General features: G+C 48.0%; 7 protein-coding genes and 1 long non-coding RNA gene across 13 annotated transcripts; 3 read left to right on the plus strand and 5 right to left on the minus strand.

Moving 5' to 3' along the window:
* The first annotated feature begins 13,960 nt into the window (after positions 1–13,960).
* On the plus strand, positions 13,961–15,466 carry LOC134525468 (uncharacterized). The gene is made up of 3 exons (XR_010073787.1): positions 13,961–14,015; positions 14,716–14,781; positions 15,290–15,466. It is a non-coding gene; the product is annotated as an uncharacterized LOC134525468 (long non-coding RNA).
* A 1,700-nt stretch (positions 15,467–17,166) lies between these two features.
* Positions 17,167–29,919, minus strand: PNPLA1 (patatin like phospholipase domain containing 1). The gene is made up of 9 exons (XM_063356818.1): positions 29,252–29,919; positions 25,615–25,847; positions 24,469–24,534; positions 22,926–23,138; positions 22,534–22,594; positions 22,278–22,418; positions 21,870–21,969; positions 21,266–21,376; positions 17,167–20,705 (listed from the first exon to the last, which is right to left on the minus strand). Exons 1-9 carry the CDS (start codon positions 29,451–29,453, stop codon positions 20,702–20,704), a joined length of 1,131 nt encoding a protein of 376 aa, XP_063212888.1. The 5' UTR covers positions 29,454–29,919; the 3' UTR covers positions 17,167–20,701.
* Positions 29,920–34,800: 4,881 nt separating this feature from the next.
* Positions 34,801–38,937, minus strand: LOC134525726 (apoptosis facilitator Bcl-2-like protein 14). Its single transcript, XM_063356858.1, has 6 exons — positions 38,886–38,937; positions 37,020–37,738; positions 36,177–36,311; positions 35,736–35,797; positions 35,207–35,470; positions 34,801–34,848 (listed from the first exon to the last, which is right to left on the minus strand). The coding sequence occupies exons 1-6, from the start codon at positions 38,891–38,893 to the stop codon at positions 34,801–34,803; spliced, it is 1,236 nt and encodes a 411-aa protein (XP_063212928.1). The 5' UTR covers positions 38,894–38,937.
* Positions 38,938–44,463: 5,526 nt separating this feature from the next.
* On the minus strand, positions 44,464–51,853 carry ETV7 (ETS variant transcription factor 7). The gene is made up of 8 exons (XM_063356448.1): positions 51,229–51,853; positions 49,158–49,275; positions 48,704–48,868; positions 48,309–48,416; positions 47,294–47,485; positions 46,840–46,982; positions 46,383–46,483; positions 44,464–45,455 (listed from the first exon to the last, which is right to left on the minus strand). Exons 1-8 carry the CDS (start codon positions 51,232–51,234, stop codon positions 45,344–45,346), a joined length of 945 nt encoding a protein of 314 aa, XP_063212518.1. The 5' UTR covers positions 51,235–51,853; the 3' UTR covers positions 44,464–45,343.
* A 91-nt stretch (positions 51,854–51,944) lies between these two features.
* KCTD20 (potassium channel tetramerization domain containing 20) lies at positions 51,945–82,427 on the plus strand. 3 transcript variants are annotated; one of them, XM_063356309.1, is made up of 8 exons: positions 51,945–52,040; positions 73,140–73,339; positions 74,056–74,335; positions 75,236–75,338; positions 75,881–76,001; positions 76,969–77,166; positions 77,679–77,789; positions 78,387–82,427. In XM_063356309.1, the coding sequence occupies exons 2-8, from the start codon at positions 73,189–73,191 to the stop codon at positions 78,677–78,679; spliced, it is 1,257 nt and encodes a 418-aa protein (XP_063212379.1). In that variant the 5' UTR covers positions 51,945–52,040; positions 73,140–73,188; the 3' UTR covers positions 78,680–82,427. The 3 variants fall into 3 exon arrangements, with proteins under 3 accessions (XP_063212379.1, XP_063212378.1, XP_063212377.1); XM_063356308.1 differs by having other exon boundaries at positions 52,004–52,057; XM_063356307.1 differs by lacking the exon at positions 51,945–52,040 and adding an exon at positions 63,899–64,026.
* Positions 82,428–83,205: 778 nt separating this feature from the next.
* On the minus strand, positions 83,206–99,168 carry STK38 (serine/threonine kinase 38). 2 transcript variants are annotated; one of them, XM_063356305.1, is made up of 14 exons: positions 98,903–99,168; positions 97,052–97,184; positions 94,654–94,705; positions 94,378–94,500; positions 93,717–93,800; positions 91,813–91,936; positions 90,782–90,936; positions 89,552–89,654; positions 88,882–88,943; positions 88,212–88,329; positions 87,890–88,013; positions 87,054–87,149; positions 86,706–86,800; positions 83,206–86,060 (listed from the first exon to the last, which is right to left on the minus strand). In XM_063356305.1, exons 2-14 carry the CDS (start codon positions 97,180–97,182, stop codon positions 85,930–85,932), a joined length of 1,398 nt encoding a protein of 465 aa, XP_063212375.1. In that variant the 5' UTR covers positions 97,183–97,184; positions 98,903–99,168; the 3' UTR covers positions 83,206–85,929. The 2 variants fall into 2 exon arrangements, with proteins under 2 accessions (XP_063212375.1, XP_063212376.1); XM_063356306.1 differs by lacking the exon at positions 98,903–99,168 and adding an exon at positions 95,619–95,821 and having other exon boundaries at positions 97,052–97,177.
* Positions 99,169–101,148: 1,980 nt separating this feature from the next.
* LOC134525727 (parathyroid hormone 4-like) lies at positions 101,149–102,329 on the minus strand. The gene is made up of 2 exons (XM_063356859.1): positions 102,241–102,329; positions 101,149–101,551 (listed from the first exon to the last, which is right to left on the minus strand). The coding sequence occupies exons 1-2, from the start codon at positions 102,327–102,329 to the stop codon at positions 101,149–101,151; spliced, it is 492 nt and encodes a 163-aa protein (XP_063212929.1).
* Positions 102,330–111,399: 9,070 nt separating this feature from the next.
* On the plus strand, positions 111,400–115,831 carry SRSF3 (serine and arginine rich splicing factor 3). Of its 3 annotated transcripts, XR_010073827.1 has the most exons (5): positions 111,400–111,526; positions 112,338–112,545; positions 113,016–113,150; positions 113,993–114,449; positions 115,334–115,473. XR_010073827.1 is itself a non-coding variant. In XM_063356727.1 (4 exons), exons 2-4 carry the CDS (start codon positions 112,340–112,342, stop codon positions 115,497–115,499), a joined length of 507 nt encoding a protein of 168 aa, XP_063212797.1. In that variant the 5' UTR covers positions 111,400–111,526; positions 112,338–112,339; the 3' UTR covers positions 115,500–115,831. The 3 variants fall into 3 exon arrangements, 2 of the variants coding, with proteins under 2 accessions (XP_063212797.1, XP_063212798.1); XM_063356727.1 differs by lacking the exon at positions 113,993–114,449 and having other exon boundaries at positions 115,334–115,831; XM_063356728.1 differs by lacking the exon at positions 115,334–115,473 and having other exon boundaries at positions 113,993–115,327.
* Positions 115,832–115,837: the final 6 nt, after the last annotated feature.

Consider the following 115,837-nt stretch of genomic DNA (forward strand, 5'->3'; position numbering starts at 1 on the left):
CAATAATAAAAGCAAAATAATTACAGAGGCACAAAGGGATGTGTTAAGCCCCTGAGATAAGGGAGGTCACAACCCTGGGATGGCTTTTTAGATGGCACAACAGTGAGTTTAGCTCCTCCTGCTCAGGAACACACTTGAACTCAGCCGAAAACAAGGAGGAAAAATTAAACAGGGGAAGGGGGGTGCTTGATTAAATATTCATATGAAAAAGCATTACCCTCCTTCATAAATAACAGAAATGCGTTCCTCCTCGATTAATATGCATCACTACTAACTTCCCTAACGAAGCCAAGCTCTGTCCCAGGAACCGAACACTAATGCTTTCTGTCAGCAACATGCAGCAGCACTTGGAGATTATTTTTTCGTTGTTTTTTGCCCTGATTCTCCTCCCAAGGTTCTCAGCTTGTGTCTGTCCTGAACATCACAACCTAAGGACTCGTAGCCACAATACGTAAGAAAGCATCACGCTAGAAACACAGCAATGGTCACGCTGCACCAGGCAGTGCTACCCGTCCCTGGTGGGTGGGGGTTTTTTTTCTTAACTAGGAGTAGAAGCAATCCCTCTTGCTAGCCTATATTTGGACTAGGATATTTAAAGACGTGGAAAGAGGAAGACACGGAAATCCCCCTGCGGGAAGAGGCTGATATCAGAAAAGATGAAGGCTGGGGAGGGGGCAATATGTACCCTGTATTTCCCATTTTGCCCGCCCCCCAGGTGGATGATTAGGGGATGATGATGCTGCGGTCCTTACCCACACACAGCGTAAACCACCTCCAGGCAGCGCTGAGCTCCACCTCGCACCACTCAAGACCCTCACAGAGGATATTCTGGGACATGCCAGGGCAGCTGTGGGCCCAAACCTGAATGCAGACAGATTATGGTTCAGCTGAGACTCTGCTTCACGTCTCACTACAGGTCCTTCAGAAAGGTCCTTGACCAGCTGCTTGCTTGAATCCTTGCCCTGCATCTTCCACATTAGCTACACTGCTTCTCCCAGAGTCCTTTCTGATTGCCTGGGTCTGTCCTTTCACAAAAGGACAGTACGCTGTACTTGTGGCTCCAGCAGCTCTCTGCCCCCACCACACAACGCAGCCAGCCGACACCACCGTCTCTCACCTCCCTCGCTGCCGTATGTCACTGCCTGACTTCAATCACTGTCATTTGCAGCTTGTGCTAACGGGGCAGGCTGTGAACCGTGGCAGCAGGACGCAGACACGTGTGAGCACTAAGCTATCCCTCCTGCAGGGACAGTCACCTCCAGGCAGCCGGAAAGGTAGCTCCTTCCAGAGCACCAGCAAGATTCAGCAGAGCTGGGCTGTCAAAGCCTTTAAGCCCTGGAGATCACACCTGCTCCACATAGGTTCACTGATGTCTCCTTAAACCACCCTGAAACCTCCGTGAGTGCAACTCACAGGGAAAACTCCAGCATCTGTCCTGCTGGTCACAAATTCTCATTTTTTTGGCCGCAGCGAGTTGACTTTGACAGACATCAAGCCGGTAAGCCACGCCCAAGAGCACATCACCATGGGTCCCTGCTCTCCACTTCCACAGCTGCTCTGTCCTTCCTCTCTAGAACCCCCAAAACCAATTGAGAGATGTGATTTTAATCCTGGCCCCTCTCTGTGTCCAACTGCAGGCAGGAGGCACGGCACCAAACGCCAGCAATCGCAATCCATCCTAAGGAGAAATTTGGGGGTATTGTAGTCAAAGAGCAGCTGAAGGACCCCATGCAGCCTCAAGTCCATGAGCAACTTCTGAAACTGCCGTGCTGGTACCATCCTCCTCTTCTCCCAACTCCTGCCCCAGGGAGGAGAGCCACAAAGAGGGAGCGAAGAGGAGTGCCGCAGCCAGACGAGCTCACAGCAGCTTTGGAGATGAGTATTTGAGTGAGTTTCCCCATTTAACCCCTTAAAATCAGGCTTGCATAGCCAACGAGTGAGGCATAAGTCTAATTCCTACTGACAGTTCACACTACACGGCATTTACACCACCACAGTGCCAGAGATGGTACAAATGAACAAGAAACAGCCCCCGGTTTAAAACCTCCTTACACAGATCCCATTCAGGAGGACCTGGAATTGATGGATCCCAAATTTTCTTTCACCAGGCTGGCCAAAACCTTGTATCTGCTTGAGAGAGCACGCGATGTTACACAGTAGGAGAGCCAAGAGCAATACTTCTAATCCTGCATTAACAAACATGACTCACCCATTTATTTTCACTGGTATGTTCATGGTTATTTTAAGCTTTGTCTAAAGAATGCCAGCTACTGTATAATAACTGGAATGAAAGATGGCAGTGTTTTTATTTTGCTTTACAACTAAAGATTTATTTTTAGTACCTTAAAAAAAAAAAACAAAACTGAAAAGTGAAACTGGCCTGTAAATTATTTTAAACGCTTCGGCACTGATTTCCTAAAGCAGACCTACGTGAGCAAGTCCCACCTCCAGGCCAGAGTCGCCACTGGGGAAAACTGGTGGTCCAGGTGCCACTAGCCCTGGATCTGGCTCTGTGCTTCCCTGGGAGTCAGCCTGGCTGCCAGGACATCCCAGGCAAATCCCACCTCACAGATGAGGGTTGAAGACATAAGACTTTGCTTTGCAGGATGTTTAGTTCATGTCTAGGTCCAAACAGCCCTGCTGTGTTTCCCCAGCCTCCTCCCAGCACTTAAGCAGGCTAAGATTAATTCTTGGTGAGGTGGATCCGTCCTTGCTCTGCTCCCCATTGTGCCGGTTTGCAACCCGGAGCGCTCCCCACCCAGGGACTGCCATGTGGGGTTACACCATAAGCTCATTTTGGGCAACTGTCTGCTCCGCACAGCTCACCATCTGCTCCCGCGGCGAGTGGGTGGCAGCTGTCTAGGGGTTATGGGCAGCAGGGAGGACACCAGTCAGGGCTCCTGGGCTCTGCTCCTATTGACAAATCAATGGAGGGGAGCAAGAATATCCAGAGCCCAAGGCCGTCTCCTCTGCTTCAAAAACAGGGAAAAAAGGAACACAACGCAAAACATCCCAGCCCCAGAGAAACCCATTAGCAACTAGTTAGAGCACAAAGTGCAACGAACTTGTTAGAAAAAGAGGAGTGAAAAATCAGCACTCCCAGCTTCCTTCTTGTCACAGTTCAAAGACAATCATTTGACCCTGGCGCTGGAAGAAGGGCTCCCTGAGGCTCAGTCACAGCCTGGAGGAAAGGACAAGCTGGGACTGCTGGCTGCTCCTCCCTGTGGCACCAGACTAAGGCCACAGCATCCCTCTGTGCCTCAGCTTCACCAGCAAGGCTTGCTGGATGGACGCCTCAAAACACCACGTAACCCCTGTCCGCCAGGTGCTGGAGAAATGGGGGTTAGGGGCTTGCTCGCACGGGTGATGACTTTAGTTTCGCACATACAAATTCCTCTTACAGCTTCCTCAAGGCTTGCAAACGTGGAGCTCCCCAGGGCCAAGGCTGGTTGCTTTGACCTGTCCAGGGCAGGGTTTTCCCTCGGCCAGACCGAAGCAAAGCAAAGAGCAGCCGCCCTGAGGGCCCTGTGCACGCTCCAGGCAATGGGTGTCCCCGGACACTCCACCGTGCACATCTGGCAGTGGCTGGAGGGTTGCATGCACCAAGAAGAACGTACATCTTCTCCCTCCATCACACCAATTACCAGGCCAGTGCCTAGGTGTAAACCATGATTCCTGTTTGGGAACTACTGGAAACAGGAGAAACAGTGTGTTTGGGGCAACAGGGGCTGAACTTTAAGCTGCGCAAGGGAACAGCTTGCCACACGGCCACATCCAGCCATCCCTTCTCCAACCTCCCACAACCTTGAGTGAACACCCTCCCAGAGCTTCATTCCTCCTCCCTGTTTTCCCCATACTGGTATCTGGAATAAATCCCCTTTGCCCTCTCCAGGAGACAGAGGGACGAGGGTAGCTGTGACTCTGCTCATACGAAATGCACAACTGTTCACACAGGGTACTCACGGCAGGAATGCTTCTCTTGTTTTTGCTCTCTGCTACGTGTTTACGCCAGCTCTCCTGGCAAATCTGCAACACTCTCCTGCCTCCGAGCAGACCAGAGCATCCCTCAGAATTTTCCATCAGAAAGTCACTGTCAGGCTTCCACATGCGTTTCCGCAGCCGTTTTCTGCCCTCTTGTGAAGCTCTGCAGAAATCCATGATTACAGCTCTGCAAACCCACACTCCGGTGCCAGGCTTGTTTCCCATGCAGAGACATGAAGATATGATGACTGTCCCCAACTCACATCACTAGAGATTTCCTGTGGGTGAATGAAGGGCTTTAAGGACCACCACCTCTCCCAGAAAAAGAGCATTGCTACCAGTTCTGCAACAACCTGCACTGGGCTCAACCCTATTTTATCCTAGAATCAATCACTTTTTAAAGCCCTGAGCCAGGGGACTCGCCCTTGCACTGCTCAGGCAAAGCTCTCGCTCTCTCCATCCAGCCAAGCCCAGGCCTTCACCAGGATCCCATGGGATTAAGGGTGATCAATCTATTGATTATAAAGAGTCTGAGCATGTCTGTGTGTTCTTTCTACCAACAACTCCCCAGGTGCGTCAGGCAGTTTGTTGCAGGGTTTGTCCCTTGCTCTCCTTTTTATGACCTTATTTTGGGTATTGCCTCCATGGGACACCAGGATTTTGTGGTTTATCCCATGGGATATGGCCAGGAAAGGGCAGCGATGCAGTAAGCAGCCTGGGGCTCAGCGTGTTCCTGCCTGCTAAAGACGAAAGTTATTTGTCCGGAAGGAGCAGGAACCTTTGGCTCTAGTCCACCTTTGGTGCCAGTGTGGGCTGTACCAGCATGGCCCAAATTTCCACGTCAATCCCATGTCTCTCGTATTGGCTGCATGTAGGGACAGAAGGGATGTGACTCATTCAGAAACGGAGACAGACCAGGGACAGACGGGGAGGTCTGCTGCCTTGCTGTGCTCGCTACCCTCCAAGCACACCCCCTCCCCTCCACCTGAAACCCCGCCGCCCCGCCATCTGATCAACAAGTCATTTTCTCGTTCACACAAAACAGTACATCTCGCACCAACCCGGCCAGATGGGTCCCTCCGTAAATCCATAGCCGCAACTTCCCCTGTGCCTACAGACCTGCAGTGTCCCCTCCTTTACAACAGGGAAACTGAGGCACCAAAAGGGCTGTGACTTGACAATAGTTAGAGACCAGAGGATTCACTCACATGCCCTGGCTAGGAAAGCCACTCCAGGTTAATCTCTGCCCAGCAATCGGCATTTTCCTCCTTCATGGAAGTGTCAGTGACAGATGCCAAGGGCTCCCTGGGGTCTTCTTCATCTTCCCGAGGCATTTAATGCTCTCATATAGATAGTTACTGGTCCCATCAATTACTTGACTTTGGCACGATGACGCAATACTGAATACATGCTGCACAGCCTGCTGGCTTTTAAATGCCATGGACATAAGGACAACAAACTCCATTTGGTCTCCTCTAGTCATTTGTCACAGCCATTGCAGGACTGTTCCTTAAAATGTAGGGTTTTATTCTGGATTGTGTGATTGCATCTGACGGCACAACACCACCACGCCGATTCTTTTCCCTTCCAAGAGCCGCTTTTCATCGCTTGGGCTCTGAACCAGGCAGGTGCTGCCAGGGAGCTGCTTGTATTGACGCCGGATCCATCCCAAAAGCTGATGATCAGCATGATCCAGCACGTCCGGAGCCACGCGCCAGATGGCACGGCCACCCCGCTCCGCTCCCAGACAAACACTCAGCGACTCACAGCCCAACCTGCTCTGACAAGTGACACAGGAGGAAGGTCAAACCATCTGTTTGCTGAGAGCTCAGTGCCATATTTAAGTACAAAGTGTTTAAAGATTGGAAAGCTGATCTTAGACTTCCCTATAATTGCTTTAGTGTTACTTCTTCCAAGTCTCCTGGAGCTTACAATCGCTTTGGGTGCTGAAGCTGAACAGCCAAAACAGGAATAGGAAAGAACCCAACACCTATAAGGAGCATCAGGACCGTTGTCCTCATCAAACTGATGCTCCCTCAGTGAAACACTGTGCCACAAGACAGAGCCAGACCTGACTGTAGGCCCAGAACAGGAAAAAGACTCAGTTTTGGGTTGGTTGGTTGTTTTCTTTTTACTATTTAAGTTCCTAAAACCTTTATTGCTAAAATATTTTGAATTCTCCCTACAGTTTTCATCCCTTCCCAGTGCAAAGCAGCTGGTGCCTTTCATGGCAAGCAGCTGCATTTCATGAGACTGTGACTATTGCCAAGTGCTTGAGGGAGCCCTCAGACACATGGGCCCACCTACTGAGGCTTATTAATTCCTCCTGCAAACAAGGAGACCTTTCTTTTTGAAGCCTAGCACTCCTGCACACCTAAATCAGATCTTGGTTTGATCCTCCAGCTCACATTGCTTTGACCAGGAGGGCTGGACAACACAACCCTCCTCTGAGAACTCTCAGCCTTAATTTTCCTGTTATTTCAAACTTTAAATAGGAAAAACCCTAAGAAGCTGCTTGAGGCCTACAAGTCTGTTTGTTCTTTTGCTTTCAAGGAAAGCAGCTACATACAGAGAAGTGTCAGGCAAAGCTCCCTTTGCTCCCCTAGGCCTCTTGATGACCCTGGGACCCTCCAAGACCTGGTGAACAGCCCTGGCCTTTAAACCCAGGGTACCTTAGATTTTGATTTCAGCCCACCTACACTACACACAGAGGAGCCTAAGAGTTGAGCTGAACATACAAGAGACACCATAGAAAGAAATGCGGTCCGGCCCCCAACCACCACCGCTCACACCCCATCACCTCACTGAGGCCCAGCTGCCCCCGCCCGCCTTTTCTACCCGCGGCAGGGGGCGGGGCCTCCTGCCCTCACTCTTGCCCTTCTCCAACATGGCGGGCCCGGCAAGCGCCGGCCTTGCGCGCGCACGCGCGCACCGGGAGCCTTTAAAAATGCGAGAGCCGGGCATTTTTTTTTTTGCCGCGAGCGGATTCTTTTGGTGTCGTATTTACTTCTCTCTGTGGGGTGCTGTGGGGCTAGAAGAGGGAGGGAGAGGGGTGTAGTGGGATGGGATTGGTGTGACGTCAAGGCGGTGGGAGCGAGGCTGGGCGGGCGGTGTGTGAGGGAAAGGGCGGCGTGGGGCCGCCCGGTTCCCTGTGGGGCTGGTCGGGGCCGGGCCTGGCCCCACACACCGGGGCCGTTCCCGTCAGTGGTGCTGAGGTGGGGCCTTCACCCCTCCGTCGGCTCGTGCCGCTTGGCCTCCCCTGAGGGCTCCCTCAGCCCTTCTGGGGATTTTACAGACCCCTCAGTCAGGCCTGGTCTGGCTGCTCGGAGGCGCTGCAGGTGCTAGCCCCTTCCTATACTCTGAGCCAGATGCCAAAGCAAAAGGCTGGGTCTTGTCATTAACAATTATTATCACTATGCTTAGCAATATGGTTTAATGATGGTTTTTGTCAGTGTTGGGTTGACGGTTGGACTAGATGATCTAAAATGTCCCTTCCAACCCAGGCAGTTCTATGATTCTAATGCGCACTAGGTGTTGGTGCTCCCAAATCATAGAGAGGTTTGGGTGTCCTGGCTTCTTAAATGGCTGCATTATTGGTATAAAATGCTAAATACGCCCATAAAGATGAGGAGGGTTTTCTGCAAGTTGTGGTTTTTCTCTTTAGAGCATGAGCTAGCTCTTTTTCCTAAATTGCCCATGTGAGATGCTCAGGTTCCGCCTCAGGGCCGGTAGGTTTCTGCACCCTTGCGCTGCTGAAGGGTCTTAAAATTTTAAAGTCTACCTTTTCTGTGGGCTTTTCTTTTGCCAGAATGTGTGGTGTGATGTCCTGGGTGGCAACAGCAACCCTACAGCCAAGAGCACGGAAAAGCTCCTTAGAGGTGTGGGCATAAGCGCAGATGGGGAACAGCCAGAAAGGCAGAGTGTCTCTGGCTGCCTTTCGACAGGGAAGCAGCTTGTCCCACCTCTTCTCCCCTACCTAAAAAGAGGAGATGATGCAACTTTGCTCTCATATCATGTAACATCTACAACTAAGGTAGCTTGTTGGTATTACAGGGTGATCTTAACAGGTCTGCTAAGGCTAAAGAATATCAGCTAGTCTGACATGAAGTAATGCCTGCCCTAACTTCTTCAGACTGGAGGTGATTTGCTTTGACTATCTCCTTGTCCTCAAAGCCCTGCGTGCGCAGCTATCAGCAGGAAAGCACCTCCAGCAGAGAGCCCCAGTCTCATGGCAGTCGTCTGTCTGTCTGTGAGCACCATATGCTACAGCCTTTGCCTGCAGCCATAGGACACCTGTGAAGTCAGTGGTTTTCATCACCTTCAGGACAGTTCATCGGGCTGCTGCAGACAGTGACATCATGTCATGTGCCTGGATGAGATACTTGTCACGTGAGCAGGGGAAGGGTTTCTATAACTAATGGTAAACATAGTACAGGCTGGAGGTTTCTATGCCACATTCCTGTTATAAGAAAAAAAACCAAAACAAACAGTATGTTGGGGTACATTCTGGGAGCTGCCAAAGTCACAGAAATACCAATTTATAAGGCAAGGTCTAGGATGGATCATGAATCCATTTTGTTTTCTCTTCCCTACTTATAATAAAGGTTGTCAGTGAAATCAGTGGTAAAAACATTGATAATGTTGTGAACTCTTTTAAAATCAGTGTTTTGGAAGGAGGGCAGGCAGATGGGAGCACGGTCCCTGGGACCAGTGTCAGCCTTTTCTGGTGAGGAGGCAGCAAGTGATTTGTTTCCAGATCAGTGCTGCGTGCTGATATAACACTAGAGCTGGCTGAGAGGCAGGCGAGGTGCACGGGGGGAGCACGGCACGCATTGCCAAGCTGGGAGAAACAGCATTTCCCCCAGCACAGGCGAGTTCAGACCACTGTCAGAGCCACACCTTTGTTCACGCTCATGTTTCAGTGCACTAAGCTGGGGAGGTGCCAAGGAAACTCCTTGATTAATCACTTTACAGACTGTTCAGACACAAATAAAAAATGTTCAGCTCCCATGAAGTGAAAAGAGAGACATAAACTGATTTTTGCTGAGATTAGGCTCTTACACGAGAAGATTTCAACCCAAAATAAGCTGTTATCTTGAATTTCTGCAGTGATTTGTTTCTCTCCCCCAATCCTTTACTTTTTTCCTCCTGCTGTAGCTGTAGGGAATGCCTGGTTTCCCTATTTTGGACTCTAGGGTGTCACGGGTTGCTTCTGGTTATCCACAGAAGCGTCAGGGCAATGGAGGCTAGGTGTGTATGTGAGGAAGGAGGACATGGGCTGTAGGCAAGGCTGATGAAAGCTTTGGTGTTGTGACAGTCTGGCTAATCTAAATGTGAAGCCAAAGCCAGAACTTGCACCCTTTTGTTCTAGGACGTATGACAGAGGATACAGCCCAGGCTAATACCTGTGGATCCCAGGAGATAGGAAGCAGACTCCTAACAGCAAGGGGCTGGCTGTCTGTGTTCTGGAAGTCTCGCAGGAGCTTTGATTTTTCTGGCAAGCTGTGAGCCCTCTCCAGCTCAACATCCTGAAGTCAGTAACTTTTTTTTCCAAGAGTCTTGGACATCAGCAGCTTCAGGGTTTAAAATTCTTCCTGGTCCTGTGCAGGATTTGTCTCTGCCAGGGATCCTCCAGCTGTCATGGGGCTTTTAGATCAGTGTTGGGCACTGCTACAAGTATAGCTGGATTAGGAAATTTTGGGAGGTGACTCAGCACACAGCTTGGGTGAGCTCAGCCCCTCCTGACCTCTGCCTCTCGCCCTAAACATCCTGCCTAGCTGAAAGCTTTCTCATCCAGGGTCATGCATGTAGAGTAGCCAGACTCTGTCCAGGGGAGTGTCTTTGTGTTATACATGGCTGAGTGAAAAAAACATTCAGTTTTTTCCTTTTTTCTCAGTCGCAGGAGGTGATATTTCTGGACATTCAGTGGTCTGTGTGGGAAGCAACGCACCTACAGCTCACAGCGAGTTAAATCCCACAAGGCACAGCAGTACCAGCTCATCTGCTGCCCATTTAGTGTCTTTGTCGAGGTACATGCTGGTGCTTGAAGTCTGACAAACTGCACGTCTGATTCAAAGTGGTGAGGTGATTCATTGTCCCACAGAAATTAATTCCTCAAAGTCTTTCTCTTGAAATGACTCGCACATCAGAAACCCGATGTGGGTTAGGAACCCTACTGGATTCCCAGAACAGTGCAGCCCTGAGGTCACAGCTTTGTCATTGCAGAAGATCTGTGAAAGAAACATTTTGGCCTGGCATCAGCTCAAGGCTGAAATATGCCACCTTGGGGAGCCAAGATAACCTCTTGGCATCTGTCAGCCTGCTCCCTGCTGCGTCCTCACTAGGCTGCTGGGTCGGCCTCTGCTTTATTTTAATGCCATAGGAGGAAAATCCTATCTTGGGTATTGCCCTGTATTATCAGTCATTTTGTGAATGCACATGGATTCCTTTGTTTCATTTGGCTACCTGAAGTGGTGCTTCAAAGTGGCCCAGCCTGGATGGCCAGTTTGCTCAAGGCCAAGCTTGGCTTTGTCCCCAAAGCTGGGATGAAGAAATGAGAAACAAATGAGTAGGGTCCCTCCGTTAGGGGATGTTTCTGACCCGGTGATGGAGATGTGACACGTGCCAAAGAGCATGAGGGCATTTGGCCTGGCAAAACAACAGACCTGAAACTCAGGGCATCACGCGGGGATGCGCATGGTCTGTGTCCCAACTTGGTGCAGGGCAGAGAGAGGCCAAGAAGCAGCTTGTGCATTTCCACAGCAGGATTTCTCAATTCCTGTTTATGCCATCTGGGTCACTCCTTTTCAGATCACCTGCGTTTCTTCTGCATTACAGGCCCCACTGTTGAGGTCTGGCTGCCTCTCACTGACACAAAGCCCACCCAGGGCTGTGTAAACAGGTTTGCAGTGGGTTTTTTTCCACTCTCTGCTCCTTTTGAAAGACACCAGGGACAGCCCAAGGGTTTGAAAGACAGGGGAAGATGGCACTACCTGCTAGTGATGGAGTAAGCAGGTGGAGACTTGGCTTCCCTGAACTTTTCCACTGCAAACACTCTTTACTTCTTGATGCTGCAAGATTGGGTAAGAAGCTAAAACAAATGGATTTACAAACTATCTCAATAATACAAAGATGCAATTGAGAGTAAAACATGGCCTGTGCGGCCTGATCCATGGGTTTTATTTGTGTTTTGAGTAATACCAGTGGTGTTTGGAAAGCGGTGCAAGAATGTGGCACACTTTTAGCTCCCTGCTCATGCTGCTGACTTAGGGGAGGAGGCTTGAACCTAGGGCTTGAAGCAATGGGAATGTTGTTGCTTCTGCAAGGCTGGCTCTGGTTTTTTGCCCTTGTCCTGGAGTTGGGCGTCAAAGTTTTCTTTAATCTCAAGAGCTTCCTTTGTGTGGCTCCCCAGTGGGTTTCAGTTCCCGCTTGGATCTGATAAACAGCATGGAGCAGCTTCTAGAATTGGCTCTTCCTCATTGCAGTTAATTCTTAGGGATTCCTTACACTAAAGAGTAAAGCATCTATTCTCTTGATTAGGCATGGAATATATTTATTCCTCTCTTCCTGAGTCTTCAGTTTTTCTTTGCTCTTTTTCCTTTGCAGTTCAGCAGTGGGATCTGCAATGTTCATACAAGGTGTGTGCAAGGAGCTTAGTGCCTTGGCTCCTGGGTGGAGCTGGGTGGTGACATAACACCACTCCCATGTGGAATTGTGGCTGGATTAACACTGCTGATGGTGTTTAAACAAGAGTTTGGGGTTTAGCGGAGACCACAACCCTGTAAGCACCAGCATGTCCAGCACAGCTGCTACATGATCATCAGGGTTGCTTTGCAGCCCCCTTACATAGATCAGAGCTGCATCCAGCCACAAAACTCACCCAGCACTGCCTTGGCTCACAGCAAGAGGGAGAGAAGTGTCTCCTAGGAGGTTTTGGGAGCCTTTTTACCTGAAAACATTGGGTAGATTTCCATGTATCTGAGAAGTATGTCCAAGTTCTTGTTTGTCTTGGACAGCTGTTTCTGCTCTTGCCCAGCTTTCAGTGCTGTTTTCCCCTGTAGCATTTTCCCAATGTCTTGCCTAGTTGCAAGGCTAAGAAGGCTTTGCATTTCTGGATGGATAGTCAGTAGATCACTGTGTTTGTCAGACTTTTTCACCCTCTTTATTTCTTTATTGACCTGCTCTACTGAAACATCAGCCATTTAGGAGGCAGTTGAAGCCACAAGCTGTTACCTGGACTCTGTATTTTTACCCTTTTGTAAGCAAACTCAAACCCTGGAATTGTGAAACTAGGAGAACAACTTGGCTTGTGATTTCTTTAATAATCCGATCACCTTCTCCAATTTCTGCACTCCCTGGAATAGGGTTTGGTAATATGTTACAAATGGGGCAAGACAGTTTTGAGCAGCATCTTGCAAGACTCTTGTATACCAGGGAATATTTGCTGATTCCTACATCCCAAGAGGCCCCAGGATACCACTGAAGCAGTGCACCAGCTTGGGGAACCAGCTTTTCTCTCTGGAGTGCTCAATTCTGAGGTGCTGCTGACCACCCCTGGTCTCACCAGTGCGACATGTGGCCCTCCACGTCACCTGGGGCTTTTACCCAGCAGCTAAGCGCACGCCTTAGAAACATATTGTGGTGTCGTAATTTTATTTTAATGAGTGGCCTCAGGTATTAAGACATCGCGTCATCCTCTTCTGCCCGCTGCTAATGTTTCACTGAACATTCGGCTTAGAGATCTGTGTCCAACAGAGATATAAGACAGCAAGAGTGTGGTCAGAAACAGAATCAGGTTGGGAACAGCCACAGCTAAGTATTGGCTGGCTGTAGAAAAAAACCTCTGGACTTGTCCTGGGCAGCTGCTTTCTTGTAGCTTGAGTGCTTGGTGTTAGCAGAGGTGATGAAGATAAATGGAAATGAGGGAAGACCTTTCTCTATACTGTTCAGAGGCTGCAGTTTCTTGCTATTATACGAAGCTGGAGTGTTTGCCGCTTTGCGGGACCTGTCACCTGACATACTGAAGTCTGCATCCAGGATCTATGGGGCATCTTCAGGATCGATTGTAGCTACACTTGGATTGTGTGAGTGTGATATAGGTAAGGGCTTTGAGCTTCTATTTATTCTGTGTCTAAAAAGATTGAATGTCTGGAAATTTAGGAGCTGCAAAAGATCTCTTTTTTTTTTTTTAATTATCCTTAATCAGTGGTTAATTCCTCAGAATTTTACTTCATTGGCTTCTTTAAGAGTGGAAAAGTGAGTAAATTAACCAGCACAGAGAAAATAGACTAGATATAGTTATTAAATAAGTCATTGCATCTTATTTATTTGAATTAATGGTAAGCATATCTAATACAAGAAATAGGAATGCCCTCTCTAATAAGGCATTTGGGGTTGTTGGTGCATTCCTAAAACACAGAGGGCAAAGAAAATATTGAATATGGAGAGGATCCTTATTGCTGTTGCGTGAAATAAAAAGAAAATTATAGTCACAGAGCTGAGAAATACATTAGGGGATATAGATGCAGAGCCAACAGGAGGAAATATTACACAAAGGCTTCCTGTCGGTTTTCTCCCATATCTCCGAAAAGTTTTAAGATGTCTTCTGGAGGAAACGGAGGGAAATGGGGAAAGAGAACAAAATATTGAAGATCCTTGAAAAACCTAGGTCCCCTCATGAGAGGTTCAGCCCTAATAAAAATAATGGTTCTTTATGAGCGTTTACCAGCATGGTAAAATGCCCCTTTACCAGGTGGAAGTGCAGCTGAGAAAGTACGTAAACATAAGGGGTTTCGAATGTTTGCTTTGCTTTAGATGTGATCAAGCAGTCCTTCTTTGATACTCTGAAAAACTCTTACTGGATGTGTCTTACTGGAGGAAAAATCCTTAAAATCTTAAAGGATCTCTTAAACAAATATCTGCCTCCGAACGCCCACCAGCTGGTATCTGGGAAGCTGCACGTTATCCTCACGCGGGTGTACGACTGGAGAAGCGTGGCAGTTTCAGAGTTTTCCTCCAGGGAGGACCTCATTCAGGTGAGAGCAGCCACAGCCACCCTGCGAGGGGAGGTGCTGCGTGAGATTTACTGCCTGTCCGTGCCCCACAGCATCCGCGGGGGAAGCCTGGGCCATCGCGAGTATTGCATGCCATGATTTCTGTCCTTGCCCCCTCTGAAGCCAGACAGGGTCACAAGCTGAAAATAATACACAAAAGAAATCATCCCTTTTTATTGCCGGCTGAATTATCTTTAATTAGGACAAGAGGAAATGGCCTCAAGTTGCTCCAGGGGAGCTTTAGATTAGATATTAGGAAAAATTTTTACACTGAAAGGGTTGTCAAACATCGGAACAGGCTGGCCAGGGAAGTGGCGGAATCTCCGTCCCTGGAGGTATTTAGAAGACGGGTAGACGTGGTGCTTAGTGATACGGTTTAGTGATGGTTTTTATCCATGTTAGGTTGATGGTTGGACTCGATCTTAAAGGTCCCTTCCAACCTAGGTAATTCTGTCTACAGGGCCTGAGTATGCAGGGAGCAAAATGAGGCATTTCACAGCTTGCCTTCCTGCTTCTGCAACCCTGGCTGTGGATTTCAGGCATGGTCTGGTCCATGGTAGTCAGTGGTGCACAACTCAGCCATGAGTCCCCATTTTGGCATTCACAGATGAGCCACCATTCCCAAAGGCAACGCGTTTTTGTGGCTCTTTGCTCACCTCCGTGCTTCCCGTCTCACCCCCAGGCCATAATGTGCAGCTGCTTCGTCCCTGTGTGTTTTGGGATTTTACCTCCTACGTACCATGGAGTGGTGAGTAGCCTCGTGGTTTGGAGACCCCATCCCGAGTCAGCCAAGGGCCCATCTAGCCCATATGCTTTCTCCAGTGGTGGCATTAAGCATGTTTATACTTGTGTTTGCCACCAAAATTGCTTGGTGATGTGTTCATGCAGTGTCTGTGCAGGGAAAAACTGAACCTAGGTGCCCCACAATTTCACCTCACTGCAGACAGAACTGATCTTCTCACAAAAGCATCTCCCTCAGCCTGTCCATGGGCTTAACTCAACTCCTTTTTGCTGCGCTTTCCCCCGATTTTATTAGAGAGTAATTTTTTAGCTGGAAGGGAAGAGGTGGTGGGTGTAGACCTGGAGCACAGGGGACAGTGGTCAGGGCTGTTCCCTGGAAAGGGATCTCTGTAGCCCCAGTATGTCACTCTAGTTTGGGACTGGATCATGAAGAAACCCCAAATGCATGCACATGTGACACAGCACTCTTCTCTCTGAAAAGATGAAGTCTCAGGGTTTCTTGTTTTCTCTCCTAGCGTTACGTTGATGGGGAACTTGGCATGTGGCGGGCCAACTTTGTGTCCCGGACCACGATCACCGTGTCTGGTTTCGCTGGTGAATACGACATCTGTCCCAGAGATGGCCCATCTGCCTTCTTCACTTTCCAGCTCTCTGACTGTATTTTACAGATATCAAAAAGAAACATTTGCCGCTTGCAGTATGTTTTTCAGCTTCCCCCACGTCAAGTGAGCTGCTTCTACAGGTACCCAGAGCCTTGAGGCTGCTATAATTGGCTCATCTGCCCTGACTGCCACCTCCCCCCTGCAGGTTCTGGACCAGATTTTTATCCGTGGCTACCAGGACACAGTCTCCTTCTTTAAAAGACTGAGTAAGTGATTGGGAGTGAGGAGCAGGTAGGTCGGGTTCTTCTCTTGCAACACTGGTTTGCTGACAGAAGGTAAGAGTTGCTGCCAGTCCATCTAGAGTGACTGGTGCAGAGAGATGGGGTAGATGTAGTGCTTACAGATATGTTTTAGTGATGGTTTTTGTCAGAGTTAGGTCAATGGTTGGACTAGATGATCTGAAAGGTCCCGTCCAACCTAGGCAATTCGATGATTCTATGATTGCCAGGATTACTTGAGTCCCATCCTCTCTGTGGCCTCTCCTGAAAGTTCCCTGTTCCCTCCTTCCCCTCTGATGTTAGGTCCCCTCTGCTGTGCCTCACTGGGCATGGTAGAGCGTTCCAGGGAACACAGGTCCCCAGGACCTAGGCAGAAGAAGTGTAGGCTCAGGTGCTTGGTGTGGTGTTAGACTGATAACCCACTGATGCACAAAGCAGCAGTGTTTGATGATCCCTGACCCAGAAACACAACTCAGATTAGCCATGCACTGTGGTCACCAGTCCCCCTGTTTTCCAGTCAACGCTGGTCATGCCTCACATTGCTGGAGCCCTGGTAGTTGAGCAACAAACAGTGAGAACTGGATTCTCTTCCCACCAGGTGAATTTGGTATAAATTACCTTGATGAGGACTTTATGTTTTCACTGGCCAATGAATCGTGTCAGAAAGGTGAAGGGACCCTGCACTGTAAGCCAGAAACAAGAGTACTTCGCTACAGAGCCACAGACCCTGAGGATGTCACCGAAGAGAATCAGGGGACCATCCGGGCAGCAGATGAAGAGGAAGCCCCACACCACCTTCTCCACCATCAGAAAGGTAGAGGACCAGCACTTCCTTCACCCCATCAGTTTTCATTAGCTAAGTGACATTTGCCCAGGGCTCTCACTGCCAAAAGAGAATGTCTGGGGTTTTTGTGGGCTCCAGTAGGTGAGAACATCAGGAACGGGAGAGAGCCCCCTCTTGGGTCAGTGGCTGTTTAGTGAAGCCTCATGCTGAACTTGTTTTGGGTGAGGTTTGGGGACTTAGGTTATGGCCAGGTCAGGAGGGCTCTTTGGAGAAGGATCTCTTTTATGAAGAAAGCCATTGCAAGGTAATAACAGGTTCTGCCCACGAGTCATTTCATTAAGGATGAGGGAAGGAGCAGAGTCTCGATGGTCAGAGCAGGGTTTGCTGTGCCAGTGAGATCAAAGTTTCTACTGGGTTACTCTGGTGTGCAGCCATGTGCAAATATTTCAGTGCAAAAAAAAAAAAGCTTATTAGACCTACAGGTAAACCTCTACCTGTATCATTTTTAAGCAACATAAGGCAGCTTTAAATCCAAAACTTCTAGTTTTCTGCAATCCTATGCAAAATAATGCCCTCTCCCATTTCAGTTTGGACACAGAAACCCGGTGAACCCTCAGCATCTCGGACTCCAGTTTGTCTTATTGTTACTAGCAGAATACAAAGAAGTATCTGGTGGAGTGCAACATTTCTTTCAGTTTTATTATTTATTTTCTTTCTGAGTCTTTCAATATTTCAGAATTTGTCAGCTTAGGAAACATCATAATGGTTTAAAATGTCACCACATAAATTAAAGAAATAGTGAAAAATGACCTGTATGTTGTTCTGCTGTAGCTACAAGGAACATACCAAATGAGGAATATAAAGGGGAAAGAACAGGACCGTTACCATTCCAGATCTAAAAATAAAAGTTTGGAAAACGTAAAATAAAAGCAAAGATGACATTTCCATTGAAAACAAAACAACTCTACCTATGGAAAGAGACCCACTATAGAAATGCAGGACACAGCGTTGGGCTGTACAATTTGTTTCCATGCTTTTGCTTTTTTAAAGGCTTCATCAGTCTGAACTATATGGAGCTTTTGAAAGCAACATAGTTGGAACCAGGTTCCTTTGGAGGTTAGTCAGGCTTTGGGCTCTCAGGAGTCTCTTGGTTTCTGGTTTGCAGCTGGGCTGCAACATTTTTCACCAACCTAAGGTCACCCGTGGAAGGAATCAAGACTCATTTGTTAGGCCAGAGCAACCAAGAGGTAAGTCAGGGCTCTCAGTCTCCAGGGGAGAACCACGTAGGATTTTTCAGGTCTGGGAAGGAAAAGCCCTGATGATCTAGGCCAGGAAAAGTCTATTTTACTGGTTATCTGCACAATACTGTAATATCATTCATGTTACCAAATAAACAAGGGTATAAACCTCCACACAGCTTGCACCCATTTTCCTGAATAAGTCAGAATATCTCCAAAGGGCTGCTGCTGCGGTAGGGCCTGCACACCAGCAAGGCTCGGGCTTGCTCAGGAGTAGCAGGTTAACCACAAACAGTTGCATTTTTATCCATGTGCCCACCAGGAGAGTCGCACAACGAATTGCACCCTTGTTAGAATCGAGACTAGAAGCAGAGTCTGGCACAAAGTACCTGCATCCAACAGCCAGAGACGCAGCCAGGGTTGGGCACGCGTTGGTTTTCATTTGGCTTGGCTGCATGGATCAGGCCCCAGGACCCCCCTTCCCTCTAGCTCTGCAGTGGGGTCTAGCTTTAGAGAGCTCCTGCTGACTTGGGTTGTCTCCAGACTCGCATCCCATCCACCTCAGGCTTTACATCTCTGCTGAGTTCAACGCAGACCAGGGCAAGCAACGGGACAGTGGTATGAGGGCAATATTTTAAGGAGGCCAAAACCTGCTTATCCTATTACCCTTTAGAGAACAGGAGGGAGGGAAGCAGCCCTGATCGGGTATTTGAGTCCATTTTGTCTCACAAGAACCGCCAGAAGTGTCTGTCAGACTGACAATATGGTTTTACTCCCCTCAGGGCCATGACAGCCACAGAAGAGCATTTTTGACCCCGCTGCTGCCTTTACCCCCAGTTCACGTTTTAGAGAGAGAAAGAGCAGCTTGCAGCCCAGCCTGCAGGCAGACCCCGAGCTGCACTGAAGAGCATACAGTGGCAGCAATGTCACCAGCACAGGCAGGGCCACGACACCCATCTTATCCCCCACAGCCCCCAGGTGACTCCCAAGACCAGGCATTTCAGGCTGAAGACAGGCTCTATTGCAGCTGGTTTGAACTGGGTGCAGCTGGCTTTCCCAGCTTGCTTCCCTAGGGGTGAAACAAGCTGATGTACAAGGTGATTCGAAGAGATTCCCAACTTTGTCTCTCTCCATTGCCTCTGGCAAAGCCTCCTTTTGCCGTTAGCTCCAAGCTCATGCAGAGGAGACAGCATCAAGTGTGCTTGCTTGAAAAGATGGGGGATTAATAAAGCAAAAGACAGCTGATTTCAATTATGAGTCATTAAATACTTACATCTTAGCACATCTCTGCAGATTTGGAGCAAGAGGGCTCTGTGCTGTGACCATTTATTGTTTTGGATGTTCCTTGTAGGCTGCTTTTTTGTTAAAGTTCTCAAAGTTTTACTAACTTTTTATGAACAAGCCGTGTAGGGGCAGGTGGGATGCACTGTCTAGTTCAAACCATGCTCGTGTTTGTGGCTGAGATTTGCAGACAAATTTTAGCGGATTTGGATGTCCAGTTCCTATATGAGAATTTTCTTTGGGGGATTTTAATTCCCATTTGAATAGGGATAATGTACCTGCCTGAGGCTGACTGAAATGGTTAGACCCTGCCTGCGGTGGTGCTCACTAGGAAGGCCAGGAGCCTGGTAGAAGGGCTGTTGCAGAAGTGGGACTGACCCCATTCCTGCCCAGGGAGCAGTGGGTGTCTCTGCGCCCTCTCCACTGCCATCGGTGGCAGGAACAGTCACAGTTCATGAGACGGTTTTGAGCAGCCCAGCTTTGGCTGGGGGTTGAGAGATGCAAATCCATCCAGGATGGAAGGAGAGACAGGAGAAGGTTTTGATGGATCCAGTGTAAATAAGCATCCAGGTTTTTTTTAGTAAGCTCATTGCTTACTATTCCCAGGTGATTGATTGCAACCAGAGATAGCAGAACATATTATATTAACCTTTCACTGAGCATTCATAGTTAACTTTGAATCTGTTTACATCAATGCAGCCTTCAGCTATTCCCCACGTTCATGCCTGCAGTCTCTAGGGCACTTCGGATGAAACTTCCCTCTGTGCCATTTCCCTTTTTGCGATTAAACAAGCTGTTTATTCAAATAAACAGCTTGTGCTGTTGTGATCCATTTGTTGCCCATCGGGAACCAACAAACGGGGGGAGATAGTTGGGGTACAGCCAATCCATCAGCCTCTGATGAGCAAAATGGATTTGGGATGATAAGTGCCAACTCATTCTACATACAGACCAGCAACACGAGATGTATTTGTCTGAACCATACACTGTTCACAGCAGCGAATTACAGAAAACTGCATGGAAAGAACTAATGTATTTGTGAAATGTGAGCTCTCCCGGTGCAATGGGAGATGCAGTCTGCAAGACTGTGGCCTTTGAATTAAGGGAAGTTTAATCCTTAGGTTTCTCCATCCCTCTCCACAGCTGCAAACTCAGAGGGGTCCGAATGTGTGCCTACCTCCACTGGCAGGAGAAGCAGGTCTCCGAGGGTGTATGAAGCTCAAGAATAGGTAATTGGTAAAATAACTTCAAGAAACTGGATAAAAATGAGTTCCTGCCCAGTGTGATGCTCCCTAAGGCTTTTCCCTCTCTCTGTTTTCTGTTTGATGAATCTCTCTGAGAGTTTTTGGGTGGGAGGAAAACACTTAAAATATGACGTTTCCAGGCAAATGTCTGCCCTGTAATCTGCATTAAAGCAGGGGGAGGGATGCTGCTGGTGATCGGCAAGCGGAGTGGCTGGGGAAACCGGTGGCTGGGCTGTAGATGCAAGTAAAGCTGCCCAGTGTCCCCTGCGCAGACTGCGGTTCAGCCGTCACGTTAGAGCAGGTCGGGCCCGGGCAGGGAGACTGCAGCAGCACTGGGAACAAAATCAGCCAGTTTCCCCAAGGGAAAAAAACACCCCCAAAATGCTCCATAAAAACCAGCAGCTGTGCCACTGTGTGAAATGAACTGCGGTGTTGCCCACCGCTTCCCGGGGCAGCAGGATCGCGTGGTGTCGGAGACCCCCAGCGCCCATCCGGGACGGTTACCTGAGGGGACAAACTGGCAGTTAGTTGAGTCAGGGTCACTGATCCAACAGGGACAAGTAGCCCCAGGGACATTTGATACTGAAGGGCTTTTTTGTGGCTGAGGAATTGTGTAGCTGCCTGCAGTATGAAATCATTCTGTGCAAGACTCTCTGCCAGCTGCACATGAAGTAACTTGCCAGCAGGTTTTAGGGAGGTACGGCTTAAAAGCTATCTGTGTGAAACAATTAAATGCTTTGAATCCATGAGAGTTTAGTGTCAAAACGCTTCTCAGGATCTTGGGGAACATGCCTGATGTCCTGCTAGGACAGAGCCCAGCAGATAAATGCTCTGGAACAAGAATATGTTGCCGTAGGGAAGCAGCACTAAGCTAATTCGTAGCTTCTTTCAGATGTCACTAAATAAATGATATCACAGGGACAAAAATTAGCTACTTTTAATGTAGGGGTACCCCAGATTTGGAAATTGTAGCCACCATCAGCATCGATGACCCATGGGTGAGGTTCCCCCGGGGTTACCCTGCTCTCCCCCTGCTGAGGGTTTGCATCCCCCGAGCACCTCACCTCCTGGCCACGGCTCTCGTAGGCAAACCAGGCACCATGGTTTGGAGGAGCTTCTGGCACCATTTTACCATGGAGCTGATACCTTCCAGCAGCCCCCACAGCTTCTTCAGCCTGCAAAACCAAAATAAACAGGCAGATTTTAATGACCGGTAAATGCAGGAAAAGGGGGAGAGTGTTAACAGTAAATGAACACTGTAACACTCTCTTTTCATAACCAAGCAATCCTATGGTCTTCCTGCTAGCCATGCCCGCTCTCCCTGAGAGCTTGCCTTCAGGGAACACCGAATCCTCCGGCAGAGGAAGGGGATGCCGCTAAGCCTATTTATGCAGTAGATGTGCATCAGCTTGCCCTGCCCCGTAGAAAAGGAGGGACTCGCCGCCAGCCTGCGCTGCCCCGGAGGCTGCCCCGTGTGTTTCCCATGGAGCTGCCATCTGAAGGATGCTACAGCCCATTGCACACCCTGACACTGGGCTTTCCGAGACACCTTCGTGCCTCCTGCTGATCTCATACCGTGTCCCTTCAGCTGACTCGCCACTGCTGAAGGCACAGCCACTGGTTTCTGCATCACTCTCAGCTTCAATGCCTCTTTTAAGATGTTCTTACCCCTTCCTGGCATAGGCTGGCAGCCTGTATGGCTGCAACAGGAGCTTTGACAGTGGATCCTGAAGTCCAGTCACCTGTTCCTTCTTCCACAGAGCCAAGCCTGTGCCCGTGAATGACAACAGAGAAGTAAATAAATACCAGTAATTAGAAATAATCCAATAAATGCAATAATTCCTCTTGTCCAACAACTCTTGCTGCAGCTCAGCCTGTAGGTGCTGAAGCTCAGGCCAGGATCCAGCTTGAGCTGCTCCTACAAAGCCTCTTTGCAAACGGCTACTGCAGATATTGAAATATTTACTATAATAAATACCTCTCTTAAATATAATACTTCTCCTCTCAAAGACTGCAGCAGCCCTCAGTGGCCCCAGCCACCCCCAAAACCCCAGATCAGTACCCCGAATCCTCTACCTGGCAGGAAGCAAGGAGCCAGACGCTGCGGTACCCTTTTGCATAGGCCAGTGAACATCCCGTTGGATTGTGCAGAGTCGTTCTTCCCACACATGCTGGCGAAGCGGAAATTGCCATCAAAGTAGTTAAAGCCAAAGGCATCTGTGAGACAGGAAAAGAAAGGGCTGATTTTTGGCCAGTTGCATCGGCCATGTGATGCTGAGGGGCAGTGGGTCACACTTCTAGGCTGCCCTTTGGGTCTTGGGCTAACACTTACTGTTCCTGTACAGGAAAAGGGCAGTGTCCTGGTACCCTTGGGAGAAAATGTCATTCAAGACCTGCAAGGAGAAACACTTCAGGTCACTAAAGAGCCCTCCATCCAGGCACCAGCATGATCTATCCAAGGCTGTTTGACCAGAGTGATGGGATGGCCTGTTTGGGAAGGCAGCAAGCACAGGCTGGTTTCCAACCACCAAAGCACTGGTGGTGCTGGTTGTCAAACCCATCCCAGTTGGGCACCCATCAACAGCGTCCACCAAAAAAAATGCATTGCTATTGAAATCTGATTAGTTAACAATGGAGACTGAGCTGAACCTTAAAGCTTGGGAAGGCAGGTCCAGCATTAATTTGTTTTAACTAAAAGCTGGGAAGAAGGCCTGGTGGGCTTACCATGGTGCTGGGTGGAAAGAGAGCATAGCTAATCCTGCAGAGGTTTTCTATCGAGATCTGAATGCTGCCGTTGAAGATCTGGAAGCAGAAGAAGATAGCGGGACAATCTCGTGGACAGATATCCAGCTCTCCCGTGAATGGGGACACAGTGATGACAGCTTCCTCCAGGCTGGAAACAGGCTGCAGGCCGGTGAATCCTCCATCGACGTATCGCTGAGGGGGAAGCGCAGAGGGAGGATTTGCATTGGGGATTGCTACAGCGTGTGTGTTAGGACAGTGTCACCAAGCAGAAAGCAAGTAGCTGCAAAGGCGACCTTTCCTGCCACAAGCCAGTCCCAGCACATCGTCTCTTCCCACTCACAACAGCATCTCTTCCCAACCCTTGCTCTTTATCCTGGCTTTTCCCAGCTCCTTCTGCTGCCCTGCCTATGGCACCCAGCCAGCTTCTCAACCAGGTGCTGTAATCCACAGCGGTTATTAAAATAGAAATATAATTATTTTAATTCACAAAGCTTTGTCAAGTTGTTTTAGCAGTCATTAGCCAATTCAAACATCACTGAATTTACAGTGTTGTATAAATTTCAAGTCCTGAGCGCACGCAGTAGGGCTCCCGCATTTAATAATTGCCTGCAAATCCCCGGAGGATTACTCACTGGGCAAGGAAAATGTCATTTGCTGTATTCCAAAAGGAATCTGAATTTACCACCCACCTCAGTGGGATGTGAGGTTGCAAGGACTGCAGCTGATCAAATTAGATGTGAAATAACAGTGCAGGGGAGCCTCACACAGCAATGCTGCCGAGCTCTGGGTCCTGCAGACTCTATGGACTCTGTGGACAAGCCCTGGGGCAAGCTGGAGACCTGACCTGACAGCCAGGTACGGACGTCTGAGGACTCAATCAGTGCAGACCAACAAGAGTTAAGGGAAGTTCCTAGCTCTATCCCAGCCGCAAATCTGGTGTCGTGGCTTTGTGAGTTTTGACACACAAGTGGGTGATGGTGCATCAGCTGCTCCGTGGTCCGTCTGCACGTGCTTCGTCGCCACGCTGCTGTGCTCCTCCTTCACTGAGGGTTAGCAACAAGCCAGCCCAAATTTGTTGACTTCGCTGCGGTGTTTCACAGAGTATGAATATGGACATGGTTGGGGGAGGATCCTCCCACAAACTTTTGATATTTCTGCCATGCAAGTCTGCACCTGAGCTAATGGAGACATCTGCACTGCAGACAGATCCTGCCCAGGATAACTGGATTGTGTGTCAAAGCCCTCGAGTGTGGGCGTCCTCTCCTCTCACTTTGGAGATCTGCAAGGCAAGATCTAGTCATCCAGGCTCTGTCCGTAGGCAAAGCAGGAGAGGGCTCTCCAGATGGCAGTTCCACCCGGCTACCATCTTAGGATGCGATGAAGGACAAGCTAAAAGGCTTTATCATCCTCCATTAACTACAGAAGCCTAGACATGTATATCCCTCTTTGCTCAAGGCAATGCGAAGTTTAAACACGTGAATGTACTGCTGGGAGTGTATGTTTTATGGGAAATATCACTCACCACACCCCGGTAGGACGGAGGGATGAATCCACAGTAGATAGGAAGAAAGCAGCTGCAGAGGAGAGCCTGGGGGAGGAGAGGGATTGCAAAAGTAAGTCTTCCTGTCAAAGTTTTCCTGGACAAGACCTGTCAACTCAGTACCTGCAAATTCAGGCCTGACAAATCATCTGGTGCCAGGCTGTCGGTACCACCTGGACTTTGCTCTTGACTGTGTCAAGAAGAAAGCTTTCAAGAAGGGGAAAACATTTCAATAAAGTTGAAACACTTCTCTTGAGAAGAACATAGCACTTCTATTTTCATAACTGCCAGCAATGTTAGAGTTGTATATCTATATGTCACTGTCCAAACACTGCCTTTTGATGGTGGCAAGGTGAAGCTTCGGGGTTATTTTTCATATTTGTGGGGGTTTGGACAAAAGCAAGACATCCTCACAATGCATTTCCATTCTGCTGGGATTTGTCAATGGCAAAGCCACTGCTGGGCCATTTGCAACCATTTCTCACCAACCTCATCAGCTGGGAATGCACATCGCGGGCTCCTGGGTTGACCTAAGGCAGGTACCACAGGGTGAACTCCAGCATCTCCATGGACTTGCCATCCTTTGTCATCTCCCCAGGACAAGCAAGCCCACGACCTCACCGTCAGCCTCATTAAAGTTTTACCCTGGGGTTCCTTTCCCAGCAGCTAATTTACTGGTTAATCAGCTGCTTGTTGTTGGGCAGCACAGACGCCCAGGGAAGTGCTGAAGCAACAAGGACAATTACTGCCAACGGGACTTGGTCAAGAAGAGACCTGTCCAGAAAGCTGAGAGGTCATGTTAGCGTTAGCACAGCTCTCTGCAAAGAGTCATTAGCACTTCCTTGAGCTGGACAACACACTGGCGTCAGCTTTTTGAGGCTAGAAACAAACGTTTTGCTTTTTTAGCATGATTTATTCCCAGATGGCTCTGGACCTAACAACACCTTCCTCCTTCCCTCCAAGCTGGATGAAGCTCACTGCGGTGGGACCACAGCTCTGGCAGAGCTTCCTGACACTGTCCCCATCTTGGGTAGAAAACAGGGCAGTTAAAGTCATCAACGCTTAGGTACCTCCACCCCAAGCAGTACGTAGAGATCTTCCTACGGCATCAGAGGAAGATCCGTTTACCTGAATGAGCTCCTCTTTCGAGCTGAACTCAGAGGCCATGACGTTTTGGCCGTCCATCACCCGCGTGAGCGAGATGTGCAGCCGCCCTGAAGCCAGCTGGTAGGAGTCCTCTGGTAGCATCCGCTGCAAAACGGTCTTGATATTCGCCAGCAAACTGCACTTGGGGGAGAGAGGGCCCAGGATGGTTTTCCTGACCTCTGTTGCCATGGCAAAGAAAAATTCCTTTAGGTCATCTGACACGGAGCAGGGGGGAAAAAAGACAAGAGAGAAAGTCAATATCCCTGCTGCCCTAACAGTTATATTTTTAATCCTATTTTTAACACTCCCCACCAATAAAGCCTCTAGCAGCTCTGTGCATGACCCCAGGATGATACTGCTGCTATAATGGGGGACAGAAAGGGGGAGATCACCCCCAAGATGTCCTCAAAGGACAACATATTGCTGAGTGTGACTCCAGTGGTGAAATCCCCATCTGCACCGGAGATGGGTGCTCAAGACGTGCCTGGCCGGGGATTAGGGAAAGGCTCCAAAGAGCCCCAGGAAGGAGGATGCAGGTGCAGACACCAAGTTATCGATGCCAATGTGACTTGCACAACGTGTTCCTGCCTTCCACCTCCAATTTTGCATGTGGGCAGCCCCAGGCTTCCTGGGGGAGCTGGGAGGGCTCAAAGGTGATGAGGAGGGGCAGACCCCCACCTCCTCCACTTAAGGCTTTCCTGCAAGCCAGGAACCCCGGATGCACCATGCTGGGACTCCCCGCTCATCTGAGCTCCCCTGGTGACCTCCCACCCAGTGTTAATAGTCATTACATGTGTCTGCACACCCCAAAAACTGGATTAAAAGAAACAGAAATGGAGAGCCCCGGCCGAGGGCTCAGGAGGCACCAGGTTTTAAAGGCTGCACAGTGACGAGGGGGAGGAGGGGTAGAGCAAACCCCACGGTCAGCCTGATCCCGGGGAGGGAGCTTGGTCCCTTTGCTGAAACGGGGAGCTCACCTGGGGCAATATCAAATGCTGGGAGGGCTGGAGCCCCTCTGCTGTGGGGACAGGCTGAGAGAGCTGGGGGGGTTCAGCCTGGAGAAGAGAAGGCTCCGGGGAGACCTTCCAGCCCCTTCCAGTTCCTAAAGGGGCTCCAGGAAAGCTGGGGAGGGACTCGGGATCAGGGAGGGGAGCCATGGGATGAGGGGGAAGGGTTTTACACTGAAAGAGGGGAGATTTCGATGGGATCTGGGGAAGAAATTGTTTGCTGTGAGGGCGGTGAGCCCCTGGCCCAGGTTGCCCAGAGAAGCTGTGGCTGCCCCATCCCTGGAGGGGTTCAAGGCCAGGTTGGACGGGGCTTTGGGCAACCTGGGCTGGTGGGAGGTGTCCCTGCCCAGGGCAGGGGCGTGGAACTAGGTGATCTTCAAGGTCCTTTCCAACCCAAACCATTCTATGGTTCTATGATTCTATGAATACCCCACCTTAACCAGTTAAACTCTTGCAGCAAAAAGCTTATCTGCCTCCTCAATGCTGCAAAAAGCCATCCTTGTGCCCAAGGGGGTTCCCCGGGACCCTGCACCGGCACAAAGTCATGGGTTTGCCTTAGCACTGTGTCTTTGCAGGGGCAGAAGTTCCTGAGCTGTCTCGTGAGATTGGTTTTAAAAGCACAGACAGACGGATTAGATGGAGTGTCCCGAAGGCAACTGGAGCAACACGGGCATTAAGAGGGGTTATAAATGTTTGAGCGGATGTTCAGGCCATGTGGCGTGATGATTAACACTTGATGGGTTCACGCAGGGTCCTCAGGGATGCCGAAAGAGCCGGAGACACCCCAGGCAGGTGTTGCCCCCGCCGGGCACTGTCTGGCTGCGCTGTGTCCTGGAAATGGGGGGAAACCCGGAAAAACTGCCCGCACCCTGCCAGGTAGGAGGTGAGAGCTGACCCCGGCTTTGGGGGCTTTGGTTCTGGATGGGGCTTTGTCTCTGGGCGAGCAAGGGATGACCTTGGCATGCAGTACCGTGACTGTCCCCACATACACCAGCTTGCTGGTGACAAGCATGTGCCTAGCAGGTCACCTGTGGGGTGGCAGGGGACAGCCTGGCTCAGAGGGCTCAGAGCTGCTCACCCAGCCCAGGTCAGGCTACACGACCGCAGCCACCCCACGGGACACCCCAGCAGCAGCCCAAGGCCACCTTTAACCCTCTTTTCGCCCTAATCCTCCCCAGTGTGAATTTGACAGAGTTTCTGCCACATTCATTTTCCTTATTAGAAAGCCAACCAGAGCCACCACTACCCAAAAGGTCTTTTCTTCCCCTGGGGAAGGTGTTTTGGGCACAAGATCATCTCAGCGCCTCTAAGTGCATGGTCCCTACCACCCCCGGTGAAGCAGACCCCCATTTCAGCACTGGTGCCCACAGCAAGAGGAGTTACCAAACTGGTTTATGCCTGCAGGACAGCCCCAGCTCCATCCAATTACACCAGCATGAGGAATCAGAAAGGAAAGTTTTATGGCCCTTGCTGATTTGTAGAGGAGTTCATTCCCACATGGACAGAAAGGTCCCATTCTGTTTTGTCTAAATATATTTACCAAAGTTTTGAATTATTTTTAGCTCCAGCAGAGTGGTTCTAGCTTCCACCAGAGGTTTCAAGAACTTCTTGTTTCCTCCCTGCTTCCCCTGTCATTATTTGGGCCCTAAAGCCACCCCCCTCCTAAATGTCCCCGTTGCTTGAGGCAGGGGTTGTATCAGCTTTTAAGGATTTAAGTCTTGTGTACGCTTGTTTACACATGGGCGCTAATTGGAAATATGGGAGGATGTGATTATTAAAAGTGGATTAACTGCTCTGAATTAATTCTACACATAGGTGATCTTTGCTGGGGCTGGGACTTTTTCCACAACGTCTAAAGAGGTTCAGACTAAAACCTCTTTTGCAGCAGTAAGAGAAACCCCAGCCCCAGGCTGGAGCAGGGACTGCTGTTCCCCCAGGCACATCCCGCAGGCGAGCCCTTGAGCTTTTGCCAAGGGAAGAGTTGCTCCGCAATCTGGAAACGGGAATCGTGCCACGTCTTCCCTTGTGCTGGAGAGACTGAGTGGGACAAGCCAGAGCAACATGCAAACAGGGCTGTCAGCTCTGTAGAAACCTGTGTGTCCCTTAGGAGCTAAGAGTGCCGAGGGGACTGATCCACAGGGGACAAGGGGACTTTACTTTGGCATATGTGCCCACCGCAGTCACATAGACTTGCTTTGGGACACATCTCGGCACTTAGACCTCATAGCAGAAGAGAAGGAGATCTGCTCCTGCAGCAGGAGCAGGAAAATGGGCTAATAAAATACAGGTACATCCAGATTTAACCATGCAGTATCTACCCGACCATCTGAGATGATAGCGTTCAGGCAGTAATAACCAGCTTTTTCAGCTTACACCGCCCAAAATTGCTCCACGGTGGCTGCCGAAAGTGGCAACATCTGCAGAATTCTTTTATGTCTTGGGAGTGATAGGAGTTACACCAGTATCGCATCCCCACCGCTGCTTTAAGGCATTAGCTTCTCTATTTCTATTTTGAAATAAAAACAGCCCATTTTTCTATTTTGAAATTAAAAAAAAAAATCTATTTTGAAATAAGCCCTACCATAAGAAAACCCAGGCAGTAACTGTCTTACCAAGGCCGATGCCGCACACCACGGCGGCGGCGATGAGGGAGCCGGCAGAGGAGCCGTAGACCTTGCAGGCGGACTTGAGCACTTCGGGAGCCAGCTCCAGGAGGGACTGCACCACCCCGACCTGGTACAGGGCGAGAAAGCCACTGCCGGAAAAGGAGAGCGAGAAAGGGGTGCCGGAACCCCGGAGATCCTCCTCAGCCATCTCGAGATCAAATTGGCGTCTCCGGCTCGATGTCTCGGGTTGTCCTTTTTCACCAGGTGAACCTCAAGCTCTCGTCTCCTCTGCTTTCTCCAGGCTCATCTCTGGCTGCAGAAGAGTCCAGAAGATGGATTTTCTGCCTCCTTTTATGACAGCTCCCCGAGGTGTTTAGATTCACGAGCTATTTTAATTGCTGCCTGTGCTAAAAACAGAATTTTTCCCCTGATCAAAACAGCTCCCGTAATCCTCCACCACAGCCAGCTCAGATGCTCGGGGCTGAATCAAGGCTCCCCTTTTATCCCCAGGGATCTGGAGTGCCCCGGAATCCTCCTGGAGACGGTCCCTGCGTTACTGTGCCATCACACTTGGAGACATCGGTGCAAAATTTTCTCTTTGCTTCATGCTTTCTTCATCAAGGGTGTTTTCCTAAATTGGATTCTCCATCAATCCCAGCTTAGGCATAGCTCAGTACTGGGTGAGTAAAGGCTTGTATACGACACTTAAAGCCAGAGGGTGTTACACAAGGGGTGGATGCAGGGCGTTACGCTGGGTTAGGTTTGGAAATTTCTTTTGTTTGCATATATTTGCTCCCTGTTGGAAGGGGTTTGTCCTTGCTTGCCTCTTGGATATCCTTTGGGAGGGATAAAACAGGGAGCTGGATTTGCTTTTCTCTTCCCCCCCAGCACTGGGCTCTATAAGGCCCCAGAAGGATGCCTGCAGCAGCACCATGTTTCCCAAATCTGGGGTTCCTAATCCAAAATTGAACTGCCTTCGGGCTGTCTTCATTGGCTGGGTGATAGTTAAAAAAATAGGGAGAAATTCAGTAGATTTCTAGTGTCTTTTCCGCCTTAATAACCTAATCCTGCTGCCAACATGCAGAATAAAAATTGCCCTTTTAAACAGATGTATTTATTAAATATTACCAAATACTGTGCTGCTTATGTTGTCCAAATACATACAGCGTGCACACTATATAATGACTATTACATATGTTACATTCAGGGTTGTGTATACACACATAACATGGGCGTGCGTATAGTCACGGACAGGCTGAAGGCGAGAGATTTCACTCCCCCCGTTGGTGCACCAGGACAGTAGAAGAAAAGAGGGAATGGTTCCAGCATCCTGACAGAACCTTTGCAATGCTGTTTCACCCCCGATTTTCATATGTTTTCCCTTGGCCTCTCCAACCATCGCTGGGTCACCGCGACGAGAGTTGTGTCCCCTGGGGGCAGAGACCCCCACCTCGGTGGGCAAAATGTCCCTGGGTTGAGGTTTCACTGGTGGCTGCCCATCAGCCGGGGTACACTGCCCGCAAACCCCCCCAGAGAAATGTCACTTGTCATGGCCAAGGCTGTCCTCGATGGTACTGCCTGGACGACAGCACAAGCAGCAGCAAGCTGTCAGCTTGTAGATGTCTTGAAACGAGACCTCGACTATCCCGGAGTTGGACGACTGCTTGAATTAGGGCTTCTGCGTGTGCCCACACCCTGCTGTAGGTACACGGCCTTACTGGATTTGGTCTTCTCATTTCTTGTCTTTCCAGTGTTTGATGTTGTTTTTACATTATACATTACATTTACATTTACATTATCACGTGTGGGTGAGTCTCCCACACGTTCCAGCCTTTCTACCAGCCATCTGGTCATATCTGAGCTTTGATCTATGTGATTCATGCCACTGTCTCCTCCAGGCCTTGGGAAAAAAAATCCTTTCATTTAAAGAATTTTCTTCCAGCACTGGGAAACATCTGCGGGTAGAACAAAGGCAAAAACTAGCATCTCTCACTGCGACTGATCCCAACACCTGAGTACATCGGAAGCACATGAGTGTTTGTGCACTGGAAGATATTGTTTCCATGTTCCCCGTGCATTAACTCTGCCAATTACGGGCATCACGCCCCCGGGGAATTCAACAGGCACTGCGCGGAAGAGGCATGGGATGCTCCTGCTTCACTCAGCACTTGCGTCTCCTTGGTGGAGCCCAGCCCCAGCCTCCAAGCTTGTGGAAAGCGATAAATGATCCCATGGGACCTGCGGGAACACGCTCCTCCATCCAGTGTGCGGCAGGAGGAGGGTTTCCTTGTAGGAGCTGGACTTGTCCAAAATGTGGTGCTCCGGGAGCACCTCGTGAGTGTAAACCCCAACCGAGCTGAGCCGGGAGATGTTCTCACCCCGGACTTTGGGCTTCTTGTAATAGTTTCTTCCCTTTGCAGCTGCCATGAAGTAACATGTTAAATGGGATTTTCCATTCCCAGAGCCAGATGATGAAGGATGGTGCGGTGGCCCTGAAGAAGCCGTTATCCCTGCAAGAAGACAAGTGAGTAGCTCCAGGGAGAGGTGCACGGTGAATGTGAGAAGGTCCCTGAGAAGGAGAAACCCCGTCAGATTGCACAGCCTCATGCCGAGGCAGGGCCAGCCCCGGGAGAGGGGCAGGGGACCAAGGCAGGACGGACAAGAGGATGAGTGTCCATGCGCAAGGAAGGACAGGAGACATCTGACCTGGCAAGGGGTGGGCAGCACCCCGAAAGTCGGCAGCTCAGACGTGCGAGGACTTCACGGCACACTCAGGTACCCTGGGCTCCCCTCGGGATCCTCAAAGCTCAAGAGGAGCAGGGCTTTGGGGGACACACCTGGGGGCTCTGCCAGCTGAGGGGGTGCAGAGCCACATCATAGCACTTCCCACAAATTGCCCTGTCCTGCAAGAGTTACGGGGGGCTTCTCAAGGCTGAAGGCGCCGGGGGGAGGGGATGCCCCACACCCTGTCCCACTCCAAGCACTGAGGCCCCGGGAGAGCATCCCAGGGGACAGCATCCTCCCTGGCCCGGTGCCACGCTCCCGTGAGATGAAACCTTGTCATCATCCTCTTACTGACAGCGAATTTTGCGTTAATTGGCTCATTAAGTGCTGGGCTGATTTTCTAAGCCGCCCTCCCCCACCTGGCGGTCACCAGAGCAGGATTAGTGGGGACTAACGACTTCAGAGATGCAAGATCCCAGCAGCAGCCTGAGATGCTTTCTGGAGGAGGCCCCTCGGCTCGCGCTGAGCTCTGGGCGGGCAGGGGGCTGTGCCCAGATGGCCGGTGTCCATGGTCCCAGGGATTTTCGGGCGAGGTGATTGCCTGAGCTGTTTGAAGCCCCAGCAGGGTGTTTAGGGAAGGTAATGCCAAGAGTTGGAAACCGATCAAAACCCCGGGGCTAATAACTTGCTCTTCTTTTAATACCTTCTTAATATCTTCAGTGGCCACAGGGTCTCAAATTTATAACCAAAAGATTAATCTAAGACGCTGGAGTCGATCACGAGAAGGGACCTGGGCTCCAAGAGCCAACAGCCCCAGGGTGCTGTGCCGACAGCAGCCACGGCTGCTCCCATCCTCATCCTCACCGTGCCGGGCTGGAGCAGCTGTGGGTTGGGTTGTTTGGGACCAGGAGCCCCTTGCACAAGGGGCTGCGCAGGTTTTGCTCCTTGTTTCCCCGACGTCACTGCCCCGATGGGTGGGAAAAGGTCCAGCGACCACAGAAGGAGGATATTTGGTTCAGCCGTGATATTGGGAAAAACACAGGGAGAAGGGAATGGGAGAGACAGGTTGTTTTTCTCACTGGTGTTTTGCCTGGCAGGTGCATCCCACGTGCGGAGGGAAGATGATGTCCTCTGGGAAGTCAGTGAGGAGACAAAACCCTCTTCTGCTCCATGCAAATCCCAGCCCACACCCGGCGCCGCATGAGCTCAGATGCAAAACAAGTAGGAACATCGCGTGATCCTCCTGCCAGGTCCCCACCGCATCCCCGACACCAGCTCGCCCTGCCCCGGTCACAGCCCCAGCACCGTCCCCCCACGCTCCGGGAAGGGACAGGAACGTCCTGATGGCCGTAAAAAGGCGAAAGCGGTTTCGGTTTCTCCTGCAATAAAAGTCTCCCAGCTTGGTCCCCAGCCAAAAGGAAACACAGTGCTGGTGCTGCACTTGTTGCAGGCATTGTCAGGCAGGACCTAGGAGTGGGATTTGATGTTTTTCACAGTCCTAATTACCCTGGGCTAAATTAGAGGGAGCCCCTGCAAGGTGTGCCCCCTCCTTTTCAGCCCCAACGTGGTTCAACCAGTGGTTCAACCCTCTGCAGATCTATCAAACGTTTCCTTAAAGGCTTCACAATCAGGGGGCTGTTGGTCTGCGTGGGGAAGGGCTGCTGCCCTCCTAACGAGGGCTCTGCTTCCCCGTTTTGTTTTACTCGGGGGTTTTAAAAGGACTGAAAAGGTCAGATACTCCAGGAGAGGAGATGCTGGGCAGGCACAGGCTGTCACCAGTGGCCCCAGTGGACTGTCACCCCATGCATGGCACTGACCCACACCCCACTGGCTTGTTTGCCACCATCATCACCTTCAACCCACTACATCACCCCACCTCTTGCACACTGCAAGCCCCAAAACTTTGTCCCCTTCACCCCAGGCTGTCTCCGACCCTGGCAAGGGAGATGCTCCTGCTGGTGCCACCACGCCAAGCGCTGGCAAACCCCCCCCCGACCCCAAGCTGCCTTAATCCATGGTCCTACTTAGGGGTCTGGGCACAGATTAGCTGGGAACATTCCCAGCGATTAGGGTTTAATCGCTTTGACATTTCACATCTTCTTAGGCCTCGTAGGTGAGAGCCCAGCAGCTGTAAATCCCCTTGGTCCTCGAGGGAGCGACAGCGAGGGCAGCTCCTGCGCCACTCGGGAACAGGCTTTACCCAGTTCTTGGTGTCAGATCAAGCCTCTTTAGCTAATAAATCTCCTTCTGCTGGAAAGGGAATAGCTATAAATAGTAAAAAGTAGCGGGACTGTACCGCGTATCTGCTGTGAGACTCCCTTTGTGCCACTTTGCATCTGGCTTGAAAGGAGCCACCCACAGCACACGTTATTCCATGTAGAACGACTGTACACATCACCCATTAGACAAGGCTGGCTGTCATTTAGGAACCAATTTATTTGAGTTTTAGGGTTTTTTCCCTGAACCGGACACTTGGCTGACAGCAGAAGCTACAAAAATTATGTTTTACATTCACAGATACGTATAGAAAAGCAAGTAAATAAATACACATACACAAACACAAACAAACCATGAGGTTCAACACGTGCCCTTGGTAAGAGCTAAAATGCAAATGCAGGGTGAAATTCGGGCTTTGTTTGATTTACTCTTCACCCCCAGCCAGGTGGTTTTTAAGCATTTCACGCTGCTGTGGCTCTTGCTGTGGTTTTCCTTAGATGATTTTAAATCCACAGCTCAGAAAATCACCCCACATCCAGGTCAGCAGCGGGGACTGTCCCCCGCGTCAGTAAATCTGCATCCGTGGCTTCCCAGGCCCTTCGGAGCAGCCGACGTCAGTCTGGGCTCTCGCAGTTGTCTGTGCCGAACTTTTCTCTGTCCTGCTGAGATAGAAGGAAACATCCGTGAGGTCCCTTCCCAAACCGAGCTGGTGCTGCTGGTCCTCTAAATGGGTTTAGGAAGAAATTCTCCCCGAGGAATTCTGTGGTTACAGCATGTTTCAGCAGTGCTGTGCACTGCAGGGCGTCTCCCGGCTGCATCTCTGCAGGCAGAGCGAGTCCTTCTCCTTGTGTGTGCAGAAGCTGCCCAAACAACACAGGGCAAGATCCAGCACCCCATCACCCCCCCAGTATAAGCCAGTATGCCTGCTACCCGCCCAGGTCTGTCCATCACCCTAAAAATACACCACTTGCCCTAACTTGCTGCTGGAAGCTCAGCCCCAGACTCTGTTCTCCTCCCTACCTGGAGAATTTTGCTGTAGGACAAGGGTGCAAACGAGTCTTCCAGGTAGCGGGTGCCGAAGCCCATGATCCTGTTCACTGCCTGGTTGCAGATGCCCGCCACCTTGGCGGTGAGGTGCACCGTGAAGGCAAACTGGATCTCTTGGGGATTAACGTCGGGTCTGCTGGCTGTCATTTCCTTGTGGACGTAGGCATCAGCCAGGTTCTTGAAGGAGCTGTAGGACATGTCTCTGAAGAACATCCGTAGCCGTGCGTCTTCCCTCACCTGGTTCGGAAATAGGTGAATAGACACGTTACAAGCGAATAACTCGGTGTGTCATCCTCGTGTCGATGCCTTCACTCCCCGCTAGGATTGCAGGGAGGGCAGACAGACAGACAACATCACACCCAGGCGGGGAATTAAAAGATGCCATTTCCTTGATTTTACTCGGCGTTTCCCTGCCCCAGGGAAATCGATGCCGTTGCTCTATTGTACAGCAGTACAGAGCTTGGCCTAAATTCCCTCAACCCAACCGCAGCTCTCCTCTTACCTGCCTGTCCAGCTCATCTCCTACACTCTGGAGCAGGGCAACAATTCTCCTGATGTCTTCATCTGCAGAGAGAGGTCCCGCGTTACCTCCAGCCCTTTCTTCAAGCCCCAGATGCTCTAAGAGGACAGCACTGCCTGTTTAACCCCCCCCTAAAAAATTTCCCAGGCAACTTGCATCCACTTCCATCGCTCCAAACCCCATTTCAGCCTATTGCCAAGTGCCTTGTTATCCTCAGCCAGCAAAAACACCCTCCTGCCTTTGAATTTTGCTCTCCCAGATCAAGCCCTGATGCTGAAAATCTCCCCCAAAGTCTTCAAAAGCCCTTGGGTCAGGATGGAAGCAGGGTTTGGGTCCCACGCAGGCTCTGCATGGGGACAAGTCTCATGCCCGTGTGTTTGCTATACCTGCCAGTGATGAAGCACTCGCAAGGGCAACACTCACCGGCCCCATTGGCACCGGATGGCTCTGGTGGCTCCTCACATCCACGTGCTCTGCTCCCCTGGCTCTCACTGCCCTGCACGATCAGCCCGATCTCTTCCGAGACTCGTGTGTAGTAACCGTCGGGCTGCTCCACATCTGCAGGAAGAAAAACACGTATTCAGAAGCGAGGGTTATTTTTTTGTTGGCCATTGATTGAAAGGGAAAAGCAGCCGCAGAGGTGACTGCATCCACGTGATGCTCGTGCCCAGCCTGGATTAGTGCATTCTGCTGGTGAACGATGGGGCTGCGCTGTCTGAACCGTAACCGAGCGGCTGCGACTTGCCCTGAATCTGCCAAAGCTTTGCAGAAATCCCCTCACCGGCTTTTCAGCAGGGGAAATGCTGGGGTGGGGACAACGGTGTCCCACAGACTCTGCCACTGTGCCACCACGGCCGGCTGCCTGCATCCTTCCCCACAGCAAATCGGAATCGGCTTAAACCCTTGAGTGGTTTAAGATTTAATCTCAGGTCTTGAATTCAGGTTTAAACTAAACCACTATGTCCCTCATTTGCCAGAGGGGGCAAAACCTGTGCCTGGATGGATGGTGCTTGGGGTAACTTGCTGCGCTCACAAGTCAGAGCAAAGACGTGCGCTCAAAGCATGGACACATTGACCCTTTCCTGGGGCAGCAGGTTGAGATCAGAATCTCCAAAACCTATACCAACCCCAGACAGCACCGGGAGGGTGATGCTTAGGGCTAGAAACCAGCACTAAACACTACTGCTTTCCCAAAGGAAGCCCAACGGAGGTCCCGTTGGCCGTAGCGTTGGGTTAGGGTCGGGTTGGGGGGGGTGGGAGTCCCACCTGGCGTGGCCGGCGCCTGGACGTGCCGCAGGGGAAGGCAGCTGGGTCGCTTGGCCCTCGCCCCAGCTGCTGCCTCTCCCCGCTCCTCCTCCGCATGCTTCTTGAAGGAGAAAACCTTCTTGAGGCTGGATCTCTTCTTTAGGGCTCTGCCCAGCGGCGGGGACGTGCTCAATTCACCTCCGGATCTTTTAGCCCCTTCTGGTTTGGAGCTGTGAGGAGCTTTGGCATCTTTGTTCTTTGCTTTTTGCCCTGTGTTTTCTTTCTGGTCCTCAGGGCTCTTCTTGAAGAGAAAATTTATGAAACTTTTGAACCAGGTGCGTTGGGTTTTGCCCTGGGAAGAATTTTTTGTGCTTTTCCTCTTGGGCTCCGGCTCCTCTTTAGGGACCTCCTCAGGAGCTTTGCTTTCATCATCCAGAGCTTCATCCAGGTCCGGCACTTTGGGTGCCTCCTCCTGGTCCTTCCTGGGGCTGAGTTTGGCACACGAGTACTTGCAGAAGTCACTTTTCGACCTTTGCAGGCCATCCGCCTTCCTCCCTCGCCTTCTGGATCCCTCCTGAGACCTCTTCTTGGCCAGCTCAGCTGAGCAGCAGCTCAGCGAGCGCCTGACGTAGATCTCCAGCACTTTCTTGGCCCCTTGCCTGTCCAGCGAGAGGATCTTGCCCGACGGCTGCCTTGCCACATCCCACGGAGGCATCTCCGCAGCCAGAGCCCGCACGTTGCTGTGGAGGAAAACAACATTTTCAGCCTGATTTTTGCTTTCCCCAGGGTGCTGCATGGTCAGGTTGGGCACGATGGAAATCCCCCCCATTTTGGCTAACGCTGGAGCCCAAGGGTGCTTTGGGTGTCCGAGACTGTTTATGTTCCCAGTAAATGATCTACCCCTTTTATGGGTGTTATCTGAGTGCTCCTTACACAGGCTGCACACACAGGGTTTTATGATGGGCTATAGACACTGCTGATAAAGGAAGCGAAACTGCGGGAGGGGGAGATGAGCTGGACACATCTGAGGGGGGCGAACCTGGTTATCAGCCAGAGGGTTAGATCCCGCAAGGGTGTCATCCAGATACCGTGATCCTGCATCTTCCCATTGCAACGTATTCCCATACTACGATGAAAAACTACATGCCAGGAGCACCACCCCCGCAATGAATCTCACAACCCAGGTTTTTAGTATCTCCCTTGAAGTATTGGCTGCTAAAAAAAAAACAAAAAAACATTCCATGGCAAGGCCGGGGGCTTCCAGCCCTCAGAGAAGCCAAGGGCAACGTGGGCTCTTGCAAATACCCTCAGTCATTGCCAATATTGGCTGAACACCTTGCAATGCTGCAGCCCCTCCACGAGCCGTCACCAGCGTAGGGCTGCGACTGGAGCGTGGAGCACTCGGTCCCTGCTTTTCCCATTGCCCTTTTCCTCTGTGTTTTCAAGCAAAATTGAACAGGAGATGCTACTATTGAAAAATCAGAGCTCTGTGCCTGTGCCTCGTGCTGACTCTACTTCTGAAACCAATTTCACCCTTCAGAAAACCAGACCCAAACCAAACTTCCTCCACCACTGAACAGCACACGGGAAGCCAACACCGAAACCCGGCACGCTCGGCTGTACACACCACCCTGGAGCCAGGCATCAGCCGCCGCTCAGTCTAGGTGAGCATCATCCCAACGCACAAGCAACCCGCCCACCCCAACGTGGCCTTTTTTTGGTCCAGAAGGCAAGTTTCCTTCATCCAAGCCAACACCAAGGCCACCCGACCACCTGATAATAAATCATTCGGTTGATAAATCACAGCAAAGCAACAACCCCCATCCTACTTCCATTGACTCCAGGACATTGGCCGCATCCTTCTTTCGGTGCTCTTTTGGTATTTACCTTTCCATCAGTATTTCTGCCCTTCTGGATATATGTCAAGACAAGGTCCTCGGCCACAGGTGCTAAGGGTTGTCAGGCTCTCCCGTGACGTGCCTTTTTTATACCCAAGGGGTGGCGACGGGCTGAGTTAAGTCCTATTTTTAGCAGCCATTCAGGTAAGAGAGCGGCCAGTGCTTCCGCCTGGGATCCCCACTATCACCTTCCTCGTGGCGGAAAACCAGCGGGCGTGAGTTTCACTGGAGGAGAAAGCAATTTCCTTATGACAAATAGCAGCAAAACAGCATAAAAATCACCTGTCACCTAGTGTAAGCACTGGCCTTTGAAACCAGCTATCTAAGCCAGGTCTTTGGCATGTGGTTTTGGTTGGTTGTTTTGAGGGTTTTTTTAATGGGTGTGATGCCATGTATGGGCTTTTCTGGGTTGTTTTTGTAAGGAGAAGTCATAACTTTGTCAGATAAATGGGTTTCAATGCAGCAAGCAGATCACCACACTCACATTCCAGGAGCTTCCAGGAAAGTGGATACTGGGGGCTGCTGTGGGACCACAGACCCCCTGGGCACGGCGCTATCAGGCTGCTGCTTAACCCCGAGCACAGCTGGGCTGCAACGCCTTGGAAACCCACGCCGGGGTCCTTCAGACAGCCCACGCACCCACCCTAAAACATGAAACAGGACCAGCTTCATGACCCAAATCCTTTGTCCCCCCATGGCTCCCACTCAGCCTTGCCCCAGGGGCTGAGCATCTCCCAGGGCTGAACCCCCCCCATCACCCAACATCCCAACATCCGCAGCCTGCCAAACAAATCTTCAGCCTTTCTTCTTACGCCAGGGATCCAGTTGGCCCCACAGCCATCCTCTTGCACCCCCGTGCCTGTTGCACCCTCCCGCAGGCTGCTGCCCGCCATCCTCATTGCTACTTTGCCATCTGATGGCAATATTTCGCACTGCACCTTGCAGGGACGGTGCTGGATGCGGATGCATTTGCCGGGCGACGGCTGCCGGCACACGGGCTTTGGAAAACCCTTTGGCAAGATTTCCATCTGAGCAGTGCTGCATTTTCTCCAGTTTTCAGCTGGGATGATGTTCTGCCCAGGTCCCTCCCGGCTGAAAATGGTCTTTTCCTGATAATGGTTCAGCTTGCAATTAAAACGGTCCGGGATTATTTTCCTTCTGTTTCTACAAACTTTCTGCGCTATAATTTCCTATAATTGGGAGAGATCCAGTCCATTTCCCTCCGTTTGTCCTGAGCCTACACTGATGAATCAGAGCCTGATATTGATTAGGAATTACCTGGCTTTGTTTTTCAGCTTCCCCATCTCCTTCTGATAAATAATTAAACCATCCATCAGGAGCTCCGTGCTGCTGACTAGCATGTGACCACGTCCTTTCATAAGCAGGTCGATTCCAGTGGGTGAGGAGTTTCACAATCAATTTTGTTTGTTTGTTTGTTTGTTTTCTCTGCAACATCCATATAACAAAAAACCCACATCCACTCCGGCCATGGGGTACAGTTTGGCCATCTCCAGTCCAGAGATCTTGCTACTAGAGATCATCCAAGGCTGAGTCCAAGCACCATCCCTGCTCAAGGAGGACTTCTCGTGATTATACTGGGAATCAGCATTGATTTATGGCCTCGTGCAGGCTTTTCCTCTGTGTAGGAGCATTTCTGGACACAGGGTGATGATGGGACACCCAGGTTGACCCAAATCTTGACCTGAGTTGTGATTCTGGATCCAAACCTTTATCCAAGTTCAGGTCCCTTCTGGGATTTAGGACATGATCAAACCTCATGGGAGAGAGATATATGAAAAACACATTTGCAAGAGACCCAAGACAAACCAAAAGCCCATTGCCAGAGTTGGGGAAAGAGGTCTAGATCCCAGTTTGTCTGCTTTTCTTATCAATACCAATAGAGAATGAGGACGCTGGCTGGAAACCCAGTCATGCGGAGGGAGCACCCAATGTCGAGGTTGGTATCTTCAGGCCAGTGACGTTGGAGGGAAAAGCAGAACTAAAAGCACAGGGACACAGCAGCGGTAACTGGCCTAGTTATGGGAACTTGCTCCAGAAAGTGGAAAAAAACAAGGGAGAGGTATTCCTCCCACGGAGCTGTGAGGTGCAGGGGGTTTCAACAGGCTCAGAGGAAGACAGGAGTCAACACACCCAAATTTCTTGGGAACAAGACAGGCAGCCCACAGCTTGGGAGGTCGAGGTTGGACATCAGGAAAAGCCTCCTCTGCAGGAGGCCGGGACAGCCTCAAACGAGTGTCCAGATGGTGGGGGATCACCATCCTTGGAGGCCTTCAAGATTTGGCTAGCCAAAGCCACAGTCAATCCAAGTGAGCTTTGGAGGCAGTTGTGTTTTAAGTGGACCACAAAGGTCCCTTCAAGCCAACACCAGCCACTTGGGCACAAAAATATCTGCAGTTTCAGATCTGAACCATGATGGGGGTGTTGAGGGCAGCCACTGCTCTGCGCACCGGCCATGGTTTGGACAGATGGCACAGCCAACACGTGGCCTTGATGGAAACGTCTCAGCCCACTTGCATGGTGCCTCTGATCCAAGAGGGTGGTGGGCACCAGCCCGGTGGCAGTGTGCTCCCCCCTTTTCCCCCTTTCGCCCCCTGCCGGCTCCTGCTCAAGCCATGACCATCAGCAGGAGTTGTTATGAGTTGCACTTGAACTATGGGGGATGGCTGGCAACACAGTCAAAACACTGTCTGGAGTGGGGACCTAGATAGAGTGTTCCTTTGTGAATACGACTATAGGTCAATTATCTTATTCTCTAAATAGCAGACAGCCCAAGAGCCCCTGGAGCTCTCCTGCACGGTAGCGGGCTACACGCCAGGATCTCCCCTTGAGTGGGGACACTTGCTTAAGGTTCTACTCCTCGAGGTTGAGAGACCCTGGCCTCTATGCAGTAAATAATTGAGTATACCCTGTCATCGAATCTCGTAAAACACTGTTGCATTCACTACTAACTTCTGCCCCTCTACTCTGCTCTGGTGAGACCCCACCTGGAGTACTGCATCCGGCTCTGGAGTCCTCACCACAAGGACGTGGACCTGTTGGAGCGGGTCCAGAAGAGGTCCACAAAGATAATCAGAGGGCTGGAGCCCCTCTGCTGTGGGGACAGGCTGAGAGAGCTGGGGGGGTTCAGCCTGGAGAAGAGAAGGCTCCGGGGAGACCTTCCAGCCCCTTCCAGTCCCTAAAGGGGCTCCAGGAAAGCTGGGGAGGGACTCTGGAGCAGGGAGTGTTATGATAGGACACGGGGTAACGGCCTCAAGTTGAGAGAGGGTAGATTTAGATTGGATATCAGGAAAAAATTCTCTATGATAAGGGTGGTGAGCCCCTGGCCCAGGTTGCCCAGAGAAGCTGTGGCTGCCCCATCCCTGGAGGGGTTCAAGGCCAGGTTGGACGGGGCTTGGAGCAACCTGGGCTGGTGGGAGGTGTCCCTGCCCAGGGCAGGGGGGTTGGGACTAGATGATCTTTAAGGTCCCTTCCAACCCAAACCATTCTGTGTTTCTGTGTGATTCTGTGAACTTTGTTAAATCACTGTTTTATGTTAATAAATATTTCACTATTTCTCTCTTACAAGTGAAGTTAATCACTCTGCCCGTGACGAGCCCGCAAAGCAAACCCTCTCTTCCTCCAGGGACAAGACTTTTAGCTGATTTTTAGCTGCTTCGCTCGGCAGATGAGCAGTGCGAGACAGCAGCGGCCATGCACCGGCACTCGCTGCTGTGCACCACCATGCCCCAACCAGCGCCGGATCCAGGGCTGCCGAAGCGTGGGTGATGACCTCCAGGGAACGAAGCACCTGCAAACCCTCGGGAAAGCCCGCACAAGGCACCCACCTGCGTGGCACCGCCCCTGGACTTCAGCCATGGCAAAAGTCACCAACTGCCGGGTGCTCTCCCTCCCCACACACCCACGCCAAACACCCTGGCACAAGCGGCGGTTCCTTGGCTGTTTACCGAAAGGGCTGGGTCCCCGTTCCAGGAAAGCAGCAGGTTTCCAGCCCTCCTGCCTCAGTTTACCACAGGGAAGAGAGACACAATGACCCAGGAAGGAGAGGAGGACTTCCTGGGAGCATGGAAAGAGTTTGTCATTGCAGCTCATCCTTGCAAAGGTGCCCTTTGATTTTCACCCTCCAAGACCTCTCCGGAGCCACGGTGGCACGGCACAAGGAGGGTTGAGTGCTTTTGGCAGCTTCCCAACCAGGAGAGAAAATCCCCGTCCAAGTCCAGCGGGATCCTTAGTCATCGCTGGAAAAACAGGTGAAGGGCATCTCGCATGCTCCCTGCGAGCACGGCACAAGCACCGTGGTCACCAACTGTCACCTGCTCCAACAAAACAAACCGTGCAGGCTGGAGAAGTGATGAGGTGCTCAGGAGTCATCAGGGCTGCTTCCACAGCAAGAAAGTGGAGGGGATGTCTTGTTAGGAGAAGGTCAGGAAAAATGCACCCATGGGTGTGTATCCCAAGAGTGACACAGGGCCAGGATGGGGCAGTTGCCGAGGAAGGAGGTCTGCTTTCCCACCAAGGCTGTCCCTCGGGGCTGGGCAGGACTTACACTGACTCTCTGCTGGATTTCACCTCAGGGAAGATCTGGCTTTAGTCTTCTCTGGGACAAAAATAGCCCTTTGTGAGAGGAAGGATGAGGTCTGGGTGCTTCACTGCACCTTCCTGGTATGGTGCATCCCCAGGCTGCAGCTTGGCTGGGTGCTGGGTAACCTCCAGCCCCTCTCCTAACAGAGATGTTGACCTCCCTTCCTAGCTAGGATGTCCCAAAGGCAGTGACACTATGCTCTTTTACCCCACTACAGCTTCTTGTTTCCTTCTCCTCCATCACTTGACTCAACAAGCACTTGTGTTTTGCCAACGAGCTGGTGATTTTTTCTGGAAGCGAAACTTCTCAGCCAGTGTTTCCGGAGATGATGTACTGTTGACGTTTTGCCAACCAGCCACCACGTGTCTCACCACCGTCCTTTGCTGCGTACGGTCCACCACCATCTTCAGGCTCCAGCTAATGGGTGTAAAGTGGTTTTGGAGGAGCAACACCAGTTACAGCCAAAGGGACTGTAGTTTCAGGTTGGCAACAACCGGTTTTGGTGGAAACCTCAGTCACCGCCCCTTGCTAAAGTTTTTCACAAGACGGACATTTCCCAGACCCATTCACAGCATCGCTGCCCCAAAAGCCGGTGCAGCTCTGAGACGGCACTTTGGGCTTGGGAGAGGGTCCAGAGCAAAAATACAAGGCAGCAGGAGAAGTTCTACAGTGGGGTTGGAATGAACTCACCTTGTCCTATCAGCCACAAAACACGACTTTGCCTCACGAGCTCTCTCTGTGCTTGTCCACGGAGCAAAAAACCACCGTGTCTTTGCGCTATGTTCACCCATCTGTGAGCAGCTCCGACTGTCGCACTCTGGTTTAGGGGCTGCCGAGCTTGGGGACAAGTTCTGTGCGCTCACAGGAACTGGTTTTAAATGAGGAAGGCTCGGATTTCCCAGTTTCAGACCTTCAACCAGCAAGAAGTGGGTTTTCAACTGTACAGAGTCACAGAATTTATTTCCTCAATAAAAAGCAATCTGAAAATATTAGTGGATATTTTTGGATTTAAAAAAAAAAAAACACCGACAACACAACGTACATTTTTCCTTCCAGGTCACTTACAGTGCCTGGGGTTGCAGGAATTCCTGCTTCGGGCTCCAGGCAAATACCCACGTGTCTGACGAGGAGCTTGCTCATATTCATTACTGGCTTTGTTTCTTTTCACATTATTTAGTCTGATAATTACAAAAAGCACTACATGGAGGGAAAGGAGTTAAAACGAGACCCAGCTTAGGGCATCCGTGCAGCCCGGAGCTCCAACCAGGCCTGATCCAGGCGGATATTTCAGCACACTCCCACCCTTAATCACAGTTGCAACCCCAAAGGAGACAGTGAGGTTACAGCGTAGGGCACATCTGCAGCGTAAATCCGGTCTCAAATCGGGGAAATGGCTCAGATTCAGAGCAGCGCGTTCACGCTTAGGGCCACCGCTTGCTCCTACAGCGCTTCGGGAGATGTTTGACCAGGAGCACGTGCTCCGCTGCTCTCCGCTCCGCACATCTCGCTGCAAGAACGGAGCAGTCTTTACCAGCAAGTTCAAACCTTGAAGACAAGCATCAAAATTTACAGAGCAAAAATGTCACGCTCCCTCCCCGAGCACCAAAGAGAAGCGAGCAGAAGCCCGGCCCACAGGTTTCGCCTGCGCTTTCGGGGCTGGGGGACAGTTTCTGGGTGTGTTTTGCTAATGAAGCCCCAGAGATGTCACAGCTTTGGCTCAGGGCAGGTTTTGAAATCCAGGACCAGCTCTGGGGCCTTCTGTCCAGGAGACGGAAGAGACACCAGCACTTCCCAGCAGAGCAGAAATCTGTCTGCGATGCGCTGAAAGTGCCACTTTCAAAGACTTCCTATGGTGAAACCTCCAATGGGTCTTCTTTCAAATCCTCATGGTCCTCGTTCTCCAGCTGCTCCAGTTTGCTGGATTTCTCATGGATGATCTCCCCAGGTGTCTTCAAAAATCTGCAATACGTATTTTTAAGGGCATGTCCAAGCCCAGCCCCAAACCAGGCTGTAAATGCTGCAGCCCTTGCCCTCATCAGCTGAGCTCTGGAGCTTGGCAGAGGGTATCTGCCGTCCCTGGGCTCTGCTGGGGATCCCAGCTCTGGCTTTGCACCCAGGGTGCCCCAAGCCCGGGGAGACAAAGCTCGGCGCTCATCGGCCCAGAGAAGGGGCTTTAAATCCAAACTAGCCCCAGGGAAGCAGCCAGCGCCGAAAACAGGAGGCTCACAACTTATTTCCACCCCTTCTTCTGTCTGGAGATGGACTTCAGACCTGGTGTCACTGGGGAACAGGAGGGAAGTTTCCAGCTCAGCTGGGCTTGGGGACAGGAGAGCGGCTGGATGCTGGCCCTGGGGCAGGCTGCTGGCCCACAGCCCTGGTGGGACCCAGAGCCATGGTGGGACCTGGAGCCATGGTGGGACCTGGAGCCCTGGTGTCCCAGCTCCTGGCTGTCACAGGAGAGCAGCTGGACACAAACTCAGCGGGGTGCTGTGTTTGCAGGGAAGGATAAAAAGAAACAAGCCAAAAAGCAACCACCGAGGTGTTGCAAAACTAAAACCAGCTCAGGCTTTTATACCTCAACACAAAGGCTGGTTCCAGCTCCGAGACACGCACAGCCGCTGCGGGACACCTGGGTCACTGGGCCAGGCTGGGACCAGCCCCTGATCTCTTTTTGCAGCACCACAAACCCAGAAGACAGACCACGTCCCCAAGCTTTACCCCAACATACAGCAAAGATGCTGCAGCTGGACCAGCTCAGTCTGGACCATCGAGGAACCAGCAAGATGAAGCAGCTGCCAACATCTGGAGGCCACCAAAGCCACCACCTTCCTGTGCTCCATCCCCACTGTCCCAGGCAGCTCGTTTCTCTAATCTGCTTCATCTCACCTGAACAGCAGCTTCTGCCCTGGCTCCTTTTTGATGATGTTGAGTTTGTAGTAATGTCTGAGCGCTCGCGACATCTTTTCGTATGTCATGTTCATCCGGTTCTGGAAGAAGAAAAGAACTGGGGGGGAATCTGAGTAAAAGCAAGTGCCAACACCTGGCTTGGGGCTGTCTGCAGGAGGACCATGTGTGGGACATTCAAGGTGGGTCTTGGGCGTTGCAGGCTGTGGTGTGGGTCTCTAACCCAGACATGCTTCTGGGTCCACAGCTGTCATGGTTGGCTTTCCAGAGGATGAGAAAGCCTTCCTCTTTAATCACCCGGAGTTTGGCACCTCTCAGTAGCTCTGTGCCCACTCCGTCTCACCCTTTCCAGTCCCTGTGCCACCAGCTCTGGGGAACACATCATGAAGGCGACATGCAGAAGCCCAGGAATGACGAATTTGTTCTCAACTGCAATTACCTTGTGGTTCCCCCAGAGCTGGGCAAGTCCGTTTGGGTTAACGACCCGGAAGACCTTGGCTTCCTTGTCTTCCCATTTGATGTAAGGCTCATAGCGGCTGTCGGAGAGGAGCTGGTACACGTAATCCCACAGCAACCTGCAGTCTGAGCGTTAGTGGAGAATAAATGGTCACAGAGCTCCCACTAAGGCACCTATGCTCCAGTAAGGGTCAATCAGCAACAGGACTGCACGTGTTAGCGCTGATAATAAATGTAAGAAGAGCCCAGAGCTCACGCACAGCACGTCCACCGCTAAATCTCAAAACACCAGCAGGAACTACAGTTTTTCAGGTAGGGAAACTGAGGCAGGGAAGCACCCACTGATGCATGGAATAAATGGAAGGGAGACGGTTGGGCAGACAGGACAAAGCACAATCTCATTTCCCCAAGGAACCCGGCTATAAATTCAGATTTACCTGCAATTTTCCCATCCACCGGGGCTGACAGGGTCGTCGGAAAAGAGCAGATGGCCTCTGCCCTGCCGCTGCCCTCCCAGCTGTGATGGGAGAGGTTCAGCGGCTCCGGGTGGCTGCAGGACACAGGCTGTTCCGCACAACCCAGGCGGGAGGAAACAGCAACTGGGGCAGCCTCAGGTCTACAGTCTGTGCCTGGGAAGAGGAAAAAAAACAACTCTATAGTGCACTATGGCAGGTCCCAGGAGACCCAAAGCCCTGAAACACATGGGGAGGGACAGCCCAGGTTGGCTGTCAGCCCAGAACCCGCCCAGCCAGAGGAGGCAGGTGCTGAGGAGAGCCCAGGATCTTCCTAAGGCAGGAGCAGCAGAAGGGTCAGAGGAGATGCCAAGTAAGGTGAGGGTCAGATACAGGAACGCTGGAACAGGAGAAGGCAGCAGAGTACAGGCACTCCCTTGTAAACCATTGTGGAAGCTTAAGATGTTCATCACCCTACACCTGAGCCAGCAGAAGAGCCCAGGAAAGCAGTCCCAGAGCCACCACACTGCAAAGCCAGACCTAAGCCCGCCAAGGCCTCACCTGGGACCTCTTCCCACCCCACCCATTGGCCCAGAAGCTCTATTTAAACTCAGCCCTGGCCTCTCAGCCCTTTCCCACCCGTGCTGCAGGAGGACTGCTCTCCAGCCGTGGTCATGCCTCTGCCTGGCTATTAACCCCCCCATCCAGATCTCAACTCACAAATAGACTTCCTAGTGTAGCCCATGGCCCTGCTTGGTCACCGTGGACACACCTGGTGATCCCTAGACCTGATTCTGACCAGACCTGCTTCATCACTACAAGCTTTCTTGATGCCCTGGACTTTGTTGGACCTGGCAGCCATCTTCAGGACCATCCTGCTTGCCTTGCTGAGGTACTGTGGGATGGGTTCAGCTGGCTGAGCTTCAAGCCCTGGATGTGTGCGACCCAGCGTAGCTGAGGGCAGGACAGCTTGATGGAGAGCTGCCATTCTCCATCATACCTTCCTCTGTGCTCCTGGCCTCCCTGAAGGGTGAGCTCAGCAGAGGGCTGCACACGAGAGCTCTTCTTTGAGTCTTAATGTACTGAAGTATTTCATACAAAACATCACCTGCAGGGAAGGAAAGTCTGCTGAGATGATTCTGTGTTATAGTGGAGACTCTCAGTTGATGTTGTTGCTTACATTTCTGGGCTACAGAGCAAGAGGTTACTCCCCATCCCAAAGCATGTGCAGTCCAGGTGGACTAAAGGAAGGAGGAGGGTTGTCCCTGTTTCCAGCACCCAACTGGCCAGGTAGGGCTGAAGCCTGGTCTGCTGGGACCCATCCAGCCCCACTGAGCAGGGCACAGCTTGTGCCGTACTTGGATGGTCCTCAAACACCCTTGCACTCGGTCTAACCTGAGCTGGGAGCTCGGTATCTGAAGTCATCCTTGGTGAGGATGCACAGGGCTTTGCCGTTCATTTCAAACTTGCTTTCGTCCGTTTGCCGAAGGGAATACTCTTTCTCAGCCCATCTTAGCCAGTGGATCACGTCGTCCTTGCTCCACAGCGAGGGCTGGATTCCTGAAACCAGGGGCAGCCTCTGAAACAACTGTCTCCATCTTCAAAACTGCGGAGGGGCAGGGGGGGATACTGGTCTTCTCCATCACCAAAGTTTCCCTCTATATTAAGTACTCACAGGCCAAAACCCCAGAGAGAGAAAATGGACCCCGACGACTGGTCCGTCTTGTGCCCCTCAACAGCAGGGAACGGTCCCTGGGTGGGACACCACAGCTGTACCCACCACGTCCCACTCTGTGGGAGCTCCTTTTTTTTTTTTTAAGCAGCGTTGACTTGCTCAACATCTACTCACTCAGCCTGCCGGGAAGCGTGAAGATCTCCCCCTCGCTGATGGGAGTGTGCCTGGCCTGGGACGGGGCCGGTAACGAAGCTGCGACAACGGGGCTGGAAGAGCTGACTGCCACTTTACCCTGGGGAAAAGAGGTCAAACACATCAGTGGGGGAAAATTCCCAACTCCAGACCTGCCTTTGCTTTGGAGATGCCCCCACCGCAGTGGTCACTGCTCAGATAGTTTCTAACTGGTTTCTCGGAGCAGTGTCTGCAGCTCTTCCACACTGGCTCTGGATCCTTTACCAGCTCCAGGATGAACCTCTGGTTGCCCAAGACAGTGTTAGTGGCCAGATCCTCCTCTCTTTATCCAGTTCTTTTCTTTAGCGGAGGTACCTGCCCTCATCCAGGCTCTAGATGTGGGTTATCCATCCCCACCACCCCATGGCCACAGGGAAGCAGAAGATGGAGCCAAGACTGGCAGAGCCCGCAGTGCCCGTGCTGGCTCCCGCTTCCTGCAGGGTCCTCAGATGCTCGTTGGACATCCAGGGGTTTAGGACAGCGCTTCAGTTCTTCAGAGTTGTGAAAATACAGACAAAATTAGATTTTGTCTTAGAAAACTCTGTATGAAGGGATATCTCTAACTTTTCCCCTAGGGATCATTTGGGCATTGGTGGAAATGGCCATCCCCGGGTCCAGAGAGATGTCCACTCGTCTTGCTCTCCTGCCAGTAAGTCCCAGCTCTTCAAGAATTATCCTCCCTCTCGGTTGCTCATTAAGGACCCCCTCCAGCCCCACCGAACGGGTGAGATGGTCAGTGCCGGGAGGAGAGGCAGCCCCAGCACCTCAGCTGGCCTTGGGGGCGGGGGGGGGGTCTCAGCATCACCCCCACTCTGGTCCCGGGCTCTCGACCAGAGCTCCCGCGCCAGATCCTGCCGTCAGCCCCATCTCGATCTTGAAACATTACTGGCAGCCAAGCGGGTAATGTTTCCCCTTAAAAATCTATTAAGGCGAATGCCAGCGATTTCTCAGCTTCGTTCTCTGGAAAATTAACAATTTTGCCTACAAATAGTATTTTCCGCAGCGCTTGCCACCTCCGGGCGCTTCGATACACCCTCAGGCAGACTTTCAGGGGTGGTTTGAGGATGGGGGGGGGGGTGGGGGTGTCAAGGAGCCGAGAGCCCTGAAAATCAGGGGGTGAAGAAAAAATCACAAGTGTGCAGGTGGTGGTTGGGCACATCTTAAATGCAAAGCTGGTGTCCCCAAAACCGGGAGCAGGGGAGATGGGAGCAAAACGCTCCGTCCCCCCTCCCAGAAAAACGCTTCCCTGCGATGTGGGTAAGTTCTAGCGGGAGAAAGGGGGCATTTTGGTGATGGGCGAGGGGTTTTCTTCAGCCGGATGAGTGCTAATTTTGCTGCGGGTGGGGTAACGGCTGCTGGCTCTCTGGGGGTTGGTGGCTTCAGCAGAACGAGGGGCCGTGTAATAGCGTGTGAGGGAAAGCAGAGAAACTCCAGTACAAACTCTGCGCAGGCTTGGTGGGCAAGGCGAACTCTTTCAGATTCGCTCTAAGCGATAAGCTACGGGAAAAATAAAAGTGAAAGAAATTAGCAGTGGATTTTGCCTAGAACTCCTCCAAAAGGTGTTTTGGTTTTCTCCCCTCGGCGTGACTCCCTTACAACGAGATTTAGATTAAAAGCAGACCAAATGTTTGATATTTTTCTTGCTTCTGCAGATTTCTAGGGCGTGAGGCGCATTCTTAATTTTTATTACTTTGTACCAATTTTGTGTTCTTGCTTTTTTTTGTTTCCCTTCTTAGCTGCTTTCCCACCGTTCGGAGACGGCGCTTCCTTGCTTCAAGGGGAAATATTGTCCTTGGAGGGTTCGAGTGGGAAAGCGAGAAAAGGGGGGTGAAAAGGGACCCCCCCAGACGTGCGGGAGCAGCTTTCGGCTCAGTCCCAAATGGGGGGGACGGAGCCCCCCAGTCCGCTCCCGGCTCCGTGAGGCGGAGGGAGGGGTCACACACACACCCCGGGTCATTAACTTCCAGCCGCTAATTGAGGGCGGGGGGGACGGGACCGGGCGGGCAGCTCTTACCTGCATCCCCGGTGGCGGCGGGCGGCCGCTCCCCGCAGCGGTGCTCGGCGCTGCCCCCGGCCCGCTGAGACCCGCGGCTCGGCGCTGCCCCGGGACGGGCGGGTCCCGGCGCTGAGGAGCGATCCTTCCGAGAAACGAAATCGAAACGAACCGGAGCCCCGGGAGGCAGGAAAGCGGAGGGGGGCAGCGCCCGGGAACGTGTTGTTCCCTTCCCCTCCCGGTGCCGTAGCCCCGCGTCCCCTCCCGCACAGCCGCCGCCTCGGGGGGCCCGCCCGCTGCTGGGATCGGGACGGCGCCGGTAGGCGCAGCCGGCCCGGGGGTCCCGCTGTCCCTGGGGGTCCTGTTCTCAGACGCGCTGCCGGAGGACGGAGGGATCCCGGGATACGCCGGGATGGGCAGTTGGAATATTTGCTTTTATCCCATTTCTCCACCGGGAACGGCCGGGACCGGACAGCGCTGTTGCCAGCGGGGCCGCAGAGCCCGGGGAAGCACGGGGGGGCCCCGGGGACAAGGGGGAGCCGGCGGGGTAGGTGCACACCAGCCCGTGAGCACCGGGCCATGAGCACCAGGAGGCGCGCCACAGCGCGCGCGCACCGGGACACGCACGCCCACGGCCACAGCGCGCGCTCCGGTACGCACACGCCGCTCCGCGCGCGCACCGGTACGCCCCACCCCCTCCCGCTCCCTCGGCTTCCCATTGGTCAGACGCCTCCCAGCTCGGGGCCAATCGGGTAGCGGCATGGTAGGGGGCGGGGCCTAGCGGCGGGACCCCGCCTCCGCCTGCCTGAGGGAGCGGCCTCGGCGGGGACGCGGTGAGTGAGGCCTAAAGGTGAGGGGGGCGCAGCCAGGGCCCCTTCTTCCCCCTCCGTGGGGCCTGGGGTGGCCTATGCGGCCTTCCTGGCCCGTGCGTGGGGTTTGTGGGGGGCTTTAGGGGCCTTCCCCGCCCTCTGTGGGGCTTGGGGGGCCCTTTCCGGCCCTCTGTGAGCCTTGACGGGGGGGGGGGGGCTTTAGGGGCCTTCCGGGCCCTCCCTGTGCTTTGAGGGCGGCTTATGGGGCTGGGGGCGCCCGTTGTGTGCTCGGGGGAAGGCGGGGGGCGCTCAGGGTTCGGGGGGAGGCCTTCCTTGTCCCCTGCCGGAGTTGAGGAGGATGTCGGTGGGGCCGAGGGAATGTCTGTGGGGTGCCAGTGGGCTCCGTTGTTCTGTACGGGCTTCTGTGGGGCTGCCCTTCCCTCCGTTTGGGACGGCGGGTGTGGGGCCTTCCTTGCGTGACTGAGGGAGGGCCGTCTGTGGGGCTGGGGATGCCTCCCCCTGCCCCGCGTTTACTTGGAGAAGGGGCCTCCTCCCTCCTGCCTGTGTTTGGCGAGGGGGTGGGACTGTTATCCCTTGAGTTGGTGCTGCGTCCCTGCATCTTTGGCACATTACCCCTTTTCCCTGTGCTGTGTGGGAGGCCTCGGGACCTGCTCTGTGCCCAGTGCCCTTTGGTGAGGCTGCTACTTGTGACCACCACCCCTGGCACAGGAAACATCCTTCTCTAAGGGTCCTGCTTGGTCACACTGCCCTCCTACGCACCTTCTGGGGTTGTAGGCTGGTGCATTACTATTCTTAAGCATATTTTAGTTTATCTTCCCTTTCCTCCCTCCTTTCTGGCCCCACTGTGCTTTGAAAGGGAGCAGGAGTTTCTAAGGAGTTTTCCCCTAAACAAGTGTAGTAGGTGAGACCTCAGCCTGCGTCTGCTTGTAGGCACCTTTTTGTGTCCTGACTTTTCCTGTCTCTGATTCTGCTCTCTCTGTACTGCCTTCTCAGTGACCTTAGGCTTTTCAGGGAATGGGTAATAATAATGCTAACAGTCTTTGGGCATAAACCTGGGAGGCTGAGAACACACCTCTGTAGGGAGAGTGTTTTGGATTACTTTGTCAGGGTTGCTACAAACGCAAATCCTGTTGAAGCAGTAGGTTTATGGCTTTAAGGCAGAAAATTCACTTGTGCTCCCTGTGCCTGTCTTATCCTCACCACAAAATCACAGTCCTTCCTGCTGGCATTAGCAGCAATCGCAAACTGTTAATCAGAAGGAGATTGTGTCCTAGGAATCAACAGAAAGGCTCAGCTCTCCCTTTTGAGGTGTGTCCTTGTTTACCCCCATGCCTGGACTGTGAGAGACAGTCACCTGGATTTAAGGGTTATGAATACTTCTGCCCTCAGTTTGTAGAAGCATTTTTTGTGATGTAAGCATCAAAACAGTGAATTATTTGGCTCAAAAACTGTGGGCAACGTTTTTGAGCCAAAAACTGGCAAAGCTGCTTGTAAGAGTTGGTAGTTATTATTCTTCAGACTGGAATTACACATACCTTTATTACAGTGGAGCAATTTTATTTAGTGAAACAGTCAATTTTTACTAAAATAAATAGACTGGTACCACATACAACCTCTGTGTCACTAAAAAAATGCTCACTTGCAAAGCAGCCTGTACAACGATTGCTTATACTGGCACAATTGTCTTTATTTTCTATAGCATCCACATTAGAGGGTCTTCTGTGGTCTGATCTTATGGTTGAAATGGAGCAGTTTATGTACACTAATCGTAAGTGAAACCTGTGCAGAAGATTGTGTCCAGACTTATTTCAGCTCCTCTTAAAGCAATTAAGAACAGGTTGAAGTAAGTTATGCTTTCAAGGAAATAAGCGTGTGCCAAGTTAGCTAAATAAGTGTTTGTTTTAAGATAGACTTATTTGCAGGACATGAAATGCTTTTTGATCTCTTTCAGTACTGTCTTTTGTTGCTAGGGTTGAAGGGCATGAGTTTTCTGTTTCATTTGGGCTTAAAAGGAATGATCTTTCTGGTAGGAGTTAATCACATAATTTTATTTTTGGGGACCTTTCTGTTTTGTACTTATTCTGTATGTAGTTGAGTGGACTTCAGTGGGCCCAGTCAAACTGCAGGTGTCTACCTGGAAGAAGTTGTAGTTGAAAGGACCAAACTGGTTATTTATATACTTCTCAACGGTGGTGAGACACAAGTTAGAGCAAAGACACTTGAGGTAGATTGCATGCACCTACAGGCAGTGAAGCTGGTTGGATTTTGGGGGTTTTGTTGATGGATTTGGTTGGGCTTTTGTTTGGGATTTTTTTTTTCTGAAAGGTTTTATGACAGTTCTTTGGGTGGAAGGTAAGATCGTAGTTCCAGAGCCTCAAAAATAGGAACCCTCCTCACTGGTCATAATTGTGCTAACAGAAATGTATCATCTAAGATCCATGTGAATGTGGTCAACTTTGTTGGATGTGTCCAGTATAAAATTACTTTATTTTTCTGTGCTCCAGAGGTAGCCTTACCTGAGCTATACACGACAGTAATCTTTGCTTCCTTCCCCAAGTATTTTCAACCATCAGAATAGAGAAACCTTCTTCTTTTAGCTGATTTGATCATAAATCTGATCTTGCCTCAGTCTTTTTGATGTGCCTTCATATCCTGGCGTGTTCAGTCTTGCCTTCTCTGAGTCCAAGAGGTTTCATAACCACCTGCTTTGAGTTTTCTCTTCAGTATATTGTGACATTTTTTTGTGTGGCGATGCAGTCTGTCTTTACAGGTCATAAGAAGTGAGAGTCACGTCTGGTTTTATGAGTTGATGCTTTCAGCACAAAGTTTGGGGCATGCTAGGATGTGTTTGTCACTCGGCCTCGTCTTGAACTCGTTCCGTGTGCCCGTGACAGGCAGCCAAGTGTTTAGTTCTCAGTGTAGTCAAAGGAAGCAGAGTATAATACTGTTTAAAAGTAATGCTATTAACTCCACTTTAAATACCTGAAAACCCTTAAGTAGAAAATTTGGGTGTAGAGAAAGGTAAGTAATACTTCACCCTTTGTAATGAATTTGCTCTAAGACTTTAGTGCTGTATAGCAATTAACAACACCTTTGTCCCCTTTTGCCAAAAGCTGTGATCATAAAGGAATACTGGCCAAGCAGTAGGTAGTAGTGGTATTGTATTAATAATTGCATCACAAAGTTGCAGTCCTGTTATGAAAGTCACTGCGTGATGACGAGCCGACTCAGCAGGAGAGTAACTTGTGAAGGGAGACTTGCAGAGCTACCTGAAGCAGCACGTACCCGCGCAGCCTCTCTGCGTTACGTGTTCTTGCCAAAGACGGTGTCAGAAACTCTTCCTCCTACTAGAAAGCAAAATCCTGTTTAGTAAGTGCAAAGTGAGCCTCCCTAAAACTTTAGCTTGGGAACGGGCTCTGGGACTGCCGCTTTCTGCATAAAGATCCCAGAGGACTGTGTGGATAATGAGCTCTTTCTTTACAGGAAAAATGCTGAATTGGTGGTTGCTGATAAAGGCCACTTCAGCTGTCTAAAGGATCTCCTGATTTTTAAATGAATTGCTTAATAGAAAGTAAATTTAGCTGGAGGATCAGTTTTTTGGAGGACTTGGCCAGGCTGCTGATGAAACCCTCTTTGATTTCGGGTTTCTGATCCCAGCATCCCCTCCGATTCCAACATTCCCAAATTTTAGCTTCTGTCCCATAGCCCAGACTGATCCCATCTGTGTTCTGAGGAGCTGAATGGCCTTCCAGTGCTTGTTTCTTACCAGTGTCTGTATAGAGGAGCTGGGACTCATAATCCAGGCAGCTCAGGTGAGATGGATCCAACCCCCTGTGCTCCAGGGTAAATAGGGAGTTCTTAAGTATGCCCTGTGCAGCCCTGCTTTATCTGGGGAGATAAAGCTGCTGCTTGCGGGGGGAACACCTAAAGGAGAGACTCCATCCAGCCTGCAGCGTGGAGGAAGGCAGATTAGCAGCGTGAATATCAGAACTGCAGTTTTTTGAGATGGGAATGGCTAGTGGCTGATCTCTTCTGTGGAGCCTGACATCCCGATTTTGGTGCCACATGTTCCTCAGAGAGGCTCGGGCAACTCACAGCTAAGATGGAGCCCTGGTTGTGTCTGTGCATGGTGAGAGGAGAGGCCAAGGAGCAATGGTTTTGAGGGTCGAAGGATATCCAGCTTTCCAGAGAAGGGGGTTATAACAGAAGGGCAGAGGTGAGGAACGTGTCCTGTAGTCTCGAGTCTAGAAGCAGCGGAGAGAACTTTTTTATCAAGGCCTTGTTAGCTTGTACCCGTAGAACTGGTGACTGGAATTCCTTTGCAGCAGATTGGTGACCGAACTAGGCTGCGTTGTGTTGTAGCGGAACCACAAAGGCAGAGCAAAGTGGGCTTTCAGACGGCTATGTTTCAGGAGTCTGTTACAGGGAAATAACTGCAGACCCTGTAGGTAACTTAAGTCCTGGGACTTGCCTTCCCTATGTCTCGTTTCATAAGCTTTCATGGCAGCTTCTCCTCCTGTCTCTTGTTCAAGTTCTAATTTGCAGTCGTGATGTGTCCTCTAACCTGAGCACAGACCATATGCTGACCTGTATATTTTTTGGCTCTGCTTGTCAGAGCACAAAAGAGGGCTAGGACTTTTGAAGGGCAGCTGTTTTGCGAGCACAGGCCTGAAACTGAGAAGTAAAATCAATGGCTGTTTGTCTTAGAAGGGGCATTTCACCATGGGCTGTAGTCACTGAAGTTCAACGTTCAGTAACTTTTTCTGCAATGGCTGGAATTGCTTTTTCCCTGGCTTCTGCCCTCAGAACAACCTCAAATACGTTATGTGCAGCTATTAAAATTAGTGTTAATCCACAGATTGCTCCTTAGCGTGGGAATGCTCAGTTACTGCATCAGTTTTGCTTCTGAACACGCAAATATAGTAATATCCTTGTGAACTGTAAATTGGAATAGGTCGTATGTATCCCCCTGTCAGAGTGACTGGAGAACTAGTCAGCAATTTACTCTGAGAATAAAAAAACTGCCTGGGATCCAATACTGAAATAGCCAAAAGAAGCAAAAAAAAATGGAACGAGGAAAATCGAATAAAGATAGAGAAATGAGAACACAGCTCTGTGTGTGTCAAGTCTGCCTCTGCAATTTGCGGACAAATAATATGGATTAAAACTTACTAGCCAGACTTTCAGTGTCAAAAGCATGTGTTCCAAGAACTGGGAAATGAATGCAGCTACCAACTAGCACTCGTAGAATAGTGCTACGTCCCTGACCCCTGTGTTGGGACATAATAGTTTAGTCCCTTGAATCGGAGAGTTTTCAGAAGGAAGTAGAGCTTGGCAGCCATAAAAATAGCAGATCTGGACCTTGTGCCTAATGCTCGTCACAACAGAGCCGTGCGAGGACGTGCAAGTCCGGTGGCAGCCTGCTCTTGTGACAGCAGTAAGAAACGGTGTACACTAATTAGTGATCACTGCTGCCTGATAATGCTTCTTGTACATAAAGTTTTGACAACATTGCTTGGAAAAACAGATTAGGCAGGCAGAAATAGCAAGGCCACATTTAATAAGAGAAGGATTTCCTTAATAAGTAGAATTCTGAGTCTAGAAAGTGTAGCTGGGTCTCTTGGAGCCCAGCCCTGTGGCTCATTCTACTAGGGCAACAAATGGTCACCTCTGCTCAAATTAATCTGTGAGATCCCATGATGCTGTAGGACGTCCTGTTAGCTGTCTTGATTAAGCACGTACCCCAGCTTCAGTGATTTTCTCAGTTTAATAATAATTAACATTATCTTTCTCTAAGTGGTATCTGGTTTATAGCTTGAATGCCTGCAGTTCTTGCTTGGGGTGTTCTGATAGCCTGGAGGAACTGGAGTGAAAGGTCCACAAAGGAGGTGAGTGGGGAAAAGGCAGGGAGAGAGGAACTGTTTGTAGCCACTGGGTTACAGCAGCTGCAGCAACAGAGTTTCTGGTAGGACTGGAAATTAGCTGGGTGGATTTTCCAAGCCTCCCAGTTTGCATGTGGTTCATATCATCTGCTAGCTCAACATAACTGGAACCAGTGATGGAAGAAAACATCATAAGGAAGCTTTAACGTATGTGAAAGCTAGCTCACTTCTTCTTCCTCTGAGTTGAGTGGATTAAAAATCATGACGTTGCATAATCTCTAGCCATGGAAAAGGTTACGTCTGTCTGGAACGTTATCTGCCGTAGCAGTTGGTAGTTATGAATGAATACCCTAATCCATTGATATAAATGTTCTGGCAGGCGCTTGCAAACCACCTCATACTCTAGTGCTTTTGGAGAAGAGTGCCCTTCATCAGGTGTTAGTGACTGATACAGGCTCAGGAGATGGAAGTTTACGATAGCAAAGGCCTTTTATACAAAAAAATAGTCTTTTTAGAAAAAGACTTTACGGCATTTGTTGGGAAAGAGTCTTTGGAGATTTTTCAAAACATTTGCCTTATTTTTTGTAACCATATTCAGGAGGTCAACCAAGGAATAGAAAAGAAATAGAGATTATTTAATTTTTAGTGAGTGCCAATTTGCAGTTACAGTTTGACTTGTTACTGTGGAGTTTCTCTAATATACATGAGCACAATCTTTTTTCTTCTACAGTCTGTTTTTTATAGGATCTACTTTGTTCTTTTTCCTTTCAGACAGACTGAGTTGCAAATAAGAAAAACCGTAAGATTACTCAGTGATCTTCAAATCAGATGATTCAGGTGTATTTGTGAAATGGTTTAGCTTTAATATAAAGCACCTCAAAACCTGATTTTTTTTCTAATCTCCATAGTTTCTGTGAGATCCATTCTTACGGTGTGTAAATTAGCTGATGTTTGAGTCATTTTGGACTAGACAGGTTTTAGCTTTTACCCTTAATGCTGCTCATCTCTGGATTAAGCTGTACGGCACAGCAATTTAAAACCTTTTTGAGTATGATCGAAAGCCATCGATTTGGATGCTGCGCTAATGGAGAAAAATATTGATCGCCTGCATTTCTTGGGCGTGTGCGAGCAGCAGGTGGGAGAGGAGCTTTCTCGTTACCACCTTCCAGAACAGTCCCGTTTCCCATCCTCTAACGGGGCCTGAGCGTGTGTCGGCCACCCCTCCCTGCAGCAACCTGTCCCTTTGCAAACCTAGGGGTGAGCTGTGGTCAGACGGGCTCTTCTGGCTGCTGTTTAGGGGTACAAAAAGGTTGCTGTGACTCAGCTCTGCGTCATTTCTCCCAGCCTGCTTGGGATGGTCGTCCCCTCGCAGGGCCGCGTGATGGGGCTCTCTCGGAAAGACCTAAATGAACATATTCGATAGTGAGGAAATGCGTTGACGTGCAGTTTTGCTGTCAAGCTTGAGGAGCGGTGATAAACAGCTGGGTTTGAATGTGCTGCGCAAGATACTGAAGTGAAACCAGTCTAATTATGTCTGTTACCTAGTGTTGGGTGAGGAAGGGGGAAACTGGATTTCTGTTTACTGGTAATTATAAAGCCATGAAGAGCTTAGTGCGTTAGGGCTGTGCTATATTTAAACGGTACCCTGTTTGTCAAATGTCACTATTACAAAATGTCCTTTGCCAAGATCATGGGGTGAGCCTCTCCTTTTAAAAGCTGTTTTTGAAACTCTCAATTGTTTTCAGAAAATTGGTTAATATGCCATGGCTGTGGCATCTGTATCTGTCTTCACTTTGTGCTCTAAAGTCATTCCAAGACCATTTTAAAGGTGTTGTGGACGTTTATGGGAAATGCCATTTCACCACTTGCAGAGTGGAATTATTACATTTCTGAGAGATGAAACTATTATTAATGCAGAAAATAGACTCTCCTCCAGTCTCTCACCCTGTGTGTTGCAGACACTTAGCGCTATCTTTAATTAGGAGACTGTCGCAGCTGAATTAAAAATAACAATTCAAAACAAAACCTCCTGTGAACTCGGGCCAGGCAGATTGACAGCCGTGAGACTTACAAAGCTTTACTTATCCCCAGAGCGGCTGGAGCCCTGACAATGAGCATCCCAGCACCCTCGTGCTGGAAGAAGATTCACCCGCTGGTGTTGAGTGTGCTGAGGCTCCTGCCCATGAGAGGTTTGGTCCAGGTTTACCACCAAGCGGTTCACTGAGGGACGGGGGTTTCTGGGAATTATCTCGTCGCGTTGACTGCCGTGTTGAAAATAGCAAACTCGGCTCACGCAGGCCACGTTAAGAGCTCTAAAATGTCACGGTTTTGGTCATGCCTGATCAGGATTGAGTGGAAATCCTAAGGTTAGAGAGAGCTTCTTTGTATATTAATAAGCCCTTTAATTAGCAGGCTATGCAGTAAGACCTATCTTGTTAAGGATTCATTAAAATCAGGCATAAGCTCCACTACTGGAATATGCTAATTTCTTTGTGAATCTCTTGCATTATTCAGCAGAAGAGATGAATATACCTCACAAGGACAGGCTTTGAAGGCTGTTTCCTTGAAAGAAGTAAATTTTTAAAAATCCTAGCCTTTCTTTTGCTTGCTGTCTTTGAGATAAACACTCACAAAGCCAGCTGCAATTTTGGCTAGAATATTGATGGGTTGCTTGCTTGTCAAATTAAAAATGAGCCGGAGTGGACTGGTCTGGAATACATTGCAATTTTAGAACTTTCCACTTTCAAGAGCGACCTTGTTCCGTGCCCAAATGGGCACCTTTCCTCTGCACGAACACCTCATTATGTGTTTTGAAATAGGCATCGCTCTCTGCTTTTTCGATTTTGTATTATTCTTAGTGGTGTTTTCCCCTTTTTAAAGTTACACAAAATACAGCTACAGTTGCTGGCTAATTTAGCTGAAACATGACACCAGCCAAATATTTTTGTGAAAGAATTATTAGTCATATAAGAAAGAATGTCACAGAATATTCTTAGAAAGTGTTATAACTATGCTTGACATGTAAAATATTTATCCAGACATGTAAACAAAGTAAGAGGTGTCTTGCCAAGGTACCATTGTAAACCTTAGCTATTTTGAAATCTTGAGCAAGATGTTTTTCAGTTCTTGAAAACAGGGTATGGAGTTCTCTGCTGACATAAATTGACAGAGTGCTAATGGTTGGCTTTACCCAGCTGAAATTTTAGCCCCTGCTCTTGCCTCCCTAAAAATAAATCAAGATGTGCTTTCCTGAAGAGCTGCAATTGTGCTAAATAAAACTCTGTTTATTTTGGTTTCGGATTACTGTACTATTACTTGCAGAGTTTACTAACGTGGCTGCCCTCTAAAAGGTAGGCCTTACGTTTGTTTTGCTTTTTGTTATTGTCTGTATCTTAATGTGAATTAAACAACCTGCTTGATTTGGAGAACTCCCTTGTCTCTACAGACAATACTGATAGTCTTCCCTCTGCTGGTGCCCCTGCCCGTAGGGAGCATCCCAGCCCTGTGGCCAGACGGGACGGCTGGAGCTTTGCTGCCTTTATCTGAACTGGTTTCCAGCGACTTGCCCCGCTGACTGCTGGGGTGAGATACGGCAATGCCCCGTGGGGATGCCAGATAGCTGCCCTGGCAGGAAGCCCGTGCCAGCCCGGCTCCTTCCAGAGTTAGGTAAAGCTCTCCTGAGCTGGGTTGTGACACTTGAGTTTTGCCAAGCCTGGTCCTGCTCTTACAGGCTGGTCGCAAACTGCTGCTGGACCTTAAATTGCTGACAGCAGTGCTTGGCCCCCAGCAGCCGGGCCCTGTGCTGCGGGTGGAGGGGCTGGTTTGCTGCCCTGTGCCCTCCTCCCGTGCCCGGCCCCCTCGCACAGCCCTCCAGGCCCTGAAACAAGCAGAGGGGTGTAGGTCATCAGAGCTTATTTGGGTCCATCAGTAAGCCCTGAGCTCCTCCTGACTGTAGTGCAGTTGAACTGGAATATTTACTTTCAAATTTAATTGCATTTCATTAATCAGTATGCAGCTTTCCTGGTGGTTTGTTTTTTTTTTTTAATGCTGTATGCTCTGTTATTCTGAAATCTCTTTGGCGAATAGCTACTCTAACTGCATTCAACTTTCAAAAATCTGCCATCTATTGTTAGTTTTTCAAGTTGCTGCTATGTAATTGGTTAAAAATGAATGGCAGTTGGAGTTGTAGCAGATGAGCTGGGAATGAGTTAGCAGTTACTTGTTGGGATCCCTTCCAGAGAAGGAAGGTGGAGTTTTAAGCAGCTCGCAGCCTCTCTAAAATAAGAGTCAAAGCAAGTAGCTGCTTTTTGCTATGGGTGAAACATCAGCTAACTTTTTGTAGGAAGCTAAAAGCTCAGTAAGTGAGGAGAGGAATTTTTATTTTTTTTTAGTCTGCATATTCTCTCAACCAATGTTCTGCTGTAAAATAATCCACTCATTAAAATTGTGTATTTCAGTATACACTGATTTTTTTAAATGTAGATCTGCATCTCAAGAGGGTCCGCACTGGATAGCTGCTATGCCGAAAGCAAATAGGGTAGTTTATCCTTTACAAGGATATCCTTTACAAGCTGCAGGCTGGGTGGTGGTGGTGGGACCCTGCATGGCAGGTCAAAATTGCAGGTGATGGTGGCAGCAGCTCCAGGTCCTGGGCTTCAGACACTGCGGTTTCTGGCTCTCCTGGGGCCGCTGTGGTGAAGGACGCAGGGGGGTTATGGTGTGTTCAGTCCCTCAGGTGTGAGCTGAAGTGTTAATTTGTACCCTCCTGTCTTGTCCTTGCTGATTTTGGGGGTGAATGCTCTACTGCGTGCCTTGAAAGCGCAACGAGCTGCCTTGACCTTGAGCATCACGTGCTCTGTGTGGAGTCTTTATAGTCCTGAATGAAGGCAGCCCGCCTCACCTTGTGTGGGACAGTACGCCTCAGTGATGAGAGGCCGTTGTTCCTCCTTTTCATCCCCCCAACCTCCTTAGCAGGTTACAGGTGATTTATTGCACCTGTATCTGGACAGATAATTGGGTATTAAAGAATTAAAAACTTTTCCCCAAACCAAAAGTAATAACAAGTGCTTGCAATACCTTATATGTATGTACGGTACAATCATGAGTTAGTAAATCAGTGACAACTTGTTTTTATTATGTTGGATCTGTTGGTTTGTTTTTAAGATACCTTGTAAGGCATCGTTCCTTAATCAGGTGCTCTGTAATGATCAGACTTTAAAACTTGACAGTACACACACATGCTTTATCACTGGCGTGAGTCAGGATGGAAATAGTTTCCTACCTCTTCAGCTTCTGTTTGCAATAAAAATGATGTATTATTGATGATATGGGATATATTTAATTCTGTTGTTCTGTGAAATGGTGTTTGGAGCAGTCTCTGAGCAATCCGGATCTATCTTGGGGCAAAGCATTAAGAGCAGTGGAGCAGAGCGAATAGAGGGAAATATTCCCAGGTGACATAAATGCATAACGCCTCTGCAGTGCTGTGCACAGGCACCCAAGCTCCGAGGGAAGAAAGTATCTATTTGGGCTCGTTAGCAATGCATCTTGAGGGGAATTAACATATCAAAATAACTGATTTTATCCTCCATTACCGTAAATTTGTTTGGGCCCAAGTCCAAGGTCTTCTGGACTCAGGAGCCTGTGTGCACGTGGTTGGGTACGTCTTCAGAAATTCTGGTAGTTAATTCCCCTCTGCCTGCATGAGGGCTGTGTGGCAGGAGTGTATTTAACCGTACGGCATGCAGGGTTTAATAAAACTGTGCCTTTTCTACCACGCGTTTCCTGCGAAAACAGGCAGACCCAGGCAGCTGGGGAGAGAGACTGGGGAGGGCGGGGGGGGGCTTTGCTGAAAACAGGAGGCTTAAAATAAAGCTATTTGTTGCCATACAGATTTTTCTGTTTATGAATCAGTTCGGGGGGGGGGGGGGGGAGGACTTTTAAACTGAAATATTTACATGAATCAGACATCTGGGCTTTGGGGGAGTGACCGTCGCTGCACAAACAGTTTAAACTCTGAAGCTCTGCTGGGACTCTAGTGCTTCCCACTAGTAAAGCAGGATTTGGGGATACTGGTACCGGTAGCGCTGAGAACACATGAGCCGCCAGTAAGTAAGGAGCAGTGGCGTCTGCGAGGGGCTGCTTGCCAGGGGGGTTGCTCCAGAGTTACCGTAGGAAATGCGGGTGATTGTTTCTCTTCAGAAGTTCTGATCGCGGCAGGTACATCGGATTTGGGGTTAGAGCCTTCTCAGAAATACTGTTGTCCTGCTGCTTTTTTTTCCTATAGCTTGTCATCGGGAAGCTTGGCTTCTTCTAGTGCAGATGTAGGAATTGGTGTGAATTTGAAACCAAGTTAGATTTAACTGCCTAAGAAGAAAAATTGGGGGGGGGGGGGGGGGGGGGAGAAAATAGCATTTTAAAATCTGAAGGCTTATGGTACGTCTTTTATGCTTTGTTAAAACATGGCTTTTCTTCTGAAAGCTTTGTAGGTGGTTTTGTAGCAAATGGTGGGATAGAGCATACAGGGCAAAGCTCTTGTCTGCTGCTGTTGCTTCCGTGGATTTTTATGCAAGTATTTGTAGCTTAGTCTAACACAGGTGAAGACAAAGTGTAACTCGTAGCTGTCACCTGGCTTAAAGCTTTATTTAGCCTAGTATTCTGTATTTTAGCAGAGGGGCATTTGTTTTACCTGTCTCTAGAGAGGAAGACCCTGCTTATATTTGCAACAGCTCATCTTTCACTGGGGTTTTTCCCCTTACCCTGGTGAGATCTGCGTGCTCCATCCTCTGCCTTGAAAAGGAGGTATATATTGTGTGTTGGTGCGGCCAGCTTTATTTAAATTGCTAGTATTTAATTTAATCAGGTAGCACTAGCAAAGATGCCATTACTATAGTGTTAAGCTCTTTATGAGGATTAAATATAAGAACTATAATTTTTCAGGTGACTGTCTTAAACTCAATAGTGTGAATAGTGGAAATAGCCTTTACAGGTTGCTTGTTCGTGCTCTTTAGCACTAGTACCTTTGAGCCCCATGGGGCGGAAATAGCCCTAGAAAAGCGTTAACCTGTTGCCTTATTCAGAAATTTTGTTCCCTTCTGAGACAACCAGTGACAGGACAGTATTGGATTCACTTCATCTATTTTGGTTGACGAGGCTGCCACGGTGTAACTTGCCTATTTTGGAAAAGTCACTTCAAGTTAATAAATCTCAAGAAGTTTTCGGCGTGTATTAGTCTCGGTGATTACAGGTTGGCAAAAGAACTGATGCTGTCGGTGTGGGGCGCTGATGTGGGTCAGCGCCATCAGCAACGATGTGAGCTTTTTGGCGTGTAAACCAGGCGCTGGAAGAACCTGGCGAACCCTGGGTCTGAAATCACGGTGTGGATGTGCAGCGTTAAACCATTAAAACCGTATTGCAGACCGTAGTTTTGAATTGCATTTGAAGAAACAGTGGATTTTTGTTAAGACTCAAGTGAACGAGTAAGTCTGTAAACTTTGCTAACAGTGAAGCACTATGCGCAGAATAGGGGAAAACAATCAAGCATTTCATCAGCCTTCTTGCTGTCTCTTGCCAGAATTTGTAGGCCGTCCTGCATTGCATCAGTCCTGCTGGACATTATTTTCCATCTATATTTCGAAGCCAGATGGAAAATGAATCCTCTGTATATTGATAGTTATTTCATAACAAGGGAAGAGCCTTTTGTAATGTGCCTGTGCTAGTTCAACCTATAAATCACCCTTTTATTGTCTGGTTTGTTCATGTTTGTAGCAAAAAACGAAGCAAGGATCATTAGTAGGTATGAGAAAAGCGTATTAAAGGCTCCAGGTAGATTTTTTTATCTGATGCAATTTGGGCGAATGCACTCTTACCTTGTTCTCCTGTGGTACAGGCGTATCTACAGGTGGCAGTGCGTGACCGACCTCAGACCTGCCGAATCTCCCATTGCCTTGAGCATCCCTTGTTTGAGCCACACAGGACAGTGCCTGGGGCTCGGGCCCTTGTGCCAGGAGGTCCACTTGCCCAGGGCAGCCTGGTGACACCAAGTTCCCTGCCCGTGGGAGACTTCACATGTGGCCCTTCACCTTCTGGAAGAGAATAAAAACTCATCTCCTAGACAAGTCTTATGCTTAAAAGAGAAATAGTAAGTGAGGAACCACATTTGTACTTGACTACTGAAAAAAATATTTAAAAAAACAAACAAACAAAAGAACAAACCGCCTGCTAATGGCTGAGGGACAGACCCTCTGAATCTTAAAATGTTCAAAGACTGTAGAATTTGGCCGAAAGCAGGGAGTAGGATTTAAAAGCAGGATGTGTCATTGCTTCAGAAATGCCTTTCTTCCATTGTGAACTGTGCAGTACTGACAATGTGGGCCCATCGCTCACTTTTATTTTTGAGTAAATAACGAATTGCGATAGGCTTGTGTTTACTCCAAGCAACTTGTAAAAGGAAAGGCAGCTTTTTGCACTCTAAACTCTAGGCGAGTTTTATACAATTTATACTGAAGATTTGTTTTAATAGGCAGTTTTAATACTTATTTTGTGTTTTCCAATTTCCTAATGGTGCTGGTTTTTCCTCTTCCAGAAGGGAACAAAGCAGAGCATAAGATGGGAAGCTCAGTCGAGACTAGAGCAGACGCAGCCTGGCAGGGTTTTTTCCAGTGCCCTTCTTCTGTTTCCTTTCCGTACTTTTTCCATTTTATTTTTTAAAATCTTCAGGGACTCCCAAGTTACAGGTGCGGGAATGAACAGGAGCTGGGGCCAAAATTCCTAGGGTTTGACTCCAGACTCACTCATGCAAATTCAAACCTGCTGTTTTCAGTGGATTTCCTTCATATTTACAGAATGAGACCCCAGATCTGTTCTCAATCTTTAATAGACATGAAAGTTTTACTTTTTGCCTTTCTTTTTAACGGTTGGATTGCTCTCATTCTGCACAGCCCTCTGGAATGCTTCCCTGCAACCCGGGAATTTTTATTGCTGCTGAGCTGACAAGCAGTATGTTTTTTCTTTCTCTTCCTCCCTCTTTCCGGGAAAGTATGCATCTGATGATGAACAGCGAATAGTTTTTATGAAAATTAGAAAGTTGCATTGCTGCCTACTTGCCAATATGATATTTTTTTCATAGCAAGTTTAATCCAAATTCCAAAATTGCGCAGGGTGCACGAGAGCAGAGCCAGTGGGAGGGGATGAGTGTGAGTGGTGAGTAGTGCATGAGAGGGGCTGGGTTTACTAGCCCAGCGCGGCACAGGGCTGACGCAACTGGGCACCGACTGGCCTCCAGTGGGCAAATCCACACGTTGTGCGTGGCACAGCAAAGCCTTGGCCAGCGGATCTCTCCTGGCTTGGGTATCTCTGTGCTGCACTCCCTGGTGTGGTTCAGACGTACCCCGTACTGATTCGCTAATCCTTATGTACAGGAAACGCTTCTCGTGATTTATCTTAAGCCCGTGAGATTTCCCGTTGTCTCTCCAGAGGAGGAATTCAATCACTACTAACTTATTTTTCTATTTTTATGTTCCAAGGAGATGTTTTAAGAAATTAATGCAAGGCTAAACTTCTTTTTTTGAAAGGTGTGCAATTATATTAGAAACACGTCTTGTTCCAAAGTAGTAGACTGTAGAATTAGGTCAGGCACACCCTGCATGTGCGTGTTTCCTGCTTGCTCATATTTCTGAGAATAATTGTACATGGGAATGTTTTTGTAGATTTAAAGGAGTGTTGTCACCTTAAAAATGAGTTGTTTGGAGTTTTATTTAAGTCATCGTGGTTACGCTGTGGTTTAGGAAGAGAGGAAGATTGCTAACCATCTGATTCACTCGCTCGACGTGCTGGTCGTTATTTGCCGTTGGCAGACTGAATGGTGAAGTAAGGTTACTCACTTCTACTATTTTTACTCTCTTCTGACTTCCTTCTTGTCATGCCAGATGACAGTGAAGCAGTGCATAAGCTCTCAGATGTTACAGTAAAGGGCTTTACTCTTAAATGGATTTTGACAGCTCAGCTTTTCGTGATTTTCCTTTGAAGTTTCTGTGAATTTCTGCAAACTTGATACCTAAACTATTCTATAATGGCTCTTTAAAACCAAAAAAAAATCCCAATGGTAAGGATAAGGAACAAGTAATATGATAAAAAGCTAGAAACCAGCAAGTCACTACTGATGTGTTCGTTATCTTTTGCTTAATAAAATGTCCTGCATGTAAATGGGTTTTCTCTGCTGGCCATGTTACTGTATTTGAGTTTTGTTTCCTTGCACACCTACGTACTGTTTATGTTGGTCTGCACAAGTTAAGCCATTCAGCTCCTTCCAGTAGCTGGGTGAGAACTGTGTACCTTGGGAAGTGGGTTTGGATGTGCCTCAGATTCGTTAGGAGGGGGAAGGATAACGTGATGAAGATCGTTCCAGCCTTTTCACGTTCCAGTAAGCTTCCTTCTTTCTCAAGAATTACATACAACAAGGATCAGCCTCTTTATCCCCGAAAAAGCTCTGTAACATGAATTGTTTGTGCCAAAGATGCATGGCTAAATAAAACTTCGTTTCCCATGTTTAGACAAAAACACCACTTAAATATCACTTCTGTATTTTGCTCACAACAAAAGTGTTGGCTCTGAGCAAGTTCAAATACAGATGAGTTCACTGTGACCATCAGCACGTGGTTTGGAGAAGAGAGATGCCTGTTCGGTTGCAGAGTTCATGCTTAACTGTCGTGCTCTGGAGGGAGGAGGGACCCACACGCTCCCAGCTAGGCAAAACCAACGGCCGGAGTCAGGTGTGGAGTTTGATTTTTGACTGTAAGACTGAAAAATAAATTGCAGCCTACTTAAGAGCTCTTTCTCTGATATCTAGTGCTGAACGTGACACTGGGCTTTTGATATTCATGAGTTCCCAGCTCCTAAAATCCAGCTGTCCACAAGCTGTGAGCCTTCAGCTCCTCTGCAGGCTGGTCCTTACCTGGTCCTTCAGGCTCCGAGCGTGCAAACGAGTTACTGAGAAATGAGCTAAGAAATCCGGGTGTTTGTTTTGCTCCTCGTGATCAATTCTGTGGTCCCAGCCAATTCATGCTCGCCACAGGGTAGAAACGTGCACGGAAACAGACCTCAAAAGAAGATGGTAACCTGCTAGTATTTGTGCTGCTAACCGCGGGGTAACTGCCGGTGCGCGGCCAGGGAGCTCGAGCAGTGAACGTGCTAAAAGTCAGCGTAACACCTAGTTAGGGCGGCTGGCCCTGAAGATTAGGTCTCTTTTTCCATGTCCCTGTTTTCTTTCATAAAAGACTTCCCTGCAGTGCTTCCCAGGGCTGTTAGGAGCAATGAGCAGTTAATATTTGTAAAAAGCTTTGAAGATGAATGGTGCTAATTATTATTTATAGGTATTCATTCTCACCACGGGTAGTTCACCTTGATCCTAGGCATGAAAGGAAACTAGGACATTTGTAAGCTGGTCAGGCACGAGTATGGCTTTCTGAAGTCTTTATGTACTAGTTTCCCTACTGAGTTGTACGCGTGATTGCAATATATTTGTCATGTTAAATGACTAGTTTGGGTATTTATTGTACCAGGCAGATGTGCTAAAGGAATCCTTGTTCATTTGCTTTGCGCATAATGTGTAGGATTTGGGCATGCCAAGAGGGGACAGAAGACACGAAAATAATGTTAGCCTGGCTTAACTCTGATTATCAGCAGGGCTGGACGTTTGGCTTCCCGTAGATTTAATGAGGAAAATCAGATCTGATGCTTGTAGGAGCCACCACGATTGCAAAGAGCATCTGTTTCTGGATTTTCCCATCTCTGCAGTTTTTAGCACCTTTCACTGGTGCTAAACCTAGTATAATAGAAAAGAATGAGAAGAAAGATGTCAACAGCTGGGGCTTTCTTTTCCTAAAAATCCTGCGTAGCAGGTTAAGCAGAAAAGGGTGGGGAAACGATCGAGGAAAATTAATGTAATGTAGTTCCTGCATATCTGATGATATTTCTATGAATAGTTTCTGAGATACTGCAGCAGAGGGCTCTGCTGAATGGCGTGCAGGGTCTCCTGAACTGTCTGTGCATTTAGCTCAAATCTTTGGGTGACCATGAAGTTACAGGTTGCTGCCTTCATCAAAGGCAATGTTATTGTTGTGATAATCCAGTCTGTAGGCATTTCATGCTGTTTGACATCGCTTAAATATGGCTTATAAGGCAAGCCTCTTGTGAAGTTATGGAATGTAAGTGTCCCTTGATAAAGCTGCTGTTTGCCTGGATATAAACTGCTTATTGATCTGACTCCCTGCCTAAATTCTCCTTTCTGCTAACTAACGTATTAAATAGTTAAGAGATTGTTCAGCCAGCACAAGGGGAGCTTATTGGCAGAACCACAGCGACAGAGCGCTCTTGAAAGAAGGAGGCCTAAGAAGTAAATTTTATGCTTATCAGGGTTTCTTAATGGGGTTCTTGTCAGCTCAGAGAGCAAGATCTGTTCCCAGGTGAGCGTGTGAGCATCTCCGTTTTAGCAGGGAGCTTGTTTCTATGCAGAAAAGTTTGAGGGGCACAAAGATTTCCTGAGACACAACCCAGTATGTTGTTTGTGTTCCTCCCAGTCTCAAGAATGACTCCTCTTAAGGGCTATCCCAAGGTGATTACGTCCACTCGACAAGGACTTTTTTTCCCCATCTCAAAACACTTTTGCCTACAGAAATCAAACTGCAGCTTTAAAAAAAATACATTTTGGCTTTCTGTGCAGTTACCAAATTTTAAAGCGTTTTGGTCAAAAAGTATATAGCATAATTATAACGTTTGGAATTCAGTAAATATGTTTGAAACCACAGAATTAGTTGTATAAATAGTTTAAGATTTGCTGTCTGGAAAACTCAATTTCCTCGCAATAATTACAATAGGCTGTATGAAATAGGGAGATGGTTGAATTTTTGTTGCTACCTTTGAAATTGTCAATTCTGGAATTGATTTAAAGGCGCTTTTTTTTTTTTTTTGGATGGGGTGTAGTACGCTGTGTGGGTTTGCGTATTTGAGTTTACTTCAGACAGCGTTTTTCTGCATGTTCTGTATGTTTACTCGTTTATGTGGCTCGTTCCTGTCCCAGTGGGTTTGTCCCGCAGTTGTGTGAGCGGGGCGGTTTGTGCAGTGCGTTGGTATGTTCTGCTGCGATACTGGGGACTCCAGACACTCGTGTCCCGCTGCCCAGCAGACTCCTGGCCCTCCTAACTGCCTCCTAACTGCCGCTCTGCTGGGCTGGCGCACGAGGGAAGAGGGCAAAAGATTGCAGAGGTTTATTCATGGGGAGTTTGTGGTCAAATTGGCCAACGAGGGTGGTGAGACGCTCGCACAGGTTGCCGAGGGAGGTGGTGGATGTCCAGCCCTGGGGACACTCAAGGCCAGGCTTGATGAGGCTCTGAGCAACCTCATCTAGTTGAAGATGTCCCTGCTCACTGCAGGGGGGTTGGACTAGGTGACCTTTAAAGGTCCCTTCCAACCCAGCACATTCTGTGATTTGTTCATGTGTGACCATGTGCAAGGCAGCATTCCCTTGGGTTTCTGATGGGACTGATGAGGGGGTTCTCTGCTGTGGGGTCCAGGCAGCAGGTGCAATGGGTCCCGGGGAAACAGCCGGGAAAGCGCCGGGAGAGGGAGTTTTCTGGGGTTGTGATAACGGCCCCGGCCAACGCTGGGTGGCTGGGGAGAGGAGAGGCGCATAGTGATGCGCCGTTAAGTTTACTGGAAGCAAGATGACCCTCGTAGGCTCCTGGTTGCTGTTCCTACCAGCCAGCCAGAGCCTTTAAAAAAGGAAAGAACACAGGAGCTTTTCACATGGTTTTGCTGTCGCCAAAAATCTTCCTCCTGATGAACATCACATGATGCATAAGCAACAGTTTTTCTAAAAATATACAGATCTACTAACACTGGCAACTTGATTTCGGTTTTACAGATGAAGGAATTGTTATTCCTTTTTTAAATTTCTCATTAAGAATGAAATGCTTACGCTGACTGCCAGTAACGACAGGCTTGAAGCCCGGCACTGAACTGCTCATTAAGGCCTTCATCCTCAGCAGGTCCTGACCAGAAAACTCGCCAACTCTTATTTGGCATTTTGTTGTTTTATTAGTGCTCTATTTTGTCTGGTTTGTATCTAGCCATGTCAGTGTTCTGCCATGCTTTCTGGATGGCACCCGCAGGCCCCGGAGTCTTAATTCTGCCAAGAAAAAGACACAGGACAATTGTTCTGCAGGGGGGAAATTGGGAAAATTCATTAATGAGGAAATTGGTGTTTTATGCTTGAGAGAGTGAAAGGAAAACACTTAAGGCCAAGAAAAGGAGAGCTGTTTCTTGTCCAAGGCAATAGCAGGACAAAATACATGCCAACGAGAGTGAGGGAAAGACGCAGCAGAAGAGATCTGTTAGAAGATATAAAGGAGTGGAGTGAAGCGAGTCTTAAAGATAGGAACAGGGGAAAAGAATTTCACTTAAGAGTGAAATGGCCAAAGTGCAAAAATGGAAGGTGTCTCTCTGTGTGTCCTGAAAGAACATTTAAGGTTTGAAGGGCATTGGTTAAAGCAGTGTGTGTCAGGCTGGGCCAGGGTGGGATGGATGTAAGGCCGCTGCAGTCGAGGCTGTTCTACGTGATATGGGGGTGTGTGTAGGACTGTATTGGGTTAAATGCTGGGGTGAGCACTATGTGGCAGGAGGTGATAAGTCAAGAAGGAGGAAGACCAAAAAAAAAAAAAAAGCAATCACTGGGAGCAGGGAACCTCCTAGTCAAACCTCAGAGTGGTTAAGAGGCAATGCCTGAGCTGTTAACTGGGAAAAGGTTGTATTTCGGGCTATAGCCACGTTCCCGAGCTCATTTTGCCAGTGCTGGGAATCAAGAGGTACATAAACATTTTTAAAGGGCTGGAGTGGTCTGGAGGTCAGGCAACTGCCTGGAGGGTTTTTGCAGGAACACACACGTGATCTAAAGACATTGGCAGCTTTAGACTTACTTTTAAAAAAGAAAAGGTTTATAGATTAAGTAGACCCCTGGTTACTTAATACCTCCCCTCCCCCCCCACCCCTTCCTAGGTTAGTGTAGGGGCATAACTGGCATCATAAGTGTCTCTGAAGCCCAGTGAAGTATCTGAAGAAAAGCCTTTGGAGCCTGAGGGACTTTGCTTGTGGTACCAGATACAGGGATTTGAGCTTCATTGCTTGGGAGTTTCTTCCAAAATTAACAACCTGGTATTTTCTCTCCCAGCTCTTCTCTTAGGAAACGCAACCAACTCCTGACGTCACGGAGGCCCAGCATGAATGTTAACTGTGCTGGTGGGACAGACTGGTCAAGAAATCCAGAGTCCAGTTGCTCTGTGGAAAACAGAAGTGTAGCAGTCCATGAGTCAGAAGAAAGTAATGTGGTGCTAGGAGGTCACAGCCCTGCTGCAGTTCCCAGGACTGAGGGTAAGGATAATGTAGCTTTAGAGTAGCCTTTAAGGGAGATGTTTATTTTTTTTGAAGGGTGTTATGTTTTGGAAAAATTCCAGTGTCCCAAGGCAGTTTGTACTGGGGAGTGCAGAATGTTCATACCCTGCCTTTGCCAGGCTGGTGTAAAGGACAGAGGTCCACAGCAGAGCTCAGGGTCTTGCTGTCTTGGCAACATCATCACATGGGTATGCCCTGGCCGGCCAACGTGCAGCTCTTCCTGAGACTGTCCCCAGGCAGATAAACCGAAAGCAGCGTGACAGTCCTGCCGAGCTGTGTGCCCACCAGGACCGGGCGTTGAGCATTGCTGGCTTAAACCTCCTCTAGTGTGGTGTGTGCTTCTGCTCCAGCCTTCTTGCGAGAGTAGGTGTCAGTGCTGGGCATCAGTGTCTGTATTTCTGGCCTTCTCTAATTCCTGTGCTCCTGCTCTTTTCCCCACTGAATCCATCTTATTTTAACAAGGAGTATTAAGCGTCATAGTTCATACAAAATTTTTTATCTAAAATCCAACCTCTGGCTCAATTTGAAAATGCAGTCTGGTTTCATGTCATGACACTACCCTGACAATTATGTATATTGACATCCTTTGTTGTTGTATGACTCAGTTTTCTCATTACAGTAGAAAGTGTTACTATGAAATTATGTTTTTCAATAAATTATGTCTTACCCTTGCCATATTTGTTTGTCTCTCTCAGCTTTAGATTCTGAATGCCGACACGCCGCTTGTCCAGTAACTCCCCAGATCACTAGCATGTTGTCTGCTCCTGAAGACACACACAACTGTCATTTCCAAGATGGAAGTAAGAGACAGTCAGAGTATTTTAATACCCAGGAACGCCATGGATGCTGCGCTCTGTCTTCAAGCATCAATTCACAAACAGTGGCTCCAGAGAAAGTGACGCTTGTGGTAGATGGCACTCGCTTTGCAGTGAATCCACAGATTTTCACAGCTCATCCTGATACTATGCTGGGAAGGTGGGTGATTTCCACCATTTTCAGGATACCTCAAAGGGGTCAAATGTTTGCTGAAATGGAACAAACCCTTAATTTTTGTTTTGTGATCTCATCTGCACGCACAAACGAAGTGAGGTTGACCTCATTCAGAATTTGGCTGTTTGTGAGGCCTTGAAGATAAGACCAGATGTAGAGAGAGTTGGTAGTTTTCTAGATAACATTCTCCCTTCAGTCCACTTCCTTCAAACAATGTGCACTTTCAGCTAGACACAGTGCGCTTTTGCCTTCTCTCTGAGTATTTGCCTTGTTTGTAAGTAGTACATCTGTTCACAGCTGATAAATTCCCTTCCAAAATGGGGAAAATGATAATGCTCCATCCCCCTTCTGCTGTTATCTTATGATACTCTCCCACAAGAGAAGTTACTCAGCTCCCTGTAACGTGGCTTAGAGGTTGTAGCCTATTGATGCAACAAGAAACACTCATTTGTTGTATTGCCACCAGCGCTTTGACCCCTCTCTGGCCAAAGGGAGACGGGTGCTGTGGGGTTACTAACCCTTGCACGGGTCTTTGTGTAAAACAAGGGATCGGAAGGCGGGCGGGGGGGTTATCTTGCATAGCCTCAGTGAAACGGCTTTATTGCCAGGGTATTTCCTGACCCAGGGTGGAATGAGCTGTTCCTTTAAACTGTGGTTGTTCCATACAATACAGTAGCTGTAGCGACAGACAGAGTCCAGCTGTAGGAGGACTTAGCCGAGACAGCTCTTGTGCTTATTTACTGCGTAAGCGATTGGAGTATAGGTTTCGAGTTACTGTATATACGTATCGCTGCTGGTTTTGTTTAACCTCACTGCACCTATTGGCCTCTAGAATTAGTGTGTTTAAGCATACTTGTGCACTTACATAGGTTTTTATCTATTCAGAATGTTTGGACCAGGAAGAGAATATAATTTCACCAGGCCAAATGAAAAGGGAGAATACGAAATTGCGGAAGGAATTAGCTCGGCTGTGTTCCGGACTGTGCTGGTAAGGAGATCTTTGCAGGTTGGGGGGCGGGGGGAACACAAACCAAAAAACAAAACAATCTGCTTGTCACATGTGCAAAACCGAGCCATCTCCCAGGCAGCTGCACAGCCCCTGGGGACATATTCTTTTATTACTGTTTTGCTTTGCGATATAAAAAGAAGGAAATATAATAGGCCTTGGTATGAGTCATCATTTCAGGTACTTGTTCCTGTTGCCTTTTACCTTTCTTGTGTCATGCCGTTGTAGTTCCTGAGCTGTGTCCTGTCCTTGTGGTTGCACAGAAACACATATTGCATATGAGATGTTATGAAACCCTGTGTCATGGGAAAACTTTTAACTGGAGCTCACCGTTTATCAGACCCAAGAGAATCTGCAGAGACGTAGATTCTCGGACCAGCATGGCTGTTTTGACTGTTCACAGAGCTATATATAACCTCTGTAACTCCCAAATGTTGGTTAACAGACCAAAGAACTAATTAAAAACTATCAGAGGCCAAGCTATTCTTAATTTTTCTCTCCAAAAATTGTCCTTTTATTTGCAGGATTATTACAAAACCGGAATCATTAACTGCCCTGATGGGATTTCCATCCCAGACCTTCGAGACACATGTGATTACCTCTGCATAAACTTTGATTTCAACACAATCAAATGTCAAGATTTAAGTAAGTATGGAGAGAAATCAGCTCTTAGGAGGTCACCTGCATGGTGTTGAGCAGTCTGATCCCGGGTCGGTGCATTTCTTAATTGTGTGCTTTAGTTTAAGCATGAAGGTATGGACTCCACTAGGACTCATGTATGTGTTGCATTTAAACAGCTTCCTTTTTTGCTGCATCAGTCCAACGTGAAGTGATTGAATCCTGCCGAACGCAGACACCTTGCTCAAAAAAGCAAACTGAAATTGTCAAAATTCCAGTCTCCTCTCGTAACAGAGGCTGAGAAGAAGAGCTTGCCGTTACAGCCAAATAAAATGAAAGCTAAGAGCAGGGTTATGACTCCTATCTAAAATGTACCAGAGAATCGTGAATAACTTAAGCTGACGGATGAGGAGCAGAGCAGGAACCAAAGACACCAAAGTTGGAAAGTAGTAGAGAGTTCCTAGTCACGAAGGGATCTGATTTGGAGCAGTTTTTTGTGGGTATGCTGGCAAAAAAAAAAAAAAAGTACTTTCAAGATAAGCAAATCTGTGAAAGGCACTATACTGAAATGGGGCATATGGTATCGTGGCACAGGCCGTGGGTGGAATTCGCTGCCCTGTCCTCTGATGAGTGATCACAGACAAGGCAGAAAATGTGCTTTCAAGGACAGAGGTTGTTGCTGGAAATTTAAGTATCATAATGAATTAATTGTTTAGTCTGTTACTGTTTTGCTGTATTGATTGGACCTTGGTGTTTTTTCAATGGTAATGTAATGGTTCCATGGTGTAATTTGCATCCCATTTGAAATGCAGTCTCAGGTATCTGATTGTGCCAGTTCTGGAGCTGGAGACGGTTGATGCATCTGACCATACGTTAAGGAGTTTGGCTAAAGAAGAATGCAGGCTGTGCTGTGGAATGTATCTGGAAAGTGTAGAGCTGAGACACATTTTCATACTGTGTGAAAAAGCTCATCATATGATTTTTGTCTCATTAGGCGCTCTGTTACATGAGCTCTCCAATGACGGTGCTCACAAGCAGTTTGACAGCTACCTGGAGGAGCTGATTCTGCCTATAATGGTGGATAGCGCAAGGAAAGGGGAACGTGAATGCCATATCGTCGTGCTGACGGATGAAGACACTGTGGACTGGGATGAAGATCATCCACCTCCGATGGGAGAGGAGTACTCGCAAAGTAAGGGCACCACGTCGGAGCTCCTGGCGCTGTGTTTAGTGTACACCCAGACGTGCGGCCATAAGAAAAGAACCTGTTGCCCAAACAGCAGTCTTCCTCCAGGAAGAGATGCTGGCACATGGAGTCCTGTTTCATACATTCCTTCTGAACTGGCTGCAGTTAGAGGCAGGATGCCTGGCTAGTTAGAGCTGTGCTCTGGCTGCCTGCGTTGGTCTGACGCCACGCACTGCACCTTTTCCTTTTGTTTACTGCCACCCCCTCAGCCTTTTCCTGGCTCCCCAGTGAGTGAATGCTCTTTGCTTTAAAACCCATCACCACCCATTCTATCCAGGCTGTAACGCGCAGCCCGGCCCTCCCACCAGGGAAGTGCAGACAATCCCGGTGATGAGAACGGATGCCTGAAGTAGTTCTTGGAAACCAGACCTGGTTTTTGGCATCCCCACAGCTGAGCATGTCATAAATGGGGAGAAGGTCCCTCCTCGTAGATTCTAATCACCCTTTTTTTTCTCAAGTCCTTTACAGTTCCAAGCTGTACAGATTCTTCAAGTACATTGAGAACCGCGATGTTGCAAAAGCTGTATTAAAGGAGCGGGGCCTGAAAAATATTCGCATTGGCATTGAAGGTAAAGTATTTCTTCAACAAAGGAAATCGTAAAACAGGTGACTCTATGGTCAGTAAAGCCTGGTTTCCTCTGGACTCTAGGCGTTTCCTGTTTTGCTCCGTGTTTTACTAGGCATTTATTTTTACGAAACTAGTAGAAGCTGGGCATGTTCCTTCACCTCTGGCATGTTACACTGAAATTGGCCGGGATGCTTAAAAGTTAAGGGAAAATGAAAGATATGCAGCATGTACCAGCAAGCTTTGTCTCTTTAGGACCGAGTAAACAGGAAACAGGAGTCAAATGCTTCCACCTGCCGATCCCTTACGGGTCTTAGAGAATGCTGTGCTCTGTCCTGGGAGACTCGGATTTTCCTAGTAGCTGTTAGTACACCAAATGGCTAATGCTGCGCAGCCGTTGGTCATAGGGTTGCACACAGGGCTGCACCGTCTCTTCAGGGGAAAAGGAAGCAAGCCAATAACGTGGAATGTGAGCATTTGTCCGCAAGTCCCCCCTGCCCCCGTAATTATTCCTGCCTGGCTGTTCTTCTGCGATCCTGTTGTCCCTTTGCGCAAGTCAAAAGGTGTGTGGTGCCAACTGACTGGCTGTCTGTGTTTTCAGGATATCCCACCTGTAAAGAGAAGGTGAAGAGGAGGCCCGGTGGCCGGTCAGAAGTGATATACAACTATGTTCAACGGCCGTTCATCCAGATGTCATGGGAAAAGGAAGAAGGCAAAAGCCGTCACGTTGATTTCCAGTGTGTTCGGAGCAAATCTCTAACAAACCTAGTCACTGTGGGTGATGACGTTTCAGAGGACCATGAGGTTGTAATGCATCACCCCCCACAAGTAGATGAACTCGACAGGCTAAACGCGCCCTTCTCCCAGATGGCTGTTAACGATCTACCAGATTAGTCGTGGCTCAGGGTGGAAAGTCCTGCTTGATGTGGGAACGTCTCAGCATAGTTTCATCCCAGGCGATGGAACACAGACTCCTACGAGGTGCTTTATCCTCGTTCGTGCTCTTACTACGTTGTCATATTTCAAGCATGTTAATAAAGAGCCACACTCCGTAGTCTAATTGTGCAATCAAAAGCAACGTCTCCTCAAACAAAAAGAAATTATGCTGTTTGTTTCTACTACAAAGGCTTTCAGACTGGTGGGTGCTGAATATTTTACCTAAACTTCTAAAAAGAGAAGCAGCAGTATTTAGAAACGTCTTGTTTGACGTGAGAGAGGCAATTCTGGGCCTGTCAAGACAAAGCTTTCCTTTACCATTAGGCACTTAGCTTTGCTTTTGTGATAATCAGTTACAAAGGACGCAACATCAAAGCAGGACAGATGATGCTCTTTCATCAACCAGCAGAAATGTAGCACAGTTGTGACAGCAAAATCCTGAGTGTGGAGGAATCTGTTTACACTGCCACCTGGCTTTGCATCCAGCATCTTGTACTGCTGTTCTAGGGAAGGACGAACTAGTTCAAGTAGGAAGCATATGCCTGTTTGCAGGAATTTCCCATGTATACTTCTCCATAAGTTGGAATCACTGTTTTTAGGGATGTTGTCTGTTAAGTTCAGTAAAGCGAGTAGATCGCGCTGAAGGAAAAAGCAAATAAGAAGAGGTTGTAGTTGATATTTTACCAACAAAGTAAATCTGTTTAGTAGCCTAATAGATGTAAGAAGCTTTCTAGAGGTGACTGTGCATGCTAAAGACTTTCAGTTGTCTCCATCCCCCTGCTAAGGCAAAAAAAAGCCAGTGGAGGAGCTCCCAGTACAGCCAGTTTACTACCTGAGTAAAATCCTTGATCCTCATCAACCTTAGCCAGCCAAAATTCCTGTAGACTCTCCAAGGAGCACTCCGCTGTTGCAGCGTTAAAAGGCCAGCTACTTTCTTCCCAGTTTGGAGCTGACTTGGACCGTTTTGCTGTCAGGCAGGTAAGAAATATCAATAGCAAACAAAGCGTTCAGTAGCGAAAAATACACATACCTGGGAACTACTCTCCTTTGCTGCTCTGAATATATTATCCTAGTCTGTGGTTAAGGCTCTGTTCAGTTTGGATTCGGGGCCAACAAAGCTGTGACTGTAAGTATAGACTTACAGTTTAGCTCGGTTACTTATATTAGAGCCTTGCTGGTCCCGTTCCTGCAGCATGGAGTTACCCGTAGGCTTCCTTAACCCCCTGAACAGCTCACGCTCCTGATGGCTGTGTAGAGATATTACGTACCCAAAGCAGAGTACTTAAACGTGGTGCTGGTGCAAAGAAAAGCTGAATCCCATTCAAAAAGAAACAGGGGGAGAGAGCTCCTTTGCAAAGTTAAGTTCAGGTCAGTTCTTCTCTTGCAATTGCCTGCTGTTGAAACCTGTAACACTTAGGCATTGAGTTACCTGGTTATCCTTGGCAAAATAGAGGTAGGTATCAGTCTGCTCCTAAAAAGTTTAATCCTTTGTTGTCAGGGTTGCATCATCAAACCAATTATTATTCTCCATCTGTCTGCAAAGTACGTGGTAGACTTAGCACGGAAGATTGCTGTTACTGTTTTGCTGCTAATGAGGCGGGTTTTCTTCCTCAGTGTAAGGAACGTGACAACATCAATCACAAATTTTCCTGGAGGTTTATGGGTGTCGTTTTAGTGAAGAGTAACAAAATCTCTGCCAAGGCATATACTTGCTGATATATTTAGTTCCCATTTGTATGGATGCAGGTTCCATTATTTGCAGCGTTTCTGTTCTTAGCTTCTTTCCTAAGTGCAGCAAATAGATTTCTTCTTTTATAAGTGCCTATGGGAAGATTTCCAAAAGTGCTCCAGGACTTCCGGAGAGTTTGGGTGCCCAAGTCCACCTGATTACTTTTGAAAATTCCTCCCTGCGTGTCATTGGATCGGTTTAGAGAAGTGTCCTTCAGTGTCTGCACAGAGGTGGTGTGCAATCACTTTCCATTATTGCTCTAGATGAATTTCTATTTTTGTAGTAGAGAAAGGAAGACACATGGACCATTAACCTTCCAGCCGAGGGCCAGACCAAACCCATCACCTGCCTTGGTAACGAGCCATTCCCACAAGTCAAGCAAAGGCACTGGTGAGACTGTCCCCCAGCAGTGATGGAACTTGCCCCACAGCCCTATGGATTTTTGTGTGTGTGTGTGTATTTATTTTTACAGCACTGTAAGTTTTAAGTAAATGTGTATGGGTATCGACCAGCTGACTTGGAATCGGAGTATACACATGTTCGGCTCTAAGGACTAGAACGTGCATGTTGTTGAGCACTGCCCTGCAGGACTGCGTCAAGGCATCAGATGCCGAACATCTGACATGATCATCGAATCGCAGAATGGTTCGGGTTGGAAGGGACCTCAAAGATCATCTAGTTCCAGCCCCCCTGGCCTGGGCAGGGACACCTCCCACTAGACCAGGTTGCTCAAAGTCCCGTCCAGCCTGGATTGATGCCACCTTACAGGACCTGACAGCTAAGTACCACCTTCAGCCAAAACAAATCCCACCGGAGCCCGTCCCTGAGCCCAGTGTTAGCGGGGCCTCTTGAAGGATTTAGCCAGTTTATTAGAAATGGTGACCCCAGGCACTTCACTGCAGCCAGCCATTGCCTGAGGGTTACAGACTGTCAATGCCTTGGAGGAGCTTGTTGGTGCTCTGTGTAATCAGTTGGACCTTCAGCGTGGGCTGGAGGTATCTGGCTTCCGTGATTTCCACACAGTTTTTATTAGTCCAAAAAGCCATTGTAGTTTGTTGGCTTTCCCAAGTAATTAAAGATGAATTCTAGATTATTTTCTTGGTAGTGTGAGTTCCCTTAGAACACTAAATGAAATTGAAAAAGTATGTGTTTGCTTTTCCTCCTTCTCTCATTGTCACCTACTGTTCAGGTACGAGATCCAGTTTTGTCTTATTCTAGAAATACTGGAGTGTTCCCTGTGGTGTGTACGAACTACAGATGTATGGTTTCTTTTCTGTATTAAAGTATAAGTTATACGTGGCTTGTTTGGCTCTTTTAAAAATTGTTTTAATTGTGGACTAGAGGAATGGGCAGGGGATGGATGGCTCAAAGGCTGTGTCCTTGCTTCATAAAGTGACCCCGAAGTCTTAGAAGTAGTTTTGCATCAGACAGAGCCTGGTTGATTTGGAGCAGCCGCGCAGAAGCGTCACAACCCCTTGTGCTGGGAGGACCTCGATGTTCAGCAGCTGAGCGCAGTGATGTTCTAAAAGCAGCACATAACCCAGGTATGAGACAACACGACTTGACCCACAAGCTGTGTGGCACCTCTAACAGGCCCTTCTGCTATTTTTGGTTAGATACTGTGAAAGATGCTCTCCACTTCTACCTACTTCGGTCTTTGGAAGAAAACATTTCCATCTGCAGTGTTGGATGTATTTCAAAGGTTTTCTTGATGAATCTTGAGAAAAGCGTTAAGAGTTTGAACAAAGCTGGAATTTAGTGGAATTACTGAAGTGCTAAAAGGAGCCTGTACTCACAAGTGGAGCTGTCACAATGTGAAGCAATTAAATAAGAACTGCAAGTTGATTTTGGCGTGTAACAGACTGGTAGGAAAAAAAGGAAGGGTCATGGCTTTGCTTCCAATGCCACTTGCTCACTGCTTATTATCCCTTTTAAAAATAGAAAGAGGAAAAGATTAAAAACAACTTGCCCTGAAGTTGGTAAACTGAAGTGACATTTACCCAATGCAGACACCCAGGCATGAGTCAGGCCAGGGTTGTCCACCCCTGCCAGGCACGTTCAGCCCAGGAAGGCTCCATTTTTCCGAAGCTCAGCCCTGTCTTTCATCGTTAGTGATGCTCATTTCTTCATGTCTGCTGCATCTCTTTTGGAACTGCAGTCTTCAACCCACGAGTTACCCCTACCCAAGCCCTTGGTTCTAAAATCTAAACTATGAAGTCTGAAAAGAAAAAAAAAGAAAAAAAGCCCTGAGAGATTCCAGTTTGTAAAAACAAAACCTGCTAGCAAGAGTGTGTTTACTAAGAGGATTTTATTTACACAATGCAATGTAAAGATCATTCCATAAAAAGTTGGCTCCCCCCACCCCCCAGCAACACACAATACACCTGCCAGATTTTACAGTGCAATTTAGTAACGGCTTTTAAATATTTACAGAAAACTTTTTCAACTTAGGGGTTAAGGCAGAGTCAGGGCACAGTGATAAGAAACACTTAGTGCAGTTTTGTGCTAGGCATGATAGAGAGATGAACTGGCAGCATAACTCACGTTCAGACCCATTGGAAATTCAGATTGGAATTACTCCTGGAAGTCCAGGAACTGCTTGCAGCTTAAAAAAAAAAAAAAAAAAAAAAAAGAGCTGAAACATACATCCAACCTCAATATACAAGCCAGCAGCTAAGAAAAATGCTTGGCTAGCATGGGAGATGGAACCGGCCTACAAAAATCGTGACGCTTAGCGGTGAAGTATGGATCCTGGAAAGAAGACGCTGTATTTTTTTTCCTGGTGTTGGTAAACAGCTGTGATAGGAAACAGGCTCAGGGTGGAACTGTCACACGCAACCCACCGCTGGGAAGGGGCGGCCAAGAGGACTATGGTCAAAGACATCCAACTTCTACTGAAAGACAAGAGGAGTGAGGTACCCAACTGCTCCTTGTGCCTCTGAAATCTTCACCTTTAGCTCAAAAAGTGAACAATCTGAGGTGTCAGAAGACTTTAAAACGCATGCACTAAAAATGTGTAATACGTATTACTATATAGGCATTTTCACAGCAAGTTATCACAACTTGTAATTGTGTAGCTTCTTCATCTTTGGTATTTATGAATAAAAATGCCAGTCCCTTTTAGTAAAGGGATAATAATGCAGCTACTGAAAATCATTTATTCCTAATCCACAGCAGCTTTAAAGGATTTTTTTTTTTTTTTTTAAATTTTAAGGCAGTATCTAAGCTGTTAGGAATTTTTAAAAAATGTTTTGACAATACCTCTTAGTTTTCTGATGGTTTATAAGGCAACATTTTCAAATGGCTAGAAGAAACTGCAGGATAAGGAGGTGGAGCAATCTGAGAAGTTGGTTATCAGTCCTTTGTAAAAAACAAAAAGGGAGCAGAAGGTGTTATTCCTGACTAGTTGATAAAAAGCCTGATCCTATAAATCGTTACTTCAGTTAGCCCTTATTCATCTGAGTAAGCCCTATTGACTACAGTGATCCTGGTACTTCTAGTTAAGGCTATTTTTGCATTTCAGCTTTACGGGATCCAACTGGTATCTCAACTGGTTATGGCAATTCATTAAACTCCTAGGACACATACAAAAAGCCCAAGGGCTGGTTAGGGAGAGGATGCTAACGAGTTATCACCCAGTTTTAGCTCTGTACGGTACTCCCAATCCCCCCACCAGTCCTTCAGGATGGCACTCAGTTCAAAAGACGTCTAGGTAAAAATTCCCTAAAAGCACCTATTAAAAAAAAGTTTCGCTACAAACATAATTTTCTTTCATTTCCTATTCTAGAAAATTAGGACTAAACATAACTGAAAGCCTGCCTTTTGCTTTGAAACACCGCTCTAGTTTTGTTTCTAAACAGCTTTTTTTTTTTTTATCTGTGGTATGTAATTAGTGTTCAGCACCAATAAAAGTTTGCAAGAATCCAAGACAATTCAAATTGATCCGTGCTTTCAGAAACCTCATTACATTTATATTTTTTTAAAAAAAATCGAATTGCAAATTAAAGACTGGATCCAGGCAGGCCCAAAGGTTAATGCCACCTGCCCCTGGCAGTGCAGAGTTACCTACAAAAAACGGGTGCAAAGTGGAGCTCGTGATTATAAAAACAAGAATTACCAAAAGCTCAACTGAGGCAAAATCCTCCTTCCCAAAGTGCAGTCACGTTCCAAGAGATGCCTAGGCAAGGAAAGGCACTTTGGGGCTCTCCTGGAGAACCTCCTTCATCATAATTGAATGTACTTTTATAAATGATGCTAGGCAATAATCAAAGAGCGGAGGTGGTGGGTTCTACTGCCCCAAAAGCGACCTCCTGAGGCACCGTCTTTTTGGAAGACCCCAGGGACAGACGGTTCAGCCACGCCAGCAAGAGGAGCTCTGCGAGGAAAAGCCAGGGAGGGCTCCGTCATCAAGACTTGGAAGAATCTGATTCTGCTCTGGGGAAAGCCACGAGCAGAAAGGCCAGCGGAGAGTTTCATCTTTAACCCGATGAACGTGCAGCAGATCTTCAAAGCGGCCAAAGGGTGGCAGCAGCAGGACCGGGAAGGCTCAGGGCTGACCCGATGAATTAAATGAATTCCCTCCCTCATTCCCCAGGGTTAAATGAATTTCCCTCCCTCTCTGCCCTAATTCCAGATTCCCTTCTGTTATCAGCTGTAGCTTTTATTATCTGCATTGGTTTATAGATCCATCTTTTCATACAGTAACTGAAAACTGTTGGCGTTTGGTGGAGGAAGTGGCCCCCTTTCTCCTATCACTGGCTAGAAAGGAAAACAAAAAAAGTGTCGCACAATTTTTTAATTTAGAAAAAAAATATTAAATGGCTTGAGGGTCACTGTCTTAGTACCAAAAGTAAAGTGCACCGCAGCTGGAGGCCACTGCGACAGAGTTGAGAAATGCTATTAAAGAGGCTTCCAAGTAGCATTATAAAAAACAGCACTACAACCTAAGGTTAAGGCAATACACGTCGTGTCCTTCTACTAGATAGTTGATGGGAGAGTTGTCTATCTCAAGCTTTAATTATTGCTTTGGTTCCTCTGTACTGAAGTCCTTCGCCACTGGGGAAACAGCGCCGGCAGAATTGGCAGGTTGGGTTTGTCACTTGAGGCAGGACTGGCAGAACAGTCCATATGCACGTCCCGTGCTCAGCCATGTCCGAGGGAAGGCTTGCTCTCATCTCCCGAGGGACTGTACAATCTGGCAAAGAATTTAAAAAGAAAACAAAACTCTTGCTCCTGAAGCAGCAAAACGTGCTGGCAGCAGAGATGACGCAAACATTTTTGTGGAATTTTTCAATGGCGCAGAAAGAAAAAATCCTTAGTAACAACCAGGGTGTGTAACAAAACAGGGTCCTGAAATCTTCTCCAAGAGTTGATAGCCCTCAAGTTTCTTTAAAAAAAAGAAAAAGTCCTTTTGTGGGTATAAACCCAAAGTACAGCAATAGAATTCCACGGCTCAGAGGAAGTCCCAGGTACAGATTTATTACTTTCCCGCTTTCATGTAGGATGGTATCGCTCCTCGGGCTGTCAGACCTTCAAAACGCTTGTAGGTGTAATTGATAAAAACCCAGTCTTTGTTCTTGTAGTCAGTCTCTGGATGGTTGCTTGTTGCCACTGATAAGACATAGAAAAAATAAAATCACCCTTTGAAGACTGCAGAGTTTATTTTCATACAAAACACTGGATGTGGAGTAGGGGAGAATACTTCTCAAGAAAGAAATACCATAAATCCAGGCATCCAGTTGCATTCTTCAAGCCCAGTCAAGAACCGCCGTAATGTGTTTGTTAAACACATGGAGCAAATGTGTGACGGCGCTTTGACACTTAAATACGAAGATCCTTCAGAGATTTACACCAAAGCTTATCCTCCCCTTCTGTCCCACCCTCTCCCCAGCTCTATACAAAGCATTACCCAGTACCAAGGGTTACTGGCCGTGTTGGGCTCACAGGTCCTGCTGAGACTGGAACTTCTGGGAGCTCTGTTGTCTCTTAGAGATGCCCTTTCTCAGGCGGCTCCCGCATCATTCACATTCTGCATCCCATTTCCCGAAATCCAAACTACAGCTTGCACACCCCCGTACCACCAGACTACCAGCTAACAATTTGATTGTGATAAAAGGAAAAAAAAAAAAAAAAGAAAAACCAAAACAAACAAAAAAAAACCCTCTAGCAAAGATCCTTTCTCTGATTAAGAGGAAAGTTACATTATTCTGCCAGAGAAGAGGAAGGATTGTTTACATGCAGAATCAAAGTATTTACCTGTTGGTTTAAGGATATCAGATTCGGGAAATTCATCAAAGTTTGAGGTATCATCAATGCTTTTAATTTCTATTGAAATTGCAGCAGGTCTCTCTCTGCCAAGAAGAGCAGTTTCAGCATTAAGATTTCAAAGGCAGAAAAAAAGCAGGATTCAGCCACTTTCCATTTCTTTACAGAATCAAAGACTGAAAGTACTTAAATCTTAGCAAGCTTCAGATACGGAACAAAATACTCTCACCCACACCTAGATACAAGAAATGCCAGCGAAGCTGCTCCCTTCTGTTGAACAGGACGAGCTTGGAAGAGAGCAGAGAGAAGAGCAGCTTGCTTTTCTGCAAAGCATCTTACCTGATGTGCTCCCAATCTACCCCTTCAAAGAATGGGTTACTCTTTATTTCCTCCACACCAGATGCACCAATTCTGTGCTCCCATTCACAGCAAAATCTGGGATGAAAGGAAGAATGAAAATGAAGGAAGAATGAAAACGAAAGCATTCCATGCAGAAATGGAACGGCTTTCTGAACTGATTCTACTATGGTTTCTTAACACGTAAATGGAGCAGGTTAAGAACTCCCACCGCAAATCCAACACACAAAGTTATGCTTAGGGATGTCATGTCAAATGCTACGATTAAGATGTGGTATTCTTTCCCAACAGCGTAACGGGCCCTTTCTATTTCAGGACCGGTGTAGAGCAGGAGAACATATAAAGCCTAAAAAGCTAGACATTTATATTTCTGTCCTGAGAATAGATACATGATTGAAAATACAAATGAAAGAGCAAGAGTCAGCATGCACTGGGATCCGTTTGCACCCTCCAGTGCATACAATGGCAAAACCGTTGCTGTTGTAAGACACCAGCTCTGGCAAAAAGATTAAGTTGCTTCCACGAGAAGCCCACAGACAGATATAAAGAGCAGAAACATTCCTATTTTGCCAGGCTTGCAGCATTTACGTGGGAGCTCCTTTTTAGTATAGTTCAGTCAGGGCTCCACTAAATGACCTCTGAGACACAAATGTATTTGACAAGGGAGTTCGGCATTTGATGCAGCTACATAACAGAGTATGTAGCGGTCACAAGCATCAAGTTTTTTGGATGTGGAACAACCTATGAGAGGTACATAATACAGTTTGCAAGACAAGAAAATTAGTATTATATTAACTGGCAAACCATATGGTTGGCACCTTAAAATAAGATCCTTTGCTTTATCAGATATTGGAACCTCTGGAGGAAATGTGAGAGTCTCTTTCCAATTCATTACTTTCTTATATGTTTCTTGAGGAGTCTCAGAACAGAACGGTGGATAACCTGAAAAGAAAGAAAAATACAATCTTGTAGAAAGGAAAAATAGTTCCTGTGATTACCAAAGTCTACAGTGCAGCAGAACAAACCTCACAGACCACGCACAGAGCGGACACTTTGAGACCCTGACCCCAAGCACGTAAACGCAGCCGATGTCCTATAGCACAATTCCTGCTTAAAACTTGTGCGTTGCCAGTTTCTTACCAATCAACATCTCGTACATGATGACCCCAAGCGACCACCAGTCGCACAGCTTGTTATATCCAGTCTGCATGAAAACTTCAGGGGCAATGTAATCCGGAGTGCCCACCGTAGAGAAAGCCTGGAACAAATACCATCGATTATGCATCTTTAGAGAGAACTGCCTGATATGGAAGTGGGAACTTATGCAACAACGGTTATTTTGAGGAAGACACCAGATTGTCTCCAAGATCCTTTACCAAAGTTGTTTAAAGCCTTTATTTCAAGATATGTAGAAAAAAAAAAAAAATCAACACGTTCATGTGAAAGAGTCTTAAAATACCGTCAGGGAAATGGGAAAAGGTACCGCTGTCTATATGTGCCTTGGAATGGGTCGTTAGCCCTTTGTTATATTGAAAGTGGCAAGAACTGTTAGTTTTAGCTGGGAGGCATCAGATATTAATGTAAATAATCACGGCAGCACTATCTCAGGCACATATGTCACCAGCTGTTCAGCAGATGGATGAAGGACAAACTAGAGTCACTCCTCCTTTTAAAAGAACAAGCATGAATCTTCCTTTTTCAGCATTGTTCAGAACTCTGAAATGGATTGATGCCCGTCATTTAAATAAATGTGCCGTTTGAATGCAAGAGCTCAGCAGAGAACATTTCCAAGCAGGTAAAACGTACTTACCAACTGCCGTCTATTTCTCTTCCATGTCTCTGCTTTCCTTTTGGAATTCATGTTCTGGAAAGCTAAAGGAGATTGGAATATATGTGACTGCATCCTCCTGGTCACCCAACGTACATTTTTACCCCCAAACCATTACACTAAAAATCTCCTTTACGACATCAGAAAAGGTAGCCAGGGCTTGGACAAACAGCCCGTTTTGTGTTCAGCTGTGCTGGTAAGAGGTTCCAGACCCCAGGTGCTCAGCACTGGTCCCTACAGCCAAAGTTTTACACCCCATCAAAGCTGAAGCTATTTATGGAAGCCCACCTTAATTCACAGAATCCCAGACTGGCCGGGGTTGGAAGGGGCCTCTGGAGATCACCCCGTCCCACCCCCGGCCAGAGCAGGGTCACCCAGAGCAGGTGGCACAGGAACGCGTCCAGGCGGGGTTGGGATGTCTCCAGAGACGGAGACTCCCCCACCTCTCTGGGCAGCCTGTGCCAGGGCTCTGCCACCCTCACAGCAAAGAAGTTCCTCCTCATGTTGAGATGGAATTTCCCGTGTTCCAGTTTGTGCCCGTTGCCCCTTGTCCTGTCCCTGGGCACCACTGAGAAGAGCCTGGCCCCATCCTCCTGACAGCCAGGCACCAACAGCAAGTACGCAGACACGCTGCTGAGGGCAGGTAACTTACTGAAGTCACTAGGAAGACTGTGGTTCAAGTTCCTGTAAAATTCTGTTCTGTGGGCTTTCTTTAGTCCAGTACACAGCCCAAAATCTGAGAGTTTTACGTGGCCCTAGGGAAAAAAAAAAAAAGGCAAAATATAAAACCATTATGAGACATTATCATAGCAGGTAAAGTTTTCTACTTCTTCCCCTCCCTTTCTTTTGTATAATGAATAGATGCACTCTTTTTGCACTCCTTGTTTTAGCCTAAGACTAGACGTGTACATAAAATCAAGCTATTGGTGTTTATCAAGCTATTAATACTTTCATCACTGCTACACAGAGAAAGCTCAGGAATTATTTCCTTCCAGAAGCCTCCGCTCCTGCACGCTGCTGACAGCTTCAGAGCGAAAACGAACGTCTCCAGAGGGAGCTCTAGTCCCTGGATCGTACATTGACGCCAACAGATAAGGCGAAACACCTTAAAATTCATGGATTGGATCTCTCCTAGCGCAAAACATGCGACCACAACGACTAGGTGCAATTTTTAGATGTATATCTAAAATATACATCATTCTCAAGGCCCTGAATTTCTCTACATCTAGATGTAGACATACTGAATTACGTCAGTAATTCCAACAGCGCATTATTAGCTGGATGGTGGTAAAGTATAATTATTTACTGCGGGCAGACTTTTTTTTCCAAACAAGCTAAATTTTAAGCAAACTGATAGTGAGCGATAGGAGGGCAGTGAAACAATGGAGCTTTCCGCAAAGTGCCTCCAATAACCCCCTGGAAGCAATGGGGGAGCCCTGGGAAATACATCCCGACGCTGAGGGAGATGCCATCTCCGTCATCAGCCTCGCTAATGGGACGGCTCCATCCTGCGCATCTGCCACGGTCATCTGCCCGGTGGTTGGCAAGCGGGAACCTAACGGATGTGAGACCAAAAGGAAACATCTTGGACTGAGGGGAGAACTGAAACTGTGTGTTTTAAATTGCAGCTGAAATAACCAAAAATAACTTGAACAACTGTCAGAAGAGGGCTCAACAGCGAGGTATGAAAACAGCTGGAGGGGAAGGACAGGTCCTTGGCTTGTTTTTTTCCCCCCAGCAACACGGCAGGTATGCCCTCAAAGCTAGAAGGAACAGGGCTAAGAAAGAAGCACCGTCATCCTTCACAACTGTCACTGGTTCAGGTCAAAATTAAAAATGACAAGACCTATTTACTACTCCCCAGCCAGTGGTTGGTGCATACCTTGCTGTCCAGAAGAAGGTTGTCTGGTTTTATGTCCCGATGGATAAAACCCAGCTGATGAATAGAATCGATGGCCAGCACGGTCTCGGCGATATAGAACTGCGTCTCTTCTTCTGTCAGAGTGTCTTTTTTCATCAACAGCGTCATCATATCGCCTAGAACCCCCCCCCAAACAGCAAAGGTAAATACAAGCAAACACGCAAACTCCACCCTCGCTAATTTCGAAGACATTTGCAAAGAGAAGAACTAAGCTGTTTAAAACCTCAGGAAATCCGAACTGATTTTGTGTGAAGTAGTACAGTTCGCCGGCACCTCTGTGACAAACTCCTGTATTTCCCCTTGAATCGCTGTATGGAAAGGCGTCTACTGTAACTGCACTAAACTTAGCGAGACGGCTCCATGGCAAAGAGATGGAAAAGCACTACAGAAGCATCCCTTAAGCAAGAGGCAGCTCTGGGCTGCCGCTCTTCGCTACACCGCTGAATCACAGCTTAAAATAGACACTTTCAGCTACAGAGCTGTTACAAAAACCAGATTGCGTTTGTGCAGTGTCATCTCCCACAGAATTCTTGTGGTTTCATTAGGCAAATGTATTACAGGCTTTCGGTATAACTTTCTTCTTAGGTCAATTACAGTAGCATTATCATCCAAGGACAAACACCATCATCCTCGGAAAAAAAGACCTTAGAAGTTATTCTTGCTGCAAGCCAGCTAAAAGTGAAAGGTTAGAAAAATCCGAAGCTGGTTACGTTCTGGTTCTGTAGAACCCAGTGAGGATAAGAACAAGCAGAACATTAAGGGCAAGTTTCAAAGATCTGCGGCCACAAGAGCCAAGCAGACACCTCCAGCCTGACCCAAAGACCTCTGCACCCTAACGCCTACAAGAAGAAAGCTTTACGATAGCTTTTTATTTCACGAAGCAAGGTCCAGTACAAACACCACTCCATGGTAACCACATACGCTCTCGCCCCAGACTACGTTTGTCATTAAAAAGTTAGAAATCCAGCAGTCTCTTGATTTCAGGTAGTTACCTCCGGGCAGGAACTCCATGATAAGGTAGAGGTTCAGCTTGTCCTGAAAACTATAGAACATTTTCACCACCCACAAACTGTCTGCCTCCACTAGGATGTCCCGCTCCGCACGAATATGGCCAACCTGGAGAGACACGTATGCATTTGCTTAACTACAGGTCTGTGTTTTATTGCGTGCGTTTATTTCACAGACAACCCAAGTATTATGTTGAGAAGCATCAAATATTGAAAAGACAGCAGTCACACTTCTGCATGAGGGCACAAACACCATCAAAACTTCAACGGTTTCACCCCTCAATGTTTTCAGGTAATAAAATAGCATAACACGTTCAAAAACAAATCCAAAAGTCATGCTCCTGACAGCAAAAAGGTGAGAAGCTTTCATTAGACTGCTCTATTTTTCCAGGAGATTTCTTTTCTTTTTTTTTTTTCCCCCCTATCTAATAAATCCCACTGAACACCAACTCCCATTTTACTCCTCAGCGTGAAGATCTGAAAGACCCTTTTACATTCAAAAGTTTCCACTGGAAAGTTTATGGGGATTTTTGCCTTTGGACATTTACACTTGAGTAACATTTATACTTATTGTGTGACTTTTGCTGCCATAAATTGAGACGTACGTAGGAAGGCAAGAGAGCGCTAACCTCATTCTTTTAAGCAAAAACTCAAGCTTTAAACCACCCTCCTGAACAACAAGGTTCCGTACAGAGAAATAATCCACGTTTATGTTTTTATTCTTTTGGGTTTCAGGGCATTTGGGTCCCCTTCAAATCTGAACGCTACAGATGATATGGGACACTCTGAAAACACCTTAAAACCACTCAGATAACAAACCAGAGTTTACCATGGGAAGACTGAGGAGGGCAGATGTATGGCTGATTACAGAAACAGGTTAATCCTATATACAAAAATATCTCATTTTTTTACAAAAATATCTAACACTTAGACCTCTAAAAACCTAGCTCTTCTCTAAACAGTTCACGTGTCCTTCAGGTATGGCTTCGGCCCATTCCCCCAGATTTAAACCAAAGCACTGATTTAGCAGCGCTGCATAAAACCCGTGTTTTTTAAACAAATTTCCGTTTCAAAAATGGAAACCAGATCCTGATTTTATGAACACACACAAACACACATGCAGTGCTTCCTCGATTCATCCCAGGGCTGAACAAAAATGACTGTCTCGGACCGTTATATTCCCAGAAGTACTAGCAGAGAAAAGCCTTAAAAATGTTAAAAGCTGCTACTTTCTGTCTCCCCGTCAGAATTCCAGTATCGTATCACTTTGATATTTATGTCCGTTGCCATAAATCAGAAATGCAGTAAAACACTCATCTTGACATCTATGCTGAATCATTTGCGCCTGTAACATACATCATCATCAAAGGAGGAGGAGGAACATAAATCAGATACATCAGATCCTTCTTTTTCACTGGAGAAAGACAAACCTATTCCTTAGGAAAACGCTCTGCTTCCCCAGGTTTCCCAGCAGAAAGTGAGTTCGCTCCTGCCTTGATTCAGGGACAATTGTTACAAGTGCAGCTCCCATGAAGACCAAGCAAGGTATTAGATTTGTTTGAAACCCTGTTCTGAGCATTCAGTTACATCCAATAGCCGGTAACTACTACTGTAACCCCAAATATATTCCTTAAACTTCTGCATTGTTACAAGGAATGTTAAAATAAATAAAGACTTGAAAGAGCCCACTACAAGACAGGTCCTTATGAATCGATACGAGATTTTGCTGACCTATTTCTTCCATAAAAAATGAGGAAAACCACCTGCATAATTTTTTAGCTAGTAAACCTAGAACACAGATGCCTCTTCTTCCTCTCCACACATCACAGCTACCTCCCAAAGTCATCTAGCACACGGACAGTAGCATTGCTCTCACGGTACCTGCTCACCTGCTCTTTTTCCAGCATATCAGCTTTACGTAGTATTTTCATGGCATAAACATGTCCCGTATCTTTCTTCTGGACGAGTCGCACCTAGAAAATATGCAACAATTTGAGTCAAATGCAGCATTGTCGCTACAGCTCTTGACAAATTTGGGTATAAAGCCCTTGGCTTCCATTTAATGAAATCATATCAGATTATAAAACCAAAAAGCATTACACAGTGCACGGTAATGGCAAATAAGTTCTGTTAATTCTAAGAGATGAAATCCTGTTAGGAGAGGTGACACACTGAGCAATCAAAGACCTAAAGCAGCTGGTCCAAAGCCACCTTCTCTGAAGGAGGCCACCAGAAGAGCCTGCTGCGAGCGGCCTCCGGCTCTCCCTGGCTGCCAGGCCAGTCCCGGGAGGGCAGAATTAAAGTATGCGGCCAAACTTGGATTTAGCTTGCCCATCAACTCCTTTTCAACAGCATTAATGCTCCTTTAAAGCACATAATGTTTTTAAACCAGCCTTTATTAGGCGTAAAGACAGATGCACGTGACTGTTAAGCTAAAAATCAACCTGCGGTTGTTACAACATTTATCCTTCACTTGTGTAAACCATGCAAGTCTTTAGCAAATACCAGTGACATTTAAAAATGCTTTTAGTCATCTGGTCTGGGACTTACCTCTCCAAATGCTCCTCTGCCTATTACTTTTAAAGACTCAAAGTCTTCCAGACCAAGCCTTGTTCTCTTTAGGCGAAGAAACTCTGTTTCCTTCTGTGCGTGTGCTGACCTCCTGATTCTTTTCTAGAGGATTTTAGGAAAAATAACCCGCAGTGAGAATTCTGCAGGAGGGCTCCATAGAGATCACAGCAATTCCAAATAAAGATCCCAGACCTCCATTTATAAAAGAAAATCGCTCATATTTAAGCATTAAGGTAATTTTCCCACATTCGTTACCTCTTCATCTTTTAAGCCTTCTTCTTCCATCATTTGTTCTAGCTTCTTTTGTCTGTAGCAGAGACAAATTAGAAAAATAAAGGTTAACCTTGTTTCTTAATCGCATGCACATATCCAACACCTCTGCTCTGCGCTCGCTGTGAACGCGGGATGCAATGCCAGCACATAACAAGCGTAAATGAGATATACGGGAAAATCAGACGTGAGATTAATTTTGAAGAATCTAGTATTACAGCTTTACCATTCTAGCCTTGTCCTCTTCAATTTTGACGACCTAAACCTGGCTTGAGCTTCACATCTTATTCAAGTGTATGTTTTCGTTGTCTAGGAACGCAGATTAAGGAGATCTGGGTTCAATTCTTGTCTCTCTCTGACAGCTGGGCAAGTCGCTTAAGGCTGGAGCCACAATAAATATTTAAGTACCAAAGTCTCACTTATTCCAGGGAGAACTGGCTTTCTAAACATCTCTGGGGATCTGTACTGTAATTTCTCTGCATCTCATATTCATCACAGGCAAAATGAGAAGTTACTCTCTATTTCCTAATACCTGAGATACTTAAAATATTTGGGAAGAGGAAACACGTCTGTACACATTGTACCTCCTTAAAGAATCAGAAATATTTACAGCCTTAGCAGAAAATGATTATTTGGGAGCAAAGAAAGAAAGGAAACAAGACTTCGGCTGCAGGGGACATTTGTTATGATTACCCCGAGGAACTTTTCCCTAGCACTGATCACATTAATAGCTGGCGGAACTGAGACTGGTGCTGCCCTCTCCATTTGTGGTTTTTTGGTATTATATTACAAATGTACTAAAAAATTCCTTCTCTTTATGCAAGTCATTCTTCGCAAGATCCTCTTCCTGCCTCCTGGGCCACTACGCAGCTGCTGCGACCTGATAATATTTTTGGGTTATCGCTTCCACGATCGGGGACATTTAAATCGCTTTGCCCTTATTTAAGTACCTGCCGAGCACCGTCCCGTCGTCTCTTTTCACTCCCAAAGCAGCGACTCCAGCAGCGAGAGGCGGCTGCTGCAGAATTCAACAGCTCGGCACCACCGAGCGATGCTGACATTCCCCCAAATATCCTTAATACGTCCTATCTGCACTTCAGCGTACATTCTGTCAGCACCATTTAAACTCCAAATTGCACATCCACAGACACATCTATTGTTAAAAAAAAATATAACTTATAAAATCCAGCGTGTTTGTTCAGACAAAGTCTTGATCCTAAGCAGAAAAAAAACCCTGTCATTGAGGTTTGGGGAGCAGACAATAGCGCTCATAATAAAAAGCAAGAGCTATGCAAAGAGAAAGAAAGGAATTAAATCAGCGATATTTTCTGTTGGGATTAGACCTCAGTCTCTCCTTACTAATTTGAAGCTTTGAAGAAAATATGTATGCAAGTTAGTATTTATTTCTAAATTGCTTCCTCATTTCTGCAGTTATTGTAGTTCGCAGGCAGCCCTCTTGGATGTAGTTGGGGTTTTGGCAGCAAGTCTGCAAGCGAACGAAGGCTGAACCGTTCTGAAAATTCTGATTAGAGACTATGCGGCAAGTTGGGAGAGCATCAGAAGTCCCAGTGCTCCAACTTCAGGGTATTCAGCAAATTAGAGGGTTAAAGCCAAAGGAAAGTAAAAGCAATACTTCTCAGTTAAATCGCTTGGTATATTTTGACCGATATATTTAAAGAGACACCGTGGGTTCAGCTAACTCAGAGAGAATTTAGCATTAAGAGACAGCCCTTACAGCAATCCCTCGTCGTCTTTGAAAAGATTATCTCCCTTCATCAGCCGACTCCATCACACGTTATAGAACCACAGAAGGGTTTGGGTTGGAAGGGACCTTAAAGCCCAGCCAGTGCCACCCCCTGCCCTGGGCAGGGACACCTCCCACCAGCCCAGGTTGCTCCAAGCCCCGTCCAACCTGGCATTATAATCCAAAGCCAAACTGATGCTCTAGAATGAGTTTTAAATATTACAACTGGGGACATAAAACGGGGAGAGGCGACAGATCAGACACAGGCAGGATAAACATTGGCAAACACGACGTCAGAATTGTACTCGAAGATGCCAAGCACATCCCAAAGTGAGTTTCTACTTAGTCACCTAATCAAATACACATTTTTCTTTTAAAAACTTGGTAACAGTCATATCCCTTTTGCATTTGCAAACTTCATTTCAGAAGAAACTCAAAAGTTCTTCTTCTTTCAGAAGAAACCTGGGAGCTGCCTGCGGCTGCTTGTGCCAGGCCCCCCCTGGCGCCCAACGCCGGAGCTCAGGTCCCCGCTCCGCAAAAAACCCTCTATTTGTGCTTTGGCTCCAGAAAACCAGACACGGTTAATATGTATTTTTTGGCTTTTACCCAGTTTGGAAAGGATGCAAGAAAGATTTTTACCTCATCTCGCGTTCTTCGTGCTGCGCGATGAGGTTGCTGTAGAAGTTTTCTAATGTCACCTTTGTCATCGTAACTCGCTCCTTGGTGTGATTACTCATGGAGGAGCATGGAGTTGGGCCTGTCATTGCCATGGCTATTAGGAAAGAAAAAGGGAGGGAATATTTAGCATTATAAATGACCAATAACCTTCAAACAAGAGCTGCAATCAATTAAGTGATGATGAATCACGGAGTTCAGATTTTAACAACAAACGCCAACACCCCGGTTGCCTCAACTAAAACTAAGTAGGGAAAAGTCTTACAAAATAAAAGGTACAAGTCAAACTTCCTGTTTTGAACATTTTTGATCTGAAAATAAGAGGGAAGGAAGCTTAAGAAACACGATGCCTCAAAAACCACAATTTCAGGCAGTAGCGCAAGTGTTTTGTTTCTCCCAATACATATTTTCTCTTGAATAAATGTTAAAAATTCAGAAACGCCACACTGAAACATCTAATCCCGAAGTTCCTCTTCCTTTGACCCTTGCAGAAATAACCCCCTCCCTGGTCGCCCACTGTCTCCTCTCCGTGACACTTATCAAAATCCTCAGAGCCATCTGATAACGGAGCAATTGAGGAAGGAGAAAAAAGGCATTTCATTGCCTTTAAGCACTCTCGCTTTTACTGGACGCTTTCACACAGGAATCTGGCAAAATCCAGAGGACCGCTGCCTTTGAACAAATCATCGTTTAAGAAAAAAAACCCTCTAGTTAAGTATCCCACATTTCCATACTGGATTATGTGTCGGAATATGCCACTTCCAACCGGTAGCACAGTTTCAGGGCAGATTTGATAACCCAGCTGTACTTTCTAAAAATGCATTAAAAATCCATTTGCTTCAAGTGTAAAACTACCTCTGAGCCCAGTCCTCCCGGTGCCACCGCGACTCGCAGTAGGGCAACCGAGTTTTGCAATTATTACTCGAAATTGCAGCCCGGTATAGGTTAGAGACAAACTTCCCATTTTTACAATGCCCAGGCGCTGGTGACGTTTTATGAGTTATTCTATTTCTGTTTACTTTTTGCAGGTCTTTACGAGGCATCATTTTATTGAGCCTTTGCCAATCGCGTCCTTTACAGACACCAGCTATTTTGTTGGCTGCGTTCGCCGGCTCGCTCTGGCAGCAACGATAACGCGGGAGCCGGTGGGAACCCCCCGGCTGTGTGTTTTTTGGGGATGGAGCTATGTATGTCCTTCCGGAGGAGCGGCGCCCACTGACACCACGCGAGTGGCGGGTCACCTTCTCCGGGCACAGGAGATGGCACGTAACGTCCCATCCCTCTGCTTGTCACTTCCTAGGGAACAGAACAGGAAAATTATCTGGCAGAAGAGGGTGACGGGGGGGAAAAAAAAGGGGGGAAGAAAAGAGAAAGTAGCCGGCTGGAAGGCAACAGTGCCAAACTACCCGTTGGTGCTCGGTGCCCTCTCTACGGGAACCCACCGCGGCGACGGGGAGGATGCTCCCGGTACCCGGGCTCCACCGGAGCCGCTCGGGGGCCGGGCAGCCCCCGGGGGAGGCCGTTCCGCGGCCCTTCCTGCGGCCCGAGCCGGCAGCATCAGCGGGAGCGGACAAAAGGGGCCCAACTCCCCCCCCAGACCGAGGGGGAGCGGGGTTTCCCGGCCGCCCCCGGGACCGCGCCGTGGAGGGACCCCGCTGCCAGCCCCGCCGCACCGGGGGGCTGCGGGGGGGGCTGCTCCCCCCCACCGGGAGCGGCAAAGGGCCCCGGGGGGAGGGAGGAGGGGGGGGAGGCGATGCGGAGCACCAGGCGGGGGATCGCCATGGCAACGCGGGGGGGGGGAGGGCAGCGGCTTACCGGAGCCCCCCGGGAGGGGGGCGGCGAGGAGCTGAAGGCGACGGCGGAGTCCCAGACGAAGCGGCGGGGGGAGGAGGAGTTGGTGGGTGATGAGGCGGGGGGGGGGACCCGGGACGGAACCGGAACCGGGGCCGGAGCCGGAGCCGGAGCGACCGGAGCCCCCGCGCCGCTACAGCCGCCCCCCGCACCGACAGCGACCCGGCCGGGACGGGCGCCCCGGGACCGCTAGGGCAGCGCGCATGCGCCACCATCCCGCCGCCCCGCCCACGGCCCGCCGCGCCCCGCCCGCTCCCCCCCTCCCCCCCCCCGCCGCCGCGCATGCGCTCGGGGGCTCCGCGCCGGCCCGGCAGGGCGGGGGGCGGCCTGGCGCATGCGCGGGGCGGCGGGGGCGCACCTGAGGGGAGCGGGGCTGGCCCGGGCGGGAGGAAGGCGGCAACATCCGCCCTCTTTAATTCAAATTAGTCCTTTTTCTCCGCTGGGCCCGGCCTGAGGTACCAGCGCTTCAAGCCGCAGGGTGCCGGTTTGCCTGCGGTGCTTCCGCAGGCCTGGGGAGCCATTGTGGGGAGGAGGCCTTCCCTCCCTCTCTTTTCCCCACAAAGGCCTGCAGCTTCACAGCTCGCCCCGTCACCTCCCCGCCTAGTCCGCAGTGGACGGCAGGTTGGTTTTTCCCCATCCCCACAGGATATCGGTGCGTTGGGTCACCGTGTGGTGGTGAGACATACCCAGGGACAAGTCCCACCGAGGTCACCTCAGCCTCCCAGGGCTCGGGAAACGGTCCCTCAGGCCAGGAGGAGGCCGCATCCACGTGTGGACTGATCCACAGGGGGTTCCGAGAGGTTTGAGCCTGTCACTGTCAGGTCCCATGGCTTTTGTCCCCGGCTCTGAGGTCTGGCACAGCCCACACATGGGTTTTTGGGAGGAAGGGCTCCCACATCCCAGCAAACTCCTGGCCTGGCCAGTGTGACCCATTCACATCCTGGCCCTCTTCTGCTCCTCAGGGACATCTGAAACCATCTGGGTCACAAATGGTCTGTTTGGCCTTGGGAATCTAATGGGGAGCTCTGAGGAACAGCCCGACAAATGAAATGGCATCCCAGAGGTGTGGAGATACTAGCAAAAGAGGATTTTACTTCCTCTTTTTTTTACATTTCTACAAAAAAAAAAAAGGCAATTCAGAGGGTGAAAAGGGTTTTTATTGTTAACAACGTCGAGGAGTTGTTGGGATTTAATCACTGAGAAACACCTTCTGCACATGCAGTTGAAGTCTATGAGCAACAGAGGAATTTCAGGATTTAAAACGGCGTGCGTAGTCCCTACGTGACAGAAATGCTGATGTATTTGTAACACACATGACATTTAGTTTCTGAAAGACTAATTTTGCAATTAAACTGGACCTTGCTTTGCTTTGGCAGAGCCGGTCAGTTTGACATTAAAGGTGAATAGCAAAATCCTGTGCTGCCTCTTTCAGGAAACACAGATGGCCTCGTGAAGCTGGTTTTCTGCCGAGAAAACCTGATGCGCTGTGGGAGCTCTTGGAGAGGATTTCACATGAACAAAGAAAAGGTAGGGAGCCTTGAAACAAAAGGCTCAAACAGGGACCCTGGAAGCTGATTCTCATCTTTTCCACCAGCGTGTCTTGGGTTTTGGCTGGGAGGGTGGGGATCGCTGCCAGCTTCTACCTCTGTGGCCTGGCAAAAGTTTGCCACCTTGAAGGAAATCCTGAGAGATGAGAGGCTTAAAACACTCTATGTGCTGAAGAAGCAGGAAAAAAACCAAACTTTTGGACCTAAAGTACAAGGAAAGTCATTACTGCTGCAGAGCAGGGCAGAACTGCAGGCAGGTGTGAAACAAGAGAATCTGTATGAGGAGGTAACTGCTTCTTCATGAGTCAAAACATTAGGCTGCAACTCAGCCTGTGAATATGCAGATTAATGAACCAAACTTCCTGCTATGTGTGGGCTGCAGGAGCTACAGAGAGCTGCCACAGCCCTACGATATCAGGGAGGGCCCTGCCATGGGGAGGGATATTTCTGGCCTGTGACAAATGCGCCCGTCTCCCAGTCGCAGTACACAGGCTGCCTGCTGGGGGGAGAACCCGGCTCCTTACAAGGGGCTTTATTCAACGTCTAGGAGTGGTTAGTGGAACAAATGGACATTATTTTTCTTTTGCGGTTCACCTTTGCACTAGAGCTTTTCCTTACAACATCACACGTCTAAAGCAATGGGCGGACTGAGCTGGACTGAGGCTAGTGGGAAATGTTCTGTGGCAGGGCGCTGGGATTCCTCTTGCTGCCCAACTCTTTGATTTGAAGGAGGTTGAAAAGGTCTTGTGGGTTCCAGTTACCCTTTGGGCTCTTTGCGTACTGCAGCAAATCCAGCTGCTTTAACGGGGGGAGGCCCTGCTCTTTTTCCTTCAGTTCCAGCAGCTGCTTCGTCAGGCTTGAAGTCTCGTCTCCGCTGACGCTGTTGTAGAGATCCGAGGCATCTGGGCTCTTCTGTGAATCCCACATGGCATTTGAGAGCGAAATATCCCTGCTGCTGGCTGTGTGCACGCTACCCAGGGCGTTGTGGAGCCACATCAGGCGCTTCAGCCCTTGAAACGCCCTCCCTTTGTCATGCATGAGCTGATGCTCTGTCACCGCTCTCTTACTGCAAGGGGAAGAAGGAGTTAGTTAGGAAGCAAGCACAGCCGGATCCAAGCTGATTTGCATCCATCAATCTTAGATCCTTCTCCAAGCTGGTGGTGTCTCCATGCCCCGAGGCGAGGCTGGTAATTTCGTAACCCTAGTGTTCTAGGATTTGGGGGGTTGTTTCTTTCCTTCCAGAGCTGGGCACCAGGAGTTAATTTAACTGAAATCAGTGATGTCCATGAAATGAAACCAAATCCTTATTTTCTTCATATATACCAAAAATTTTAAACCAAATATGACTGGTGAGGGCAGGCTAATTCTGGGATGCAAATATTTCTGGGTTTCAGGCTGTTTAGATAACAGATAACTGCAGCTCTAGGCTCCCACTGCAAATGCGGATCTGAATGGAAACCTAAATATGGAATTTTAGCGTGTGCCACGTTCATGGCTTGCGTTGAGCACCCTCACATGGTTTGCTGCCATGTTTAAAAGCATCAGCTGAAATGTGGTATAAGTTATGCATCTAAAAATGCAATTGTTCTAATTTTATACTCCACAGAGGGCAATGTAAAATGTTGCTGTATTGAATGTATAGAATTTTCCTTCCACCATGCCCTGGAGTAAATGACAGCAGTGGAGAATACAGGCCATTAAATCAAAGGCAAGCAGTCTTCTAATGATATTAAGTAAAAGGATGATGTTGCTTACTTTTCAGTGTCTTGACATGTTGCAAAACAGGCAAAAAAAAGAACTGCGAAAAATGTAACCATCTGCAGAGATCTCTGGGGCAGGAACATTTTCTCTCTTCTTTAAATCTGCTCCACGGGAGGAGAAGCTGACAGTATGATCAAAAATCTTTTTTTCCTCTGTTCTTTCTTTCACCTGACAAAATGAATTTCAGCCTTTAAGCACCGGTAAAAGCGGAATGTTGTACTATGGTACATCATCCCAGGAACTCCCAGAACATCAGATGTGTGGATTTGTAACATACGTCAGTAAAAAATCAATAGATTTCATAGCATATTTTCTACATTTCCTTGCTAAGAGTCCTAATCACCTTTTCCGCTCTTGCCTCTCAGTATGCTACTTCCCGCTCTTAAGCATTTGCAAGCACAAGAGATTATTTCATTTAGACCTGTCAAGAGACCTTCCTGATAAAAAACTTAGCAGAAATCTAACCAAAAGATCAGGGTTGCTGCCTAAGAAATCTGTCACGAAACTCAAAAATCGTTTAAGACTGGACCATGCAGTTCGAGTTAAAAGGTGCGCACAGCCCTGGGATTCGGACCTTTAATAATGCAGCCTTGTCCACGAGCAGTACAAGTGCTGACATCCATCTGCCACTGCACGAGCATGATATTAGACTGACATTGGGTTTCTTTTCTGTAAAAAAAAAAAAAAAAAAAAAGTGGATGTCTGGCTTAAGGAAGTGACAACTAGAAAATGTAATTGTGCAAGGATTATTTCCATCTAAGTTATAACTGCACGCAGTTCTATACCTGCTCCTGGCATTGGTACACCTCTGTCTGCCCATCCTTTCAAGCCCACTGCTCCTTTAATGCCAGGTCTATCCTTAAAATTTCTGCAATTTTTTTACACTAATGACTGTACCCTGCTTTTAGGATTGGCTCGTTCCCGTTATTTATTTAGCCTGTCCTGTTATTTATTTACTAGCAAATCCTGTATGAATTGTTACATCCAAACCTAGATGGACAACAAAACAAAAGTTAGAGCATTTAAATTGTATTGTAAGAATAGTAAACATACGTACCCATATAATGAGGCTACTAATTTTTTTTAATATATACTTCTTTTCGTGCAGAAGCAGTTTGGCTTAACGAAAAATTACTTTTCTTTATACTAACTTGAATATTGACTTGTCAATGACTGGATAGAAAGGCAAATTATACATTTGGTTGTAAAAATTAAGCTTGTTCTTAATGTAAGTCTGCTCCACTAATTTGTGAGTAATTTCCTTGGACAATATGTTCAAATTAAACTCGACATGAAAGAACAAGTAGGTACTAGTTCCAATTTTAAATTTTCTCCATTAAATATAGCTATATAAACGTAAATATAGACATATGTGTATTTACATGCTATGTGATAGTCTAGGTTATGCTAATGTAGAACTTGTGCTCATACGTAACGGATAAGCTATACTTTCCTATTGTGATCAACAATAAACTATGTATTAATTAAAAAGCATCTTCCAGTTACAAAAGTAACATTATCTACTTACTGATGGTCTTGTAGAGATCACGGTGAAGTTCTGATCTGCACAGATGTGTCTCCTTGCCAGTCTTCTCGTGACGTTCCAGTTGCAATGACAACGGCTGCCTTTCACCTTCTTTTATACCTGCCCAGAAACCACAGAAACAATAGAAATGATCTCTACAGCACTTTGTGACTAAGACCTTTCCTCTCGTGTCACTGAAATGAGACAGCTCCCTGGTTCCAGCGATAATAAATCTCGGATTCTAAAATGTTCCCTTCAGCTGTGACTAAGGAAAAGATCACAAGTTTGGGGACAGTATCTTACTCCTTTGCTGGCTCTCCTCTTCCATGAGAACTTTTTATTCTAACACAACGTTCCTGTGCCCCGAGTTGATGGCAAAAGGAAATTCAAACCTGTAGTTCCAGGGTTGATCAGGAAAACTGTCTCTGGTAAAGAGGTCTCTCTCCTTCGCTGTCCTCACGGACCCCCATATAGGACGCTAACGTTGTGTAGGAGGAATCTAAATAATAGCGATGAACTCTGTAATGCCAGTTATCAGACAATCAGCAAAACGGGACAGTTACTCACAGAGAATCTGGTAAATATGATCCCAGTGGATTTTAATGTTCAGGACAGATTTCATTTAAACCCGTTGATTGTACAATAAACGTACTTGTTTTAAATCTTGGAAACTGGGGAGATACAGAAAAGACTTATCAACGGACTAAACAATAAAAAGGCAAGTAGCAGCTCAGGCAAAAAGCCGAATTCTGATACGCTTTGAAACCATACGACTTGATGCCGTGTGAGGTTTGATACTCAGTTTATGATCTCTGTGCAGGTAATTTCAATAGAATTTGGATACTCAGGGTGCGGCTGGACCACTAGGCTGCAACACCAGGCTATTTGAGAGGACCGGTTCCTATTTCTCAAAGTGAAAGAAAGTGAATGTATTTATCACCTCTGAGAAAAAATTCCCTGGAAGGACTGAAAAGATAATTTGCTTAGTGTTATCAGGAGCTACCGATTCCTTTCACATAGGCACAGCCATACCTTCCCCTTAAAGCCAGTCTCAGGTGAACAAAAGCACGTTGTCCTAACGGAGACAGGCCCCATTAGCAAGGCTCGCACAACCATCTCTTCTCGCAGCTTCTCTGGACATCAAATTGCTTTTTATTATATTCCTCATGACAGCTTGTTTTAAGCCCCTCTATTTCAGAGCAATCAAATAAGCGTTCCTGATTTCATTACGCGAGTCCCAATTGTTAAGGAGAGTGTCACTCATTAAAGCGAACAAAGTGTATCACCAATTAAAGATGACATTTGTTAAATATTGGTAAAACAGGGGCCTGTGTCGCATCTTAGTTGCCAGGGTAGCGGTTACGCTGCAGTTACACTGAATTATCTGCCTGTGAAACCCAGGTTTCTTAGTTACATTTTCAAGGGCTAATAAGCGTCCAAAGTCATGTCCCATAAGCTAATAAGTCATGTCCAAAACATCTGGTCTAATTCATCCTTGAACTTTTCGAGTCTCCGTTATATATAATGGGTTTTCACTGAATGCAGTTACTGCATCTCCAGCGGAAGAACTAATATCGCATTAATCCGAGGGACTGTGGGCCAGCCGGACACGCTGACATGGAATCGGTAAATGGGCACTTGAAGCATTCCGTGATGGCCAAACCGCATTGCCATGGCTACGCTCTTCCACTGCGTATTTCTTTCCACCTAAGGACTGAGAAGAAGTCAAAATAACCTTGGATGTGACTTTGTACCATCTCCCTGAGGGGTGTACCTGAGGACGGACCGCGCTGAAGTTACGATATATCTTTGAGGAGGACCCGGCGCAAGGACTTATTGGCACTAGCAGCGCTGTGGGGAAGAGACGCTTGCAGGGATTGATTTCTATGCTTTGCAGTATTGCTAAAGAAAATATAAAAAGTGTTCATTGCACAGCTTATACCACAGCCACACACATGGTAGGTGATACTTCTAACTGTGATGGGAACGTTGCTCATTTCACAAGGAGACATCGTACAAACAGTGCTCCCAGGTGACTTTTTTAGTGGGAATATTTTTAGCTCTCTGCAAGAGCCCTGGGCAGCATGGCACTGCCAAAGAGCCCATTTTGCCAGGGAAGTAGCCAGCAAAGCCAGCTGACTGGAGTTTGGTGACCTCGGAGCCTTCCTCCAAGCAGACTTGGAGCCATCAAAGGTTTTAGCCTTGGCTTCAGAGCCCTCGCTCCCACCCTCCAGCTTTTCCTGGCCTGACTCCACGTTAGAGGGTGCCTTTGCTGTTCCATCACCTTTTCCAGTGGGAGGGTTTGAGCGAGGAGGGCTGGGCAAATTACAGTTTCCCAGTGAGTGATTCTTTTGTTTTGCTTTCCAGTCCACTCCCCGGCGAGCCAGGTGGGGGAGGATGGAATACGGCTTGCTGCAGAGCATGAGAGAAAAAGGAAAGAGAAAGCTTGGAGGCCCAGTTGAGGGGGAAGAAGGAATGGGGGGAGGGAACAGAAAGCAAAGAAAATGTGCAAATAGCCTCGTTAGGGCAAGGGGGATCCTCTTGCCTGGGATTTTAAAACTTAATTAGACAAAGACTGTACTGCATCAAAGGAATCCTCTATCTGCAGGGAGATGAATGGACAGATCTGATGAATTTTTTCCACGTGCCGTTCTCTTGTTACTCACCAGTAACAGGAGTGTGGGCTCCAGAAGGCTTCATGCTTCTCTAATGTAAAAACCTACTGTGTTTTTTTGGATTTTTTTTCCGTAACTGCGCTTAGCCTAACAGACTAAAATTCACATGAGCTGTTCAGCACGGTGTGTGGAAAGAAAGACACCGCCCTGTTGAGAGGAAACTGTTTGACCACACTTGGATGGTAAATATAGTTCCCCTGAGCTGCTGGTGAAGCAGCTGCTAATGAATGGCTGCTCTCCCTTTCTGGCCTCCCTAATTGCGAGATGAGAGGAAATGACACCTCGCAGCAAACCCGGAGGCCACCAAGACTTTTGCACCACCACACCCACATCACTCCACCCTGCAGGGGCCATCACTAGCCCTCTGACCCGGGAGGAAGGAGACACCAGCAGCATCGTCTCCGTAACCATCTAAAGGAGATGAAATTCAGCTCCTAGAGAGAGCATGCTCCGGGCTTGCCCTCCGTTTGGGTGCTTATAGCTCTGCTGTATCACCTTCTTATTGCTGGGGGGGACAGTCTTGTGCAATCCGGAGAGGCGTAAGTAATCGCATTTGGGGGGAGTTGGCTGCAGGGCCAGCGTCTGGACTGCGTGGGCAGTTTTAAATCCTGGCACCTAATCCACTACGTACTGCATCATCCTGGAGAGAACTCCCATCTTCCAGGGAATTAAAATTAGAGTTGAACAGCAGTGAGTCAGGCTCACTGTTCGAATTTTCCATTTTCTGATTTCAAGCCAGATTTACAGAAGCGCCCGAGACTGAACACAGTAGTGAGGTTAAGTGTATTGTCCTGCAAAACCTGCTCTGGAGCCAAGCCTGGGGCTGACTCTTTCCTTCCCGAAATAGTCTCCAGATGTAATATTTTCTGTGTGCAAAACAAATTCAGGTGAAGCCGAGACAAAGCCTCCAGTCCCTTGTGCTGCTTCTCTAACGCCTCCTGGGCTCTCTGAGCTTATCCCCGGTTCATTCGGCAGCGTTGCGGTGTGCCGGGAGAAGTCTGCTGAGAACAATCTGAGGAAAACAAAAAGGAAAAAGAATAAAAGGAGAGATGTTCCGCAGTGCCATGGGGCCTGCCTGCCATGGAGAGGAGCTCTCTGGGCCCTGCCAGAGGAAAACGCCGCCATCTGGTGCCCGCAGCTCGGTTTGGCTGGGGAGGTGGGTGCCGGCCCCATCGGTTCAGGGGCAGCCCCAAATCCTGCCCAAGAGGCAGCCGAGCCCCGAGGTTACCTGAGACACAGATAACTTGTCCCCAGACTTTATACTAACCGGGGTGCCCAGTCGCTAATGTCTGTAGGATCAAGAAGGTGTTTCTGTTATGGTTTGAGAAACCCATAACAATTTATTGTCGTTTAGACAATTATTCTATCACCCAATGACTCCTCCCCAGCCAGGAAGGGGAATCGGGGAAAAACAAAGAAACATGAAGGTTGAAATATAAACAGATTTAATAGGATAAGACTAAATAATTAATAATACTAAAGAACCAATATTGTTCCCAATAGTAATATAAAATATACAAGGACTACGCCCAGCCCATTCCATCAGCAGAAGCCATGCACTCCCAGCAGGGACAGCAAACATGGGACCCTGCGAGCGCTGTGGCTTTGGGAGGAAGGGAAGGGTTCAGGGCTCCGGCACCGGCGCAAGGAGTGCTCAGCTCAGGATGGCAGCCATCAGGAGAGAGAGAGGGAACTCCTCAGCAAACTTTCTAATTTATATTGAATGTGACATTGGCGGTATGAAATAATCCTGTTGGCAGCCTGGGTCAAGTGCCCGGGTCTCGCTCCTCCTCATCCCCGCACCTGGTGAGCTCAAAAACACTGAGACCTTGAAATCCCTACACCCGAGCTGGCTGTAAAGTGAATATTTTCACAAATTCAGACACTAGAGTCTTCTAAAAGTGCAGTTTTCCCAAGCATTAGAAGAGAAATTAGTCCTGTGTCATTCAAACCAGGACAGTTTCTAAAAGGACCAAATTGTCCAAGAGCTGGTCTGGATTTCTGGATTTCTTCTTTCTTTGTGGTGACAGCAAAATGGTGTGCTGGCCCTGAGAGGGGTGCCTCCATCTGCCACCGCACAGAGGTCATGGGGCTTCCAGCACAGGGGCTGGGGTTGTGATCAACACCCGGCCCCAAGATGGACAAGATGCAGAAGGAGGTGGGACCCCACCACCGACAGAAGGTCACACCTGGAAAGATGGGGATGAAGGCTGAGGAACTTGGAGTCTCCAAGTGACGTGTCATTCAAGAAAATGGATGTCTTGCTAACTAATCCCAAAGTACTTCAGTCTTGGACACGCTGTGTCCCTGCACTGGATGCTGTGTCTTAGTTTAGGTCTATGATGTATAAATTACAGTCTCTTGTTTCACTCTCCCTTTACCTAAGGTCTGAGGCACAGCTAAAAGCTTTCGCAGTATAAAACATATACATTTTAAAAGTGAGGGGATAAGGGACAGGCACTTATACCCTGTAAATAGAAGAGCAGTCGCGGTGGGAATAAGCTTACGCAAGCTGGTTTTAACATATCTAAAGATCAGGCAAGTGTAAATTACTGTTTCTTTAGAAAATAGCCTTCATCGAGATTAGTCAATTGGCAGGATGTGAAAATGGGTTGAATCCACCAGAACTTCACACAGCCGGCTGGGGTATGACTGTGTGCAGTCAACCTGCCCCCTCAGACCAGTTCCTGTTGTTTTCGTGTAATGACATTTCCTAGCAAAAGATCTTTCTATAGATAGAATCATGCCAGTAAAAAAGTATTTTTGCTAATGTCTAGGTTCACTTGAGGATCAACTCTAAGATCCTATTGCTGATAGACGTATTCTTAGTAAATATTGTCTGTTTCCTGAAGTATCCCTTAAATTTGGCTCACGTAGCTGAGGTTTCTGCCAAAGCATAAGGGCTAGAATATGTTCATTTTCTTATGTGAGATTTCAAATCTCAGAAACGGCGATAGCAGCTTGAATGTAACACCTTACTTCCCGTCAGTCTGGTCATGGATCCTGGTCCCGTAAATAGCTGTGCAGGCGTTAGGTGCCTTTTCAGTCAAGCCCACCTCTTCACAGTAGATTTGGGTCTTGTTTGTACGGTCAGTGTTCTCTCCTTCCTTCCATGGAAGATCTGATGTAAAAGTTCTGTACAATCTCATAAATATTGGACATGAATGGCATTTTCTCACTGCAAAAGCAAGAGAGTTGCAACGCAGCAGGATTTTTCAAACACTATCTTATAAACTTGGCATAAGGAAGAAAGTAACGTAACACGATGCAGCTTTCCTATATGTATATAGGTACACGTACATAGTGCTGCTCAGAGCTGTGTCAGGGTATCATTTTTCAGAGGACAATCAAAATGCTGACTTTTGGATTACTGAAGTGCTGTGTTGGGGCGTCCTAAAGCCGGCTGTGGAAACGAGTTGGGTTTTGGCTGAATACAGTTGCCTCTCTTCTGACCCCTGCCTTTTGTCACGGTGATGTGCCACGTTTAGTTTCTTTATAACACCATTGCGTTATTGCAAAACTTAAATCACGTTTCGAATGTGCGTTACGTGATATGAGGCAGGATCTAGTTCATGCTGCAGACGCCAATCCAGAAGGGAGGCGAGCATGGGAAATCACCACCTGAAAGAAGTCATAAAGTGAAATGGCTGAACAGCCCCAAGTAAGCTTCGAATTATTTCATTTGTGTTGCCTCAGGAAATTAACCATCAGCTAATTTAGATTACAATGCATTAGATTTCTTTAATTAAAAGCTGGTAACTGGCAGATAATTGTACACATGACAAAAATACTTTAGAGCATCAGTTACCTCAAAATCCTTGTTGTTTTTCCCTCGTTTGGACAATTTTGACCCTTGGGAGGATTTTGCTGAGAAGAGGCTCTTAAAAATAATGAGGGATGCTGCAAAATATTTTGGAAAATTCTAATGAATTATACCAGCTGGTTGTCTTTAATTCCAGTAATTTTTTTTACATGCTGGTACAGTTCTAAGCAGACTGAGGATGCCCCAGCCTCTGCACAGTTCCTGCTTGGAAAACACGGTGCGTGTGCATTGATTTGTACTCAAAATGCCTTATCACATGTCATATTAGTTTAAGTATTATTAATTATACTTGTACCAGATAAATTTGTCTGTCTGGCCCAAGTCAAAAAGGTAAAGTCTGGATTAAGCACAGCCTACAGATACAGCTTTGGGGAAGTTATTGCAGCAACAGCCCTGGACGGGCTTCTCGCATTACCTGATAACCAAGAGGTTTGTTATCCAAGGCAACCCCCCTGGAGCAAGTTATTTTTTTAACTGGTGTTAAAACTCACGTTATATGTCCTCGCTAAATGAAGGATAGTTTAGTAAAGCACGTCAACACCACTAACGATGCCCTCTGTAACTAAAATTCCCCAATTCACGTCCTCTCGTTTTCTATTGAGTGCTGAAAAAAAAATATCACTTCCCCCTTTTGTGCCTCAGTAGGTGGCAGCCCAGACATAAAATTTACCAAAAACTCTGGGTCAACACTGGTTTGCTCGACGCATTTATTTAAAGCCCCTGCCCATGGGAAGAAATGGTTATTAGTGAATCAAAGCTTTCATACATTCCCCTAAGGACGAGGGGATGATGCTTAAAAAACACGGCCTGAATGTATCCCACCGGATCAGAGTGACACAACGAGCAAAGAAAACCTTCTTTCTCCTTTTATCCAGCAAAACAGCCTCCCTGGGCGTGTTGCCGTTTCCAGGGAGCTAAAGTTTTCCCTCGATAATCGGTCTCTAACGCGGAGGTTTTGGGCCGCAGCAGCGGCCCCGCGCCTCCCGCCGTTCTCTCTGAGGAGAGGCCCGCCCGCTGCCGTTTGGGGCCGCGCGCAGGCGGCGGGACGATGCGAGCTGTCAATCAGCGGGGCGGCGCCCTCTGATTTGCCGCCGGTTGGCGTCACGTGAGAGCGGGCTGTCCGTATATAAGGGCGGGCGGGGTAGGCGCCGGCCGCCATTTTGTCCAGTGAGGAAAAGCGGAGCGGGAGTCTCGTTGAGGGTCGAGTCGGCTACGAATATAGCGCGGGCTGCCTTCGCGCGCCCTCCCTTAGCATCGGTGAGGATCTTCACCTCGGAGGGCGGGGGGGAGGCGGCACCCGCGGTCTCGGTCCCCGGCAGGGCGGATGGAAACGGCGGGGCCCGGTGGCGGCAAACAAAGAGCAGCCGCCATTTTGTAAAGCTGGGCCGCGGGCGGTGGCAGCCGCCACGCTGAGGAAAGCCGGGCGGGGAGAAGGCGGGTAGGCCTCGGATTGCCTTGAAGGGCCCATTCCGCCGCCTTTTCTCTGCGGCCAGTGAGGCGAGGTGCGGCGGGGCGGGAGGTGCCGCGGGGGTGGTGTGGCGCCTTTCCTTCCCGCTCCGGGGGAGCGCTGGTTCCTCACGCAGCGCTAAGGAGACTCTCTGGAGGGATTCCCCGAACGCTCCCGGCGTGGCCTCTGCTGGAGATGGCGCTGCTGCTTCTCTCGGCATGTGCAGCCTCCCCGGAATCCCGCTCTGAGAACAATGGAGCCCTTCTCCCGCCCAGCGCTCCCCCTGCAGGCCCGGCCCCCACTGTAACCCAGGGGCAGGGGAGAGGGGCGCAGAGAAACACACCCCGCTTCAGAGTTTGGGGCCTTAAAAGTTAACGAAGTTCCCTGAAGCAGTGAATTTTAATCACGATTATGATATAGCATCTAGCTCTCCTGTTTGGTTTTAAACGCTCCCCCCCGCCCGGCCCCCCTCTCCCCTCCACACAGGTTAATGTTTTTATCCGGTCAGATTATATCGCTGTTGAAGTTTCTGGGAAAAGCAACCAACAGAACTATTTGCCCTGTAAGTGAATAAACACTTGCTATATGTTAAATATACATGAGCTTTCTTTTTTGTCTTAGCGATGCATCGTGACTCTTGTCCGCTGGACTGCAAGGTTTATGTGGGTAACCTTGGAAACAATGGCAACAAAACTGAACTAGAGCGAGCTTTTGGCTACTATGGACCACTGCGCAGTGTATGGGTGGCAAGAAATCCTCCCGGTTTTGCCTTCGTGGAATTTGAAGATCCACGAGATGCAGCTGATGCAGTAAGAGAACTAGATGGAAGGTAAAATGTGCTTCTTGTGTGTTTGGCTTGCCTGGTGAAAATAAGAGAAATTGTGGGTTAGTAATACAGTTTAAATTGGGAAGCTTCAACTGGCAAAAAACTTGACTCATTTGTTATGCAATATTTATTTGTACAGTGGTATAAGGATAGTCTTTCTTAATAGTGCAAAAATAGCATTGGGATAGTTAATTTTACATTTTAGAGTTGGATTCCCAAGTTAGAGGTGGTTTGGACCTCTTGATGAGCATTAATTAAATTCAAGATGGTGTTACTATAAAGAGGCAAAACTCATCAGGGAGAGTATCCTTGCTTCCTTCTGTGCCTGCTTTAATAGTGTGGCATGCTTTCAGAAGTGGCCAGACCTTTTCTCTGTCATGCTGGGATCTACATTTTTAGACTCTGAATACTGTGTATAGGCAGAATGTTTTTGTCCCTGGACACGCTAACCAATGTCAGTCTCTCTTTCCCAGAACCCTCTGTGGGTGTCGTGTGAGAGTGGAGCTTTCCAATGGTGAGAAACGGAGTCGGAACCGTGGTCCACCTCCATCCTGGGGCAGGCGTCCTCGAGACGACTATCGCAGAAGAAGTCCTCCTCCCCGTCGCAGGTACCCTAGGTCAAAGTACACTCATAGAGCTGTTGGCAGTGTTACCACTTAGCATCCTAGAAGCAGGCTTTTTAAAAGCATGTTGATGGATAACATTCATCTATCTGATCACAATTTGGAGATGGCAAATGCAAAAAAAAAAAAAACAAACCCCAAAACCCCACAAAATCGAGGTGAACTTAAGTTGTGTTGAATGTTGGCTTTTGTCCTTAGGTCACTGTGCAAGTTGGTAGTCAGCGCCCTCTATCCTGGACTTATCCTTGTTCCTCCTAAAATCTGCTCATCTTCTAGTCACACTTTCCCTTTCTTCCCAATACTTCTACTTAGGCTGTTCCTTTCCTTTATTCCATAATGGCAAAACATGACATACAGCAGCTTAGCATTTCCATACAGATGTGTTTCTCCGCTTTGTTTGCACAATTTAAATACTTTCCAAGTAGGCAGCTGTTTAATAATAGATCGAGTAACAGTTGCTCTAAGCATCTAGAATCTTTACACTTTATAGTGTTAGTTTGGAATTAAATCATCATGTGGCGATCCTGTCACTTGAGGTTTGCAAATGCAGCTCTAAAAGATAGCAGGATTTTTGGTAACTGACAGGTTCTTGGACCCAGACCAGCATGTCTGGCAGTTTAAGTCTGCAACGTGGTTTTTGCAGGACTGAATTTACCTGTTGCAGGTGAGTGAAGTCCTCAGGTCAGGGTGTCAAGCTTACCCTTTTGCTGTTGAAAAATAACACATTAGGAGTATTTGTTAGCTAATAGATGGTTGTACTGATGGCTTGTTTTTCATTTTTTTTATGCTTTTTGGTCCATCTATTAATAAAAATGAACCCGTTACAGAGTCACCATCATGTCTCTTCTCACCACCCTCTGAGTCTGCATTAGCCAGTCAACTAGCCCTTTCAGCGTCATGTGACCAGCGCGCCCCATTCAGCTTGGCTGGTGTCGTTTCACATGACCCAGGCATGGCCAGTCGTCAGGTTGCACCGCCCTTTGGTTCCCGAGCATGCTGTTTTCTCTCAGCCTTCTCTCCAACCTTAACCAAATCGGCAGCAGCCACCTCGACCGCCCACACATTCCCGGCCAATCAGCTCAGCTGTTTATTTACCAAATGTCTTCACAACAACTACAGCAGCAGCCTTCGGCTAACAAAAAAGCAGGAAAAATCCACAACACCCCCTTCGCCAACCAACTAAATACAACGCAACATCTGGCAAAACCTTTTCAGCAAATTCTTCTTGGCAGTCAGTCCGGCAGCCTCACCTCACCATTTCTAGCTTGTTGAAACCAAAAACTAGTAAGTTTTTCCTGCTTATACAGTTTACTGCTGGTTAAAATAAGGAGTAAGCGGCTTATAAGTAATTACTTTTCTCAATCAAAGGCTGGCTGTGCATAATTGAGTGGTAACGTACATATGTTGCTTGAGAAAACTTTTAAGGGTGATACGGAAGCTCTTACACTGTGAATAACGTAAAAACGAGTATATTTGCATGTGAGATGCCAAACTAAATTTTTAATGAAGCTCTAACAAACTTAGCTTTTCCTTGCCAGAAAAATCCTATCACCTTTAAATGGTTTTACTAACAGTTTTCAAAACTTAAAACAATTACTTTTTGGGATGAACTGGGCCGAGCTAAGGTTATTTTTTTATTATTATTTTTTTTAAAGAAATAGTCTAAACACACTCTATGGCATTAAAAATGACAATCACAAATATGCAGTTCTAATGTAGCACTTAATGGCATTATCAATATTGACACTGAGCTCATTTTCACTTTTTTTTCCACTTGGTATCTCTTATGTCTTGTCATGGACCTTTTTGGCTTGCATGGGTTCCAAAACATTTGGTCTATGCTATTTTTTATTTTTTTTGGAACCACTTGTGGGACTTTGGTGTGGTGTTCTGGGCAGTGTATTTAGTGGAAATGGAAAGTGTTGCATTGGACAACTCTGCTATGAAGCATTCTTAGTTAAAGTGAATTCGTGGTTGGAAACGTGCTGTTCACACTGAGCTTTGTTTTACTGCCTAATCTTTTCATGCCTTTTACTGGATGATGGATGCCAGTTATTCTTGGCACGTTCCCTGGGCCCAACAGTGAGTTTGACAAGTTGGGAAATGCCTCACCCCATTAATGCTGAAAGAATTGATAAAAAGCCTCACATCTCTTTTTCTGGTTCTAGATCACCACGAAGGAGAAGCTTTTCTCGTAGCCGCAGCAGGTATGCATCAGTTAATTGCACCCTGGACCACTTTGTCCAGGAGACTTACAAAGAAGCAAACGGAAACAGCTTAATTTCTGGTCTGTGTGCATTCTTAAACTGCAGGGTAGGCATTGTAATTTGGTAAAAGGGAGAAATGGGTTTGCTTCTGTCATATTGCTTGCCTGGAGTTAACATATTTACATAGCTATTTGGGATTCCAGGGTTGCAGGATATTAAGAATGGAAATAATTAGGTTTTCTGTTCTGCAGTTTTTCCCCAAGTCTGTGTGTTACTGTGAGCCATGAGCACAGACGATAAGAACCACAGTGAGCGTGTGCTGCTGTCGCATGCTGTGAAGTGTTAGGTGGTGATGACACAGTGGTGTAACGCAGTTTTGTGTTGGGATTTTGGGAGCTTCCTGACTCCATATGTGACTTTTATGTTTTTGTAGCATAAGGTGCTGCATTACTGCACAGGATGTGT

This window comes from Chroicocephalus ridibundus, chromosome 20, assembly GCF_963924245.1.
Source record: "Chroicocephalus ridibundus chromosome 20, bChrRid1.1, whole genome shotgun sequence".
Classification (NCBI taxonomy): Eukaryota; Metazoa; Chordata; class Aves; order Charadriiformes; family Laridae; genus Chroicocephalus; species Chroicocephalus ridibundus.

Coding starts and splice junctions, on each gene's coding strand:
- ETV7 (XM_063356448.1), bottom strand. Junction 46,484..46,839: donor AGCTCTGGGGGAACCACAAG/GTAATTGCAGTT, acceptor TTCTTCTTCCAG/AACCGGATGAACATGACATA. Junction 45,456..46,382: donor GGGCAGAAGCTGCTGTTCAG/GTGAGATGAAGC, acceptor TACGTATTGCAG/ATTTTTGAAGACACCTGGGG.
- PNPLA1 (XM_063356818.1), bottom strand. CDS start 29,453: ATGGCTGAGGAGGATCTCCGGGGTTCCGGCACCCCTTTCTCGCTCTCC. Junction 23,139..24,468: donor CTCCGTCCTACCGGGGTGTG/GTGAGTGATATT, acceptor CTTCCCCCTCAG/CGATACGTCGATGGAGGATT. Junction 21,970..22,277: donor GGCTCCTTGCTTCCTGCCAG/GTAGAGGATTCG, acceptor TCACGGGCACAG/GCTTGGCTCTGTGGAAGAAG.
- LOC134525726 (XM_063356858.1), bottom strand. Junction 36,312..37,019: donor CCAGGCGCCGGCCACGCCAG/GTGGGACTCCCA, acceptor TTCTTCCTGCAG/ATGTGGAGCAGCCCGACGGT. Junction 35,471..35,735: donor GAGATGAGCTGGACAGGCAG/GTAAGAGGAGAG, acceptor TTTCCGAACCAG/GTGAGGGAAGACGCACGGCT.
- SRSF3 (XM_063356727.1), top strand. CDS start 112,340: ATGCATCGTGACTCTTGTCCGCTGGACTGCAAGGTTTATGTGGGTAAC. Junction 112,546..113,015: donor GTAAGAGAACTAGATGGAAG/GTAAAATGTGCT, acceptor TCTCTTTCCCAG/AACCCTCTGTGGGTGTCGTG. Junction 113,151..115,333: donor AGTCCTCCTCCCCGTCGCAG/GTACCCTAGGTC, acceptor TTCTGGTTCTAG/ATCACCACGAAGGAGAAGCT.
- KCTD20 (XM_063356307.1), top strand. Junction 76,002..76,968: donor AATCAAATGTCAAGATTTAA/GTAAGTATGGAG, acceptor TTGTCTCATTAG/GCGCTCTGTTACATGAGCTC. Junction 77,167..77,678: donor GGGAGAGGAGTACTCGCAAA/GTAAGGGCACCA, acceptor TTTTTTCTCAAG/TCCTTTACAGTTCCAAGCTG.
- STK38 (XM_063356305.1), bottom strand. CDS start 97,182: ATGGCAATGACAGGCCCAACTCCATGCTCCTCCATGAGTAATCACACC. Junction 88,944..89,551: donor CAGTCTTCCTAGTGACTTCA/GTAAGTTACCTG, acceptor AATCTCCTTTAG/CTTTCCAGAACATGAATTCC. Junction 86,801..87,053: donor GTAGATTGGGAGCACATCAG/GTAAGATGCTTT, acceptor TCTTCTTGGCAG/AGAGAGACCTGCTGCAATTT.
- LOC134525727 (XM_063356859.1), bottom strand. CDS start 102,329: ATGTTCCTGCCCCAGAGATCTCTGCAGATGGTTACATTTTTCGCAGTT. Junction 101,552..102,240: donor ACATGTCAAGACACTGAAAA/GTAAGCAACATC, acceptor TTCCCCTTGCAG/TAAGAGAGCGGTGACAGAGC.